Here is a 144,179-nt window from a genome sequence, read left to right on the forward strand (position 1 = left end):
ACCAGCTTGGTTCACTGATATAGCAAACCACAAACACTCAGACACACACTGAAATACACACTGTCTTACTCTGCCTAGAAGAAGTGACACAAAGGTCCTCTGACCAAGTGCCCCTTTCCTGAACAACCAATAACTCCAAACAAATCCAAATCTTCTGAAACCCCAGAGTTACATCCCAGGGTATTAAAACTATTGATGAGCCCCCTGAACAAAGAATTGTAATCTCACTGGATGCTTGTGTTTAAAGGACCTCTCCACATTCTCTCTCTCTTGCCTCCCCTTTGTACCAAGCTAGTTCTCACTCTGCCTTGAGGTCTCAGTTTCCCTGAGACTGGATTAGATGCTCCAATTTTTGCTTCCATAATACCCTCAACACTGCTAGCATCACACTTACTAAACCTTATTGGAAGATTTCAGTGACTTTTGTTTTTTATGATGCCTTCAGCAACAACCCCTGTTCCTTGGGGGATGCTTATTAAAGGAACAATAAGTGAATCAATGAATGATTCTAGAATAGAATGTTCTCTATACTATTTTTTTTGCAAAATTTAGTGTTATTTTTATTTCTCAAAGTTACAAGCCAAAAGAAGACAAAAATTCATATATCACTGTAATAGAGATAATTGTGAAGAAAGATTGAAAGGTAAACATTTCAATCAATGATCATAACCTTGAGTGAGCACCGTTTCATTATCTGATTGAAGAATTTGACACTTGCATACTCCCCTTACCTAAAATTACCCATCACTTAACTATTTATTAAGAAAACAGTATGTTAAGCATGTTAAGTGATATAGAATATAAAAAAGCTAAGGTATATGTTTTGCTTGCTGTGCCCATCCATCTAGTGAGAAAGGTAATGTATGCATTAACAATGCAAAGATAAACAGCAACACAAAGATAGAATTTAAGTACCAGCTGACTGGGATGCCAGAAAAGATGATGGTGATGTTAACTGTCAGGTGGGCTTGTGAGGAAGACCCTTAAAAGTAGGAAAATGTTGAGTAGCCTTGTTAGATTAAAGAACAGAAGGCCAGACGAGTATGGGAGTTGCCAGACTGGCTATCTTTATTGATTTGGGGACTTGTGTAGAAAAGGTAATAAGTCTACATCTCAAATCTACATTTTATATTTACCAATGAATAAATAGAAATTTAATGCTAGAATAAATAATGCCTCAGATATATATCCTATTTCCCATCCTCAGGAATATAAGAATGGGTTTACGCTACTACCTTCTGCTTCTAACAAAAAGTGATTGCAAAGTCTTGAAGAACTTAGAGGACTACTTGCTCCATATAATTATATGAAATGGCTATTTTTTAAAAGAAAACCATATAACTCAAGCAATATTTTTTCTCTACACATATGCACAACATCACTCTTCACTTGTGTAAGCAAATAAATTATAATCTTGACTATAGTATTGTTTTTCAGTAATTTTTTCTGAACATAGGTTTTATTCTATTACAATGCTTGAATGACTCACATGCAGTGTTTCCAATCCACTTTTCCTGGCTTGTGAAACTTTTTAACAAAATGTTAGCATTTGCAAGCACCAGATGTTTTGACATAAGGAGAAGCAATATGTAAATTTTAATCCATGCTAGGAACAATAGCCTGCAGGCACATTTTTCTTGTTACATGAATCATATACTTAACCACAATGTGGTCGAGCCTATCAAAATTATCACTATCTCAAATGTAATATTCTTGTCTTATGGTTGCCAATTAATGAAACTGACACATATTTAACCTGATAGGTATCCATTACTTAACCAATAAGACTTATTGTATTTTACCACTACCCTACCACATAGCAAGAACTCTGCAGGTGACCATAACAACTTTTTAGGGGGTTTTAATCTTCCTTTTGGTGGTCAATAAAATCAATGCTTGTATTAGATCTTAATGTTTTACAGCTGCAAATATTATTTATTTTACCAAAAATATTAAAACCTATTACAACTTTCTTAATCTTTTCTACCTTTAACTCAACTCAGGGTAAGGGGTATGATGTATGGGTTGTGTGTGTGTGTGTGTGTGTGTGTGTGTGTGTGTGTTGTGTGTATTTCTAATAGGAAAGATTTGGAGATATCTTCAATGTTTTCTAGATATATGTTCCAATAAAGAATAACATATTCTCTTTAGCTTGAGGATTTGCTAGGAACAACAACAAAAAAAAGAGTAACAAAGAAGAACATATTCTCATACACAGACTTTTTCTAATATTGAAGAATTATAAAACTTTTAAAATAAGCTCCCACATGGACACACATACATATGTATGCCCAAACACACCACAGATGTACATACACATACAATAAAAAATCAAGTATCAAATCCATTCAGTCATCCATATTTTCAGCCTATATACTGTTTTAAAAAAATTCATTCTGACTTTTTACCTGTATTAGGTTGATTATTCGTTCCATACAAAGATTGATATAATGATCAGTATTTTGGCCATTGATAATACTTTAAGAAAAATATGTATACAATATTACTTTTTTTAAAAGCAAAGAACCTATATTTGAACATAGAACACCACTTTTTATGGTTAACTCTGAGCAGTCCTGTTTTAGCATTTTAAAATGAAGTATGGAGGGAAAAATTCCATAAACATGGTATTAAATACTAGAAAGTCTTAACACAACTGAAATCCTTATTAATTTCATTATCAAAGGATAGGTCTAGTCAATACCAATTAGCAGCTTTAAAATGTTTTACATATTAAAATACAGTATTCTATTTATCCTGGATTGTCTGGGGACCATCTAGTATATTAAAAGGTTTTGCAGAGTTTCTTAGTGATTTCACTGCTACCATTATGCCTGTTAGCAATTTTGCAACATTCTGATAAATATTTTCCATAAATCAAAGCCATAACGGCATGGTGAAGCAGATGGCAGGAGGCCATATTAAAGAATGTAACAATTATTTTCATTAATAGGGAAATATTGAATCATCGTTTTCAGCATGGACCATGTAGTTAACAGTTGTCAGTTGTGATGGCTGGTTTTAAATAACCCTTCAAATGATTAACCCACATTCTCTGTTTTCCAGTGCAGTCTATATACAAAGGCAGAACAAAAACTGTAAAAAACTTTATAATTATAGTCTTTCATTTAATATATGCAAAGAAAATATTGGTACATTTTAAGGTATTTTTACAAGATTCACTTATGTATTAAAGTATACCAAAGTTCTCCATTTTCTTAGAAAATAAGACACATTAGTTATTAAAAATGAAAAATACCAATAATTACAAATTCTACAGTATTGTTATATTAACAATGTTGTCTTGATCTAACCAATGTTAGATTAAAATTATGGGAATGTTACTTCAGCTATTCACATATGTAAAACACTATTAAAGTCAAAGATATTTAACTACATTATAATTATTAAGATTAAATAGCTGAATTAATTTTAGCCTTGTATGCCATAAGCAACGGCTATGCTGTTAGATAAGATTCTTGAATTTAGTTTGCTTTTAAACTTCAGTATCATATTTAAAGAACAATATGTAACTTCCTAATTATATATAATTCAGCAAAATCAGTTCCTTCTTTCTTTTGTATATTTCGTTTGTTACATAAACTACCAGCTTTAACACAAAACCAAATTTATTTCTGTGGAAAAAATAAAATTGAAAATATAGAATCTTTGAAATAAAACAGTAGTGCAGGGATAAAAGAAGTAGTATTACAAACACAAAAGTTTTTACTGTTATTCTTTATGCCTGCTGGATAATGTAAGGAAAATACATTTTACGGAGAATTTCATCTGTAGAAAACACAATAGAAATCATCTGATTATGCAGAAATACACATAAAAATCCCTTTACAAGCAGATAAAAAGTTTCCTTTTATGTATAAAGCAGTAGATAATAGTATTTCATCATTAAGTTGGTTGAATCTTGAGGGATATATTTTTTAATCAAAATAGCTGTTTTCTCATAATCTCCTATACACTCAAATTCTCTATGGACCTCAGAGGGAAAATGTAGCACAGAAATTTTAAGAAAAGCTATGTTTTTCTGATTTTGAATTGTTTCCTTGTTTCCAATTAAAATTCATACAAATAATAACTATAGGAGGGACATATAAAATATAAGATCAGAAACACTTGAAGTGTATTTAGTATTTATTAGGTAAATGTAATGAAATCTCTGTATATACAAATATTAAGTCAAACTGACATACTTATCCACATATGGGGCACTGGAGGCGCAAATGTTGTAATTCCATATAGCACATAGAGACTATGCCATTCTCAATACTGAAACAAAATCCAGTCCTTCAGGTGTTTTTAAGAAACCCAGATGGTTGATCTTGCACTGATAAAACAGTGAAATAATTAATTGATTCCAATTTTCTTCCACATCTTACATATCAGATGGTCAGTAAATACCTAAAATGTTTGTATAGGGTCAAAGACATTGNAAACCATGGAACACTCAGTTATGCCATTTATTTATTTAAATGTTTAAATTCCACAACATCCAAACAGGAAAAAGGTGTTTTCATGATACTTTGAAGTATAAGAAAATTCCTGTATGACTCAGTCTTTCAAAACAAAATAAAAATATATTCTTTTTAAAGTTATGAAATCTAACTTTTCTCTTGACATTATGGTAAATGAGCATACCAAATCAGGACATTCTTTGTATCTATTTTTTTTAAAGTAAGAACTATTAAATATTTGATTTACAGTCATGTAGGTGGGGAAAAATGAGTTGAAAAAGGAAGAGAAAGGCTATTTCTCAATGTCCCCAGCTCATCTGACTATTTATTATTTAGAACTTTTTTTAAACCTATACAAAGAAAGCTATGGTCACTGATATGCCTATAAACTGAGAAAATATTATCTGTACATATAGTCTCCATTTGATATAGGAAAAGTTCAAGAAGAAAAGGCACTAAAAGAAAAAAAGTTGTAAAGAGCTATATCTCCTCACAGGAGGTCATTATTATTTTAAGATAATTGGAAGTTGGAAAAGGCTATTCAATGTGAATCTATGAAAAAGCAGCCAACATTTAATAATACAGAAAATGACTGGATGGGACATTATTTTGAAAAAATAATGAAAAGCAATACTATTATTTTATCTTACTGTAAAGGAAGTTTTTTTTTTATAATTGTAATTATGAATTAATTCTTTAAATGAAAATGGATAATTGTATATTAATTGAATGAACAAATCGATAATTGTGTATTAACAGTGCCATTACAGTTGATGCTTTTTGTGATAGCATTATTTGACAAAAAATTTGCCTCTTTTACTATTACGAAAAACCTCATTTCTGCAAAACATATTCTAGACAGTCATAAATTTTTCTAAGGAGCTATCTTGATTCTTATATACTCAAATAATTTGCTTTTAAATTCACATTATTTTTGTTTTGAAATTTATTTGCATCATTTCAAATGTTATGGTCAGATGTTTATATTATTCAATAATTATAGTGAAACTGACCCATAACTATATAATAAAGATGAGGCATAGTTTGTTGCATGGGCAGGTCATGTTTGAAAAATGACTATATAAATGAACAACTTTTTAGTGAATCATCTAATTTTTGGTACACATTTACTTCCCTATGCAACCTCATCATTATTAGGAATGGGATAACTATATTTAGATAAGTAGGGGACCCCATCATTATACATGACATTAACTGCACACCTAACAGACCTGATTCAGGAATTTTTCACTTGGGATCCAAGAAAACATTCAGGAGATCCCTAAGATCTCTGAATGCATGCAAATTATTGTCCATATAAACAGTTCTATACTTTTCTAGGGAGAGGGTCTATAACTCACTAGATTCTCAAGGGAATCTGCCTTAAAAAGTTAAGAACTATCATCTAATTAATGTTTAATCTATTTCAGTTGACTGGGACATAGCACAACTTTTTACTCTCTTTAAAAATGCATTACCCATTTTACAGTTTTCTGACATCTCATAATCTGAATGTAGCGGCAAATATTAGTTCCCTCTCCAGATCTCTTGTGTTTAGGCTCTATCATCCTGTGCCAAGTCCTTATATCAGCTAAGATTGTGAAGGATAGGTTTCAGGGCCCAGTTGTTGTACTTTAACAGAATGGAAAATGGTGACTGAGTAATGACATCATCAGTGCAAGTCTGTTCAAAATATAAAGAAATGAGAATAATAGATAAAATGAGAACAGAAGCAGTCTCTATCTTATAAACTGACATGTTTTCCATGAATTCCAAATATATTACTTCTCTATAATTTTTAATGTAAATCAAATTATCAACACAGATAATAAAGTGGAATTTTGTTATAAAATTAAAAATATGTAATGCATTCTTGAAAATTATTGAGAATATATATCTAATAGCTGTTTCACATGACATATTTCAGATGAATTTATCTATCAGGCTTTAATGGCTGTACCCAGAAGTTAGTAATTATTTTTCCATGCCAAACAATAAAAATTATTTTAACTTTTCTAAATCTGAGCAAGTAAGCTAAGCCTGAGATAATTATTATGCCATAATAATTTACTATTTCTCTACTTTTATGAGCTTTAGGGTCTCAACTCTTATACTGATATATTTTCCATGTGAGAAATAACTAAAAGATCCTTTCAAAATCTATCCCAAAGCTTTAACTTCATGAAAGATTACATCTCACTCAAGTTACTAATCTATATTTTAATTTTTAGGGTCCTCCCTCCTACTAAAAAAAAAGTGTTTCTATTATATTAATACTATATTATTTCACCCTAATTTTTAAGGGCCTTCACAACCTGTTGTCAATCTTATGTTTCAGAACTCCCCAACGGGCATCTTCTAGGGTATCCAGATATTTCCAGAGAATGTCCCATAAAGACACTCCCCCAGTTATTCTCACTTTCATCATTTGGTTGATATTATTCCTTTATTTGCTCTCACATTCACTCAATTAATGCCTTTAAAGAGAAGTCAAATTCTGCTGTTCCCACAAACTTTGTCATTCATTTTCATTTTCTTTGACCTTCTGTATTTACAACTTATGCTTAGACTTTTTTATTCTATGTCTTCTATCTTTTGTTTTTCATGCATTCTTGTTAGCTACTTTAGGAGTAACACCATATCTTGTTCATCCCTTCTGCATTTTCTCAGGACCCACTGCAGTTCTGAGTATGCTTCCATAAATACTCATCTATCGGATGATCACTCATGGAGGTCCAGCACAGAGCAATGTGCTTGGTAACTTAATTCCCTAACCTAAAACAAGCACAAGAGATAAAAATCTGAGTGAGGCATCACATATATAAATGCTTATAATAAATGCTAACAGTGTAATCAAAGATCATAGGCCTCTCTAAGTACTACTAGAAATAGAAAAAAAAAAAAGAAATAGAACCTTACGCTCCTCTCAGAACTGAAAATAATAAGAAATAGTTTCTGTTTTACTCATTATTTTGTCAATTGGCAATTCAATTTTCAATATTTTATCCATCTGGAACAAAACAGAATCAACAACTAATTGATTTCTATCCAATATTGGACATGATGAAAAGTTTTAAACATCTGAAAACTGTCCTTGTAGGGGACTTTTTATATTTTATTGACTGAAATTGATGATCTGATATATTTTCTTAATGAAGAAAATAAAATTTAGAATGTGATTTTAATGCAGTCGGAAGAATGAAGAAAATAGAAGAACATATACCTGAATTATGTGCATACGTGTGGATGTATGTTTGTGTGAGGGGATACAATTCTGGTCCATACTCCTGAGGAAAATATTCAATGTGTTTCTTTTCCCAACAGAGCCTGGAGACATAAATATGCATAGATGCTTTTAGAATTAGTGTAACTGAACCAACTGAAGAAATTAGGATCTAATTTTAGTAACCAATGTTTTTATAAGTTATCTGTATTTTATTGTGGAAAATTCTCATATTTACTATAGATTTGCTTGTCAACCACAAGTGAAAGATAATCTATTATATAATTATTTCTCCTACAAAGCTTGAACTTTAGACATGTCCACTAGACAATGGAAAGAGGCAATGACCACCTGATATGTTGATCTTGATTCTTGAAGTCTGCTGTAAGAGTTGAAGAGAAGATGGAAGTGAATAACTAAGAGAAGATTTATATATTTCAGTCGTTTTACGCTTTGCAGTCATTAGTTCCAGTAGCACACCACCAAGTTGCTGCTTTTAAAACATCAGTAAAGAGCTGCTTCTTATGCTGTACGTCTTTCCAAGAAAACAGAATTTAAGTGTATTTGGACTCTGTAGTCAAAGAAGAAAACACCTCTTTTTCGCTCTCAATAATTCATTAACACCATGATTTTTCTTCCTGTGAATTCTTCTGTTGCTATCAGTTTTTCATGAACAACACATTCCTTTTGGAAAAAAATACAAACAAACAAGCCAAAGCAACATATGAAACACAGAGCATAATTGCATAGCACCAGAGTAGAATTGCTTTCCAGTTGATAATTGAGTCTGTTTATTTCTTACAATTCATCACCATCATCTGAGCTTAAGCTACTTCTCCTACTGCTCTCTTTGGAAACTGCAGGGGAAGTGGCAGATAGCAGAGGATCTGTTCCAAATGGAGAGATTGTGTCGTCCAATAGCATGCCATCCAATCTTTGTTCCTCTTTCAATGCAGCACTAAATGATAAATCTGTGAAGTATGACAAAGGATCAGAAAAGGCTATAGCTTGATCACAGAGCTCGAGGCTTCGTCCCTGAGATACAGTCAGTTGTTGGCAATAGTCTACTGAATTCTGCTCAGGATGGCTCTGCTGTTTGGTGACATGAGCACCTAAATCAACTGTGCCAAGTGAAGCCAGGGTTGGCAGACCATGAGTACGAGCCTGAATTTCTAGTTCCTGTAATTTCAAATGAGAATCATTAAATAATGTATTTGAAATTGGACTTAATACTAGAGAATAAGCCAGACTAGAATCAAAATATTAACAAGCATTTAAAATGAAGAGTAATACAATACAAATTATGATAATCTTTGCAAAAATGAAATTGATACATGTCTAATGCCTAAAAATAACTCTGAGAAAATTACTCAGATTTAAAAAAAAATTTTAGTCTCATTGTTCTACCAGAGAATTTATGACAGAGGATGATTCCACAGTGGCTCAGACTACAATACAGCCATTTGAAGACAGCAGAAATCATCCATTTATTCTTCCTGATTAATTTCTCACCAAAAATGCAGGACCTTTTCATGGAAACAGAGTAAAAGCTTTACCTGCCTCTAAGCATACTCACATTTTAAAAAACTTGAGAGTAATAAAAGCCCATGTTTTGATATTTCAGATTATATGAACAGATAAGCAGTGACTTAATATAAACTGACACAACATGCCTTGAGGCAATGAAATCCTTAGCAATGTTAGTAAAGAAATGAAAGAGGGAGGGGAGGATTTAATGTTCATTATAATCTAGAGAAACAAATGTTCTACTTAGTATTATTATTTGAATGTGATAATAAGTTGTGCATTTATGAAATGAGTTCTATTTTATGCATTTTGTAATTTGTTGTCATATATATGTTTATATACACACATATACACACATGTGTGTATATATACATATATACACAATACATTTTCAACCATCAGGATCCTGGATTTCTAGTCAAAACCTAATTGAAACAACCCAATTCACGAACTTCTAAAAAGCAGTAAAATTATCCTTCAAAAGGAAAAATAATTGTTAATAAGAGAAAAAATAAATGAGACCAATGAAGAAAACGGATGACAGCTGAGTCATATGTAAGGTATGTGGCTCATGGCAACGCTCTTATAAAAACCTGAATCCGAAGTAGAAGTCGCCTGTTAGCCTGCTCTAATTTCTTCTGTCTGTGTTCTAATTCTCGGGCTCTCTGTTGTTCTTTTTGTAGCCACTTGATGTACTCCACTGATGCTTTTAGAATGGTTCCTTTGTTCCAGCGCATATCACTGTAGAACGGAGAGATAACCTTTTCACAATTGTGCATGTCAGCAGAATTCATAAGAACTTACAAAATCTTTTACATTAATATGAAATAATGATTTACATGACTATTATTCACTCTTAGATATTATTGCTTCTGAATAGAAATTTTAATAGAATAGTTAAGAAGCCCTTATATAGTAAAATTAATCCCTGAATGAAAATAAGTGTCAAAAGAAAGTAATAAAGTGACTTTTTGTGGGAGAGCTAAATGCAATATCATGATTCTACCATTACAGTTTTTATATTTTTAGTGAAAATTGCTTTTATTATTAACTCCGAGATTAAAATCTATGTGCAGTATTTCTGCATTAATGAACTAGGAAATGTACATTGCTGAGGACTTAAGCCTAAATTTTTAAAGATCATTTCAAATGTAGCAATCTTTTAACTTACTTTATAATAAGGTTGCTTTTATGTTTCTAAGAAAAAAAAAATAAAGTCCCTCCTGAATGGTGATCCTCAGCAATTGTGAAACAACTCAGACTCTGGCAACATCACTTTATGTAACACAGCAAACTTTCTAAAACCATTCAGTCAATTTTTATGTACAAACATCATAAAAACTTTTTAAAAGCTTGATATGAATAGCTATTTTTAAATACATTGAAGATAAGTAAATGTAATTAAACATTACTGGATAACTTTTTAGGCTATAGCATAGAAGAAATCATTTTATTAAAACTTACTTTTAAGACAGGAGAAATTAATGATATGAAATTGTGGAAGAGGCTACTAATTTTGACATCTGAAAATATACACTAATGAATGTAATACTGTATGAGAACTGATAATATGTTTGGAGAATGAGACCAAACTAATTGCTAAATGTTAATCAGAGTTGTTGGAAAACCTTGATGCATTTTTAATTTAGAGTCATGAGTTGTTTTTAATATAGCATAAAGTACACAAGTAAGGAAATATGACATTTTTCTACAGTATATTTTTGGTTATGTGACAATGCCATCAGCAGTAAAATACTAAAAGAAGAGACATTTTTCTATCAGCAGGTGAAAATACATGCTGGAACCTGGGTAAGAGCTCTGGTTTGCTGAAATGCACCAAAACATTGTCAATGAACATCACAAGTTTGAAAATGCTTTGTCATTTCTTTAAGGCTATAGTGGCTGTTGGTCTCATTCCATTTACAGGGTGAGGGGAATGGGTGGGTTAGTGGTGGTGGGAAAGGTGGGGAAAGGCAGGCTATCTTTGTTATTAAACCAAGTATCTGTAACTGAAAAGTATAATGGACTCTCAACTAAACTTATAGCAGTAGCAAAAGCCTCATGGACCCCTTTTTTGTGTCATCTTTTCTCATGGGGAGGAAAACTTGAGGACAGGGAAATAGATAAAAAAAAAAAAAAGATAACTCTGGCCAACTCTGAATTTTAAAGTACTATCATCAAAAATAAACCTTCAAAATGGTAGTAGAGAACATAGAACGAACCTCCCTTCAATTTGTACCTGAAGTCACTTACAATACATTTTTAGAAGTCTTTGTCTTTTATTGTTATTTTTGTTTAGGTTTTGCTTTTTTATCAGTGGTCAAGAGATTGTCATTGTCTAGTAGTGTTTTTTTCACATAATTTTCTCAACCTATACTTCCCAATTACAGCTGTTCTCTACATTCTTTTCCTCTAAACTTACCATTTTGACCTGCAAAGAAATAGAAACTTTTGAATGTTTTGATTCATAAAAATGAAAACTTCATAGAATTCAAAGCGTCTTCAGGTATTAGCTTTGATTTCCTAAGCCAACTCCAAAATATATTCCAATCAGGAGCTGGAAAGTTCCTCAAATGTCAACCATGCCACAATTCCTGCTATTTGCCCAGGAGTATATGGTGTTAGGGGATAAGCCCCAGATTTCCTCACTCAGTTCAGTACTCTTCCTGTCAACCTGTGGCTTTCCCACCTTTCGAATGCATCTGTCATAAGAAACATGTTTTATATAGTGGCTTGGCATACTCAGTATACAAAACTGCAATAAAGATTTCACAGGGTTTTCCTATTTTCTTTACATGTAATACTCTCATATTTTCAATACTATTCTTCTTTTTTTGTTCAAAACATTGCATTTGTCTCATTTGAGTGAGTCCATGACCCATTAACAGGTATGGAACATAATTTGAACTATCTCATACTAGATAATTGTATAGTCTCAAGTACTTTTTTAGTTTTTAAAAACTGTCCTTCATCATTTAATGGTTGTAGTCACCTATTGGACAAGTTATTCTAAAATTTGCTAGACTGAAACTAAAATCTTGTATGGTCTCTTCTTTTTTTTTCCAGATCCACTGTTTGTTAATTTCATAATTACCATAACATAATAATGTCCTTTCTTCTTTCATTTTCTCACCTTCAAAGTAAACTTGCCTCATCTATGCTACCCTACCTTTTCCTCAGCATTCTTGTTTTCTGTGACTTTTAGATTATCCATAATAACATCTGAAAATTTGACAAATGGATCCAAAATAATTTTGTCGTGTAGATGGATACCCCTTAGTCCACGGAGTCAGATTGTGGTTCTCAGGTAAAGTCCATTTTAAGAGGACACACTCTGGATTCAACCATGGGACCCTTATTCCTGAACCCTAAAGAGGGACACTGGAGTAACAGATGAGTCCACAGCAAGCCAAAGAATAAAATATATTTAAAGAGAATTAGTACTGAGATTTTTGGAATGTCATATCTTTTAGTGAAGTGTCTTCTCTACCTGTGATATACAGAAAGATCCATGTATAGGCATATTCAACATCTAATTAATGTGTTTTCCATTAGACTCAAAATAAATCTACAAACAACATAATAGAATTGAAACAAATAATAACACCTTTTCTGAGATTCATAAGGAAGAGAAAAACAATGCTTGCAATGCAGTTTTCCCAGTTTTGGTCTCTTTTAGATATGAGTCTGTCATAAATTGAATTTTCATATTCTAGACCAAGGGTAGACAAACTGTAGCCAATAGCTTATTTTTGTCAATCAGTTTCACTGGATGAGGTAAAGCTCATTCATTCACATGTTGTCTGTCTCTGCTCTTGTGCTACAAAGGCAGAGTTAAATAATTGTGACAAAGACTGTATGTATGGCCCGTGAAGCTTGAAATATTTACTATCTGGCCGTATACAAAAAATATTTACCATCCCACGTTCTAGAAAATGAATGAGAACTAGAACAGAGTCTTTAGATCAAGTTTTTATTGAAATGTAGAGTAATAATCTCTCATAAAACTTTATAACTTGGAAACTATTTCCATACAACCTATTTGATTTTATTTTTATAAAAAACACAGGCATATAGGAAGACAAATATTTTCTTTAGCTAACAGAGTCACATGTTTTGAGAGTTTAAAAAATTTGAAGAGTTTGAGGTAGAGTCTTAATTAGGCCCGATCTCCTCAGACCCTACATGCCTTCACAATCTAATATGTACATGAGAACAAATATTATATTCACTTATCTAACAAGTTGTTGAATTGTCCAAGTAAATTAGCAAATTTTGATTTAGAGGAAAAAATACTTTAAAATCTCATAAACATTACTTTTTGTGTGTGTGTGTGGTATAGGGTCTTGCCCTATCACCCAGGCTGGAATGCAGTGGTGCGATCATGGCTCACTTCAGCCTTGAAATCCTGGATTCAAGTGATCCTTGTGTCTCAGCCTCCTGAGTAGCTTGGAGTATAAGTGCATGCTACCACGCCCATCTTCCTTCTCCCTCCCTCCTTCCCTCCTTCCTTCTTTCCTTCCTTCCTTCCTTCTTTCCTTCCTTCCTTCCTTCTCTCTCTCTCTTTCTTTCTTTCCTTCTTTCTTTCTTTTTTTCATAGGATTGCACCCAGGCTGATCTTGAGCTCCTGGCCCCAAACAATCTTCCTGTTTGGTCCTCCTAAAATACTGGGCTTACAGGCAAGAGACAATGCACTTGGGCCACAAGTATCACTTTATCAAACATGACCATTTCTGGATAATGAATAATATCCAGTATTTGAAGAAGAAAATTCTCAATTTTAATGAAATATTTCAAATCATTATTAATGCTACAGAGTCCATGATTTTGCTTTTTTTTTTTTTTTAAAGATGGAGTCTTGCTCTGTTGCCCAAGGCTGATGTGCAGTGGCACAATCTCAGCTCACCACAACCTCTGAGATGGAGTCTTGCTCTGTTGCCCAGGCCAAAGTGCAGTGGCACAATCTTGGCTTACCACAACCTCAAGTGATTGTCCTGTCTCAGCCTCCTGAGTAGCTGGGGTTACAGGCAAGCACTGCCATGTCTGGCTAATTTTTGTATTTTTAGTAGAGATGGTATTTCACCATATAGGCTGGTCTTGTCTTGAACTCCTGACCTCAAGTGATCTGCCTGCCTCAGCCTCCCAAAGTGCTGGAATTATAGGTCTTCACATTTTTAAAGAATCATTCAGCATTTTTAATCAACACTTTATTTCTCAATATTTACAAGAGTAAGCAATTTGTTTCATGGACATTTTTGTGCATACAGCACAAAGCCTGGTCAGCATCGATCATTATGCTTTTACAATTTCATTTGTTACTTGTATGTGTGCAGAATTTGGGGACCTTGAAAAATCTAACAATCCTATTTCCACCTGCATGAAAATTTTAAATTGGAAGAATTATTATACTTATAAAAATTAAATATACCAGTCAGTATCATAAATAACATTTGACATTACCACTAAATTTGACAATATTGTCACCATACAGAAAGATTCACTATGAACTCAGGAGAAACAACTTATTTACTTCCTGTAGTTCAAAAGGACAACTCTTAGTAACAACCCTTACCCTTAATAACAATCAGCCTAGAATAGACATTTCACAATGAGCCCAGCAATTGCCTTATCTTTGCCATAAGCTGCTTAGTTTCCTATCATTGGTTCTCTCCTCCCCTCTCCCCTCCCATTCATTTTTTGGGGTCTTTAAATTATAACATTATTATAGAAATGATTGTTGAACTCACGGATCATTAGACTTTGGAATAAGAGTGCCAAGCTCCTTGATTCGGTAATTAATATTATACCTTCTTCTTCTTTCAACTATTAAAGAAGAAATATTATTGATTATTCTCATTAATGCATGGTTCACTTTTGGTCAGCTGTAAACTTTCTTAATAATCTTTTAAAAACAATGGGCAAAAAAACTTTCCACTTAGACAAAAGATGATACTTCTCAACAATAAAATAAAATTTCAATATATGCTATTCTAAAAGTGAAAATTTCAATATTACAATCATAAATATATGATTTACAGTGTTTTAAAAACATCTTGTCACAAAACAACATTTAAAAAAATTTTTAAATACTATAATACTTATACTGAAATTTATATATATATATATATTCATATGTATATGTTTACTCTGTTTGATTATTTCATACATTGGCAATTTGTCAATCTGTAAGGATTGTAATCTTTTGAGGTCATGCAGCACGATTTATTCTTCTCATATACTGTCCTGAAAGCCTAACAGAATGTTTAGCACACAGTAGATATGTGTATTCAATTAGACTCTATGACCTCCTCGAGGGCAGGGATCTATCTTACTTCTTTTTCTATCACCAGAGGGCTTGACATATAGGAGGTGGTAAATAAATGCATGTGGATTAGACTGTAAATTTATTTTTCTGTTTTTGTTTCCAGTAATATATGAATAAGTGTTTTTCATACTTTGGTACTCTTCAGACACACCTGGAAGGATTGTTAAAATAGATTTGCACCATACACTTAGAAATTCTAATTTTAGTGTGTCCTGGAAGTAGGGGGAAAAGAGTAGGCAAGAATTTGCATTTCTAACAAGTTTCATGGTCATGCTGATGCTGTTTTTGTAGGTCCAAAGCTTTGCGAACTACTGATATAGACTCTTATTCAGAAACTGCTTTCTCTTTTTGTATTTCCACACATTCATTGCTTATGGCAATTTTCTGCACATAGTAAATGTTCAACATATGACATATATCTGTAAAATTTCCGGTATTACTCTTCTATAAGAGCAATATTCTACTCTATATTCCTAATATCAAGAATCATAACATAAATATGGTATCTTTTCCAACAGATATACTTAAAGCTTTAAGGGAAGTAAAGGTAGAAAAGGCTATGAAGAAGAAGGAAAATATAGTTTTTAAATGTTAGAAAATACTTAAACGGTTCAAACTTGATAATTATGAACTGCTATTAGAAAAAAGGAAAGTCACCAAAGATTATCAACTATCTTGATGAACTTACTCTACAAAGCAAATTACATGAATGAATTTGACCTCCAGGAATAATACATTGTGATTCCTTTAATATGAGAATATAATTGATTCTAGTAAGAGTTTATTTTCCCTCTTTACCAATCCTATTTCCCCTGTGAACATGATTCAAAAAATAGCTAAATGACCCCACAAAAAACACTGACTAGAAAATAAAGGTAAAACTGATAGAAACATATATACACAGATATTTTATATATGCATATGCTATATACACATATATGTATAATATATATGTAATACATATGCATATATAAAATAATAAGAATAAGAATCTATTAATAATTTTATGTCCACACACATTAACTCTTACAAACCAGGCTTTTAAAGATGAAGAACAACTATGAAAGAAGTTCACAGTGCTATCTCAAAATAAGGGACTGTTTTTGTCCTATGACGTTTCTTTAAGTTATTTTATTTAAATCTACCTTACGTAGAATGTCAGATCCTTCTTCTCTACTCTTCTTAGATAGTAGTCTATGAATTTTTAAATGGCTAATTATAATGAGAAATCTGGTTCTCCAATGTTGTTCATACCTAGTACTCATTATTTGTAAAGGAGTCAAGTTTTAAGAAATTACTAAACTACTTCATGCCAGGTGTGGTTTCACTCTTCACAAAGTTTTTGACACATTTACTCAATCCTGTCCTTAGATCCAGCAAGAGAGGCTCCTACTCTGATCAATATTTAGAAGAAGCCCTCTTGCCTTCTCTGGCCAGGCCTCCCTCCACTCAGCAAGACAGCCACAGGGCCAAGGGAACCCTTCTAAACTATACTCTGGATTATCTGCATAAACAATTTCCTCCCTAATTCCCTGAGCTCACTTCCAGAGCTTGTACAGGCCACTTCCTTAGGTCCGTCCTCCTAAGGAAAGAACATGACATCAGTGTGCTCACTCGAGGCCTCAGTTCTGACCAAAGGGCAGTTTTTTGCAGGGCTGTGTATGGAGCTTGAATGTACAGAATAGGGTGTTCACAGTCAAGTTTGAGGCCACTCGTCGCACAGAATGTAATGGAGGGTGCAGAAAGAAGAGGGATGGGCTGCAAGCTGAGAGCTGGTGTTGGCCCGCCTTGACATTTTCACACCAAACTCCTATGAGTTGAAAATTCTAAATTTACTCCCAGTCTTTATGAAGAATGGAACATAATTTTATGTAGACATCTGGTAAATGGGACTTCCTTTGTACTTTTGCTCTGATCATCACAAGTTTTAAGCGTTTTTTTCTAGATTCATTCTGTTTAAAACTTACAGTTTTTTTTTAGTGTTTCCTCCAAAAGCAAGATGATATAGCAGGTATATCTAGGTTAAGAAACACTTTGGTAATGGACATACAGGACACCTATGTTACTCCACATTAAATGACTTGTTTAAGCTCCAGACACAGTAGAGAGAAGGTAGGATTAAGGTCAGTAATCGTTAAGAGGTTAATTAGGAGAGAAGTCCATAGTTCCTTAATTTACTAATCCCTTCTATCAACCATTAGCTCTCCCCACTCATAATCTGGACCAAACTTATCTGCTCCAACACTAAGGGCATTGGGAATCAAATCATTTTTCTGAGAACTGTTATGACCACGTGCCAGCTCTTGCCTCACAGTCACATGCTCAGCAAACATCACTGTGACACAGGCAGGTGCTTTATGAACAGATGCAGGTTTCACAGGTAGGTGTAGAATCAATTTCAGCTAGTGACACATAAGGAAATTATTCATTAGTTTTAGGAATTTGCAATTTCTATTTATTTTTGTTTCATTCTACTCTTTTCTCAGTTTTTGATTTCACTTCCAGAAAAAAAAGGGCTTTACAGTCAATTAGTCAAGCTCTCTTGCAACTTAAGTCCTGACCAAACACCCTAAAGCTCAGCCTCCCTGCCAATCTGCTTTTTTTGCCTGATTTCTTCATCTCATATGACCTGTTATCAGAGTCTAATTGACCCTTTGAAAGGCAGGAGAGTCCTGTTTGTTCCAGAGGTGGAATTCCGCACAACATAGCAATGCCTTTCAGATAACATATCATGAAGAAGGGAGGAACAAATTGACACAGAAAAACGAGAACCTGGAGTTATGTTTCCTACTATTTAAATGTTGTACATTTTCAAAAGTCACTTTTATTTATTTAAACCTTTGAGTCAATGAGTCACCACAGAATTGGCGTGGTGAATATAAACACATTGGTGTGGAAAATATAAACAAATGCACTCATCTTAGTCACAGGCAACCTCCTTGGGAGTGAATGATCAAGGAGGGAATTCGAGATGTTTCATTTTGTGAAAATAGACAGCTTTTCTGAGAGTTCACATTGTTAATATTTCCCAAAATAAATTAAGTTGTATGTGCAATTAATTTTGGTCATCTGACATCAAAATACTTATGGAGTGATAATGAAATACCCAACACTTTAACCTCCATGCATTTCCATTTACATTAATTTTATATGGAAAAATATATATATACTCACTGAGGTTGTGGTTGTCCTTTTTTTGTCTCTCTTTTGTTAAAGCTCTAGTGTCAGTTTCTGATCAAAAGAAAAATATGAACAATGCTTACTTCTATCTTAAAACCCCTCAAGGCAACATAATTCAGAACTACTAGGTGAAAATACAATATTACTTGCCCCAAAATGATGCAATAATATTTTTGATGCAGATATTCAGAAATTTGGAACACAGTACTCTTCAGTAAAAGGCAATGGCAAAGCTTTTAGGCTCTGGGATAACAGAAACTAAATTTATATTCTGGCCTTCCATTTAATAGTTGCGATCTATTATCAAACTTCTCTGTGTTTCAGGCTCTTCAACTGTAAAATGACTATAATACAACACCTACCTTATAATGATTGTGATAACCAAAATAAATATACTACACAGAAAATATTATAGTATTCAATTCGTATTTTTAGAATTTTGAGATTCAGAAAGAAATTATTCCAACCTAAATATTTTATTTGTAATTTATTTCTACATCCTGAGAGTTGGAAATCACTATATTTCTCAAATATCCACATGAAACAATTCCACACTCTCTTCCACTAAATGGCACTTTCCTCTATGTATGATGTGGTTGTGTTTATATGACCATCAGCCTCCAGGATGGCCTACAATGATTCTTACTTTGTAGAATTCACGCTTTGTAGTTCCCTCCCACATTAAATAAATAAGGCTGGCCTGTGATGCCACTGGTTTGTTGTGGAAATGACTAGTGTCCAAGGCTAGATAACAGAAGATATTTTTAACTTTCACGTCAGTGTCTCTTTGATCTCTAGTTCTCATGTCATGAGGACACTCAAGCAACCCTATGAAGAAGTCCAAGCAGGCAGGAACAAAGACCACTTTCCAACAGGCAGCACTATCCTACAAGACCTTGAGTGAAACACCTTGGGAGCACATCCTCCAGCCCCCGTCAAGTCTCAGGTGTCTGTACTTCTGGCTGACCTCTTGACAACAGCCTCATAAGAGAGTCCAGTCAGAACGATTTCACTAGGCCGCTCCTGCATTATTGATGCTCAGAGATTGAATGAGATTATAAATGTTTATTACTTTAAGTTGGTCAATTTCAGGGGTAATTTGTTGTTATGCAACAAAAATAATGAATAGAATATTGTTAGAGTCATAGCTTAAAAAGTTAATAAAATAATACATTTTATTTAATGTATTTGTTTAAAACTATATTCATTAATTTTAGCCTGAATAATTTGAATGTATAGATATTTTTGAATTATTGATTATGCTTTAAGAGTGGTCATGTTGTATTTATTTAAAATTTTACCATTAACTAGGTAAAATTACTAAAGATTGGCATTTAAGCTCCAAACCAAAGGTTTATGATAGAACTCTCAAGTGAATTTATTTACATTGTTCTTTTGGAGGGACTAACACTGGACTTGTAAGTCTGGAAATTCTTATGTTAATTCAGTTCTGCTTGTAACCAGCTGTTACACTTTTCGGAAAGTAGCTCCTCTGACCCCAGGTTGATTTCTTTGTCTATATTTTGGAAGAATTTGACTATGCTTCTATAATTTAAATTTTAACAATTTTGAAATAAACTATTGAAAATTGAGGGTTTATTTTCAACTAAAAAAATTAAATGCGAGTCTATCATTAAATCCATAAAACAAGCTAAAAAGGAAAAAATTTTCAATATTTGTTTTTTATCAAATTCTTCATACAGAGTAGACTAATTTCTCCAATTTATTATATCACTTTTTTACCATGTTAATAAATGGCATTTCTTTAATGTAAAAATGAACTATTGTTAAATGAAACTTTTATGTATGTATATCTGTTTGTGTATATACATGTATATATATTTATATAAAACGTATGTGCATATTTGTTCAACTTCTAAAATAATCAATTCAGTCAAACTGTAAGTTATATTAACTTACTTCTTGGCTATCATAAAAAGAAATGATGAATTTAGGTTCTGTCTCCTTTTTTGTAACTGTTTTGATATATTTTTAAAATTCTAGTTAGCGTAATATATGCCACTTATGCCTTATGCCATTAATAAAAATAAAAAGGGTAAAACTAAAAAAGCAACATTACCTGTAATTTCTCTTTTCATTGGTAGACTACTTGGACAGGAAGCACTTGTAAGCCCCATGTTAACTGGTGAAATTCCTTGTTCACCACTATACACATCCAAAATACTTCCAGATAACTTGAGAGGAAAAAGGAAGAAAAGATTAATAAAACCTTTGAGTAAATTGATATATTTAGTTGTATATTTTACATTTTCCACTTTAAATGTGGCATTTTCTTAATAATAATTTGTAATTTAAGGCATTTTACTTTTAAACAAGACATGAGTATGCATTAACTTTTTAAAAATACATTATAAAATGCTTGCAGATAAGGTGTGCTGAAAAAAAGTTATATGTGTTTAAGCAAAAACAGAAATCAGTTCATGTATGGAGGAAAGCTTCCTATTAATATTCACAAAGTTAGGTAAGTTTGATCCAGCACCTGACCTGGTTACAAATAGATACAATTAAAAATATCATTTTGGACAAAAATCAATACACATCTTTGCAAAGCTGGAAAGTTCATCACATCCCACAAATTAGGTATAATGGTTGAATATTTTGGGAGCCTTCTTAATACCATCAGTGCTACCAGCAACTCACAGTCAAGAGGTGTTTTGCACTGTGAATTAAATGAGACTCTCTTTCCTTCCTAGAAGGCATATCTTTTCCCATTGTACACTTAATGTTCTAGATTGTTATAAATATCCCAGCTGGTAACCAAAAGTAGTCTAAACTACTTTTGCCTCTAGTGAATATAGGGTACATCCAATTATAGCAACACTGAAATTCCTGAACTGCTCCTTGGGAACAATTTTTTTAGAAATGCTAAGGTGCTTCATATACAATTCCAAAATTGCACCAATTCATTATTCAAAGTGTGCTTATCGATTTGACTTCCCAAGAAAATTAAATTTAAATAATATTCATATTTCATATTAATACTCATTACTTCAGAAGAAGGTGCATTTACAATGTAGGATTTGAAATTTTAAGCTATTTCCATTGTAAGCATATTTATTCCATTTCTGTGCAATAAACCAAGAGCTGAATAAGAAGCAAGTTTTTTTCTTTCCTCAAGGACTAGAAACAAAACATACAATCAAACAATGCTCTAACAAGTTTTTCATGAAGAATCTAACTTCACAATCCACTTTTTGCAAAATTCCAATTCAATCTGAGAGAATTTATAAAATCAGACTGGAAAAAAATATAAAGAAAGGACATATTATGACTAAAATTAGTTTCTGAGATGATAATCTATTACAGTATATACAATAAATATTGTATATACCTGAGGGAAAAAAATTAAAAAATACATTTGAAATTACATCAGTTTATATGCATATCCATAAGGACATTTTAGACTTGTATCACACTCAGATGTATATTTTCATATTTTTTCATTATTAACTCTATTAGGACCTTCACATTTATTTTATATAAATTCATTTTTAAGAGATTTTTGCCTTATTGTTCTTGGAAAGGAGCTACAGTCAGCTATTGAAGTCAGCTATCCCTCCTCAATTTTCTCTTCTGCAAAATAAGGACAAAGTTGACCAAATTAGGCAGACAATGTGTGTTCGTATCAAATAAATACAATTATTCTTTGGAAGAAATCCAAAAAGCAGATGTTTTTCTAAGGTATGACTCACCTAGTCATACTTTTTAAAGTGTAAATTTTCCAAGGTCATTTTTGAAAGGCCTGATGGTTATGAGCTGAGACATCACCAGCCTGAATTGTACATTTCCACTGTGCCTTTGAGAAGCATAATGGACACATTGAACAAAAAGGGAATGAGGGGGACAGAACTAGGAAAAGGGCACTTTTCCTCTGAGGAGCTTGAATTCAGATAGATTTCAATGTAGAAGTGGCAAGTTGCAGAAATGTTAAGGAAGAAAAGGAGCCACATTATAGATCTACTGCAACAATAAAGTAAGAGTTTCCTAACTATACCATTTGCTTGCCTCCATATTACCTGGTCACACAGCACCCAGTGCATTATTCCTTAGAAATGGGGTTGAAAATCTGATAATGAACCTAATCCTGCTTAACTGTAGCCATATTACATATTCTCCTGATCTTGATTATTGTCTAATTTATGCCCTAAAGCACAATAATTAATATCCTATTTAATTTTATGCTGTAGGTACTGCCCTGTTTCATGTAAATGGCTAATCTCTTTTTGAATGTCATTAAGCAATTGAGTTCAATTTCAAAGTATGTAATACACTTCATGTAACCTAAAGTGCATTTTCCCCATTAAAAGATGTAAGAGTACAATGTTAGTGAAAATGTACAGATTGCATTCACCTCTGAAAAAGCTACCAAAGAAAACTTACATCAACCTTTGCCAACAGTATAGGTTACTTAGCTAATAAGGGCTAAGTTTTAACTGTATGTTGTAGATCAGTAGGGAATGAATACCTATTTTATGAAGAAATATTCATTATGATATTTTTAAAAGGTTGCTTTCTCAGTAAGGCAAAATCTTCAATGTGTTCAAAAGGCAAACATAATATTAACAAAAAATTCACAACCTTAAAAGACATAAAATAAAATCAAATCCAGTCAACAAAGTGAGAGAGACGGCCTGATAGAACACAGCCTACTTCTCTACAAGGCAGTACTTCTGTCTGATAGAAAAAATGGACTCAAAATAACATCAAATGTATTTGTAATAATTTTTAATATAAAATAATAACAAGCAAACATATGACTAAATAGACCAAGGATAAATGAGAGATATGAGAAATAGAATGCTTAGGAAAAAAACTTGTAGAATTGAAAAAACAACATAACGGAAACAATAAAAAAGAAATAAAAGAATTGGTAAAATATAAAACTGAAATTTTGCAGTAATCTCCCAAGAGGATAAGGAAAAGGACCAAGAAATAGAACATCTGAAAGAACACCTGAACAATATAGAGGAAAGAATTATTAGAACTTAATTACAGATAATAGAAGTTTCAAAAAGAGAGAAAAATAAAATTGGAAGAAAGAAAAAAATTTTTTACATAATTGAGACACAGTTTTAAGAATTAATAATAATTAACAGACCACAGTGTTTTATTTTATTTTACCTTATGTTATCATCATTTTCTTTTCATTTAATAATCAAAGTGTTTATAGAATGGCTAACAAGAATGATAGAAAAACCTACATTCAGATATATTATACTAAAATGAAATAGTATACAATAATAAAAAGAAAAAAATCTAAAAGCCTAAAGAAAGATTATGTACAAAGAACAAGATTCCAATTAATATAAAACTTTCCAATAGAAAAAGTGAATGGAAAAATGAAACAAATATGTATTTTAAAACATTGAAAGAAAAATTAAAACAGAGCTTTATATCTAGCTCAAATGTCATTCACACATGAGGCCATGATAAAAAAATATTCTTAGGCATGCAGTGCTTAAGAAAGTTTTTCCCACAAAGACTAACACTGGGTAAAGTGCTTAAATAAGTAGAGATATTTTAGAAATAAACTCAAAAATATAAAATAAAATTGATCAAATATCTTGGTAAAGTGATTCTGGAATAAATAATGGGGGTGGATTCAAGATTGAAGATTAGGTGAAACACATAACTATGTAACTCAATCTAGATAATATCAGCAGAATTGGGTTGATATAGCAGGGAAGCCATAGGATGTGAAAGTGGTAAGAATGTATTAAGGAGAAACACATTAAAAATGAGACACAAAAATGAATTAAGAAGAGCAAGTGAAAATATATCAATAATAATAATTGATTTAAATAGGTCAAACTCCCTAGGTAAAGGCTCGACAGATGAAGTAAGAAAACAGGAACTAGACATAAATATCTTACAAGAGACATATCTACATAGTAAGAGGACACCTAAAGATTAAAAGTTACAGAATGAAAAAAGATACATCCAGCAAATAATATCCACAGGGAAAATGATATAGCTATATTAACATCAGATAAAAGGGCTTTCATGCTTAAAAAATTATTAATGAAAATGAGTCACTATTTCTAAGAGGTATAACAATTACAAGCATGTGTACTCCTCATAAAGTAACCTCCAAACATGTGAAACAAAATATTTAGAACTACAAGGGGAAATGAATAAATACACCATCGCAGTGGAAGACTTTAACACATATCTCCTCATTTTTGAAAAGTCAAGCATACAAAAATAATCAGTAATTCTATGGAAGGTTTGAACAATAAATGTAAAAGCTCAGCCCAATAGACACGCATATAGTTTTACATGAAGAAATACAGTATATATACTTCTCTCAAGTACATTTGGAACATATATAAAAACTGATTAGGTGCTTAGTCAAAAGAAACCCTCAACACATTTCACAGAGTATCTGATTGCCAAAATATTTGGAAATTTTAGAAAATTGTTAAAAACCTCAGAGTTTAAGATGAAATCATACTGGAGTTTTAAAATAAAACAAAGATAAAACACATGTAAAGAAATGTCTGGGATATGACAAAAACAATTCTTTAAAGAAAATTCATAGCCTTAAATGATAAATGACAAATATATTCATTTTTGAAATATATATAAATTAAGCATTATTTTTTATAAAATGGGAAAAATCCAAATAAACAAAAAAACTAGAACAGATAATATAATAAAATAAGACCATAAATCAATATAGAACAAAAAAAATACAATAATAGATTCACAAAGCAAAAGTTGTTTTTGTTTGAAAAAAATTAACAAGATGGACATGCTTCTGGCAAAATTGATTAAGTGAATAACATTTCAAATAAAAGAAGAGAGTAACTACAGTATATGTTAGATTTAAAAGGTAGTTAAGTTTCTCCCATAAGATTAGGAACAAGATGAGGATGCCTATTTTCACTATTTCTATTCAACATAGTATTGTAAGTTTTCTTGAGAATAATTAGGCAAGAAAAAGTAACAAATGTTATCCATATTGGAAAGGAATAAGTGAAATGATCTGTTAACTGTTGACATGATCTCTTTTTTTTTTTTTTTCATTTCTTTCACACATCCTTTTTATTCCTAATATCTTTTTTTTTCCCATTTATTTATTTTATTGCATTTTAGGTTTTGGGGTACATGTGAAGAACATGCAAAATTGTTGCATAGGAACACACGTGGCAGTGTGATTTGCTGCCTTCCTCCCCATCACCTACATCTGGCATTTCTCCCCTTGCTATCTCTCCCCAGCTTCCCATCCCTCACTGTCCCCCCCCATTTCCCCCCAACTGACCCCAGTGTGTAGTGCTCCCCTCCCTGTGTCCATGTGTTCTCATTGTTCAACACCCGCCTATGAGTGAGAACATGCGGTGTTTGATCTTCTGCTCTTCTGTCAGTTTGCTGAGAATGATGGTTTCCAGGTTCATCCACGTCCCTACAAAGGACCCAAACTCATCGTTTTTGATGGCTGCATAATATTCCATGGTGTATATGTGCCACATTTTCCCTATCCAGTCTATCGTCAAATCTTATGTTAAGAAGACCCTCCCTAAGATTCTATACCTATTCATGCACACACACACACACACACACACACACACACACACACACATATGCACGCACACATAATCAAACTGTGCTGATTTTGTGTACTACAGCTTAACTGAATTCAATTATTAGCTCAAAAATCAATTGCATTTCTACACATGAACCATGAACAAACTGAAAAAGAAATTAAGAAAACTATTCCAATTAAATAGCATCAAAAGGAAAGAAATACTTAGGAATAAACCTAACCCAAGAAGCAAAAGACTTATACACTGAAAACTAAAAAATACTGCTGAATGAAATGAAAGAAATCATAAATAAGTGGAAAGGCATTTTGTGTTACTGGACGGAAAGAAATAATATTGTTAACATGACAACATTATCTAAAGCAGTCTATAACTCAATACAATTTTTATCAAATTCCAGCTGCATTTTTTAAAGAAATAGAAAAAATGCATTTTAAATTCCCATGGAATCTCAAGAGACCCTGAATAATCAAAACAATCTTGAAAAAGAAAAAAGTTGGAGGACTCACATTTCTAGATTTCAAAACCTCTTATAAAGCCACAGTAATGTAAATCTATGCCAGTGTGAGTCTGGCAATAAGATATATAGACCTAGGGAGTATAACAGCAAGTCCAGAAATAAACTCTAATTTATGGTCAAATAATTTTTGACAAAGTCACCAAGGCCACTCAGTGAGGAAAGGAATTATTTTCAACAAATGGTGTTGGGAAAACTGGCTATTATCATGCAAAAGAATGAAGTTAGATGTTTACCTAACACCATATACAAAAATTAACTCAAAATGAATCAAAGATATAAACATAAGTAAAAAAACTATAACATTCTTAGAAGAAAGCATAGAATAAAAGCTTCATGACATTGGATTTGGTCATGATTTGAGGAAATGTTAACAAAATCACAGGTAACAAAAGAAAAAATAGATAATTGGACATCATCAAAATTTAAAACCTTTGTACAACAGAGGACACTATGAGGAGTGTGAAAAGACAACCCACGCAATAGTAGAAGCTACAAGCAGATCACATGTCTCTTAAGAAATTAATATCGAGAATATATACATAAAAATAAATCTTTAAGTCAACAACAAAAACGAACAACCCATTTTTTAAAATGAGCAAAACACTTGAATAGACATTTCTCCAATAAATATACATGCAAATGACCAATAAGCACACGAAAAGACGCACAATGCCACTAGTCATTAGAGAAATGCAAATCAATGCTACAGTGTAATACTTCAGGCTCATTAGGATGGCTACTATCTAAAGAATAACTGAGGAGTGCTGGTGGGAATGTGAAATGTGTAGCCATTGTGGAAAGTAGTATGGAGGTTCCTCAAAAGTTAAACATAGAACTAGCATATGATCCAGTAATTTCACTTCTAAGTGTGTATCCCAAGGAATTGAAAGCAGGGACTTAAACAGATCATTGCACAACAGTGTCCATATTAGCATTATTTACAATAGTCAAATGTCCATCAACAGATGAACAGATAAATAAAATGTGGTGTATACATGTAATGGAATATTACTCAAGCTTGAAAAAATTATGCTAAGTGAAATAAGCCAAACACAACAGGATAAATAATGTGCTTTTTACTTATATGAGGTACCTAGAATAGTGAGATTCATACAGACTGTGGACCAAAGGTTACTAGGTGCTGGAGACACAGATAAGGGGAGCTATTGCTTAATGAGTACAGAGTTTTTTCTTGGGATAATGATAAAGTTTAGGAAATAGAGAGGAGTGATAGTTACACATTATGAAGGCACTCAATGCCTTTGAATTGTACACTTAAAATGGTTAAAATGGTAAATTTTATGTTATATATATTTTACTCCAATATAAAAAGATAATAGGATATACTACCAATAGGGAACGAGACATGGATGCCTATCTTCACTACTTCTAATCGACATAGTTTTGTAAATTTTAGCCAGAATAATTTGGCAAGAAAAAGTAACAAAAATTACCCATATTGGGAAGGAATAAATGAAATGATCTATGTTCGCAGTTGACAAAATTTACCAATGATTGTAAATGCTTAGACAAAATGCAAACATTTCAAGAAAAATATTACTTATAAACATATACTTATAATAAATATAATTACTGACTGAAGAAGTAATTAATAGCTGTAATCATATTATGATTACTAAAGATCAAAACAAACTTTAAACATACTTCACAAGAAAATATCTGAACCAGATAGTTTTATGGGGAAAAGTATCATGTTTTCGAGAAATATATCATGTTATTTTGTAAAAATGTTTCCAAACAACTTTAAAGTCAAGTGGGAATATGTCCTAATTCATTGACCCCAAAATTATACAAAGACATTAGAGGAGGGAAAATTGTAGGCTCATTTCACTCATGATTATAAATATTTAGCAAAATTCTGTAAGCACTTTGAATTCAAGAGACTATAAATAATATAATTTGCCACCATCAAGTTTGGTTTCCCATATGTGTATTTTATAATTTAAAAGAGAAAAATAATCTATGACCATCTCAATAAATTCAGAAAAAGCATTTGATAAAAGTTAATCCCATTTATTATAAAACTCAGTTTATTAGGAATAGAATTTTGGTAATTTGACAAGTAATATATCTGAAACTTTAAGGCAAACATCATAATTGATAAAATATTATAATTACTCCTTTCAAAATCATTCCTTTTGACAGTTCAACTTTGTTTTAAAAATTCTAGCCAAAGTAACAAGGTAAGAGAAGAAAAGTGATATTTTTACAGTATCAGTCTATCTCTTCATGTAGAATATAGTATTAAAAGAAAACATGTAAGTTACAAAATGTCACACACAGCTTGATATACTTTATATATACAAAGTTAAAAACAACTAAGATAAAAACAAGTTAATCATGTTTTCTTAGCCCAATGCATGGCAGACCAGCAAAGGAGAAAGAACAGACAAGCTCAGTGCTGTCGAGTGTGGTAACAACTGTAGAAATGACAGTAACAACTTCACAATGCTGCCAGATTTTCTTTTTAAATGCCTAAATTGAGTTTTCTATATAGTTTTAAATTAATTAAGTTTTAATTAATGTTGATATGAAAGTAATTCTACCCATAAGGTATATGTTTCATAAACTTTTTTGGATAGACCAGTAAATAGTTTGATATAATATTTCCTACCTACAAAAACTCTACCACAGTAATAGTGTCCTAAAGAGAAGTTTTCCTACCTCTTCAGGCTTTCATATGCTGACCCTGTTCATCAAATTTGTTACCCTTAATATCCTGATTTGATTACATGTAGAATGATTAGTGTTTACCTATATCTAATTTCAAACAAAATTATGAAATGCTATTTACCATATATCTCCTTATTGTCTAAATGGAATTCTTAAGGATCAAAGCTTCCACTACACATTTGTTTACTGTTAGGGTAAGGAATCATGTACATTTGTCTCATATATTATCAAAATGACAATTTTTTTTAGTTGAAGTTGCTAATGTCTCCAAATTGCAATTTTAAGTCTGAAAGGAAAGACAGTGAAACTTTTATTCAAATTTAGTGCATTGAGAAAATACATATTTTCACAGCCCTAGAAAAATGCAGCCTTGTCTTTGTTTAAAATCAGCACTATCCAATAAGAAAATGAAATCTGGGTCCAAAATTATTGTAGAAACATCTAAATAACCTCTTAAAATGTTTACATATCAATTTATTCTTATTAGGACAAATATAGGACGACATAAATAATCTGACTGAATTCCACATATGCTTTTTCTACTATTTTGGCCTCTTCCCTATCCATATTTTATATCTGATCTATCACTCAGTTATGACTTTTTCCAAAAGCTATTTCTCAGTTTGAATATTCTTCCCTATTCTCATATTTCAAGATCCTCAGAGCTCTAAGCCTAAATTATGTTCCCTGTCACTAGTATTTCTTCATCTCTCTCAATTAACTACCACCCCTCCCAAACTAACTCATAGTTTAAAAATACAACTTCCCCTTCTGCTCTCTCCCAGTCAAAAACTCCGAAATCTAAAATATTTCTGCCTTAACTCATGTATTAAGCCCAAATCTTGTGTGTAGTTTTCAAAATTTCGCTGTATGGTCCCACTTTCTCTAGTTGGCGTTATTTCCCACTATTCTCAAGATGAAATATTTCTTATCCCCACATACACACATACAGTGCCCATGGCTCTCAACAATAGACTTCAAACTCTAGTGGGAGGGAGGGTGTGAGAAGGAAGAATATTACTGCAAGGAAACTGTGAATTTATATATGGGGAATTTTGTTAAAGAAGATAATAAAATACAAGCATGGCCTTAACATATGTACTATGTCATGGACAGTTGAGTATTTATTATGTATTAGGTATTAAACCAAGCAAGTTTCATAATAATAATTTAATCTCAAGTAATCTTTATAACAACTCTAGGAAGTATTATAATTGCCATTTTAAACATAAAATAATTAAAGGTCTAAGAAATGAAATATCTATTTCATGATCATATAACTTTATAAAGAAATAGGGAGCTTGGACTCAAACCCAGGAATCCACTCTATAGGTAGAAGGGCCCTTGCCTTTAAAACTTTTATTCTTTAATGTAACTCAAAGACGTTACAAGGCATTGGATTTAATTTTTCTCAGTTTTATATTTTTCCACTGCTGTTTTCTGCACTATCACTGTCCCCATTCCTTCAGTAAGCATCCAAATCTAAGGCTCAACTTAGAGTAAGCCCTCTCCAGCACTCTTCCTCAGGCCAGCCTAGTTTATTTTTCATCTCACCCAGATAATATGGGGCTAAGCTTGCAATACATTTTCTAATTGAATTTAAATTAATTGTTTTATCATTCTTCATTTTTATTCACTCAGCAAGAGAAAAGGCATTATAATATATATTTACCATGATCCTAAAAATAGATTATTTATGCAAAGCTAAGAACTTTCTGCATAGATGTGTATATACGTATACATATATATAATATCCTAGATAATTTTATTATAAATACGAAAATGTAAAAAGACTTACATGTAGTTACATATTTCCAGATAATTTCTTAGTAGAGATAACAAAAGGAAAAAAAAACCTTACATGTATATGCATGTGCACTAACATATTTAATGTGAGTGTCAAGGGAAACTGAGGGAATTTTTTCAGTTGTTTGGATCCTATATTGTGTTTCTTGTTAAAACATTCATTGTGACCCTAAAATCGTAAAAGAGTAGATAGGATAACTGCAGACAGGAAAGGAAAACAAACTTCAGGTATAAAGAGAATCACTGTAGGGGAGCATAGAGTGCACAATGCATGCAAAAACTTGGCATTTCAAAGATTATTGTCTTTCTCTTTCGGTGTTCATTCATTTAGATGCAGTAAGCAAAGTCTTTATAGTTTCAGGACACACACCATTAATACTTCTCTAGATTTGTTTTCTTTGCTACCAAAGCAGAAGTATACAGTTTAAATGACATACAATGAATAGAGAAATCCCACTGTGTTATTATTGTTGTTATTTTTGCCATATTATGACATGAGTAAATATAATGTGTTGAGCTGGAGTAGGAGATCCCTTGTCCTTGATGACCTGGTTTATACATATAGCGGGAGATTATCTGGAAATATAATATGTGACTATATGCAATAATAGAAAGATAAAATACAAAACAAAGAATGATAATTTATACTTTTGCCCCATACATATACACATATGATCTATTTACTAATAAATAAATAAAAACAATTATTAATGTTAACAATGCAGCAATTAGTGTGAAACTTTCATCTTTTTGATAAAAAAGTAGTAATAAACATTACTTTAGTTTTAATATTTTTTACTAAATATACTATTATAATTTTTTACTATAGTCCAGAGCACTAAAAGCAATCTTGTAAGTAAACATGCTTGTTGATACAGCAGAATATATTTTATGCATTTCAAAGCTCAATTTTTGCATACCTTTTTTTTTATTGACTATAAGTTTATAAAGTTTAAATTCAGTATTTAATGTGCTTTCATCTCCAAACCCTGAAAGAATTCCAAAATACACTTGCTCACCAGTTTTAACTTTGAAGTGTCTATAACCTTCACAATAGCAATGGTCTTCTCTTTCTCCTTCATCATTTTCTTTTCCTTAAACTTGCAAACAATAACCAAGAGAACTGTGCAGAAACTTCTACACTCAAGTGAACTTTGGTTCTTCTTTGGACTTTAAGACTAATCTGGTCTACATTGTGATTGACAAAAGCTTGCTCACGGATGTTATGAAGTCCTTTCAAGTTCCAACCAAGCACAGCGGGTTGTTAATATTTACTCACTCCTCGTCTCTGGAATGATCTTGAACTATAACAGTTTACTGAGATTGCCAAATGCCACCAGCATTTACAGACACTTGATTGAAAAATACTTACATATGTTAAAAGAAATAAGTTACTATGCACAACCACGTCTCTGAAAGAAAGGGGTGAAACTAAGACCAATGGGTGGAAATAATACACACATATAATCTCAGAGGCTAAATAATCATTCAGCTGGGGTGTAGGTGATGATCAGATCTATCTCAGGTCCCTTCAAATCATAGGATTCTATAGTTCTATGAAATGGCTACATTCCTGAAACAGCTGGCACAGCAGAGTGGGTAGGATAGTTACATTGGTTTCATGCAGGGCTGAATTCAAGCCCCTACTTTGGCATTCACTAACTATATGAACTTGGGCAAGCTACTGAACTTCTCTAAGCTTCTTTCCTCATTTATAAAATTTTAATAGGCAATAACACTCTTTATCTCATAGGTTTGTTGTGAAGTTAAATGCAGTTTTCACAAAAAAGTATTTTGCATAATTCTTGTCACCTAGTAAGTAACCCATGCATGGTAGCTATTATTATTGTTGTCTTTGTCCGTTTGCTTCTGCTTTTAGTCAGTTAAAAGTATTCCTGAATACGAATCATAATGAGAACAATTATTTCAATACTATGTGTGAAAGTTAGTCATTTATTTAACATGCATTTGCTGAGCAACTATGATGTGTTGGTCACTATGCCGGGTACTGACAACAACAACAAAACAGGCTACTGTTCTAGGCTCCAGAGACATAGCAGTAAATGAGACAGACAAAATCCCTGTCTTCAAGGAGTTTGCATTCTACAGGTGGAGGCACACATTAAATAGGTAAATGCAATAATAAATAAGATCACTTGTGTTACATTACTCATAAGTCAGAGGGTAAATAAAATAAGACATTGATTTGAGGAGTCATGGAGTAGGGTCTTACAGTTAGCGTGATAGTGGTAGGCCCCTTTGACAAGCTGACATTGACTAACAATCTGAATCATTAAGAGGTAACCATGCAAAGTTTTGAGATGAAAGCATTCCAAACTAAGAAAAGGAAGTGCAATGGTTTTAAGATGATAATATTCCTGTCATGTTTAAGGAGGAGAAAGGGTACCATTGAATCCAGACCCTGAAGTGAAAGGGAAGTGCTGACTACAATAGTGTCTGGATTATATTCTGAGTGTTTCAGAAAGTTAATAAAATGTTAAGCAAGGAGAAACAGGATCCGATTATTGCTTTAGGAAGATTCTTCTGGCTGCTCTGTGAAGAACAGCTGTAAGGGAACAAAAAGTAGCAGGGAAGATAGGTCAGAGCCTGTGGCAGTAGTGAGAGATGACAGAATGTGTTTTACAAAAGGACATGATAGGAAGCTGTGAGATTCTGGAAATTCTGGATTTTCCGGGAGTAAGAGAGAGAGAAAAGCAAAGAATGGCCATTTGTGTTTGCTTGTTTCACATAAACTAAAAGCAGATTTGGGACGGAGGACTTCTTTTCAGCTATGTTAAGTTTAAGATGTCTGTTAGAACCACAAAAGATATCGAGTAAGCAGTAGAATATATGAGTCTGGCATATAGGGGAACAATCTAGGCTAGAGATGTGTTGATGTTACCTATAGGATGTGTACTGATATATGAGAAAAGAGGACTGAAGACTGAGCCTTGGGACACTCTAGAACTTAGGCATCTCTTAAAGGAAAAAGAACCAGTAGAATGAGTGAAAAATCAGAGAATCCACAGAATCCCAGATAGCTCTTCAAGAAGAAGGAAGTGGTCAACCATGTCAAACCCCACTGAGACGCGAAGTCAAGTGAGAATGGAGAATTTGCTATTGGATTTTGCATTGATTGGTTTCCAGAGCCCTGTAGAGGACAAAATCTCTACCGGAGATGAGAGAATGAGAGGGAAGGAAGTGGAGGCAGGGAGAAAATGTGGGCAGTGAGGCTTGTGTGTGTGTGTGAAGGAGTCATGAAATAGCCTGGTAGCCAGAGAGGAAATGTGTTTAAAGGAAGCTGTTTGGTTTGGTTTGCTTTTAGTGCATGTTATTAAAGGCTGATAAATGCTGATATTTATAATCCAGTAGATGAGCATATACTGATGATCTAGGAGGAGGAAAGATTTAGAAAAAAATCAAGTCCTTTGGAAGGAATCCCAGATACAAGTGGTAGGACTGGCTTTAGATGATGAGCTAGGACGATCATTCACATGCGAGCTGATTATTTAAAAGAGCGTGGCAACTTCTCCCCTCTCTCTTGCTCCCTCTCTCACCACGTGATAATCTGGCTCCTCTTCCTTTATACCACAACCGAAGCTTCCTGAGGCCCTTGCCAGAAGCAGATGCTGGGGTAAGGCTTCCTGTATACAGTCTGCAGAGTCATGAGTCACATAATCCCCTTTTCTTTATAAAGCACCCAGCCTCAGGTATTCCTTTATAGAAATGCAAAATGGACTAACACAGGCAACCCTTGTCATATAGTAGGCAAACATAATAATACTTATTGATAAATATTCTCATTTTTGAAGCCTACTGTAATAAACAACTGTTGATTTTGCCTGACTAGAATCCATTCACATTTGCTTGGGTAACAGCTACTGCTTTCTTGGTTCTCACTCTTAGTCTGGACAATGTGTTGTGGAGGGCTGCTCAAGCCACAGTGCTAGCATAGGCCAAGACCCAGAGACATTGGCTTAGAAATAGATATGTGACAGGAGTTGCTGTTTTATCCCAGAGCGTTAACTGGAACTAAGAAGAAAAAGATTTCCTCTTAGGTATTCCATCCTAACTGAATGTTTCCATTAGGATGCATTTGTTTATGAGAACCAGAAACTCCTGGCATAATTAGCTTATAAAATAAAGAAAAATAAAACCCTTACATAATGTAAAATCCATAGGCAAAATAATTCTCCAGGGGCATATAAGCAACATTTCTTTGAGTATCTGTTGATTTTCTCTTTCCCTTTGTTTCTTCTGTTTTTCCTCACTTTATCTACCTTTTAGTTAGAAAGAAAAAAAAAAAGGCTACAGCAGCCCCAGAAATCACATTGTCCTATAACATCATAGAGAGGCAAAAACCCTTCTCTCTTGAAAGTATAGACTGAAGAAAACTTCCAAGCAGTTCTCAGTATCCTGCTCAACTTGCCAAAATTGCAGCACAAGCCCATTCTTAAAACAATCTCTGGCAAGGGAAATGGGGCCACCAGAATTGGTTTAAATTAATCAGAAACTTCCTTTTTCTTGTGAAGGAATGGATGTCTGAAAAAAACTAGGTTAGTAAGAAAAAACTGTATGCATGGCTGGGAATAGGCTATGACAGTGTCTGTTCAATGGCTGAGAATAAAGCCAGCACAGAAGAAAACAGAGACAAATTTACAAAGGGATGCCCACATACAATATTACTTAGGGATTTTTAGATGGCATGAACCAATAAATTCCTTTCATGCTTAAGCCCCTTATGAGTCAGGTTAACCACCTGCAACCAAAAGTTCACTGGCTAATATACTTACTCAAAGCTTTTTTCTGAATCTAACAAGTCTTTGCTTTTATCTACATAAACTATAAAAATCCTTCAGAATTTCCTACCCCTATTCTACCAGCTATTCTTGTACATTCTCTTTTTTCTCACTTCTTGCCTTATGTTGTTCTCTTAACTTGCTACTTTTCTGCCTTCATGTCTATCTCTTAAAATCTTAACTATACAGTACTTCATAACTATATTTCAAACATCACCTCTTTCTAAAGGACTTCCAAAAATTCTCACTTTCGCATGGTTTCTCCTTCATTTGAGCTTCAGAGCAAATCTCTGACTAGCATTTAAAATGCACACATGTAGTCTATATCAATTTTAAAAAGTCTTCAGAGACCAATATTTTTAATTATTCTCATAATACAGAAACAGATGCCAAAGAAAAGGCAGGTTAAGTGATTTGCTTAATTTCTAGATTAGAACCAGGTTTGACACAAGTTCCATATTCTTTCCCTCCCCGACTCTCAGGCGCAACTCACTGTGCTAACCCATTATATTGTCATCTCTTGACATGTGAATTATGCCTCACTCAACTTGTAGTATCATACTGTGTGAATATTATGTTTTACATAGAATAAGTATTCAATAAATATTTGGTTAATTGAACTGCTTGGTTTTATGTGTGGATCTAGAATTATCAATAATCTTTTGTTGGTCAACAGCAGATATTTCTTTATGTGAATACACTTAGGCCAGTAGTATCCATCTATTTAAAAGTACATTCTGTATATCAAAAGCATATTCTCAACAGAATTCATCACCAATTTTTTTACTAAGCCATTCTACACAGATTCTACAAAACAAGTAAATAATTTGACAGAATGTATCAGTGTACAATTTCAATGAAGTAAGTACCATGTGCAAAGAAGAGAAGCTTGCAGGAAATTAATGTCATTTCCTTAAACTCAGAAATTGAATACTAGTTAAGAAAATAGTATCCTCATTCCGTGAAATTAGAAAGGGAGATATTAGCCTTAATATCATATGTATCTAGATAATTAGTTTTTATGTCACTATGCTACTTGAAATCTTAAGAGAAAAAAGGTAGAATCATTACTCTATACTTAAAAAAAAATGAAAACTGAAAAAAAAATCCTACAACAAAAAACAGATTTTGAACCTCATCTGATACTGAGCAGGTAAAGTTAATATTGGTGACTTGACTCACACTCTGTGGAGGTCCTGCATAGTGGAGAAAAGGAGAGACACTTCTCTCATTAGATAGCCTACTCAAGAATTGAAACAGAAAAGAAAAAAGATGCCTCCACTACCAATTTTTCTAGGCCCTAAATTGAAAACATCCATCAAAATGTAGTCTAGCCTATTGACTTATTGATGAATAGTCCACAATACTCAGTACAATCAGAATTCACTTTTTAAAAAATAAATGTTTAAAGTAACAATTCAGTTGCAATCTTTGAGATTCTTTCTTCTTGTGTTCTCTAAAAGATTGTAACCATAAACAAACCAACACTAATCCTTCAAAATGTGTTGAAAGAGCTTATACAGCCTTTACAGATAACATTTTTATGATTCATAAATGAACAATCAGAAGGCACACAGCAAGCAAATAGGAGATAAGACACTATCCCTTCATTGAGTAGTATTCCAGGAATTTGTGCTGATTTCAACACAGAAGTCTTTCTACATGCTTTAAAGGGGGGTGAGGCCTGTTCTTTCTTTTTCAATTTGACTTTAACCTCTGGCTATTGGCTTAGAAGTAAATTTACATTTTTCATCTTTGTAATATTTTCTTTCTTATTCAAAAGTATAGAGCCTCTGAATCTGAAAGCTATATTAGTCATGGGAAAATAGTCAAAATTTAGTCATGACCTTCTAAGGGTGTTTCATTATATGCTGTGCTTAAAATAAAAAATTTAAAGATTAAATTCCAGCAAATTAGATATATAGTTAGATGCATGTATATAGAATTAGATAGATAGACACACACATGCACACACACACACACACACACACACACACACACACACAGAGAAAGAGAGAGAGAGAGAGAAAGAGGGGGAGAAAGATTAGTACAAGCACTGTATTCTTCCTCAACTATTAGGAAACCTTTTTTTCTGCACCAATAAATATTTTCTAGTATTCATGTTTATCTTGTCTGTTTCAAAGTGCAGAAAAAAATACCATTTGCTAATCAAATATATATATATATATATATATGTATATATGTTTTTTAATTATCAGAGTGTATTCATTTCAGTTTCAATGACCTTCTTGGGTCTGAAAGCACTTACTGTTCTTTGCATTAGCAGAGGAGAGTCTGTTTCTTCCTCTTTAAAACTTGATTCCATATCGATTATATCCTCAATAACGTCCTCCATCTAGCAAAATATAATACATTTAGAATATTGCACATAATGATAAAAGTTGTGCTTCAGTCTGAAATCAGAGAGAAAAATTCTAGCAATCTTTAAAAGTTTTTTAGACAATTTAAATTGAGTATATATATATATATATGAAACCTCAATATAATGTATATATATAAACACAGACTACTTTAGAATAGAAAATGCAGGAATCTTGACAACCTTTGGTCTGATGATCTTTGGTTTGTTGCTTTTCCTTGCACTTTTGTCCAAAGGCTGACAGGTGACAACTTGGCAAAGCACCCTGAGCTAGTCTCTTGCAAATCAGTATCTACATAAATAGAGTGGTTATCATAAAATATCTCTAGGCAGACAGAGTCCCTATACTTAATATGTACAGAGAATACCTTCTACAAATTTTATTTTTTTTAATGTTCTGATTGCATGATTGCATATTACATGTGGATCTCTAAATATTCATCATTAAATATTTGTCAGTACATTCCTGTAGATACAGAATACATGGAAACATTTCATTCTACCTTCTCTAAAGACCAATAATAATAGATAACAGCAATAGCAGCAGCAAAAACAACAATAATCATGGACATTTTAAATAGTAACAATAACAATCACTTTTATAGTGCATTAGAAGTACCATGCACTGTTCTAAGTGCTTTGCATACATCATTCATTTAATATTTATAATAATCCTATGAAATGAGTCATTCATTGCATACATCATTCATTTAATATTTATAATAATCCTATGAAACTCTGCTACACAGAAAAGGAAACTGAGAGAAAAAAATTCAATGATTTGTCCCAGATTATACAGTGAGTGAGTGGTGGAAGAAGGACTGACATCCTAGAAATTTGGACCTATAATCCAAACCTCACTGACTTTCTATTTCCTTTCTCAATTATTTTCTAAAATAGAAAGTTTCCTCCCCTTCTGTACTTTAGCCGAGGGAGATTTTAAAAGCTTATGTGTTTAAAAAATGGTTGTTTATCTCTCTCTTTATCTCTCTCTCTGTTCTAGTCCTTGCTCTCTTCTCTTCCATCATATTCCATTTAGTGTATTTTTTAAATGTGATATAAAATCAAATATATTGTGAATGTTTAATTTAGTTAAGTGTAGTACTGTGAATCTCCTATGATATAGGCAGATACAATTGAGAGTATACTCTGATTGATATGGAAAGATATCTTATAGTTCTATTGATATTATCTTCAAAGCAAGATATCTAGGAACTTAAGAGAATTAAGTGTTCAGAGAATTCTACTAAGATGCTTCAAAATATATGGAACACTATTCATATCTTAACAAATATTAACTAAGCAATGTTAATTGTGAGATATTGTGGTTAGAACTGGAGCTACCATAGCCAACAGCATGAAATTCTCACTCTTATGCAGCTCTAATTCTTAAGACCCATAAACAACTTAATAACAAACAGACCCATAAACAGCTTAATAACAAGCAATGGGCTGAAGATATTAAAGCAGGTAGAGGGTAGAGTTTGATGAAATGGTTGTTATTTTAGAAGTACATCAGAGAAAGATTTACTGATGTTTGAACAGAGACAAGAATAACATGGGAAAGGGTGGTCCCTGGGAAGGGAATGAGAAAGACCTAATGTAGGAACAAGTTTAACATGTTTGAGAATCAATGAGCACTAATGGGAATAGAGCAAATTGCACAAGGACAAGAGTGGTTACAGATGAAGTGGAAAAGCATGCAAGAAACTAACATTGTAGAATCCTCAAGGCCTGTGGTATCCAATAGAAATTTCTGCAATGATGGGAATGTCCTATATCTGAAATGACCAATATATTAACAATAATAACTAACTACATATGACTACTAAACACACGAAATGTGGCTAGTGTAACTGAGAAACTGAAATTTTAATTGCATTTAATTTTTTAAAACGTTATTGAATTTGGTCAGGCGCAGTGGCTAACACTTGTAATCCCAGCGCTTTGGGAGGCTGAGGCGTGTGGATCACTTGAGGACAGGAGTTCTAGATTAGCCTAGCCAATATGGTGAAACCTTTTCTCTACCAAAATATACAAAAATTAGCCGGGCAAGATGCTGCACACCTGTAGTCCCAGCTACTTCAAAGGCTGAGGTGGGAGAATCACTTGAACCAGGAAGGCAAAATCTATAGTGAGCAGAGATCATGCCACTGCACTCCAGCCTGGGCAACAGAGTAAGACCCCTTCAAAAAATAGAAATAAAAATAAATAAGTTATTGAATTTGAACTAACTTTAAATTAAAATAGCCACATGTGGTTCATGGGTACTACAGTGAAGTGTGTAGCTCCAGCCATGGCCAGATGTTAAATTCCTGTGCATAGAGAGATTTTTAAGAATCTAGGTTAATACATGTGCATACTTTGTTTCTTTTGGTTAGTCCAGCATCTGAAATTCTTTAAGTGAATCCTTGATTGTTATTAAACTTGAATTTTTATTTTGTGATATTTTACTCATATTCTACCATTAAATGGGCAAAAACCTTGTAATGAAAAGATGTGAAGAAGATCTGAGAAGATTGCTAAACAAAGTGCTTTTCCTTTGGATACTTGCAGTGGATTCAGTAAAAATTACACATAAATCATTCATCTATTTTCTCTCTGGAAGCTTAGGTCATAAATGACGTGGTCTCTTTAATTTTTCACTTTGACAATAAAACATGCTTAGGTTCCCTTATTTTAGAAATAAACTTTTCTTTGTTATATGTGAAAGTTCACCCACCTTTGGAAGCTATGCCTTCGCCTTTAACACCGCTATGCCTCATTTCTATCATCTACCTACATGATTACTTTTTCCCCTAATTTCAGTTTTTCCATTATCTGAATGGATGTTAAAATCTAAAATTCAGCCTAAAACCTTCACGACTTATAAGTATCTTCATAATTAAAAACCTAAGAATCCATTTGTTATTTTAAAAAGACAACAAACACACCATTTTGTATCAGACGAAACAGAATTAACAAATCAGACAAAATAAGAATTACAAACCAGCAAGTAAGCATCCTCAAAATAATAAGATAATAAAATACAAAGAAAGAGCAAATTTCTTGACAAAAATAAAAATGGAGATAATAGGCATAGAAAGTGTAAGATTCAAGGACAAAGGAAAACATACATTTTCAGATATGTGAAAATAAATGTTTACAAAAGAACAAGGATGAAACTTTTAAACAATACTGAGTGCAAGAAGAAAATGGGATAATACCTGAAATATTAGAGGTAAAGAACTTTGAACCTACACATTTATAGCCAACAAAGTATCTTTTACATATTCTTTCCGGATATAAAAACACAGAAACTTTGAGGCAAAAAGACCTTTTAAAAACAGATTAAGGAATACTGCAGTCAGAAGATAAATAAAACCATGAAAGTGATACAAAACAAAAAAATGAGTAAAGAACAGTAAACTTTTTGTGATCTAAGTAACTCTATGATATACATAAAGAAACATACATGCATAATATTTATATATGTATTTCTGTTGATATGTATATACATGAATTTTATACATACATTAATTCTATAAATATCAATACAGAAAGGTACATGACAACAAGGAGATGGGACCATACTAAAGTAGATGTTTACTTAAGAATATGGCATATATAATGTTAAACAAGGATATAGATGTAGAAAAAAACCTAATGATTACTTTGTAAATATTGGGAGAAACAAACAGAAAAAAAGGTAAAAAGCTTCACATATTCAACCGACCAATGGAATATAGAAAAAAGAGGGCAAAGAAACAGAAAGTATAGTAACTCAGAACAAAAAAAAAAACAACTGTTAAATCCTAATATTAAAGTAAATACAGAAATATAAATGAGTTAAGATACTGATTGAGAAACTCAAATTGGATTTTTAAAAGGTTTTGTAATAGAAAAGGCACCAGCTCACAACACAGGAGTCTAAAATGCCATCTTCATTCTAAGAACTGAGTATAGTTAGTCCGTTAATGTGTATACTCTAATTGGAATACAAACATCAAACCAGAACACAAACAAATACATACAACTAATTTCTAAGCAAATATATTAAAAAATAAAATAAAATAACAGAAAAAGCAGAAACAAGGTTAAATAAAGTATCATAAATATAACAAAAAGGAAATCAACAGTAGTGGTATTCATATTAAGCACTATAAATTTCAAGGTTAAAATCTGAAGGAAAAATAATACCAAGTGATCACGAACACATATGCACCTAAAAATATATACAACTGTCAGAATTCTATGGAAAAGTAAATCAATACTTGTAGTTGAATATTTTAACTCTCTCTAAATCTGATAGTTCAGCGCACAAACTTAAATTTAGACTTCTCTTTACCTATATCAAAGCCATGCCTTGGGTCTTGTCATCATCTAAACTGCTTCATTTCTGAAATCTTAAATTCCATGATCTCATTCACCAAATGAAGCCATTGTTTTAGATCCAGACAAAACACTGGCAGGTCACCTGGACAATTTTTATTTTATGAACTTTTAAGCCTTTGTCCTGTTACCTTTCTGTCCAAACATCCCAGGTGGTCTATCTCTGCACCTTCTATTAACTCTGAATTCAAGGTAGAATGGCTTGTGCTCACCTTCCTACTTGACATTCCTTTTGTTGTAATTTTTATTGACTTTGCTAAGTTCAACAGATATTGATCAGTGCTTATTTTACCAGACTCATCTGCTACATTTGGGTGTGGGAATCATTCCTTCCTTCTTTAAACTATTTCTTTATTTGGCATCAATGACATCACACTCTCCCAGTTATCTTTTTAGTTAACTTTTATGGGCCTTCTCTTCTGAGCACCCCTTAAATGTTGGTTATCTTCAAAATAGCATCTTTAGCTATCACTTTCCTCATGGTATTCAGGTTCTCAAAGGGATTTATTTCTCATTCAAGATTTCAAGGACCATCCACATGCTAAAAATCTCAAATGTCTTCCTCCAGTCCAGCAAATTTGGATATCTAGCTGTCACCAACATTTCCATGTGATGATCTCACTGATAGCACAGTTCAACATATTTTAAGGGAGAGCCTCATTTTCTTGCACCGCACAATAGAAATAGACTCCCAGCTGTTCCCTATCCCTGAGTCCAGACTTCTCCCTCTACATAGTTGACAAAGTGATCTAGAGTCAAATCTAATTATGTCACCCTAGCTCCCAAGTTTCAACCCTACAGTGACTTGATACTGTTTAACATGGAGTACTAACCTCTCTGTAATTTACTGCTTACTTACTTCTTTGATGTCATCTTTTACCACCATCTGCCTTCTCTTCTATTCATTTCACACTGTTTCCCATCTCTATTCTGCACTCATGCTATCCCATCTGGCTAAATGCCCTACTAGTCATTTTCCTCTAAGTCTTTCTATATAATATTATAATTATTTGTTAATTTTTTTCTCTTGTCCTCAACCTAAAGCTTCTATATGATATAGATTATACATGATGTGCAGTTTTTTCCGCTGAATATGTGGCAATGACAGCTGCTTGAATGGAAAAAAAAAAAAAAAAATTAAATGTTATTTACTGTTCTAAGCTTTTTTCTGATAAATACATTTTTTTAAAAATTTTCATTTGTCCTTTGAACTTCTCCTAATTGTCTTCTAACTTGGCTCATCATCACTTCCATGCCAAACTCTACACTCCCTCTAACTACCACACTTTTCTTAATAGTTCCTTCATCTATGTTATTCATCCTGTAAAGGCTCAAAAATCTCAAAATTGCGCAAACTCATCTCCACCTTCACTTTACATATACAATATGACACTGAGATGCATTATCCCCTGAGTTCATTTCTTTTATTTTCCCTATCACCAATTGTCCTGATCCAGGCTATAACTAAATTTCACTGTAATATTCTGTCATCTGTTCACCTAGCACAAACCTTAACCTCAAATCTTTCCCTTTCAACCACCATTTAAATGTCTCTGAAGCATTGCTTTGATTAGGATACTTTTGTACTCAAAAACTTGTTTCCATGGCAGATCCACTGAGAGTTGTGTAGTAAACATCAATTTTCTTCTTATTTCTTACTAATGTTTTTGATGAAATAATACGCTCAGAAGAAAAAATGCACTTTTCTCAGCTTCACATCAGCTAAATGTGGCCATGTGACAGAGTTTTGACTAAGTCATTTACATAGGTCTGTTGTAAATTTCCGCAAAAGGTTTTTTTTCCTCACAGAGGCATTCTACTTGCTTCTCTCTCTACTGTCGACTTGGTTTGAGGACCTGAGGGGTGAAGAGGCCCTCTTGTGATCATGTGGAGCTCTTTGAGATAAAAGTCACATAGTAAAGAAGAAAGGTAGAGGAAGAATTGATCTATGTTGACATCACAACAGAGAACTACCAGCCTCTTACTATCTACTCTGGACTACTTTTCACACTAGTTGCCCTATTTTAAAAATGGAGATAATAGAGGCCAGGTGTGGTGGCTTATGCCTGTAATCTTAGCACTTTGGGAGGCCGAGGCAGGTGGATCATGTGAGGTCAGGAGTTTAAGATCACCCTGGCCAACATGGTGAAACTCCAACTTTACTAAAAATACAAATATTAGCTGGGTGTAGTGGCTTGTGCTTGTAGTCCCAGCTACTTAGGAGGCTGAGGCATGACAATCTCTTGATCCCGGGCTGCAGAAGTTACAGTGAGCTGAGATCGTACCACTGCACTCCAGCCTGGGTGACAGAGGAAGACTTGTCATCCTCCATTCAAAAAAAAAAAAAAATGGAGATAATAGTAAATCATAGTGCTTTTTAAAAAATTAAACTAATTAATCCAGATAAAGTATTTAAAATATCACCTGATATAAAATAAGGAATAAATGTATGTTCTCTTAATTTTGTTGTTAATATCACTGTCAATATTCTATGTTGTTAATAATTACGATATAATTGTATAAGACTATGTGAGATAATGCAAGATTATTATGAGAGAAAAATATTATGGGAGAAAAATTTTTACCTCTCATTTGGTTAAATCACTGGAAGTGGGTTTCTTTTTCATGTTCCTAACGCAGATCTAATTGATACAGTCCCCCACTACCCTGGAATCACGTTCTAAATTCCCAAATCTGCATTTAAGCCCTAAAGCCCCACCCTAATCCTCCTTTTTAACCTCAGTCACTTAATCTGTACCAAATTGTATCACTTTCAAAACCCACTTATGCTTGTCCACTCTGCCCCTAGCTTACAGCATTCTCTACTCAAAAAATAATCTTCTGCCATCTTTGCTGTTGATATACACGTCTTTCAAAACCCAACTCAAGTATTACCTCTTCCAGGATTCCCTGAGACCTCACACTGAAAAAATTTATATTCTTTCTGATTTTCTAGAGTGCCTTGATTTCACTTATCTCATGGTTCTTCTAAAATTATACCATATTACTTAAGTATCATTGTACTGATAATAGCAAGTAGAGAAATATTATTGAAACAAGGGTACTCATTATTCATTAACTTATAAACTAGCCAAAAATATGCATTGATTAATAATTGGCAGAAATTTGTCTTAGGAGCTGGAGATTAAAATGTGAATAAGTTATGGTATTTTCATCAAGGAATTAACAGACTAGAAGATAAGAAAAACAACAAAAGGCATAATTAAAATGTAGCATGTGCTGTGAGAATGCCATGAAAAGTGCAGTTGTTATCCATATGATATTAATGTAGCTATGAAAACTCAGTTAAGAGACACTAAGCCCAGACAGAGCATCACCAGGGAAAGCACCTTAGACAAGAAACCTGAAATGAATTTTGAACAGCAAATTGGAATCATCCAGACAAATGGTGGTGATCAAATAAGCAGGAGATAAAGTTGTAAGAAGGAGAAACCGGCCACCATGAGAACCAGTGGTGAACTCAGAGAACTGAAACATGAAGCTCCATGCGGATGTTAAAGGATAAGTCTGAGCCAGGTGCAAAGGTTAAGCGCAGAAGGGTCCCTGTGCTATGGGTACAAATTTGAATTGTATCTTAGCAACACCCATGTTACAAAATGCTTCTTTTGATTTTATATTTCATCTTAGAGATTTTCAGTCTTCAAGATATTCCTATTTCCAATGATCAAATCCTGAATATAAAGCTGTTCTCAGACTTATCCTGTGGTAGCTATGATTTCTGCAGTCTTCTTTGAATTGACGAAACGCTCCCTGTTGTCACAGGTAGAAAAGGCTTGGGAGAAAAAAAAAGATGGCAATACCCACCATCTCCTGAGCTCAAACTCTGCCCTTGTGTTAAAAACTTAAAATGCAAGCATTAAAACAATTCTACAAGGTATACACATATGGGTGAGAGAAATTAAAAACTGAGACCACACATCTATACTATACTGACTCAGTCCAAAGACTATATACTTTCTGCTTTGAGTCATAGACTCCAAGCACCAATAAATGTATTAGAATATTGCAACAGCACAGGATTTATTCTAGCTATCAAAGATAGCAAGTCTGTGAATTATGGCAGTATGTGAAACTGTATAAACATACCAAATTCAAAGAGACCACACACTGATTGAAACTATTACAGACTGAATAAAACTGTGATTAAATGGACATTAATGGTTATAAGATACTGTTGTATACATAATTTAAAACATGATGGTTTAAAAAATAGAAAAAAATTGTCTGTAGCCATTGTTCACATTGCCACAAAGCCAATGTAATTCTTGGGACTTTGCACTCTTCCGAGCCATGAGATTCTTTAATTGAGAGCACCCAAAGACCACTAAAAACGTGTGAGTTTTCTTTATATGTACAAACTTAGTATAAAAGCAAAGGCAAGATGTGTGCTTAAACATTAATGAAAGATAAAAGACAGAAAGCTAAATCTATGTTGCTTATCCATTCTCATTTTTTAGAGTACATATTTTATAATAAAGTAACATATATATATATATATATATATTAATAAATATATAATAAAATCATTTTCTAGGTTTTACCTAGAATTAACTGGCATATGTGTATCTTTCAGGATTTGTTTTTCTCTTTATAAATCAATCTTTCACATAAGAAAATAAACTTTGAAAGAAGTAGTTGTAGAATAAATTGTATTGTCTGTATATCTAATATTTACTGAACAGGTTATTTCATCTTATATATATTTTTACAATCTTCATAAAGTGACTAGAGGACCTTCATTCATTTTGGGGGGAGAAAGTTTTTTATATATCCACTACTGTAAATTTTGAATAAATACACATGTAGATACTTACATTCGGTTTTAGATTTCAAAAGGTTCCATTTTTTGATTGTTTTATATTTTATTAGCCATCTATCAGATCCTTATTTTTTGTCTTTTCCAGGTTAATATAAAATCTGTTAAAAAAATTCTCTATCATTCAGATCTTAAATACCGAGATTCTGGGCATTATCCTTTTGTGCCTGGAGGCTACAGGCTTAATAGATAATAAGTATTGACCTGAAATCAGCAATAATCACCAGGAATGTAGATTAGGAGATTAAACCTGGGAGATCATAGGACCATATCTTTGTCTAACAAATTTAATGGAAAAAAAAAAAGAAATCTCAGTTATTAATGTAGTTTTTTTTAAATAATGAAACATTAAAGGAAGTCTTTTGTCTAGTACCAGTGTTGCCCAGCTCTATTCATACTTCAATATTTTCTGAAGGTTCATTACAAGCAAGTCATAATAAATATAAGCTCCATGAAGCTAAATACTCATTTATTTTTGTATCCTCAGCACCTCTAAATTTGTTATTCAGTAAATAGCAGCCAAGTATTTATTGAAAATAAAATTGAATGTATAAAAAAGCAAAAGTTAAAGGATTCAGATATAATTTTATAAAATATAAATGCAATAAGATTATTAGTCTTATTCTAATACTCATATCTACAGCAAAAATTCACTGCTGCTTAAGCAATTTCTGCCTGTTTTATTTTTACGGATATTTAAGACAATCTAACTACTGATCAATATTTCAACTAAACTTATCAGAAAACACTTAACAATTAGAGCTAAATCTTCTAAACACATACTACTGTTAGTGTCTATCTTAATTCACATTAATACATAATTGAAGGGAGTATTAAAAATGAATTCTTATAATTTATTATGCATAGGAATTTATATGCATAGTTAATAGAGAATAATTAATTAAAATCACATCTTTTATTACACTTGCATTTGGAATGTTTACTGTGATAATGTTGACTTCAATTACTTTAATAAAAGTTTTTTTTCAAAAACTGATAATATATTTTCATAACCAGTCATTAGACATACATGCCATTGTGCATTGTCATCTTCTTTCCCAAGAGTTAGTAACTTGGTGAGCGAGTTTTCTGCAAGGCCAGGGTCACTGTCCAGAGCTGTGTGTGCAGGCTGCACGAGAGGCCCACCGCTTGGCACTGCAGGTTGTGACCGTTTAAGAGTTGGATTGATGAGCTGGTGATCAAGGGTCATGAAAGAATTTACATGCTCTCTCTGGGCTTTCTGCAGCTGAGGTCTTGCAGAACTTTCCACGTATGCTGGAACCTACATAATCAAAATCAAACAATACAATGTGCAGCATCATCTCTTAAATCACAGTCGTCCTTTCCACAATTGCACTAGGATAATAAACACACTATACTATAGCACCTAGTTTCTCTCAAATCTATCATCCCTGCTTCTGTCATAAGTTACATACAATTTTAATGGGTTATGATTATTAAGAAGTGATTTAAACTTTAACAAAATATTTTAAATGCTAATCAGTTTTTTAAAATGAGTAGGTCTAAAAATTTGGAATAAATATACAAGCCATAATACTTTTGGAGGATCTAAAAAATGAGGGCCTAAAATAACACAAGGAAAATACAGATGATTCACTATTATAAGTAATTTGTATATAACATATATTACTTGGATTCCTTTGTATTACACATAAATATTCTATGGAATATGATCAAAACTTTTTTCTTAAGAAAATTAAAATGATAAGAGAGCAGAAACTAGAAATATATGTATAAAATATTAAGTGTGTAACTCTATGTGTGGTGAAAATCTAGGTGTTTTTTTTTCTAGTTTTCTGTATTTTCCTATTTCTATCCTGAGTCTAGTTTTATTTTTTAATCTTATTTTTAAACCCTTTCATATTTTTACCTTATAATAATGATAAAGTGGTAGAGTCATTGTTATGAGTTGACAAAAGCATTCAGAAAAAAATCTAACCCTTGTCATGTGTCCACTAATCAACTGTCCAGTCTGGCAAAATCCCTTTTTAAAAATATACCACGTACATTCAAAATTGCATACCTTCAGTCTAGTTATCATAGTTAATATTGTACTATCATTTGTGTGAGGGACAACTTTAAGCATTTCAAATCTGTCCTTTAAAAGCCTATGAACGTAGTATTGCCTGGCAGTTGTCTTTATATTTACTATGCTATGATAGGGCTACTAATACATTTTCCTCAAGTGGCCTATATATAAACCTATTTAATATTTCCCTCATGTTAAACAATAGTAAAGATTGCTGTACAGTGCTTATTTTTTCTTTTATTTCAGTTACACAAACTGCTCCATAAATCCCTTAACATGCATTAGCCCAGATAAATAGCCTGTACAAAGTATTTTGCATTCAAATTAGCTAGTTTGGGGTACAATATTGCAGTAGTTACTTTAGTTTAATTCTGTTAGGCTGACATTTTTAGCATTATTTTAATTGTACTACCATAAAATAATTTTTCAGTCATATAAAAAAGATTAAGATTGGTAATAAAGATTACACATATTACTAATTATATTGCTATGAGCTTTAAAGTTATAAAATAACATTTCATTAAAATGCCAGTGGTAATTTTTTTAGGGTAGCTATTTAGATTATCCCACTGTTCTAAATTAATCCTTCTTAATCTGTATACATTTATGAAATATACATTATAAAGAACACTTTCAGTTTCACAAATCGGAATGATCATTCACACTATGCAACTGAATGCTAAAGAATATTGTATACCTACAACTGGAAAATATCTCTTGTTCTAAGAAGAATATGTTGAACCAGAATTCACAACTTGCACTAATTCTTTTTTTAGTTTTTATCCCTTCATTCCAAAAGCCTTCACTGAAGCACTTACTCTTGCGTTATATCAAGAATACAAAATAAGTCATAGATGTGATCCCAAGGTTCTAGGAGTTTACAATCTACTGGCCAGTATTAATATCAACTATAGCAACAACAATAATGATAATAATATTAAGCAACAGATACCAGGAACTGTGCCAAATAATTTACATGTATTATTTTATTCCATTCTTGTTATAACCTTAGGAGATAGGTATCATTAGTTAGGATCCTCATTGTGCTATATAGATGAAGCCACTAACATTTAGAGAGTTTTAATGGCATACCTATTATCATTCAGCTAGTGAGAAAAAAAAAGTAGAATACAGAGCCTGTCTTCCTAAGCATTACAATATCAGTTCCTGAGTAAATATTTACAAAATATTGTAAATGAAATGTTTACAATGGAAAGCAAAAGCTCCATAATACATGCAATGAAATTAAAAAGCAATAGTTTTAAAAAACATATTGAAAGAGAAAGTGATTTTAAGTCAGCTGCTGGAAGGAGAGATAGTCCTATACAGCGGGCAAAGGAAAGAAAATCTCAAACATAAAAGATCGAGATGAAACAAGACAAGAAGTTGTGAGACAGTTGCTAAGGTTACCCATGCAAAAGAAGTCACAAATACTTATCTCAAAGCAAGAATACCATCTCCTCTCTAGGCCACTCTATACAGATCCAGAACACAATATAGTATGAGCTAACTCTAATGCTACCTAAATTATTGATTATTTCTAAGGAATTACAAAAGTTTAGCAGGCAAGAGTGAGGACTCTGTTGATGTTACCTGTACAACATCTAAAAACTAAGCAGAAGAGTCAAAAAACTTAGTGTAGCACGGAAAGATTCAATGAAAAGTGATTATGCTGCTCCCTAGAAAAAATCTCTGACTTTACTAACCATGAACTAATATCAGAACAATGGGATCACTCGTTGTAAAACACCAGTTTAATTGTGTACCACTAATTTTAAAATACCTTAAAAATTGCCTAGGTTACAAAGACATAAAATTATCTAGTGAATTTCTTTAACTGAATGTGCCAATATTTTGTGGGATAAAGTAAATGAAATTATAGGTTGCCATTGTTCATTTGTTCACTTATTCAAGAAACAGTTTTTGAATATCAAGCATATGTGGGCACTAAGTGGTACACTGAAGGTGGAAGGCAGATTAACATAGTGTCTGCCATCAAATAGTATACACTATGGTCACGGTCTAGACAGGGTGGTAAAAACTGAATTCTTCATGGGCAAGGACTGTATTTATCTTGTTGGCTGCTCGACTGCCATGCTTCTTGCATGAACCCCAGAGAATGACACACAGCTTATATGTGTTTATATGTGTTCAGTGAATGAATGAAATAATGAGTCATTAGACTATATCTTGGGAATCCACTAGAAGAGCATATAAACCATAATCAGAATATCAAAGTCTTTGCTAGGAGACAAGAGCAGCTGTAGATTGTGATTTGGTTGATTGAATTGTCAGAGATTAAGACCATCAAAATGAAGAGAAATTTTGATTTTTAAAACAATAAGTAAATTATATCTTCAGAACTCAAAATTATATTTTAATAATATTACCCTAACATGCTGCTATTGCAAACTAACCTATATGTAAAATATTTTCCTTTACCTAACACCTTACCACCACATTACTAACAGCTTATTTATAATAGATTATTTTACATCCAGTACATCCTGTCTATCAAAAAAACCCATAAGACATATTAAAAGGCTAAAAAACACAGTTTGAAAAAGCACAACAAGCATTATAACCAGACCCAGGTATAACAGGGAAGTTGAAATTATCAGACCAGGATGAATTTTTTTAAAACTATGATCAATATGCTAAGGGTGCTGATAGATAAAGGAGGCAGCATGCAAGAGTAGATGGGCAATGCAAACAGAGAAAATCCAAGGGAAAAAAAAGGAATAAAAAAAGTCAAAAACACTGTACAGAAATGAAGAAGGCCTTTGATGGGTGTATTAATAGATTGAAGATGATGGAGAAAAAGATCTCTGAGATGCAGGATTTCACAACAGCAACCTACAGAACTAAAAAGCAAAAAGAAAAAGGTAAAATAAATAAATAAATAAAGAATATCAGGGAACTGTGGGACAATGACAAAAAGTGTAACATGTGCACAATGGGAAAACCCAAGGGAGGAGAAAGGGAGAAAGGAACAGAAACAATATTTGAAGCAATAATGACTTAGAATTTCTTCAGTTAATGTAACACATCAAACCAAAGATCGAAGAAGCTCAGATAACACCAAGCAAAATGAATGCCAAATGAAAATAAAACAAAAAAACAAACAATCTATTCCTGGGCATTTTATATTTGAAGTACAGAAAATCAAAGATAAAAAAAACTCTGGAAAAATCTAGACTAAATAAACACCTTACCTGAGAAGAAAAGATAAAAATTATATCTGACTTTTCCTTAGAAACCATGCAAGCAAGAAGAGAGGAATTAAATATTGAGAGAAAAAACCCAAAACAACCCACCAATCTAGAATTCTGTACTTTGTGAAATTTCCCTTAAAAGATAAAGGAGAAATAAGGACTTTCATAGACAAGCAAAAATTGAGGAAAATTGTTTTTTAGTAGCCCTGCCTGGCAAGAAATATTTTTAAAAATTCCTTAGAGAGAAAGAAAGTAATGTAGGTCAAAAATTAAGACCTACATAGGGAGAAAAAGAGCATTAGAAACAGAATAAATGAAAGTTAAAATAAAATTGCTTATTTTCTTAGTCTTCGTTGATCTATATTAATATATTTAAAATAACGCATTTGACTATGTATACTTATATAAATGTTTAGGTATGCTTATGTAATAATTAAAATTAATGACAGCAATTATACAAGTGGCATGAGGGAGAAATTAGGAGTATTATTTGGTCATTACAAGATATTTGCCAGAGGAGATGGAGGAAGATGGCCAAGAAGAAACCTCCAACAATTGTATTCCATGCAGGAACACCAAATTGAACAACAATCCATACAAAAAAAAACCTTCATAATAACCAAAAATTGGGTTAGCAAACACAGTATCTTGTTTATACTTCATATCACTGAGAGAGGCACTGGAGAAGATAGGAAAGAGTCTTGAGTTGCCAACATCTTCCCTCCTCCAACCCTGGCAGGGCTCAGAGAGAGTATCTGTGCTCTTGGGGAGAAAGAGTGCAGTAATTGTAGAACTTTGCATTGGAACTCAGTGCTGCCCTGTCACAGTGGAAAGCAACACAGGGCAGAATACAGCTGGCACCCAGAGAGGGAGCATTTAGACCAGCCCTATCCAGAGGGGAATTGTCCATTCCAGTGGTCAGAAGCTTAGTTATTTGCAGCCTCACCACCATGGGCTAAAGCTCTCTGGGTTTCTGAATAAACTTGAAAGGCAGTTTAGGATACAAGAGCTGCAATTCCCAAGCAAGTCCTGTTGCTATGCTTAGCTTACAACCAGTGGACTTGGGGGACATAAGAACTAGTGAAATGCCTGCTGAGGCCCTCATTCCAGAATCTAGCTCACAGCCATTTCTAGATACATCCTGGGTCAGAAAAGAACCCACTTCCTTGAATGCTAATTAGCCCATGGGCCCTGAATAATCAGCAGTAGTACCCTTGCAGTACTCGTGATGGACCTTGAGTGAGACTCAGAGACATGCTGACTTAGGTGGGTTTGGGGAGAGACTATGGCGGGTTTGGGGAGAGACTCCTGCTTGAGAAAAGGAGAAGGAAGAGTAAAGGAGACTTTGTCTTGCATGTTAAATAACAACTAGCCACACCGGAGTAGAGCAAGTGAGCTGCTAGGGTCCTCAATTCTAGAACTTGGCTATCTGACAGCATTGCTGGGCATTCTCTGGGCCAGAGGGAAGCCCACTGCCCTAAAGAGAGAGACCTGGAGCTGGCAGCATTCACCACAAGTTGACTGAAGAGACCTTGGGTCTTGAGTGAGCTTTGGGAGTAACCAGGTAGCACTCACTGAAGGCCTGAGGCAGTAGTAGCTATAGAGAGACTCCTTAGCATGTGAAAAGGAAAAGGAAGAGTGGGAAGGACTTTGTCTTGTGGATTGGGTGCCAGCTCAGCTGCAGTAGAAAAAAAGAACCAGGTAGATTCCTAAGGTTTTCGACTCCAGGCCCTGGCTCCCAGCTGGCATCTCTAGGCTAGCATGGGGAGTGAGATCTTACCACCCTGAGCATAAGGACACAAGTCTGGCTGACTTTACTACCTGCTGATTGTAGGGCATTCAGGCCTTGAGAGAAACATAAGCACTAGTCTAGCAATGGTTACCATGGGCCTTGGGCAAAACCCAGTGCTGTGCTGGCTTCAGGTCTGACACAGCACAGTCCCATTGGTGGTGGCCAGAGGATTGTTTGTGTCACCCCTTCCCAAGATCCAGATAGCTCAGCACACAGAGAGAGACTCTATTTGATTAAAAGTAGGTAAGGGAAGAGAACAAGAGTCCTTGCCAGGCAATACAGAGAATTCTTCTGGATCCTACTTAAGACCACCAAGGTGGTACCTGTATAAGTCTATAAGAGCCACAGTGTTACCGAGCTTTGGCTGCCTCCTAATGCAGATAATGCTGCAGTGACCAAGAACTTCAATTACAATATCCAAGTCCATTTAAATAACTAGAATGCCTTCCCAAGATAGGCTGGTACAATCCAGCCCAGACTGCAAAGAATAAAACGAAGACCTAACTCTTCAATGCCCAGACACCAATGAACATCCACAAGCATCAAACCTTCGAGGAAAATATCACCTCACCAACTAAACTAAATAAGGCACCAGGAACAAATATTGGGGAAACAGAGATATGTACCCTTTCACATGGGGAATTCAAAACAGATGTTTGAGAAAACTTGATGAAATTCAAGATAAAGCAGAGAAGCAATTCAGAATCCTATCAGGTAAATTTAACAAGAGATTGAAATAATTTAAAAGAATCAAGCAAAAATTCTGGAGGTTAAAAGTGTAACAGGCATACTGAAGAATACATCAGAGTCTCTTAACAGCAGAACTCATAAAACAGAAGAAAGAATTAGTGAGCTTGAAGACAGGATATTTGAAAATACATGGTCAGAGGAGACAAAAGAAAAAATAATAAAAAGAATTAAGAATGTTTACAGGATCCATAAAATAACCTGTAAAGGGAAAATCTAAGAGTTACTGGCCTTAAAAAGGAGGTAGAGGAAGAGGCAGGCATGGAAAGTTGAAATGGATAATAACACAGAACTTCCCAAACCTAGAGAAATATATCAATATTCAAGTAGAAGAAGGTTATAGAACACCTAAAAAATCTAACCCAAAGAAGACAACCTCAAGACATTTAATAATCAAATTACCAGAGGTCAAGAATAAAGAAAGGACCCTAAATGAGGAAGAGAGAGAAAACAAAATTTTAATGCAATCAGTGGTAAGTTGTCATCAGTTTAAAATAATGGGTTATAAGATGATATTTGCAAACCTCATGGTAACCTCAAATCAAAAAAACATCCGACAGATACACACATAAAAAAAAAGAAAGAAACTAAAACTTACCAACAGAGAAAACTACCTTCTCTAAAAAGAAGATGGAAATAAAAGAAAAAAGGAAGACAACATAACAAGGTGAAAAAAAAAATGGCAAAAGTAATTCCTCCTTTATTAATAATATCACCGAATGTAAATGGACCAAACTCAATAAAAAAAAAACAAAACAGAGTGGCTGAATGGGTAAAAAAAAAAAACATGCAACAATCTGTAGTCTACAAGAAATACGTGTTACCTATAAAGATGCACATAGAATGAAAAGAAAGGAATTGAAAAAGATATCCCATACAAATGGAAATAAAAAAATAGCAAGATTCATTATACTAATATCAGACAAAGTAGATTTCAAGGCAAAAGCCGTAAGAAGAGACAAAGAAGGTCATTATATAATGATACTTTATCATGTATATTGTCATCAAGATATAACAATTATAAATATATATGTGCCCCAAACTGGAGCATCCAGATATATAAAACAAATATTATTAAAGCTAAAGAGAGAGAGAGACCCCAGTGCAATAACAGCTAGAGACTGTAATACCCACTTTCAGCATTGAATAGATCATCCACACAGAAAATCAATAAAGAAACATCAGACTTAATCTGAACTAAAAACCAAATGAACCTAACAGATATTTACAGAACATTTTGTTAAATGGCTGCAGTATATACATTCTTCTCTGCACATTGATCATTCTCAAGGATAGACCACACAACATCTTAAAAATTCACATAAGTCTTAAAAAATTTAAAAATATTGATACTATGTCAAGTATTTTCTCTGACCACAATGAAATAAAACTACAAATAGTAACAAAAGGAATCTTGGAAACTATACAAACACATGGAAATTAAAAAATAAACTCCTGAGTGATCAGTGGGTCAGTTAAGAAATTAAAATGGAAATTTAAAAATGTTTTGAAACAAACTATAATGAAACACAAGATACCAAAACTTATGAAATACTGCAAAAGCAGTACTAAGAGGAAAGTTTTGTAGGTATAAGCACCTATATGAGAAAAGTAGAAAAATTTCAAATAAACAATCAATCTAACAATGCATCTTAGAGATAGAAAAGCAAAAGAAAGTAAACCCAAATTAGTACAAAAAAATAATAAAGATCAGAAGAGAAATAAAGTTGAAATGAAAGAAACAATACAAAAGATCAATAAAATGAAAAGTTGTTTTCTTGAAAAGATAAACAATCAACAAACCTTTAGCCAGACTAAGAAAAAAAGAGAGAAGACACAGATAAATAAAATGAGGATGAAAAAGGAGACATTACAACAGATACCACAGATATTCAAATAATTATTAGGGCTACTGTGATATGAGTGACTATATGCCAATAAATTGGAAACATCTGGAAGAAATGGATAAATTCCTAGATATGTACAATGTACTAAGATTGAACCATGAAAAAAAATCCAAAATCTGAGCAAATAACAGGTAACAAGATCAAAGCCATAATAAGTCTCCTAGAAAAAAAAAAAAGCCAATGGCTTCACTGCTTAATTTTACCAAACATTTAAAGAATCAATACCAATACTACTCAAAGTATTCTGAAGAATAAAGGAGGAGGGAAAACTTCCAAACTCATTCTACAAGGTCAGTATTACCCTGATATCAAAGCCAGACAAAGACATATCAAAAAGAGAGCACTGCAGGCCACTATCCCCAATGAACATTGATGCAAAAATCTCAAAAAAACACTAGCAAACTAAATTCGACAACACACTATGTCTGTTTGATTGATATTTTGGTTATCGATCAAACAGACATAATTAATACATATGCTATTTACCACCAACAACAGGATACACATTTTTCTCAAGCTCACATGGAACATGCAACAAGATAGACCACATTCTGAACCATAAAACACACTATACAAATTTAAAAAAAAATACAAATCATACAATATCTATACTCAGATAATTGAGTTAAGCTACAAATCAATAAAATGATAGCTTTAAAAAACTAAAAATACTTGAAGATTAAACCACACACAACTACATTTTACAAATGAAAGAAGACATCTCAAGGAAAGCTTTTAAATACTTTGAATTAATCAAAAATAAAACACAACATTCTAAAATTTGTGTGCTGCAATGAAAGCAGTGCTTAGAGAAACATTTATGACATTTTATGTATATGTTAAAAGAAAAATCTAAAATTTAAAACCTAAGCTTCCAACTAAGGAAACAAGAAAAAGGAGAACAAATCAAATCCAGAGTAAGTAGAAGAAAAGAAACAATAATAATTAAAACCAATAAAGTTGAAAATAGGAAATTAATAGGGAAAGTCAACTAAAGTAAAACTTGATTCTTTGAAAAGACTGATAAAATTAATAAGCCTGTAGCTAACTAAGAAAGTTAATTAAAAATGAAAGAGGACACAAATTATTATCAAAAATAAAAGAATAAATATCTATACAGATTCTATGGACATTAAAAGGGTAAAAAATGAATACTATGAAAAACTCTATGTACACTAAAATGAGGAATACATATCCTTATGCATTTGTCCAAACCCATTTGTCCAAACCCATAGAATGTACAAACCCATAGAATGTACAATGTAATGCAAACTATGATCTTTGGGTGATAGTGAAGTGTCAATGTAGGTTCGTCATTATTAACAAATGAACCACTCTGGTGAGGGTTACTGATGAAGGAGAAGGGTATGCATGCATCAGGCAGAGTATATATGAAAAATCTTGGTACCTTCTGCTTAATTTTGCTATGATTCTAAAACTTCCCTTAAAAATAAAGTCCAGTATTACAAAATAATGCTTAGATTCATTAACCAGAAAATCAGGAGCAGTATGTTTAATGAGTAAACCAAAATTTTAAGAAAAATTAGAATCACACAAATTCCTGCAAGTATAATGAAAACAGTAGTTAGTAAGGAAGAAAAAAAGCCATCTCCTGGTTGAAAACAAACAAAAAAAAACATAATCATTGGGAAATCAATATCACTGATATGACTTGGCTGTGTTCCACCCAAATCTCATCTTGAATTCCCATGTATTGTGGGAGGGACCTGGTGAAAGATAATTGAATCATGGGGGCAGGCCTTTCCCATGCTGTTCTCATGATAGTAAGTCTCATGAGATCTGATGGTTTCATAAGGGGAGCTTGCCTACACAAGTTCTTTTCTCTTTTCTGCTGCCATGTGAGATATGCCTTTCACCTTCTGTCATGATTGTGAGGCCTCCTCAGCCATGTGGAACTATAAGTTGATTAAACCTTTTTCTTTTGTAAATTGCCCAGTCTCAGGTATGTCTTTATCAGCAGCATTAAAATGGACTAATACAGTGAATTGGTACCAGTAGAACAAGGCATTGCTGAAAAGATACCCAAAAACGTGGAAGTGACTTTGGAACAGGGTGACAGGCATAGGTGGAACAGTTTGGAGGGTTCAGAAGAAGATAGGAAAATGTGGGAAAGTTTGGAACCTCCTAGGGACTTGTTGATTGGCTTTAACCAAAAGTCTGATAGTGATACGAATTATAAGGTCCAGGTTGAGGTGGTCTCAGACGGAGATGAGAAACTCTTGGGGAACTGGAGCAAAGGTGACTCTTGTTATGTTTTAGCAAAGAGACTGGTGGCATTTTGCCCCTGCCCTAGAGATTTGTGGAACTTTAAACTTGAGAGAGATGATTTAGGGTATCTGGCAGAAGACATTTGTAAGCAGCAAAGCATTCAAGATGTGACTTGGGTGCTGTTAAAGGCATTTAATTTTATAAGAGAAACAGAGCATAAAAGTTTGGAAAATTTGCAACCTGACAATGCAATAGAAAAATAAATGCCATTTTCTGAGAAGAAATTCAAGTGGGTTACAGAAATTTGCATAAGTAATGAGGAGCTGAAGGTTAAACACCAAGACAAGGGGAAAAAGCTTTCCAGGACATGCTTTTCCAGGAAAAGCTTTTCTGAGACCTTTGTGGCAGCCTTCCAGTTACAAGCCCAGAGGGTCTGGAGTTAAAAATGGTTTTGTGGGCCAGGCCCAGGTTTCCAATGCTGTGTGCAGCTTAGAAACTTGGTGACCTGTGTCCCAGCTGATCCAGCTGCTCCAGCTGTGACTGAAAGGGGCCAAGGTATAGCTAGGGCTGTTGCTTCAAAGGGTGGAAGTCCCAAGCCCTGGAAGTTTCCATGTGGTATTGAGTCTACAGTGCACAGAAGTCAAGAATTGGGGTTTGAAAATGTCTGTCTAGATTTCAGAGGATGTATAGAAATGCCTGGATGCCCAGGAGGAAGTTTGCTGCAGGGGCAGGTCCCTCATAGAGAACCTCTTCTAGGGCAGTTTGGAAGGGAAATGTGAGGTCAGAGCCCCCATATAGAATCCCTATGGGGACACTGTCTAGTGAAGCTGTGAGAAGAGGGCCACCATCCTCCAGACCCAGAATGGTAGATCCACCAACAGCTTGCACCATGCACGTAGAAAAGCCTCAGACACTCAACATCACCTCATGAAAGCAGTGAGGAGGGAGGCTGTATTCTACAAAAGCCACAGGGGCAAAGCTGCCCAATACCATGGGAATCCACCTCTTGCATCAGTTTGACTTGGATATAAGACATGGAGTCAAAGGAGGTCATTTTGGAAATCTAAGATTTGACTGCCCTGCTGGATTTCAGACTTATATGGGGTCTGTAGTCCTCCTTTTTGGGGCCAGTTTCTCCCATTTGGAATGGCTATATTTACCCTATGCCTGTACCCCCATTGTATCTAGGAAGTAACTAACTTGCTTTTGATTTTACAGTTAGAAGGGACTTGGCTTGTTTCAGATGAGACTTTGACTGTGGACTTTCGAGTTAATGCTAAAATGAGTTAAGACTTTGGGCCGGGTGTGGCGGCTCAAGCCTGTAATCCCAGCACTTTGGGAGGCCGAGGCGGGTGGATCACGAGGTCAAGAGAACGAGACCATCCTGGTCAACATGGTGAAACCCCGTCTCTACTAAAACTACAAAACATTAGCTGGGCATGGTGGCGCGTGCCTGTAATCCCAGCTACTCAGGAGGCTGAGCAGGAGAATTGCCTGAACCCGGGAGGCGGAGGTTGTGGTGAGCCGAGATCGCGCCATTGCACTCCAGCCTGGGTAACAAGAGTGAAACTCCGTCTCAAAAAAAAAAAAAAAAAAGACTTTGGGGGACTGTTGGGAGGTCATGACTGGTTTTGAAATATGAAGACTTGAGATTTGGGAGAGATGAGGGAAAGAATGATATGGTTTAGCTCTGTCCTCACCCAAAACTTACGTTGAATTCCTGCGTGTTGTAGGAGGAACCTGGTGGGAGGAAATTGAATCATGGGGGCAAGTCTTTCCCATGCTGTTCTCATTATAGTAAATCTCATGAGATCTGATGGTTTCATAAGGGAAAATTTCCCTGCACAAGCTCTCTTCTTTTGTTTGCCGCCATGTGAGACACACCTTTCACCTTCCACCATGATTGTGAGGTCTCCCCAGCCACGTGGAACTGTAAGTCAATTAAACCTCTTTCTTTTGTAAATTGCCCAGTGTTGGGTATATTATTATCAGCAGCATGAAAACAGACTAACACAATTACATATACAAAATGTATGTATCTATGACTTTACCTTTTTATGTTTCTCTAAATTTTTTTGGACAGGAATTAATGCAGGCGTTCTGACTGCTGAGAGAACTGATAGAGATCCATGGGAAAGCAGCCTAGGCCATAGAAAAAGTAAGATACCACTCTCTGATAATAGCAGGTGAATCAACATAAAGATTATTTTAGGGTATTTGGTATCTGATTTAAAATCCCCAAGTTTGGATCAGTCTCAGGAGGTTTAACTCTACAAATCACCAAAGATTTAGTTAGAAATTAATTAAGGTTAAATAATGTAATTAACTTACCTATTTGCATTTGAATTTTGAAATCTCCTGGTAGGGGGAAGAGTTGTGGAATAATGTGGGCCAACCAAGTAATGCTGGCTAGAAAGGGTCCACATGCCCCCACATGGAGATATGCTTATTTTCATAAAGCGTTTTACAAATTATGCTCCTAGATGCAAGATTTATTCCCCCAATTTACTTTCTGGTGTTCTACACTGTAGTCTTTTGGCCTAGTTCTTGTATGTGTTTCAGATCCTACTAAGTAAATAACAGCAGAGACGACATATTGTATAAGAAATTTAAGAAACAAGTGGGTACTTGTACCAAAAAACTTTGAAGTATGCCATCAACCCCATGATTCTCTATTTTATAAGATTGTCTACTTGCATCACATCTCCTCAAATATTGTGGATATTTGATATCAAGATTTGATACAAAAAATCTTCATGCAAATGTTTTTAAATGTAATTCACATTTTTATGTAGGCTTGTATTAATTTAAGCTTCTTTTAAAATGTTATCTTTCTATACAGAAAGCATACAATAATGGTAAAAACCCTCAGCTAATTCTTTCAACATTCACTCAGCAAACATCTAATGAGAGTTTGTGCTTTGTTAAAGCCAGTCCCAAGGGAAAGTGATTTCTCTCCAGAAAGCAGGGCTGTGACCTGTATGTCACCACCCACCTGGAGACCACTTATCTAAACTGAGGGCAAAGAACCTGGGAGGAGATGGGTACTGGCCTTTTGAAACTCAAAACTAAAAAGCGATGGCAAACATCAGACAAGCAATTATCTCAATAAGAAGATTTTAAAAATCACTATTATTATGACTAGCCAATCAAATTACCAAAGCAGACACGGGCACCTGCCTAATAAGCATGTTTAAACCATCAGCAAGAATACAACCAGAAATATTTACAGCCAGAAAGTGCTTGGTGACAGTAAATAAAAATATATACATCACCAAATACATACTTGCATGCATGCACATAGACACATGCATATATCTAAAAGCTAGACAGATCATTCCATTCACTATAATATGACAGCCCTTATTTAATTTTGTTAATTTTATACTAAGATTGAATTTAATAAATGAACTAAAACTTAAACTTCACAAGTGAATAATAGGTAACTATTAATTATGTTCTTGGTATCAGAGGTATATAAAAGGAAATCTATTTTGGGGGGCTTATGAATCTACTACCTCCTAGGTACCAACTCATAAAAGCCATATGACATTTGTTAATGTTCTGCAGTAAAGATTAATAACTCATTTCTTCAAATCTTACTTTCCTCACAGCAGTCTGTGGATATGATATACCCATAAATCTCATCTTGACTAAAACTAAAATTATACAGTCGAGCTTGTCTGATTGAGATATAACTACTGAACTAAAGTAGAGCCCGGTTCATCAAAAGTTTTACTTAGGTTTCTGAATAACTGTCAGCATATTTCAGCTGAGTATTATATAATCCAAAGCTATTTAATGGATAATAATATAAAATGTGATTGTAACATATTCCTTCAGTCCCAATCATTTGAATTTCGATAATTTCAGTGGTGTGTCTTTGAGAAAAGATCCACACTTAAAAGACTTTAAAAAGACATGAATATTATTAAGCAGAGTTTTTCTAATTCAATAGTATTCTAGCAGTAAAATCCCTACGTTTGATGAACACTTGTATTTGGTCTATAAAGTCTAAGCTTCCCTTACAATTTCATCTACCTCCATTTATACATGGATTGATTTGTTTTGTTTCTAATAGAGCCTCAGTAAAATTAACATGTTATACTTTTAAAAGAAATAAATACTAGCAATAATCATGGTTTACCTAGGCTGATCCATTTTTTAAGAGTATGACTAATTTTTTAAGATACAAACTTGAATTGAGAATCACATCAGAGACTAACAACTTCATTTAGTTCAAAACAATACAACAGCCATACACACACTAATGTCATCATCAATAACCAAAATAAATTAATGTGAAACATTCAGAAAATGTAAGCAATGACACTTAAAATATACTTGACACTGTGTTCACAGTTTAGCATTAATTAATTCTGCAAGTATTTTTGAGTGTCTACTATATATTAAGTTTCATGCTACTGTAATGGACTCCAGGGATATAATGAAACAAAACAGATATAACCCACTCTTCAAAGAATTCACAGTCTATTAGGGGAGATAAATATTTAAACATATAATTATAACACAATGTGACAAACCCTTGAAAGTAAAAAGTGTCATAAAATCAAGCAGAAACTAGATAAAACAGGAACAAGCCATTCAAGTGAAAGTCAATTCTTGCTAATAATTTCACTGATTGATTCATTTAACAAATATATGCATGCCTATATGCAAGAGGCACTTGAGTGGGCAGCAGTGGTAGACACAGTCAAACATGATCTCTCTCTTCATGTAGCTTGTGGACAGGTGGAAGAGACAGATTTTAATGACACAAATGACTATAAATGGTTAAGTGCTGTAAGTGACAGAAAGGAGAAATACACATGATTTTGAGTATATAGGAAAATGACATTACCTACACAGAGGTCACAGAACACTTCCTTGAGGATGGGATGATAGGGCTTGAACAAGTTGGGTGAACAAGAAGTAACTACATCAAGAGAATAGTAAAAAGCATTTCAGAGAGATGGAGCAGTATACGCAAAGATCCTGTGGTGAAAGGAAGCAAGGTGAGAATAACACACTGTAATGAGATAATGGATTTGGAGCAGAAAAATTATGGCATGGTCTGAGGGGGCTGTAGAGGCTAATAGGACCAGCCCATGCAATCCTTTAGGTGGATAAAGATGTCTTATTTTCTTTATCACATGGGAGGGGCAAGTACAAGTTTAGTCAGATAAATTCTGAAGAGTAAATGAGGGAGTCCAAGAAAGAAAAAAGCATTACCTGAATGAGGGTCATGTGATGAGGGTAAAGTTATGATGTGGAGACAAATAGATGGATACAAGAGATGTTTAGAAATAGATTACGGAATGACACCTGAGTTCCTGGCTTAAGTAACTGAATGGATAATGATGTCCTTTACTGAGATGACCGGTGTTTAGGGGAGAGTAGAGAATCATGAATTTGGTTTTAAACATATTGAGCCTTTGAAGCCTTGAAGATGTCCAGGAGATGAAATGAAATAGGTAGCTAGGCATATGTGTCTAGAACTCAGAAGTGATATATGGGCCATTATAATTTACATGATATCCACACTTAAGTGACAGATGAGATGGACATTGAAAGAAGAACCTACTTAGAAGATGAGAAGGCTTAGAACTAAATATGATGGATTCCTAACTTTTAATTACATATAGGAAAATCTATTCTGATATTAAACTTTATTTTCCCCCTTCTCCTATTGGTGTTTGTTTTTTTTTTTGCACATTTTGCAAAATTGTTGTTTGAAGTCTGTGCAGGGTATGCTGTCAGGTAAGTCATCCTTAATCAAATAAGTATTAGTTTGCCCTATTTCCAAAATCATGCATTCAACACTTTGATATAGATAAACATTTATTTTCCTAATCCAACACTATTGTAACTTTCATATTATCAATCCTAAACCTCTTATCTGCAACTCTAAAATCAAAAAGCTCTGAAAACCAGAGGGAGTTTTTAAACTTTGCACAAGCCCATTGGTGACAAAATCATCCAAGAAATAAAGTAAGACTATTTGTAGTCTTTCTTGATTCCAGTTAGAGTAAATATTCATATGCTTTGCTGCAGATATATTAATATGTTAGATTATGGGATGCTACCTTAAGCCCTTCTGGGGGTGTTAAGTAATAAATAATGTTGCGCAATATTAATTTTCTAAATCTAAAGTATTGAGAACTCCAAAATACATTTAACCCTACAATTTTGCATAATACATTGTGCACCTCTTTATTTATTGAATAAATAGCATGCGGAAAAGACTATCCTATAAGCATTGAATATATATTATCTTACTTAATTTCATAACCTCATAAGGTGTCATGATTTCATAAAACTCAAATGGGTGGCCACAATTATTTTTTAAAACTTCCCTGTATGTAAAATTGCTTATTCTTTTTATAAATTATAATATATCAAAAATTAAAATCCAAATTGATTTTATGCTATTAAAGAAATGGTATGAAGAACTATCCTTTCCAATTCAACAAACCAACTGAATGAATGAAACAAATATTCTTTTAATAAGAATTTATTGTCCAGGTATAACAATATTATATGTTTATGTTACTAACCATATTTATGTTTAGAATTTATGGGTTGATATGGTTTTGATATCTGCCCCTCCAAATCTCATGCTGAAACGTGACCTCCAGTGTTGGAGGGAGGCCTAGTGGGAGGTGTTTGGGTCATGGGGGTGGATCCCTCATCAATGGCTTCGTGCCATTCTCACAGTAATGAGTAAGTTCTCACTAGATTACTTTACACCAGAGCTGCTTGTTTAAAAGAGCTTGGGACCTCCTATGCTCACTCTTGTTCCCTCTCTTGCCATGTGACACACCCGCTCCCTCTTCCCCTTTTGCCATGTTTATAAGCTCCCTGTAGCCTCAGTCAAAGCAGGTGCTGGCAGTATACTTCTTGTATGGTCTGCAGAACTATGACCCAATATAAACCTCTTTTCTTTATATATTACCTAGCCTTAGGTATTCCTTTATAGAAATGCAAATTGGACTAACAAAAATTGTATTTAAATAAGTTAATATTACAGTTTCTATGCTTTTTAGAAGCTTAAGGCCCTCTACAATTTAATAGTCTCCTGTAAAGGTGTAAAGGTACAAGTTAATTACTCAACTAGATTCAGTAAAATTTCTTTAAATTTATATTCAAAAAAGTTTATCTGATTATATTAGAGCTTAAACATTAATATTTATTAAGAAGACTTTTATAAAGCAAAAGACATTTTGCTTCAGAAATCAACAATTGTGTTTAGATGATGTTTTACACTTCACAGTTACTTTCAAGTTAAGATAAAGCTCTCATGCCATGCTTAAATGTACCATTTTTCATCCTCAGTATAGTGACCTTTTGATATCATTTTCATTATGAAGTTGTGAATGTTCTTTCAAGGATGCAGAGAATAAAGGAGAAACAAGACTGACTTCTTTAAAAGGTCATATTTCAAATATCTGGAAAGTCATCAATCCACTTTTTAAAAAATCTACATGCTCTAAAATAGATCTAAAGCCCTAAATGGGAACATCTGGGATAAAAACCCAAAACTTCCATAGTGTTTGCTATCTCTCATAAAATTATGTTACAAATATACTATATTTATTATTTTTATTACATTCTAATGCTGGATATGGAATAATATCAATATACTCTCATCCTATTCAGGTCTTAAAAAATTAATTCATAGGCTACAAAATATAGTTGAATTTATAACAAAGAAACTTACATATTTTTATAAGAATAAAAGGATTATAAATGTTTATTTCTGAAAAAAAGAAAAAAAAACAAACAATTCAAATGTTCTTATACTATCTTAGGTTGGAAAACTTTTTACATCCTTATTTTATGGGTTGATATATGATCATCAATTAATGAAGTCATTTTTATCATAATAAAATGTCATGATTAGAACTGCAGTATTCGAGGCTAGCCATTTTCTAAGGAATATGATTGGGGCATTTTAGGTAGTTAAATATTAAAATAATCTAATTGAAAATGAGACTTTTAGATTATTCATTTTGATTGACAAACTGCAGAAAATGGGTTTCTTTCCTAAGTACATTTCTATCACTCAATTTTGGTAGATATTACTAGTATTTCTGAGTAAAGGGTAAAATATACCTTGTCTTTGTTTTACTTAACTAATAAAAGCAAATATTCTTGGATTTTTGTGTTTTAAATGCACCTATCATTATGACATCTACATCAATCAAATTCCCCAAGTACTGTGCTTCTGTGTTGGAAAGGTGTTCAGTTAAATGGATGTCATAGCTGCACTTTTTCCTGATTACTAAACAACAATGTTCTTTAGAATTAAAGAAGCACACTTCTGGTTTAAAGTATTTGTAGTTATAAAAAGTACATTAAAATGAAGCAGTAATTCATTGAGAAGACTGATCACAGGACCTCATGGACTAACTGAAAGCCTCAGAATGCAAAACAATAGCCACAGTCATGAATTGAGCATTCCAATGACTTGACTTTTTCTTCCTTTTCATCTATTAAAAAATACCGAACCTGAGATGAATGATCAGGCTTGTTCATTTCAAACTTCTGTTCTCTAGAACTGTAAGATAATAAATATGTGTTTTTTAACCACTAAGTTTTTGGTAATTTTGTTACAGCAGCAATAGAAAACTAATATATGCTTAGTTTTATTATAATACATAATTTTAAATATATTTATAAAAAAATTATAAATTATTAGAATTATAATATATAATTCTGAGTTTTATTTTCTCATTCTTATAGCACCTGGAATTTTACTCATGGATTCTAACAAATACCTTTGCTGGAAATAGTATTTCCCCATCATAACTGAAGTAACTTGAGGAAAATTCCAACAAAGATCAGTTTCCTAAATCTGTCTTTAATCAATCCCTCAATGTTATTAAGTGCTCTAGTAGTAGAAATTATAAAGGAAAAAAGTTCTCTCTTTTTCTCCTTTTCTTTCTCAGTATGATCTGAAGAAAGTATAGATAAGGATAAATTAAAATAGAAAATAATGCAGAAGCTATTCATAAGGAAGTACAAGTACTATCCTGTTTTGTTCTCAAAGTCCCGATGACACACTTGAGGCATTTAGTAAGATAATAATGTGATCAATTAGCATTTCAGAAATATCCCTCAGGCAATAATATAAAGGGGGAGTTATTGAAAGGCCTTACTGGGCAAAGGATGGAAAAAAAAAAAAACAAGAAGACTCATGAGCCAAATGTTACCCATAGTATGTAGGAATTAAAGGAAAATGTGCATAGCACTTCTGATTGATTTATGCATGTGATGAAGGGAAAGGAAGATTCATATATGATGTGTTCATATGAAATGAGAATTAGTGAAGAAGATGACACCAAAATAAGGAATAAAAGTGAGGGCAAAATGTTGAAGGAAAGGAGAATCAGTATTGGGCTTAATGAAATGAGTCTGTGGAACATGTAAGAGGAAGGTCTAGTGCACAGCTAAGATGTGCAGATTTCGAAACACAAATTTGGTGGCCAGGTTAGAAATCACTACATCAGTGTTTTAGATAAAGTCACTCAGAATGAAGAATTGGAATTAGAAGAGCAGAATTTTAAGTAAAGGACTTGAGGAGCATCAATATCCAAGGGGTAAGAGAGACTAAAAGAATCTCAAAGAAGTATTACACAAGGAAAGTCAAGATAGAACAATATCATAAAGCTAACATAGGATAGAGTTTCAAGAAAAAAGTGGTTAACAAAGTTAAATGCCTCAGGGATGAGGGAAGAGAAGGAGCAGAAGATATCTCAAGCAGACTGGGAAATAACTGGGTCACTGGCAACCCTCAGGAGAATTAGTTCAGGGACTTGGCAAGAACAGAAACCAGCCTGCAGAGATTGGAGGAACTTTGTGAACTGTGAATGAGGACACCTCAGGGCTCAGACTAGGCGCCTTCTCCTCCCTCTATTCACTTTCTAGGTGAATGACACCCCATATCCACACAGAAAAAATACCATATTTACATGCTAATATAATATAAATTCCAAAGTTATGTTTCTGCTCTGGAATTTTCACGTTTTTCTAGGCTATCCAGCTATGTAATATATATAGTATATCATATGTTGGATATATATAATTATAGTATATACATATAGTATATAATATTCTGTATGTACATAGAATATCTTACACATGACACACAGATTTACGTATATGTATTATATGCTACTATGTACTATATCTATCTACCTATCTCTCTATATAATCACAAACATTTCAAAATTTGAAATTTATATGTCCCAAGCACTTATTATTATTTCTCCTAAAACCTGCTATGACCTACTACTACTCAGTCTTGTCCAATTCAAAAACTAAATAGTATTCCTTTATTCCTTCATTTTCCTTATCCCCAACATACAACTCCACCATCTACTCTACACTGCAACTGTGTCTCAAATAGAACCATCATTGCCTCTGCTACCAGAGCTCTAGTCCAAGCCACCGTTACTGCATACTGTGAGTCCTTCATTACTAATCTTATAGTTTCTTCCAGCCCTCTCCAACCATTCTTCATACAGCCTTGAAAATGTACCTTTAAAATCACAAAATGGATTACCTGCTCTCCTGTTGAAAATCTTTCAGTTGCTCTCCATTTTATCTAGAATGAAATCCAGCTTCCTTACCATGACCTCCATGTTGAATAAGTGATCATGCAACTATCCATCCAACTTCTTCCCCTACCACACCCTCTCTCCCATGAGTACCGTGGTCTAGCCATACCGGACTTTTATAGTTACTGGAATAAGACAAACACTATCCCCCTATAGAGCTTCCAACATGCTTTTCCCCACTGCCTGGAATGCTCTTTCCTGGGTTCTACAAAGGCCTGGCTTCTCTTTTCAGGAATAGGTAACAATGTCTTTTAAACACTGTTTAAAAATAGGTCCTCCCTCTCTCTCTCTCCCTATATATATATATATATATATATTATATATTATATATATATATATATATTCAGGGATATATATATATGAATTCTCATAGTAGTGGCATTTTGTAATCAGTTATTCATGTGCTGTTTCTTATTTATTACCTGTCCTACTGACTACATTCTAAGCTGATTTAGGACAAGCAATTTGTCTCTATTCATTACTGGACATCCAGTGCTGTGCACAGTGTTTGGCAAATGTTGGATTCTTAATAAATATTTATTAAATGAACAAATCAGTGAATGAGGAAAAAGCCAATAACAGTAATTACTACCACATATTAGGTGTTTATATATGTCAAGACCTATTGCACACATTTTGCATATATTAAACTTTTAATCTTTCCAAAGCCCTATGAGGCAGGAACTATTCAGTGGTGAGTTAACTAAGATAAAGAGAAGTTAAGTAACATGCCAAAGGAAGCATAGCTAGTAGAGCAAGGATTTGAATCCAGGACGTCTGATTCCAGAGTTCATACTCTCCATCCGCTTTAAAGATTTCAGAATGTCTGATCATAATCAGAAAAGAAATATTGGGGACTTTAGTTATTACAGACAGTCTCCAGGGTTAATGGATGAATGTGAGTGCATGTATGTTTTTAAATGAAGAAACTTGACCAAGTTTATACACACAGCCTAACACGTTACTTGGAGAGAAGTAGGAGATACAAGCAAGAAAGGGTGATTGATTAAGTGACTGAAAAAACACTTATAAGTGAGACCTAACACAAGGAACCTAGCTTTGGTAGGATCATTCATTTTCTGTGAAAGAGGAGGAAAAAAAAGAGTTGAGGCTGATAAAGGTATTTTAGATTCCTGGAGAGGAGGCTGAAGATATTTTTTTATTAGATTTTCTCAGTAAAGTTGCAGGCAAATTCATCTATTGAGTGTATAGGGAGAAATGATGAGGTATGAGATTGAGAGAAGTCAAATGCACTAAATATACCAAATGGAATGGAAGATAATGGGCTAGAACAATGCCAGTCGGGTGGGGTAGAGACCCCAACTGAGATGGAAGACCACCCACCGTTTTGTAAAAGCAATAATCTTCATGTTGTCGTGGGACTATCTTCTACCACAGCAGCCTGGAGGCTGAGCTGATAGGATGCACTGGTCATGGAAAATTAGGTAAAACAGAACAACAGGGCAAGAAGTGACTCTAATTATGAGAACTGATTTAATCATCACAAGAAAGGGTAAAGTCTGGATGTAGAAGGGAGCAATGGCCAGGCCAAAAAGTGAGGGAAAAAAATAGCCAGCGGATTAGAAGACTCCATCAAACCAAAGAGAATGTATAGAGAGTGAGAGAGCAAGAGATCGGGAAGGCTGAGAGCTATGGTCCAGGCAAAAACAGTGGATCACTCTGAAAGCTCCTGAGCCTGGGAAACAAGACATTGCTCAATCTACCCTTGTTAACTTTTGCAACAATTTCATCTTTCCCTTCAATTGCTCACTAACGCTCTAAGGAAACAACTCAATGGTCTCATGAATGTCCATGCTTGTATATTCTACCATAAAAGATTTATTGGTAAACTTGTCTACCAATCATACTTCCTTTTCTCAATGGGAAATTATCCCCAAAAGCTGTGGTGTCCAACATTATTTTAGTCCACTTTCTTAAGGCTTATAGACTAGATCACAACGACAAAATGGTAGCCATCTTCTTAACTTTAAGGGTAATGTTTTCATCATACTAAATTAAAAAATCAGTGATGTATTGCACAGATAATTTGGTTTCTAAATGCTTCCATCATTTTATATCTTTCACCATCAGTGACACAATTTATGTGAGTGTTCTCTATTATTGAAACTGAATATTTTAATACACAGCTACAAAATTATAAAAGAAGCAGGTGACTGGCATAGAATCCAAAGAGAACAGTGAAAAGAACAAATGAGAAGACACCCATACAACATTTTGCTATTTACAGAGCACTTTCTTAACCATTGGCTCATGTAATCCCTTCTATAATCTCTTATTTGATCCTTTTTGATTAGGATTCCTTATTTGATGCATTTCATTGATGAGCTAACTAGGCTCAGAGAGATTAAGCAGCTTGTGTGATACTTCAATAGCTTGCTTAATTTAAAAATCAAACCAAGTCTGCTTACTTGTATTCTGGTGAACTCTTCAATTTTAAAAATTATATTAATAATAATAGCACAAATTGCTAATAAGTACTGAAAGTTTGCTATGCGTCAGGCATGTTATTTAGAGCTCTACCTGCCTTGCTTCATTTAATCCTCACAGCAAGCCAGTGAGGTGAGCCGCCTTATTCTCTACCTACAACATAATGCCTGAGAAAGTGGAGCCAGAGGCTAGGTTAAGGACCTCTGAAGGAAAGCAATATACACACTCACTCCTCACTACTGAGTCTTTGTTCCTAGTCACTTAATAATTATTAAAACAAAGCTTTTGCTTGTCAAATTAACTATTATTATTATTATTATTATTAATTTGAATGAGAATACCTAGTGAAGAGGAGGGAGCAATCCAACAGGCTTGAGTTGCTGCTAGGGAGATACATTTGGACAATACATTTTTAAAACATAAGAAAATAGTTCTGAATGTGTAAAAGATTTGAAGCATCAGGATGACCACTGAAACATTATTAATAATGATTCTATAATGTAAAGAATATATAAAATTTAAATATATACCCCAGTGACCTCGTATAGCATTCTTTAAACTATGGGACTGAATTTAGTTTTCTCTTTTATTCAGGTCAAAGGGATTCATTGCTAAAAAACAATCATAATAGAATTAGAAACCGTAAACCTGCAAAGCAAAGCTAACCTGTCTCCTTTACTTGTCTTAATCACACACAAAAAAACTTTAAATATAATACATAAAATGACTCTAAGAGAAAATATGACTGCTTAGCAATTTTAAGAAAAGTGTCATTACTTTAAAGTGATTACTGACACTCTAGCCCTAAAATCTATCTAATCTTACCATTAGATTTATTGTTTTTAAAGTACAGGAGATAGCATCTAAGTTCTGAACATTTAGAAAACATATTCACAGGAAAAGTTAAAATTTTAGGCAAATTAAGGAGGAGCACACGAATAAGACTTTCAAACAATAACAGGATATTTCAAACTCTCAAGATGAATACATTAGAATATTCAGCCAACATAAAACAGACTTTATAAAAACGTGCTTACAACAGACAATAACCTCATTATGTTCTCCTCATAAAATCCAACAGTACAACGTGAGAATAAATTATTCCTTCCATCCTTATGGTGTTATTTTTGTCTTGCCCAAACCTGGGAGCTTATATGAAAGTAAATTTTCTAAAGGAACATAAGAATTGATACATAAAAGCATTTCCTTTTAAAAAGTCATGCAAATAATAATTCCAACCAAATTCTCCTTCCTCTCATAAACGGTTTTGTTTGGCATTTTGTTTTTCTTTTCTCTCATAGCCTCTTCTTTAAAATAATTACCATTAAAGACAAGGTCAACTCTGCTTACCACAGGTTACAAATGACTGAAATGGTAACCCATATCTGAGAAGTCATTTGATGTTATATATCTATTACCAATGCTTCAGAAGAGTAAGGAAATAATGCCTTATTAGGCAATGCACATTAAGGTAGAGTTTCAAACTTATTGAACTCTGTATGTGCACAGGGGAAAAATGTGATGGTGTTGTAGCCTATAAATATATTGTCAGCTCTAGCAAGCAAAGAGACATCTCACTCCAGAAAGTCAAATGCTGCAATATGTCACTTTCAAACTTTTTTCACTGGTCCCCAAAAAATAGGTATAGATTTCAAATAAAGTTATTTAAAGTAGATTCTGGTATACAGACACCCACGTCCTCCAAAGTTAAATTTTCCAGTTAAACCATCTCCAGTCAATCTGACCACTTCAACCTGACAGGTAAGCCAAGAAATAAGCAGTCAGTGGGCCAAAATCTGTCAAAATGGTTTGCTTAACTGGTGATTACTTTTTGATTGACTTGAGCAGTCAAGTTAATCAGAACAGTCAAACCAGGTTTTCAATATATACAGTTTTAGCTCTTCCTGTTTTAGTAGGTGCGCCCTGTTTATATATTTGAGGAGAGTTTTATTAGGTTATATTGTTTAAGAGAAACAAGTCAAGAAAGTTGTGAGCAACTCGTTTGACAATAAGGGCTCCCCTCAGAGTTGGTCCTCAGTTTCAGCACTGGGGAGAACAGGTTTATTGGCCCTGCCTGAGAGCTATGAAAGGTGCAAGCATAAAGGGTGGCCAGGAGAGAAGCACTAGGGAAGCACCTGCGTGCCCAGCTCTTGACATGTCCCGGTTAGAAGACTGAGACATCTGTCCTCTAACAAAGAGGTGATAAGGGAATGGGCAATCTTTTTATAAATTTGGAGATTTATAAAAAAGACACAAAAGAACCCAGTGGAGGGTTTGATGACATTGATGCCACTGTTGACAGTGGTTTTCCATTCTCAGTGTAAATAGCCATTTTTGTCAGGAGAAACAGAAATCTTAAGAATCCCTTTAATTTAAAAATGAGGATGAAGGCAATTTAATTTCTCAGCTTTCACAAATGACAACCTTGAAATGCAGTCTAATGTGTGTTAAAAAGCATTGTTTGAGCAGCAGTGAAAATTGCAGATTTTGAAATTAGTCCACCTAGTTTCAAACCTGGGCTCCTACTGACAAGCTATATACCTTGGAGCCACATATTTCCTTCCCTGTTTGTTAAGTAGCCTTATCGTTGAAATGAATAAAATTAAACAACTCAATTCCCAGAGTTATTTTGATTACTAAGTGGTGAAATGTCATTAAAATCATTTCAACAAGGTAGGGTAAGGAACACTTGCTATGGAGAGGTATGGTCCAGGTCAAGTTCACCATAACTATGAGAGCATCTTTTTCAAATATAGTATTTTGTAATGTACAGGACTTCTTTTTTACTGGTGTCTTATATTTAAGTTTTGCTTTAATTAACAGTTTTATCTTTAGTATCTTCATAACTTATTTAAAAGCAGCACTAGCTGGGCACAGTGGCTCACGCCTGTAATCCCAGCACTTTGGGAGGCTGAGGTGGGTGGATCACAAGGTCAAGAGTTCGAGACCATTCTGGTTAAGATGGCGAAACCCCATCTCTACAAAAATACAAAAAATTAGCTGGGCGTGGTGACGGGCGCCTGTAATTCCAGCTACTCAGAAGGCTGAAACAAGAGAATCACTTGAACCCAGGAGGCGAAGTTTGCAATGGGCAGAGATTGCACCACTGCACTCCAGCCTGGGCAACAGAGCAAGACTTCCCATCAAAAAAAAAACAAAAACAAAAACAAAAAAAACAGCACTAAAAAGAATACAGGCTAAAGTTGCCAGGTCACTATTCTATATAGGCATTGAACTAGACACTTTACCCTTCCTTTGTTATTTAATAACCATGAAACTCTGTGAGGTAGATCAGTTTTACAAGTGAAGACACTGAGTTTCAATCAAATTATATAACCTGTCTGGGATCAGACACCTGATTAATGGCAGAGCTGATTTAAAATTAAAATTTAACTGGCTTGCTTTAAAATCTACTAAAAGCCCATAATATAACAAATATCTAATTAACAATAACAAATTTTTTGATCTTCCAGCAAAAAAGAGTGGTTTATATTGTAGGTTCATGACTTCCTAAAGAGAGACATTTGTCTATTAGGCCTCTAAAGTTATTATAAGTAAATCACAAGAACTAGAATAATTTAACGCTGATCTAGCACATCCAGAAACCAATCTTATTTCCACTTTCTGCATTGCCACTTTGGATTTCAAAACAATTAAAAAAAATGTGAAAGATAAGACTCACCTATTTTAAAGGACTTAGAGGTATATAAGATTTCAAAGACCAATTAATTCAGCAAATAAAGATAGAATGGTTTGTTATTTGAAAATGGTTCAAGCATCAATTAATATCCTGAAAACTGAGAAATTCTTGTGACATCAAAATAATTTCATACTGTTTTCTTGGGTGATTTTTCAGTCATAGATAGAGATAATACTCTTTTACAGTATTGTGCAAAAAAAGCTAAAGACTCTGAAGGAGCATGAATGAATCGAACCTCTAGAAGGAACCTAGGCTTCCAGCTAAAACTCACCCTCAGAGGGTGTAATCTAACATACAGCACGAACATCTCAAGAGACTTGCCCTAGGTCAGTTCATCTCTCTGTGATGCCATATCCTCTAGATGGAAATAAAAACAGTGAACTCTTTTAAATGTGCCCTATGGTCTGATTAAAGATTGAAAAGGGCTCTAAAAATCCACAGCACTCCCAGGGAAAAATGCTAAATATCATTATCATTATTACACCAAATGCCATAATTTGGTCTCCTCAGATTCCCTTTTTATGTAGATTCCATCACACTCTGACTTTTGACTTTTCGCCTCTTTGACCAAATCTCCAATGACAAAGCAAAGGGAAATGTTGAGGCAATTAGAGGGAAATGGAAGCAATTAATTCCCTTTTTTAGTGGAGACCTGGCCTCTGTGAACCAGTTTAACCAAAAATAATCAATGACCTTTCTCTGACCAAACTGAAGCAAATCTACTTGATATTTGTCACTGGTTATCCATCTTATGCTTCGACATTAATGAGTCTCTTCACTTTGCCCCTTTCTTTTATGAAATAGAGCCATCTTTTCTGGTCCCATATTACCTCTGCAACTGCTATTTTTGCAAATTTAATACAGTCAAAGGCCTCATTATCCATGTGTAAGCCTAGAAACCATTTTTCGCAAAACCATGCTTTCTGATTTTCTCCCACCCTTCTCTCTTGACCTGTTTCCCCTTCTGTTCTATAGAGATGGGATCTTGTTCAAAATCAATCAAAGAGAACAACAAAGATAAAGTTTAAATTTAAAAGGGTCCAAGAAAAGATTGCACAATCCATCTGGGTCTAAACAGCATACAGACCTAGGTCTAAGTCCTTGGCCAATCATTGCTCACTGTTCAGCTTTCACCTTGGGAAAGTTACTTATCCTTCACAAATTTCACTCTTCTCTTCTGAACACTGAAAACAACAGCACTTGCCCCAAGTGTCTCATCAGACTTAAATTACATGATACACGTTAAAGTCTTTAGTATGTGAGGAGAGCCCAATCAATGTTTCCTATTACCACCTGTTTCAAAGAAGAGGAGAATATTTCATAAAATATACTGGTGTTGATACTCAATACAACTCTTCTAAAATGACTTCTACTCAAGCAAGAGTATTCAGCATTCAGGGTCTCCCTTTTATCCCCCTGATAAGTAGAGGACTTGAAATTTTGCCTTACCCATTTATTTTATACATTATTTCCATCTTCTATCATATTCCAGAGTATCTTTGCTTGCTATTTTGTGGTTGTTGTTGCTGCTGTTGTTTGTTTGTTTCATCTTTAGACAAATACCCGTTAAGCAACTGTTCATCAGCTGTCACATATCACACTAAGTGTGGTCCAATAGGCCTGAATCCAAGTGAATTTAGAAACAGCTCAGTAAAACCAGTGTTTCATATAAAAACAAATGGAGATGCAAATGAATTGGCAATACATTTTAAGAAAATATGGAACACTAGAGATGTCCTGTGAAGAAAAGGCAAATTAACAGCTACTTCTCAAGTTATGCAAGGAGTTGCTTTATTCTCTACTTCATTTTTTTCTAAAAAGCTCTGTCCTAAGGCAGACTTCTCTGAGGCTGTTTTAATAGGACAAAATGTTAAGGAAAACAAGGCCAGACATATGAGACATTGGCCTATTGTTATGCTCTGTACTCTGAAAATCTTTTAGAAATGTGGGATCAAGGCCCTCAAAGGAAGGAGGAGAGAGGTCCTTTCTTTGCACTGTGAACTAGATTTCCAATCTTAGAGCTCCTGTATCCAATCCAAGTTTGATTTCTCAAGAGTAAATTCAGAGCTGCTCTTCAGATACAGCAGACCTAGATTTAAGCACCACCAGACACTTCAACTTTCATCCTCAGGCCCAGCCCCAGCCTTTCACTCTCCACACTAGATATTAATTCAACGTGAAATCTTCAGGAAATACACACACCCACACACACACACACACACACACACACACGCACACAGACTTATTCATAGTCACATGTCAAGTTGGTAGCAAGCTAAAAATGCTGAACTTCTGACTTCCCATTTCAGAGTGTATTCTATCAAATGAAGCAACCACAAAGAAATCACTGAATCACTTGTAAATATTTGCTCAGTCCACTGGTTTGCTAATCCATGTTAAGTTCAAGTGATTATTGCTACAGTGAAAAATGTAGTACATCACCTTCAATTTTCTTATGAAGCACATTCTATCATCTTTTCAGCATCTCTGTTCTTGCCAAAGATGCAACTATTTTGCAAGGTATTACCCAGAGTCACCACATACAGTCATTTTTGCTATTTTAAATCAGATACAGGAATACGCTATCAACAAAAATTTAAAACTAGTAACTTCAGTCTTTCACCCTCTAATGTGTCTTCCAACTGATCAGGGCCTTAGAGATCCTGCTAAAACATAATTAAATCAAGCTCCTCCTCTGAGTAAAACCAAACAACTCCTAAAAGTATAGCTGTTCATGGTCTGCCCCCACCTTAACTCTCCAGCCTTATTCACGTTCTTTCACACAATGGTTCCACTTCTAATCAAAGACCCATGAATATGCTGTGCTTTTCACAAGTCTGCACATTCTATAGTCTTTCAATCCACTTGACCTTTTGTCCCAATGTGTTTGCCTGCCTAAAGAATAGCTCATTCATTTTAAAGATATGCTTCAGCCTTCATCTCTTTGAACCCTTTCCAGATTAGCAGATAATTCATATATGCTTTTATTGTAACATTTGTCTCTGTAATTAATTGTTGAAATGCCTGAACTGCTCATTGACAGGTACCATAACTTATGCATCTTAGCATCCTCAGAACCTAGTACCACACCAGGTACACTCCTCCTCTACTTACATACCTCCATCTTAACTAACTTAATAGATATTAACTAAATTACTAAAAAAGGTAAAATCACGTATTGTTTTCCTTCTCCAGAAAATGGTGTTGTCAGTCATGTCACTGGGAAGATTCATCCACTAGCTTATTCCCACTCTAAAAGTGGATATTCACAGAGTTTTCCAAACACTGTTAGAAGGGCTAATAGAGAAAAATGATTGTTTGCAACAAAAGCAATAGATGTTTTAAAATTTGAAAGCAAAGTCAAAGTAAAGAAGGTTGAATACGTCCACGGAAAAATCTTTAACAGTAGGAGCAATTTTGATGAAAAGAGCAGATCATCCATCACATAAAAATTGCCTTGCCCATGTGAAGGACAGTCATAAGCTATAGAAGAGGAAAAGTGATTGGCTAAATGCGGAGAAACACTAGAGAGTATTACTTAAAGACCAGATGCCTCTTAGCCAAATGTTACTAAGAAGAAGCCTAGAATTTTACCAGAATTGAAAGTCTAGTGGTGAAAATACTGCTGACAAAATTTCTTTTGCAGACCTCAGATGGTTCAGTGGCTTCAAATCCATTTGAATCTGTACAGGATCAAAGGGAACAGAGTGTAAACATATTAGCCGCTGAGAAGTTCTCTGCAAACATTGGCAGGGATCAATACCTGTGTATAGAGATATTGTCAATAATACAGCAGGCACTGGCCTAGAGTTTTGGAGAGTGGGGAAAGATGCTGCATAGAATGAGTGCTGCACATGAGAAACGTAATATAGCCAAACATTTGATTGAACAGAAAGTCCAGGCTTAGCCAGGTGCGGTGGCTCATGCCTGTAGCTCTAGCACTGTGAGAGGCTGAGGCAAGCAGATCACTTGAGTCCAGGAGTTGTTTGAGACCAGCCATGGCAAGAACCCCATCTCTACAAAATAATACAAAACAGAAACTTGGCTGGGCATGGTGGTGCACGCCTGCAGTATCAGCTACTAGGGAGCATGGAGGTGGGAGGATCTCTCCAGCCCAGGAGGTCAAGACTGCAGTGAGTCCTGATCAATCCACTGCACTCCAGCCTTGGTGACAGAGTGAGACCCTGTCTCAAAAAACTTTTTTTAAATGTGCAGGCTCACATTCTTATTTGAGTGGAAATACATATAAGGAAGGTGAGCACTGGAAACATGTTTGTGCAAGGAAGAAATAAAGAAGGGAATGAAGCTGGGTATAAAGAAGTCTCTGGCTCAGTGGCAAACAGAGAACGAATGTTTCAAGAAGAGAGACGACTTGAAAATACCCTTCCATGGTAACTCTTAGGAAGGAACGTTAGGAGGCATGAGAAACCTTATTAAAACTCCATCTATATGTCCTAGACTCTCTTCTCAATTACTTTTTTTTAGATCTATTTTCGAATTCTCACCTATTCTTTCAAACCTGAAAATAGAAAAGAGAAACGAAAACCTAACAGGTTTTTAAGATCACTAGGCTCAACTTCCCTCTATTTCCTGAGAGCAATTGAAAAACTGGGAAGAAGAGTTTTCTCTCCTTGACCAATCCAATCTTAAACCTGGTCACTGAGGGTGTTCTACATCCATCTTACTATTTCACTTTTTCAATTATACAGATTCTCCCAATTTTCCTAACATTTAGCATAAATACCTCTAATATTCTTCTATGCTTTTTTGCTTATTGGTGTGTAAAGGCCAAGACTTTTTATGCTCCAATAAATACAATTTAATGGAATCACAAAACCATCTATCATCAGCTAACCTCTCATAGGCAAAGTTTTGTCTGCCAAATTTTTATAAATCTCCAAACAGACAATTCTACAGATTTCTCTAATTAGCTGGCATTCACAATTCTATATAACAAGGAATGCTTTTGAAAATTAGTTTCTTGCTGTTTGTTTTTCTTTTCCTACAAGACAACTGTTAACCCCTCTCTTCATAGGTTATGACTTTGCAGATGATTGTCATTCCTACTGCTCTATGCCTCCCAGACTCTTCTTAAACACCCCAGCAAAGCCTGAGCAGGAACCACGCTTTGCACTATGTATGTGTTTTGTTTTGTTGACAAATAGTTCAAAATTGCAATCTATGTGTAAACACCACCTTTCTGGATCTGCTAGCACTCCATATCATAATCCAGTATTTTTTACTTAAGAGCTTTCATCTCCTTGAAGAGTCTAGAATGTCTAATTGGAAGTCGGATAGCTTTATTGGTACAATAATTTATAAAAGATCAAGTGATTCCTTTTCAACTATTATGGAAAATATTTTATCAATAGCCATAATGACTCCATTTGAGTTATATTTCACTAGTTTATCTAAAACCATTGTGTAAGAATATTTTGTTTCTTTCAGTTTCTTCTTTCCTTATTTCTCCTTTCTGACTATTCAAACAACTGTTTTCAAAACTATTTTACTTCCACTGTATAAGTTAGTACTATTGCTGAAAATTTCACCATGCTAAAAATTTGCATCCTATTTAAATATATTGCAATTATTTTGGTCTATCTAGAACTTAAAACAAATCCTGTGCCACAGTTATTAAAATTAAGCTGACTTTTAAGAAACATTTTTCAGCTTGTTTCATTTTTGACGTGAACTCCAAGTTTCACTTCAACAAAATGTACTACATTGAACCATTCTACTGTTTTGAAATAAAACTGAAAACTTAAAAAAAAGTAGTAATAACCCAAACCAAGGAAATATACATGAAAATTATATGTATTCCATTTGTTTTAGAGCTAAAAAAATTTTTTAATGAAAATTCTTAAAAAGAGATCTTAAAGTTTAGCCTACTTAGGTAGCTTCCATCAAAAATGAAAGCATAAATTTAAAAGACACTTGAACATGTATTGCTACACTCAAATTAAAATAGAAATGAAGCAGAATTGTCTAATCTTGATAATAAACTCCATACTCTGTTTCACTTTGCTTTGCTGACATACTTTTTGAATAGGAAATAATCATGAAGTTTACTTTAAACTCTTAAAGTTCAATGAAGTTTCTCATAAATAATAAACTACACAAAATGAATTTGAAATTACCTCAGGTTTCTCTTTCACTTAAAATTCATATTCCAAATGAAATATTCTGAAACAATATTGAAAGTAGGAGTTATAGTTTATGCAAATAAATATGAAGTTATACATCATTTATATAAGTAAATGTATATATACAGCACATGTATGTATGTACATGTGTGTAAATATCTTCATATATATCTTAATCTTAAAGTTTCTACTACAACTCTTTTAATTATTACAATTGAAAACTATTACCTTAAAAAAGGTTATTGCTGGGAGGTTGTGGCAGGTAGGTCACCTGAGGTCAGGAGTTCAAGACCAGCCTGGCCAACATGGTGAAACCCTGACTCTACTAAAGATACAAAAAAAACAAAACAAAACAAAATAAAACAAAACAAAACAAATTAGCCAAGCGTGGTGGCATGCTCCTGTAATCCAGCTACCTGGGAGGCTGAGGCAGGAGAATTGGTTGAACCCAGGAGGCAGAGGTTGCAGTGAGCCAAGATTTCACCATTGCACTCCAGCCTAGGCAACAGGGTAAGACTTTGTCTCAAAAAAAAAAAAAAAAAAGTTATTGCATTGAGATACTTGACATCTTCTATACAAGCTATTTTGATCCACATCTGCATAAAAAATTAGAACTTTTTTAGTTTAAAAAAACAATATATACTAATATGCCATATGATGCTATTTTGCTAAGAATAGAACTCATATTTTCTTACCTTTAAAAGCCAGTAAAATAGATATTACTCAAATGTAAACAGAAATTAATATTTACTCATAAAGTAACATATGTAAGAGGCAACAAAATGTTGAATCATGTTCCAATTTAGTAAATAGCTGAAAATATTAAACTGAAAGAATAAATCACTTTGGTTATCATGAACTAAAACAGTGATTTCCAGATCTTGATTAAAATAAGACATAGAGTTTCAGACATATTTCCCCTAAATAATAGCAAATCACAGCTTGACTACTCAAATATCCTGATACCTAGTTAACATAAAACATGAAATTATAAGCAAGCCACACATATCAAAATAAAAACAAGTATTGATTAGTTTGTCTTCCTAGTTTGTTTAAAGTACAGAAAATTAACCTGCCAGTTTAGTTACCTACCAGCAATGACTGGACTTTATCAGTGTTATCACCTCTACAAACAGCACCAAATTATCATCTCTCTTCCCATAGCAAGAGCACCATGCCAGAAGAGACAACCAAAGTAAACGATCTAGCTGTGAGTAATGAAAACTTAGGGCTGGTTGGAATCCACTAAGTTGAGGAAAGAGAAAAGAGAAGTGGCTCATTAGGGCATTTCCTGAACCATAGTTGGAATTTCAGTTAAGGAAGAAGAAATGACACAGCAGTTTCAAGTTAAGACGACTTCCTTTCTTTATCTGAAATATGCCACTAATTTGAGAAAGAGCACTCCTACAAACTACTCCACAATACTGTGGCCACAGTAAAAGCTCTTGTTGGTCCCATTGTTGCTCCATAATTAACAGTTCTTCCCAGAATATACACAAGCAGTATATGATTGTTATCAGAATGGACTGAGATTCTACATTTATTGCAACATGCTATGCTTCACAATAAACATTTCTTCAAAAAATTGGCCTGCACCATTTTTTTCAATTTTAATAATTGCACGTTTGTTTAGAGTATTAATAGATTTTGAGTTTTTGTTTAAGGCCATTACATTTCCCATATTTTCTATAATCACATTTTTCTTACATATGATTTTACTCTTAAAGTGATTCCAGGATAATTTTTATCTTGTCCAAGAATAGTTTATCTTCACATATACAGTTCAGCTTAAGCAGTTTCTTTTCATTATTATTATTTATATCCAAATGTAGTTTGTATTTTTAAGTGACATGAATACAGGACACCCAGTGTCTTTAGGAATAAAACTGATAAAGAGGTCTCATTTTGTGTATTAGGCACCACAGGAACTTAAACTGGAAAGATATGACTTTGTTTCCACCCTGTAATTCATGCTGTCGAACTCTGCATTCATTCTTGTAACATTACACAACTTTCTTGTTTTATCCATATTTTAAAAAAATATACAAAGCAAGGCATTATGCAAGCTACTAAAGTTTCATGTGAAGGTTACATTCAGATTTCTCTTGTCTTTGTTTTCTAAATATTGTGTAACTAAATTGACATTTGTGTTTGTAAAGAAGTGGAGGTTATGTGAAAATATTTCAGCAGTATGTCTTCCATAACAACTTCAAAGTTATTAATTTAAAGAATTGTTCTGTCACTATCAATAGTACATTTTTTAGTCACCTTACCTTTTCTGGTTATTTTTTCATATATCTAAATCTCCTAAGGTGATTCGAAATAGTAAATAATAAAGTGCAAATCAATGATTTAGATTAGTATTAGAAATAAACAACATTCATATCAGAAACATTGTAAGAAAAGAAAATATTTGGGATTTTAACTCACTAGAAAATACTTTAGATTGAATTAGAGTTTAATACATTTGTATGATACACTCTGTTTAGCATATTTAATATATTTGTAAAAAATATATTTGTGAGATTCAGAAGGTAAATTTAAATCTGTATTACTATGTGGGCTTCAAAAATTGGAAGCATGCACATGGATGCATATTCACACCTGAAGGAATAAGCATCCATTTGTTAATATTAGTTATTTCTTAATGGTGGTACAATCGGGTAGTTCTAATATGATTTTACATTTGTATCTATTGCTTCTATATTTTATATAAAGTGTGGAAATTTCTCTACCTAAAAACAGAAACACCATCCAACAACAGCAATCTTGTTACTAGGTATATGCCCAAAGGAATATAAATCAATCTATTATAAAGACACATGGACACATATGTTCACTGCAGCACTGTTCACGGAGGAAAGACATGGAATCAACCTAAATGTCCATCAATGGTAGACTGGATAAAGAAAATGTAGTGCATATATACTTTAGAATACTATATAGTCATAAAAAGGAATAAAATCATGTCCTTTGCCGGAACATGGATGGAGCTGGAGGCCATTATCATTAGCAAACTAATGCAGGAACAGAAAACCAAATACTGCATGTTCTCGCTTATAAGCGGAAGCTAGATTATGAAAACATGTGGACACATAGAGGGGAACAACACACACTGGGGTCTATCAGAGGGTGGAAGGTTGGACAAGGGAGAAGATCAGGAAAAATAACTAATGAACACTAGTCTTAATACTTGGGCAACAAAATAATCTATACAACAAACCCTCATGACACAAGTTTACCTATATAACAAACCTGCACACGTACCGCTAAACTTAAGAGTTGATTAAAAAAATATATGCATGTTGTTTCTAATAAAATATAGTTTTCATTTCAAAAATAGTTTATAAATCAAACTTTTAGTATTAGTATACTACTTGCGACAAAATAATTTTACCACAAATTATCTGCTCCCTTATGACAATAATAAGGGAAATCTTATAAATAACTGATAAAATTTAAATCCTATCTTCTGTCTTTACCTGATTGATGTTTATAGACTCCCTGCAAGAAGCATTTCAGTTAATCACGTGACAAAGAAATAGGCAAGACATCTTCTCATGATTCATAAAAACAACAACAACAAAGAAAAAAACGCTTTGTTTCTGAGAGTGTATCCTTACTCCTCACATTTAAATGGGCAAGTGCTGGTCATTCTATGCCTAAAATGCTTCTCACAAAGAAGAAATGTGTCAAAGTGCTTGACTGCAGGAACTTGGTTAAGAGTCAGACTGATTTGGTCTTAAATCCCAGCTCTACCTCTTTCTAGCTATGGCACCTTGGTTAAAATACTTCACATCTCTTTGTCTCAGTTTCCTCAACTGAAAAACAGGGAAAATAATAGTACCTAGAGCAGGGCTAGTATGAGGATTAAATAAATAATAGAAGTAAATTGTTCAAATGATGCCGGATATGTAGTAAATGCTATGTGAGTTTTACCCATTCTTCTTTTTTTTTCAAGTGCCTCTGTCACCTATCCCTGCCATTCTCCATCCTCCACCATGTCTACCCACTCACTGTACCTGTACCAAAATACTCTCATTTATCATAGATGAATTATATGTCATCTTATGCAGAGAATAGCCCTCTACATTTATACCAGATCCCAACTCTCTCACTACCCAAGAACATCACCCAGCAATGCCCTTCTCTCACCTGTAACCTACAAACATTGACTCGACAAGATCATTTCCTTTAAAAATACAAGCAAGTGTTCTTCTTCCCACCTGAAGGAAAACAAATAACATTCTCTGGACCCTATTTCTCCCATCGGATATTACTCCATTCATTTCTTTGGGCCCTTTCTGAAAAACTCAAAAGAGCTATCAATACTCACTGTCTTCAAATCCTCTTTTCCCGTTTTTCTTAAGCCCCTTCCAATCAGGCTTTGCACTCTACCAGAGCACCATAACTGCCCTTGTAAGATTACCAATGATATCTATGTTGCCAATGAAATGGTCGGTTTTCATTCCCAACTTACTTTCCCCATCAGCAGTGTATGCTTGATCATTCTCTTCTCCTTTAATGCCCCTTTTATGAGTTTTCAGGACAGTACAGACTCAATTTTTCTCCTATATCATTATTTCTTCTCAGTCTCCTTTACTGTTTCCTCTTTTCTCTAATTTATTAGCAGTGAAATATCCTAAGTCTCAGCCTTTTCTTTCCCCTGCCCTAGCTATATTCATTACCTTGGCTATGTCATGTACTCTCATGACTTTATATCATCTATATGCTAATGACTCTTATGGTCATATCTCCAGATTTGATATCTCTCTTGAATTCCATACTCATATATCCAATCTACTCTATTTTTGCATTTTCATTTATTGCAGACAACCAAAATCTTCTCTTCCAACCACTCACCACTTGCAGCCTTCCCCAACTACATTAACACCATCTTCATCCCTCCAGCTCACTCCTCTCTTTCTCTATACCCTTCAAGGTAACCATCAGTACCTCCTGTGAGCTTACCTTCAAACCCACCTGGAATTTATCTGCTTCATCCAACTTCCATTGCTATTACCTGAGTCAAAGCTAACCTCATCTCTCACCTGGACTGCTGCAAAGACCTTCTACCTGCTCTCCTTCTTCTATCTTTGTTACATACACACACTCACACACACACACACCGCATGCACAAGCACTGTCCTAGTCCTACACACCTGCTTTAACTCTTTGTGGAATATCAGCTTCCCATTGTTTTCCCTGACCTGTCTAAAATGGCACCATTCTCTTGTTTCCCCCATCTTCCCCCACTGACACCCTTTATTCTCCTCACCCTACTCAGCTTGTTCTTTTTTCCATAGGCCTCATTACCTATCAGGCTTTCTGTTTAATTTCAATCATTGACTGGAAAGAAGGTTCACAAAGACCAGGATCCATATCCGTTTGCTGATGGACTTATCCTAAGCACTAATCACTAAAATGATTAAATGTGCGATTTTTCTAAATTTTATTCCCTTTATTTATAATAATAAAAAATTCCCTACTGCCTACATTTTAACTCCAAAGTTTCTGGGATTACTCATAAATGTCTTCTCAACTAAATCTGAGTCTGAATTTCAAGCTTTACCATAATACATTCTCACTTTCTTCAGCTTAGAATGTCCTCCTTCAGGACTCTCCTTTCTTCAAAGTCTAGATCATACGTGGCCTCCTCTTTATAACTTTCCTTGAAAGATACAGACTTTAGTGCTCTTGTGTGTATGTGTATGAACTGAGGACACTTTACGCATATTTCTTTTACAAGCATTCGTTAATATTTTTAATCTCTCCAAATGTTGCAAATTCAATATAATATCCATCAAAATTCTAGTTTTATTTCATTGGGTACACATGTTAGTATTTACCAAGAAGAATGAATTAAAAAGCATAGCCAAAATACTTTGAAAATTTAAAAAGTGAAGAAGGATTTGAACAATGAAATATCAAACACAGGATAAGACTATACTAACTGAAACAGCTTACTACCAATATATAATAGAAAGTAAAACCCGTCTGAATTTTTAGAAATTGATCACATGTTGAAGGTTGTATTTCAATCAGAATGAAATTAATATATTTTTGGATAAATACTTTTAGGATAAGTATCTAACAATTTGTTTAGAGAGACAGAAAGAGAATGGAAAAGAGAGAAACCCATACCTCTACTTCTGAAGAATTTAATTTCAAATGCCTTAAAGGTTTAAATATAAAAATTTTAAAACACAGCCCAGAAAAATATGTAAGTGGCTATTTTGTAACCGACAAAGTGGAGAAAAAATTACTAAATACAAATTTTGGCCACATACATATTAAATCTCTAAGAAAAGAATTATTTTCAAATTTCACAAAACTAAAACTGGAAAAATATTTACCATATGTTAAAACCATATAACATATAGATAATTGTTATACTGTATTCTAGATTTTTTCCTCATTTGTCTTCTTTCCTAAAAATGTGCTTATTTTGGAATTGGATCATAACATTTTCTTCTTTGTACTGTAGTTCTGTCTTAGTTTTAACACACTGAAAATTGTGTAAAATGCATGCCTCAGATGTTTCTCAGGCAGAGAGGAAAAGAGCTATGGTATTTACACTCTCCAGTACTTGTCAGTCACTGGTTTCATGCTGCCTTCATGAACACATTAATTTCCAGGCACATGTTTCCCAAGTTGCAAATGGGCAAAGTAGTTCATATTATGCAGAAAGCAGCTCTCTGACAAAACTTTGAAGTGCTAACTTTCTGAAACAAGCTGTCATTCACTGAAATGATATAAGACCTATGGCAATATAGGCCAAATACCATCAGCATGTGCAAGTTACCTAGAATTGGTCCTGTCACATAGTAGAGAGTACATAATAAATACTATGCCTTAATGTTCTTTACATTAATGTTCCCATCAAAACTAATGCTATATTTATTTATCCATTGATTAATAAGCTTCTATTAAATACCTGCCATCTGTCAGACATTAAGTATACAAAGATAAACACTCCATGTCTTTACTCTCTAGAAGATCAAAGTCTAATCAATTTTTAAAGATAAACAACCCATGGTTTAAATTAATCCATAACAAAAAGAGTAATTTAACGGGACAGTATATAAAGAAGAAAATGAAAACAGGTATCAGGAATAAAAGGACTGTCTTCCTACAGCTGACTTTTGGCCAGGCACATGATGTTGGAATGAGAAATGCCACAAAAGCAGACATTGTCTTGGTTTCCAAAATCAAATATGTTTTGGCCGCTAAGGCAATTGTTGATAATAGATAATGTTTAAGTGTATAATAGTAACAGACAATGCAGAAAAAAATGCTGTTTGCCAAATGGCAGCTAACGCACTTTTGGAAATGGACTCAGAAAGTAGTTCTGCAAGTAAAGAAATAGTAGAGGAGAAGATCTCATAATAGTTCTTCAAAAAAGAAAGAAAAATAGTTTTCATTGAAGTCTCAAAAATAAAAGGCTATTGGTAAAAATCTTTTTAATGGCAATGGATTTTGTACATGGGATGTTGAGGGTCTTTATGCCTATGACAATGTCTTTTCTGTTTGCAGTAAGTAGGCCAGTTAAAGGCAATCATTAATTAATGAAAAACTTCTAAGCTGTTAAATCTGAAAAAACTTAGCTTTCCTCCTAAAAATCTAAGTCAAAGGAAGAGATCTATCTCTCCTAAGAAGTTTAGGAAAAAAGTCCAAAATTAATATCACTATGGAAAACACTATAGAAAATTAAATCAGATACGGGCACATAGAACTGGAATTTTCGTGTTGCTCATGGATCAGAATTGTACATTGAGAGATGTTAATATTATAATTAAATCTCTTGGCAAATAATTGGCATTAATTATCCAAAAGTCTGATTTTATTATCAGTTTGAGAAATGCAGAAGGAATTAGAAAGTGGAGGTTTCCTACTTTTACGTGGTAATACCAGACTTTGCCTACATAACACTTTAAGACAAACATTAAATGTCAAATTTGACCTTGGCTTCCAATAAAATTTAAGAACTACAACCCACCTAAAAATTAGGAGTTCATCCCTCTAAAACACTAAAATTGAAACTTGCCAAGATTTTTACTACTTCACTGAATACTGGTAAGTATAATATTAGTAAACTTTTGAAATATCTTTAAAACTGCATGAGGTTTTACTCTACCAATGTTATTATGTCCTTAACAAGAAGCATGTCAGGCAAAAGTAGGGAGGAACACATTTAAATATGCATATCACTATGCAGTTGCAAAAGTAGTACTTTTTCACTGCTAGAATGCATTTCATCTACCTCAATGAGCTTCAGAAACCTCAACTCATCAATATCTCACCAATCAGCAGAATTATATGTATTTATCATTGCTCTGTGAGAAATGGGTAAAATCAATCAAAAGAATCAAACGACTTTCCCAAGTTTTCTGTCCCCTGCAAATCAGTTTAGAAGAACAAGGAGTTTCTAGAAACCTTTAAGGCATTAATGTAATTTAATTCTTCTATAATGCCAAGGACTAAAATTTCTCTAGAGCTTATATTTAATCTTGGCGTACACTAGAGTATTAAACAAAGAACCAGTCCATCTAAAATTTTTGAAGTAGGCAAAACTTGTCTTTAACATGCTATCTCTTTGTCCTTTTCCCTTTTGCCAGACAGGTGCCATGATCCCTTATCATTTCCCCATTTTTGCCACTATCTAAAACTATTTTTAGGAAACATTCTAATTCATTACATACCTTACTCACTAAGGTATAAATGACTGATAAGACTTAAAATATTCTCCTTCCCAAAGGCATTTGCATTTGGAAGATAATGTATCCTGAAGGTAAAGAAGGAAAGATATATTTAAAATTGGGAGAGGAAGATTATGTATGAAATTTCAAAAATCAGAAATATTTCATGGAGGTTGTCATCTCATGTGAGCAAGCTATATTCAAACTAGAGAACGTATTACCCATAAAAGGGATAAAAGTAAAGCTCCTTCCTTTGTAATGTTTAAATGTTACAAATGAGATGGCATCTCCCATGTTAAACATTGTAGCTTCCTTGAGATTGGAGAAATGACAAGTCTTCTAGAGCCTGCCAAAATTGTACAGTTCCTCTCTGTCAGACAGGGTAGGATAGGATACGCTGGTGTAACAAACAACTCCATAAAATCACAGAGCATTATAAACAAAATGTTATTTCATCCTCTACATGTCCAAAGTGGATTAGTAAGGAAGTTATTTTCCTTATAGTTACTCAAGGACACAAGATGATGGAGGCTCCATCTCCAAATATGCTTTCAGCACTACTGAGAGACGAAATGAGAGGTAGAAAACCATATACAGGTTTTTAAAGCTCCTACAGGAAGCGACATTCATCATTTCTGCCCATCATTCATTGGCCAAAGCAGTCAACGGTTATGCCTCCTTCAAAGAAAATTAACCTGCAGTACAACAATATGCTAAGGAGAGAACTAGAATATGTTATTAGGACCAATGACTATGACATTCTCCTAATTGTCTTTAACATCAACTTTTTCCAGGAAATCACTCTTAATAAAAGTTAGCTTTTCTATAATATTAAATAAGAAACAAATTCAGTACATCAAACAATAAGCTGTACACTGTATTCTTAACCATTATACTATAAATACAAATAAGAAGAAAGAAGAGGAAAAAATAGAAAAAAATTATAGGAAGAAAGGAGGGAGTAGGTGGATAGATAGCTGAAGATGATAATAACTTTGATAATCATGATTTGGGGATAAAAAAACTAAAACAGAAGAAAATTCTGTGTTTGTATGTGTGTGTATGTATGCGTGTGTGTTCATCAGTACTAGGATTCTTGTTCTCAAGATATATGCCAAAAACACCTTCCAGAATCTATCTACAAGGAGAAAATTGTCATCTTTCAGAGGATCATCAAACTGTGACAGAGACATTTCACAAATTTGCTAAAAGCAAGCAGACAGTTTTCCCCAGGAAATAATAATTATAACAGTACAATTATTATTAAAGAAAGAAAAACTTGGAAAGAGTAATAAAATCATGGAGATAGAAGAAAGGAATAAGTTGAAATATTTTTATGTTTCTTATTTTGAGATTTTTAAATTCCTTTAGAGGTTAAAAAATGCCCTTTAATATAAAACTCCATTTTGAGTTCTTCTATTATTTTAGCAGTATAAAAAAGTCCTTTAATACAAAAGAATCATCAATGCACACTTCTTGTTTGAATTTATAATTTCTGGTTGATAGTTTTAACTGTGATGAAACTATAAAGTTCAACAAAGTAAAATTAGAAAAAGGAGGAGAACTGGGGTAAGTTTCCCTTGTCCCTCAAGTAAAACAGAATGTACTCTACAGTAATCCAAAAAATCTATATGTGACCTGGACAAAGAGAGAGACATAGTATAAAATGTTTTCTTAGGGATAGCTCATACTCTTGGTGACAAGAAATGTTAATGGTGTCCTAAAACTTTTTGGTCAGTGGGTGCTTCATCATGTGGGAATAAAACAAAGGAAAATAAAAGACTCGTAGTACTTCAATAAAAGTTGTCAACAAATCCCAAGAAAATGATTGCATTGGCAGGAATAGTCTTTTTGTTTTAATTGATAGTATTATAGTAAGTAGCTAACATTTGTTCTTATTTTCTATTTTAAAAAGTGAATACATGCAAACACACATAATTAACTAGAGAGTGACATATTAATATTGTCTATTAACAAGATTTTATCTCATAAAAGATATTCTTTGGCTTCTAAAGAAAGAAGACAAATTAAGTATCAATAGGTATTTTAGATATTCCTTCTTTTAAATGCTTATAGCAATACATATAATAGAAATTGCAAATATTTGATATTTTCATATTATTTTCACTTTACAATCGCATTTTAGTGCTTTATTTTTATTTATTATATCTCCCCAGGGTTAATAATCTATCATAATGTCCAAATTACACAGTGTTGTATTGGTCAGCTTTAAGTGCCCGAATCAATGACACTGAACCTGCAAATGCAGTACACACTCACAATGCCTAACCTCTAACATCATGGCTATTGAAACTGTCTCCTCTCCAAAGCATTTTTCCAGCCTCACCTCTGCATTTGGGTCTCATCTGTATAGTTTAACCATGATTTCCTATACTCTATGCATGGCCTCCACATTTGCGTGTATTGTGATTTTTACGTCAAATGGTAAAGAATAACATTAGAGTATTCACTTTTATTTTGACAGATTTCAAATAGCAAAATAAATCAGGTATACTGTCACAGCTTAGGAAATTTAAAATACAATATGTTCTAGTCTGGTGGAGGTTTCTGGGGGAATATTAATACCTAATTTCCCAGAATACTTCATTCATACATCTCAAATATCTATCTCTTGTTATGACACTAAGATGAAAAGAATTGGTTAAGTTTGCTAACTGAACTCTTTTCCACAGTGTAAATAATTGAATGTTAGTATAGAATAGTATGGAAAGATACTAATTACACTGGGTATAAGCTATGTGAGTTGCCTTATCTTTTCATATAAGATTTATATGTATTGCACTTCCCATATTGTTTTCTTTTGTTTTGCTGATAACAACTAATGAGGAAATGAAAGGAAAGCATTAAAAAAAAAAGACTTCCAACAAAACTGCTAGAGAGAGAAAGCCAACTATTATAAAATATAAGCACAAGTCTATTGAGCTATCAGCTCCAGATTCAAGTGATTTGGGGCATGTGTATTATGTGCCAGGAGATTTCATTTACATATGTTATGGAATGCAGTGATCTTTAAAAAAACAAAACAAAAAACAGATAATACACTTCAGAAATTTTAAAGTTGGAAAATTGTAAAAGTTAACCCCTTGAAACTTTCAATTTGAAACAAGAGAAAACAAGAGCTGGTTATTAGCAGTGACCACGATGTTACATGTGAAAATCTATGACAAGTAATGGTGTGCTCAGAAGTAATTCACTTCTCCTGTCTATATATCTTCCTAATCAGATAGGAAACTGTACTTCATTGGCTGATTTCAACTTAAAGCAGGCAGAGCTTTGAAAAACCCAGAGATTTCATAGGTATTACAGTCCTTGTGATGTTCCTCCTATTTCAGACATAGCTCTGAAACAAAGACAGCACATACACACACACACAGACACAAGCACACATGCAAACATTGTGGCTGTTGATGACTCTAACCCCTCCAGGACAGAGCTGCATGATCAGCCAGTTCCAAAAACAAAGGATGAGAGATGCATCTCTCACACAATATGCAAACCTACAATTATTCACCTTCTGCTGACAATCTGATACAAAGCTACAAATCAGGCATTAGAAAAACACAAGTGTGACAGGGAAAAAATAATAGTGGAAGAAGTGCCTAGTAACCTTAATTTTAAAGAAAAACAAAAACAGGTGAATGTAGCCGACACAGTTAGCTTTTAGACATCTATATAATCAATTCACAGAGTATAAGTGGCAAAGTGAAAATGACATTTTAGGACAATGAGATAAATGCAATCTCACAGTTACCACTGAGAGTTGGTAGAATGGCATTCTTTTCTGGAATAGAGCCATGGAAGAACATTCCTGCCTTTAGAATATATATTTAATACAATATACGTGTTAGAAGAATTGCATTGGATATGAAGAGGAAACAACTGAATGGTTTATGTAGATTCAGGAAAACATACAGTGTAGATAATTTTGACCATACACTGACAAAAAGAGAAGTCATATGAGATAGGTAACATCCCATTATCCTGAGTATGTTCAGAGTTGTTGAGCTAATGTTATTTAATTCTGAGTATTAGGGGTTTAACTGAAAATAAAACTTTGCAATTAAAATGGACAAATTTGAATTCATGATTGATTTGTTATAGTTTATCCCTACAGATATATTAAACTTAACCTTGGACATAATTAATAATCCATAATTACTTTTCATTAATCATAATTGTGGCAAAATTATTTGGAAACTTGAACTAAACATTTTTTTTTAATATTTTTAAAAAATATTCCATGTCTAATCCAACAGTATGTGGGACTTTTTCAGGAGTCAGGCAGGGATGATGGGGAAAATGAATCAGAATAAGTCACTATCTAGGTCAATATGATTCTTCTCCCTCTAAATTCTGTTAAGAAATCTCATTAATTCAATGGTGAAATTGCTGAATAAACGTCAAAATTATAAAATTGAATGACATGTTTGGACTTCTGTTAAAGCTAATGACACATATTCTTCAGAAATCTAAAATAAACTTTCCTTACATTGACAGAGATGACAATAATATGTGAGAGAGTTGATTACAAATATATGTACTTTTGTTGCTAAAACTTGAATCTTTGTACTCGTTAATTCAAACTGCCTTGACTTCTCATGTTTATGCAAAACAGATTTTTTGGGAGCAGAGAAGAGAGGTGCTGTAACATCAGAGGAAATCATCAAAGAACTAGTGGCAACATCTTAAGGCTTTTATCAAAGTAGTGAGGGAATGCATTAAAGCAACAATATCTGAGGCGTACATGTGATGGGACTACTAAATTTAATAGTGTATCTTATGAGCATATGTGGATATAATGATTTTCCTGGAAGAATATTCCACTCTTAAGGACTTTTTTTTCAGAGAAAGAGAACATTATTCTCTCAAGACAATTTGAAAAAAAAATTCCCCAATATTTCATTAATAATAGATACCTCATACTCTACAAACAGAGGACCAAAGTTTTTAAAAACCATATGAACTACAAGCAAAGGTCATACAAATGGGAATAAGCTTATGGATGGAAAAAAGTTCTTAAAGACATTAGTCATCAGATTGTTGCTAGAAAATACTGAGCTAAATCATGGGTATAGTAAATAAGCATTTGAGTAAAAATAAGAGGTTCTCATCTTGCAAATCTCAATAAACAAGCTTTGATCAAATTTGAAATATTTTTTACATTTATCAAATGTAAATTATAAGCCATTTCTTACTTTCAAATAAAACATTTAAAAGCAGTATAGCTATACCTACAAATAACAGACAGAAAAAGAAATATTATCAAAATGTAAATAAGCCATTTCTATATGCCATTTCTTACTTTCAAATAAAACATATTAGTTATTTGTAGCTATACCTACAAATAACATGCAGAAAAAGGAATATTATCAAAATGTAAATAAGCCATTAACTATAAGGCATTCCTTACTTTTAAATAAAACATATTAGAGCAGTATAGCTGTACCTGCAAATAACAGGCAGAAAAAGAAAAGAAACATATGAAAATACATCTAAGTATTGAACAGAGTATGACTACCTGACATGTTCCTATTAAGAAATACCATGGAAGGTTACCATGGATTAACATACACTGAGAAGTCCAAGGTCAACTTCTTATGCGTATTCAATCTACTTCAGGTCGTAAAATGATCCAAATGCTATTGAGCTCTTTGATTAGTGAGGTAGACTGTGTCGGTAAGAATAGTAACACTATGAAGGAAGACTCTTCTGGGTGCCATTTGGGGCATTCCTATGAATGTGAACTACAAAGTCTCTAGGATTGAATTTCTGGGGCTCTCAGCTGCCATGTAATTATTATTTTTTAAAAAATAAGAAAATAATCTATAGCCTCTGAAATTATATCATCTACATGTATGGTAGAATTAGAATCTAAGTCTTTAACTGTGAAAGATGTTAAGCTTTACTCAGAGCTGTAAACTTGGGCCTCTGAATATTAAACATATAAGTGACTTGCCCTAAGAAAGGCAGGAGTGGAATTCATTAAACATTTTAAAGTTTTCATATGCATATTCTTCATCATGGCCAGATCAAGTCTTATAGCCACCAGGCAAGCTAATAATGTGTTACCCTTTTTCTAATTGATATTTTAAGGTATTTGTACAAAATGTATTTGATGGGAGTGGGTGTGTGCTCTTACTACTACTAATAAACCTCTTTATATTTAAAATAAAAAATGTGTTACATGTTTTGAACATAAAACCTAAGTTACTTGAAATATTCTTTCTTTTCACAGTGTTCTACACAAGAAAAGCTGTGACTAAGCTTTACTTACTTTATGATGCATACTTCAGAAGTTTATTTTCTTTTGACTACTATATAAGCAAAATGTTCTTCAATTTCTTTAGTTTTTATTTTCAGTTTTTTGACAATTACTTGGGAAGCACATTTAAGGGTTTAATGGTTAGGTAATAAAGTGAATCACCGGTTCCTAATCAACAGCAAGATGCTGGGTATCATTTTTCTTCAACATCTTAACTGCCTACACCTGCTGACTACAGGCATCTGCCAACTGCCTTTCTCAGGCTGGGAGACATAATCTGTAGTCTATTTGTGACCTGCCTCTATAAGATGCAAAATACTCCACTGGGACAGCTAGCATTGTGATGAGAGTTTTTTTCCCCAAATTTATTTCAACTCAGAAGTACTGTCTACTTGAGCAGAAGAGAGACAAAATTAGATTTCGCCAGTTATGTAAGGAATGGTGTGGGGAAACCTGAGGAAAGTGTACCACTCTATTCAATGCATCCCAATGGGTTGTAAAAACTGGCAGCCTATAACCTGGTACCAGTGGAGTGGGATGTTGCTGAAAAGATACCCAAAAATGTAGAAGCAACTTTGGAACTGGGTAATAGGCAGAGGTTGGAACAGTTTGAAGGGCTCAGAAGAAGACAGGACAATGTGGAAAACTTTGGAATTCCCTAAAGACTTGTTGAATGGCATTGACCAAAAGCCTGATAACGATATTGACAATAAGGTCCAGGCTGAAGTGGTCTCAGACGGAGATAAGGAACTTGAGCAAAGGTGACTCTTGCTACATTTTAGCAAAGAGACTGGCTGCCCCTGTCCTAGAGATTTGTGGAGCTTTGATCTTGAGAGAGACGAGTTAGAGTGTCTGGAGGAAGACATTTCTAAGCAACAAAGCTCTCAAAAAGTGACTTGTGTACTGTTAAAAGCATTCAGATTTATACGGGAAACAAAGCATGAAAGTTCAGAAAATTTGCAGCCTACAATGCAGTGGAAAAGAAAAAGCCATTTACTAAGGAGAAAGTCAAGCCAGCTGCAGAACTTTGCATAAGTGGCCAGAAGCCTAATGTTAATCCCCAAGACCATGAGAAAAATGTCTCCAGGCCATGTGAGAGACTTTCACAGCAGTCCCTCTCATTACAGGCCTAGAGACCCAGGAGGAAAAAGTGGTTTTGTAGGCCAGGCCCAGGGTTTCTATGCTATGTGCAGCCTAGAGACTTGGTGCCCTGTGTCCCAGCTGCTCCAACCATAGCTGAAAGGGGCCAATGTACTGTTGAGCCTGTGGGTGCACCGAAGTCAAGAACTGACATTTGGAAACCTCCACTTAGATTTCAGAAGATGTATGGAATCGCCTAGATGCCCAGGCAAAAGTTTGCTGCAGGGGCAGGGCCCTGACAAAGAACTTCTGCTAGGGCAGAGAGGAAGGGAAATGTGGCATTCGAGCCCCCACACAGAGTCCCTACTGGGGCACTGCCTAGTGGAGCTGTGAGAAAAGGGTCATCATCCTCCAGGCTCCAGAATGGTAGATCCACTGGCAGCCTGCACCATGTGCCAGGAAAAGCTGCAGGCACTCAACACCAGCCTGTGAAAGCAGTCAGGAGAGAGGCTGTATTCTGCAAAGCCACAGGGGCAAAGCTGCCCAAGAACATAGGAACCCATCAGCATGACCTGGATGTAAGACCTGGAGTTAAAGGAGATCATTCTGGAGCTTTTTAATTTGACTGCCCCACTGAATTTTGGACTTGCATGGGCCCTGTAACCCCTTTGTTTTGGCCAATTTCTCCCATTTGGAATGGCTGTATTTACCCAATACTTGTACCCCCATTGTATCTAGGAAGAACTAGATTGCTTTTGATTTTACAGGCTCATAGGGGAAGAAATCTGCCTTATCTCTGATGAGACTTTGGACTGTGGGCTTTTGGGTGAATGCTGAAATAAGTTAAGACTGGGGGACTGTTGGAAAGGTATGATTGGCTTTGAAATGTGAGAACATGAGATTTGGAGAGGCCAGTGGTGGAATGATATGGTTTGGCTATGTCCCCACCCAAATCTCAACTTGGATTGTGTCTCTCAGAATTCCCATATGTTGTGGAAGGGACCCAGGAGGAGGTAATTGAATCACAAGTGGTGGTCTTTCCCATGCTATTCTCATTATAGTGAATAAGTCTCATGAGATCTGATGGGTTTTTCAGGGGTTTCTGCTTTTGCTTCTTCATCATTTTTTTCTCTTGCTGCCACCACGTAAGAAGTGCCTTCTGCCTCCCACCATGATTCTGAGGCCTCCCCAGCCATGTGGAACTGTAAGTTCAATTAAACCTCTTTTTCTTCCCAATCTCAGGTATGTCTTTATCAGCAGTGTCAAAATGAACTAATATAATCTAACATGCTACAAAATTGGTCCAAGCCTTAATCCAACATGGATATCATAAAGAAAAGACATAGTTAGGCATACAGTGACTTATGTGATATTTTATACTTGTTTTATACCAGAAGTTCTAGGAAGGCAGGAACTGGGTCAGCTTAATCACTATGGTACTTCACAACAAAACTTACTGTACAACATATAATTAATGTTCACCCTTTTTGTTTCAGAAATATATATATATATATATATATATATATATATATATACAAAAATGGCCAAATCATGCCATGATTTATATTTTTGGTTATGATAAATGATTCCCATACACATTGACCATAGCATCTTTCAGAGAGGTGAGTTATAACACAATCCCTTGAATTTATACCTTAAAACCTTCTCATGAAGAAGACCACTTTATTACAATAAAAACAAAAATGATAATATTTAGAAAGTATTTACTCATGCCAGTGACTGTGGTAAACACACCTCAAATACAAAATAAATGAATAATCTTATGAGGAGGTAATATTACAATCCCCAGATTACAAATGAGATAACTGAAGGGTTAGACTTCAAGTCATCAGTATCATAATGGAGGCAAAATTCAAGCTTAGGAAGCCTGGCTGAAGTTAACTATTAGCACTACTTCTCTCTCACAATGAGATTCTCTAGGTACCTCTCGAACAAACCTCACATGAGCAATTCAACAAGAATTGTCCTTCTACAGAACTGGAACAAATGGTATATCATATTTTGTGTCAATAGATATGTGATGGCATTTAAATATTTTGCAATGTATATTTAGGTACATGTGTGTGTATATGTATCTACACACATATATATGAATCTAGATTAGCATAATCTAGATCCATTTCATGGAGGAGGAGGAAAGAAGAATATCAATAATAGTAAAAATAGCTACAAAGGTTTATTGAATATTTACAGCAGACACTGTGGTCAGTACTTGTCATGCCTTATTGATTTAATTTTCCTCAAGATTTTTGACAGGTATTATTATTTATTATCACCTACTTTTTTCAGATAATAAAACTAAGGATTAGGTAAGTAACTTTTAGTGGGCAGCAGGCTCTCAGGGCCTTATGCAGAAGATACGCGGACTAGAACTGAAGTGCTCTGTTCTGAGAAGTTGTAAGAATGAAGCTGCCCATTTCCTGATATGGGTAATCTGCTAGAGAAATCAGAAGCATGGTTTTTAAATGTTTTCACTTTGAAGTCCCTATTAGATCTCCATCATACAGCGGGGGAGAAGATGCAACAGATAAATGAGGTGATTGGTCAAGGTGGAGACACTGAGAGCTCATTCAGCATAAAGCAAAGGAAGCCTGAGAATATGAGCAGACTCAGATTATAGGAACATAGCTGTGAGTCTGTGGATTTAAGTAAAAATAAGAGGTTCTTATCTTGCAAATCTCAATAAGCAAGCTATGATCAAATTTGAAATATTTATCAAAATGTGTTAAATATAAGCCATTTCTTATTCTCAAAACGCATTAAAAGCAGTGTAGCTTTACCTGCAAATAACAAGCAGAAAATGAAAAGAAACATGAAAATATGTCTAAGGTTTTTCTGGGTTTTTTTTTTTTTTTTTTTTTTTTGAGACAGTGGTTTCACTCTGTTGCCAGGCTGTGGCTCACTGCAACCTCCACCTCCTGGGTTCAAGTGATTCTCCTGCCTCAGCCTTCCAAGTAGCTGGGACTACAGGCACACACCACCATGCCTAGCTAATTTTTGTATTTCTAGTAGAGACATGGTTTCACCGTGTTGGCCAGAATGGTCTTGATCTCTTGATCTCGTGATCCGCCCGCCTCAGTTTCCTAAAGTGCTGGGATTACAGTTAGGAGCCATCACGCCTGGCCACATCTAAATATTTAACAGAGTGTGACTGCCTGACACACTCCTACTAAGAAATGCCCTGGAAGGTAATCATGGGTTATTCTCTTCTGATTGCTTACATTTCCTCAATGAAGAGTATATAAGTATGGAGACACAAGCAAAGTTGTTGAGAAAAGAGAAAACGTGAAGGGGAGATGGAATGAATCTTGGGCATGTAATTGAATTTCTAGGCAGTAGGAAGGGTCAATTTGAGGTTCACAGTTATTAATTAAAAGCAAAACCCGTCTAGTTTTATTTGTGCATACACAGAGTATAGTTGGATTTAAATAGAGTTAGTGGAGCAAGGATTTGAGTGTCTGAACAAAAGCATTTGGACATTTTTTAGGATAATAATGCTACTGCTGATGGACTAATGGGTTATCATGGGAAGGGAACTGATAGCTTTATAAGAACAGAGAGACCTAAGATAGCACATTTGTATGCTCAGCCCCCCTGCATGTGGTATCCTGTGTCATCTCAGAACTCCAGAAAGTTTTCACTAGCAAAAAGGCTCTCACCATTTGAGGCGCCACAACCTTGGACATTTCAGCCACCAGAACTATAAGAAATAAACTATTTTTCTTTATAAATTATTCCATTTGAGATATTGTGTTATAAGCAACAGAAAACAGACTAATACAAATGCATACTGTGTACCAGAAAGGAGCTATTCTAAGTATCTTACATAAATTATTTATTCATCATAATAATCTAATATGGTATATCTAACTATTATTGTTGCTATTTAATAGCAAACTGATACAGAATGATTTGGTAACTTATTGGAGTTTACAGCTAGTAAAAGATGAATGCAAGGAAATGCTCTTAAAAGTCAGGTAGTCTGGCTTTGTATAATAATTTCAGGGAGGACTGTGGTGTCTACTGAGTAAGGAGAGAATTAAGAACACCTAGAATGAAGGTATTGAAATGCTATGAATTGTGGGAAGAATCAATGAATGGTAGAGTAAGATGAACAAATATTGGGGTTGGGCTCTTCAAAGAGGGCCAAGAATGGTGCCATTTCCCACCAGCCATACTGGAAATCACATAATTTATGGCATTGGGTAGGAAGCACAGAAGAATCTTGCCTCAATCATGAGAATTAGCCTTAGATCAAACATGGCTCTGGTCCCATCTAGAATAAACCTTAAACACATGATCCAAAAATATCAAACTCTCTTCAACTAACTAAATTGTATCCCAGAACAAAGTTAAAAATATATACAGAAAATTAGGAAGAGTTGGTTGGAGAGTAAAAGCTTGAAATTGAAGATTATAAAGGAAGTATGAATATTTGGAATAATCAGGTCTAGAATACAATCATGTAGAAGTGTGACTAACATAATAAAGCTCAAGATCTCTGCAGAAAAAGATATCAAAGAAGTGAGAGACCAAAGTATTGGAAATGTTATATAGAGGAATTGAAGTCATCCAGACAGAACTAGTTTTGAGGGGAATTACTTCAATCCAGGGACTAAAATGGTCAACAAATAAAGTGGATTGACACTTAGCTGGTGAATGATGGAAGACGGAGTTGCCAGATTTAGCAAATAAAAATAGAGAATGCCCAGATACATTTGAATTTCAGATTTTTAGATGAATATTTTTAGTATGTCTTAAATATGGCATGGAACATACGTACACCAAAAAATTATTTGTTGTTCATCTGAATGTCAAATGTAGCTGAGCATCTTGTATTTCATCTGGCAACCCTATTACTGGAACCAATATCTCAACTCAAATTCGTCTTACTTTTAGGCTGAATTCCTAAACTGGATAGGATAGATCTTTACCACTAGTATTAATGTAAGCAAACAGAGCAATGAATAAGTTTTACCAAGTCAGAATTTTGTTCCTAGTTGGCTAAATTAGAGTAAGTGTATTCCAGGATCTTATAATAATATATTCACATGAAAATATGAATGCATATGGCATTTTATGAAAGCAAAAGTATTTTAGCAGCATAAGCTGCATTCTAAAATTTTTATCACTAGTTATATGTGTAATAGGATGTCAGTGGGCAAGCTCCCTGATCATCTCTTTGTTGTTAATTCAGTTTAGTGAATAAGTTCAATTATGATGACAGGAAAATAGCCTATGCATTATAACAAATCATCTTTCATCTTTGATATAAATGAAAAGATTACTTTCAATAATTCCATAGTTATATTTAAAGCAAATTTAGCATTGTGTTTGAAGTTATGCTTTTAAAAGCAATAGGTCTCACTATTTGGAATCAATACCATAAAAAGATCTGTTATTTAAATATAGCTTTATTTCTTTCCATAATGTTATTTCATCATTAGTTTAATCTTTATTGAATTATATAGACAAAATCATGAAAGATAGGAATATATGTGCATTAAAGAGAACAGAAATTAAATAATTTCAAATGAATTAAACATACAAATACGTTTGAATATAGTTATATGGTGATTTTATAATCCATTAGGACTGTAAGTGTTTTCATATTACAGACTTTTCCTGTGAAACTTATAAATGATATAGGAAATATATATGGATTATGTATTATAAAAATATTTTGATAAATATTTTGTAGAATTAAACTTCATAACTTTTAAAGATATCTTATATTTTCATAAAATGATTTTTCAAAGTAATTTTATACATATCATCTCAATGATTGCCACAATTCTGTGAAGAAGATAGAATAGGTATAATAATTTTTTTCCATATATAAAAAAATTAAGGAAAAATGGAAAGCTTAAAATATCATGGGCTAATAAATGGGAGACTTGGTTCAAGAACCAGATATTTCTGTTATTGTTTCTGTGTTCTTTTTACTGCAATAGCCTACCTCCTCAGCCACTCCTACTTGTGTATACTGTACCATGCCATTTTTGTTTTTATTAAAATTTTAATTAAAAACTCTTAGAGAGCACTTTACAACTTTGATAACATATTATTGAACTCTCACTGAAATGATTGTTTAAAAATTGTTAAGAATGCAAAAACTGGCTATTACCCTATCCAACCAAGATAGAGTAATGGGGACCAGATTTACCCTCCTAACTGAAACAACCATGAAACAGACAAAATATTTGAAACACTAGCTTTCAAGAGACTAGACATCATCAACAAAAGAGACTATCCCTGAGAGACAGGAAACAATCAAGAAAAAAAGATAAGCTTCAAAACTTTCCTACTATCTTTAGAGACTTTCCAAACTGTGATACAAAGAAAGCAAACCCAGGTACAGGCTGGCAGACTCCCCGAGTTGAGTGAGTTAGTCTGGTAATATTGGGAGACCAGGCAGCTAAAGTTCTCAAGACAGTATACCAGGATGAAAAAGCTACAGGGAAAGAAATCTAATAGGTGTTTTTCTCAGAGTATTACTTAAACTATTATTATATATACATGTGAGGAAAATACTCAAGGACAGAAAAAGAACCACTCAAAATGATTAAGGGTGACAGCGTCCAGTTCTCACGCAGGGCCAAGAATGGTGCCATTTCCCACCAGCCATACTGGAAATCACATAATTCATGGCATTGGGCAGGAAGCACAGAACGACCTTGCCTCAATCATGAGAATTAGCCTTAGACCGAGCATTGCTATGGTCCCCTCTAGAATAAACCTTAAACACATGATCCAAAAATATCAAACTCTCTTCAACTAACTAAATTATGTCCCAGAACAAAGCTAAAAAATATTTACAGGAATACAAAAATATTTAACATCTTATAAGGTAAAATTCATGATGTCTGGCATCCAAGAAAAATGATCAGGCATACAAAGAAACAGGAAAATATAACTCATAATAAAGAGAACTATCAAACAAGTGATCAAAACTGACACAGATATTAGAATCAGAAGAAAAAGGCACTAAAGCAATTATAACAACTGTATTCTGTATGTTTAGAAAATTATGTAAAGACATATAATATATAAACAAGACTCAAATTGAACTTCTAGTTATGAAAGTTGCCATCTGAGATGCAAAATATGCTGGATGGGAATAACAACAGATTAGATACTGCAGAAAAAATTAGAAAACTTGACAAAACAAAAGAAACAATTTAAAATGAAATGAAGAGTAAACAGTAAAAACAAGAACAAAATGACCAAAGGGTCAGTTAGATATGCGCCAAATTCAAGTAATCTAAAATATATGTCATTACAGTTCCTGGAGCCAGCAAAGGGGAACAGAAAAAAAATGAAGAAATAATGGCTCGAAATTTTGCAAATATACTATAAATGCATATATCCAAGAAGCTAAATTAGCTCCAACTCCTAAACATCAATACTGAATTGTTCAAAGTCATATTATGTACAGAAAAAACAAAGACAAAGATGACAGCAGATTTCGATCATTGAAGGTCAACCTAGATTTCTATATTCAACAAAGACATCTTTTAAAGTTGAAAGTGAAACATAAAAAATCTGAAAGAATTCATCACCAGCATACTCATAGTATAAGAAATGTTAAAGAAAGTTTTAGACAGATAGATCTATGAATCTACACAAGGAAATGAAAAGACTGGAAAATGTAATTTTGAGGAAAACATACAATTTTTTTTAAAAAATTTAAATATCTTTAAAAGATAATTGACTATTTTAAAATTTTTTGATAATTGACTAACAAAAACAATAGCAATGCATTGAGGGGTTTATAATAGCTATAAAAGTAAAGTTAATGAAAAAATAGCAGAAACTAGGAGAGGAGAAATCAAAGTACACAATTGTAAGTTCTTATACTATATGTAACGAGGAATAATATAACCTGAAAACTGTGAGAAGTTAAAGAAACCTTAAAGCAACCATTAAGATAGCTAAACAAAGAATGATGGTAAGTAAGCCAACAAGGGAGATAAAATGGAATCATAAACATTTGTTTACTTTGATTAATCCAAAAAGAGGCAGAAAACGAGGAAAGGGAGAGCAAAGAATAGATGAAACAAACAATAAACAAGTATCAAGATGACAGATTTAAACCTACTCAAATGAATAATCACATTAAATGTAATTATCTTATTACCCCAATTAAAAGGCAAAATTGTTCAATTGTATTTTTTTAAATTAAGACCTAACTATATGCTTTCTACAAGAAATTCACGTTAAGCATAAAGTAACAAATAGGTTAAAAGTGAAATGATGCAAAAAGATATACCACATTAACACTGACCAAAAGATAATTGGAATGGCTGTATTCATACCAATTAGATTTCTGAGCAAAGAAAATTAGCATGGATAAAGAGTATTTATAAAAGTGTCAATTTATTTAGAAAGCATGCAATGGGTTATGAACCTAATAACAGAGTTTAAATATAAAAGGCACAAACTAGATAGAATGAAAAGAATGGAAGATTAGAAAATAGAAAATTGCATCATTAAGTCAGATATCTTAATAACTCTCTCAATAATTAATGACAGAATAAGAAGACAGAAAAATTAGTAAGAATATAGAAGACTTGAACATTATCAACAACTTGACCTAATTGCTTTTATAGAACACTTCAACCAACAACAACAAATATACACTGTTTTCATGTGCACATGGGAAATTGACCAAGACAGATCATATTATGAGCAATAAAACAAATATCAATAAATTGAAAGGGAATTATGTCATGCAAAATATGTTCTCTCCATAGCATAATTAAATTTTAAACAAACAAATATTTCTGAGAAATCCCCAAATATTTAAAACAAAATAATATACTTTAAAATATCCCATGGGTAAAAAACATCAAAAGGGAAATGCGAAAGTATTTTTGAACTGAATGAAAACAAGAGTAAAACAGAGTTAAATTTGTGACATGCTGATAAAGCAATGCTGAGGGACAAATTTTTAGCACTAAATGCCTGTATTTAAAAAAAAATAAAGATCACTTGTCAAAGACTTTAGCTTCTACCTTAAGACATTAGAAAAAGGAGGTAGATTCAATCCACACTAAGCAAAAGAAAAAAAAATAAGATCAGAAAGAAAATTAATGAAATAAAAAATGAAATCAACGTAACTGAAAGCTTATTCTTTAAGAAAATCATAAAATTGGCACTCTTATAGCAGGATCATAAAGAGAGAGAAACACAAATCACCAAACAAGGAATAAGAGAGGTGACATCACCAAAGATACCACAGATATTAAAAGGATGATCTGTGTATATCACAACTTCATGCCAAAAGAGTGAAAACTTAAACTTATTTGACAAATTATTTAAAAGGCACAAACAATATTTCAGGAAGAAATAGATAACCTACATAATCTATACCTAGTAAGTAAATAGAATATGAAGTTTAAAAGCTTTCAAAGAAGAAAGCTCTAATCTCCGATGGCTCATTGGTGAATTCTACTAAACTTTTAATGATAAAATACACCAATATTGTATTTCTCCAGAAAATTGAAAAAAAGGATCTTCTTCCCCCATTCACTCTATAAATCCAGTAATACCCTGAACCAAAACCAGATTTTACAAAACAAGAAAACTACAAACCAGTATCCATTGTGAGCATAAATGCAATAATTTAAAGCAAACATCTTGAAAAGCAAATTTAACAATGTATCAAATGAAAAAAATCAGGTTGAGTCCATCCTACAAAGACAGGCCTGGTTTAACCTTTGAATGTCAATCAATGTAATTCACCATATTAACAGGCTTTAAAAAATGATATGATCACCTCGGTAGACATCAAAACATATTTGACAAAATACTACAGCCATTATTGATAAAAAGTCTCAGCAAATTAAGCATAAAGAATAACTTCCTCAACCCAATAAAGAGCATCTATGAAGACATACATAATAGAAAAAGACTAAATGCTTTTCCACTAAAATCAGAAACAAGACAAAGATGTCATCTCTTGCCACTTCTAATGTACTAAAGGTTATGAGTTCGATAAGGCAGAAAAATGACATTAAAGAAAATACATCTAGATTAAATAAAGAAAAAGTAAAACTATCTTTATTCTTAGATCACATGATTGTTTATGTAAAAAAATCCAACTGAATCTACAAAATAACTTCCAGAATGATTAAGCAAATTTAACAAGGTTGCAGGATACAAAATCAATATATAAAAATGAAGACAGTTTCATACATTAGCAATCAGCAATTGTAATTTTAGATTTATAAACGGTGCTAAAGTCAAAAAAATAACAGATGCTGGCAAGGGTGTTAAAAAAAAAGAAAACATTCATACACTGTTGGTGGAAGTGTAAATTAGTTCAACCATTGTGGAAAGCAGTATGACGATTCCTCAAAGGGCTAAAAGAAGAACCACCATTCCATCTAGCAATCCACTACTGGATACATATCCAGATGAATATAAATCATTCTACTGTAAAGACGTATGTATGCAAATGTTTATTGCAGCACTATTCACATAGCAAAACCATGGAATCAAATGTCCATCAATGACAGATGGGATTAAAACATGTGGTACGTATACACCATAGAATACTATGCAGCCCTATAGTAGAACAACATCATGTTTTTTTATGGAAATATGGATGTAGCTAGGAGCTATCATCCTTAGCAAACGAACACAGGAACAGAAAACCAAATATCATTTGTTCTCGCTTGTAAGTGAGAGTTAAATGGTAAGGACTCATAACACAAAGAAGGAAACAACAGATGCTGGGGTCTACATGAGTGGGGAGAGTAGGAGAAAGGAGAAGAGTAGAAAAGATAACTATTGAACACTGGGCTTAATACCTGAGTGATGAAATAATCTGCACAACAAACCCCCAGGACACTTGATAACATATATAACAAACCTTCATATATACTCACAAACCTAAAATAAAAGCCTAAAAATAAATTAAAAAATAACAACTTCATGAATAATTGTGACAAAATATGTGAAAAATATTACAATTAAAACTAAGAACCATTGCTAAAAAATAAAGAAGACCTAAATATTTGAAGAAGTATACTGTGTCCATGGATCAGAAGACTCAAAGATGTCAAAAAAAAATTCAAAACTTGATCTATAAATTGATTGAGCACAATCTCAAGCCAAATCCAAGAAAGATTTTGTGAAATTGATAAGTTAATTCTAAATTTATATGGAAATAGAAGATACATAAATAGCTAAAATAATGGAAAAAGAAGATAAAGATTGGGATATTAGCACTACTTTTTTCAAATTTATAAAGTTTTAGTCATCATAATGATGTGAAATCGGCATAAAAACACAGCATAGATCATGGGAACAGAATAGGGAGTCCAGAAGTAGATGCATACATATATGGACAACTGGTTTTGACCAAGGTGTAAGGGCAGTTTAGCATAAAAGCGTAGCCTTTCAACAAGTTATTTGGAAAAGTTGTATATGCCAAAAAATGAACTTTCAATCCATAATTTGAACTATATTCAGAAATTAACTCAAAATGGATCATAGACTTAAATGTACTGTAAAATAGGAAACTAAAAAATTTCTCAAAGAAAACTTTGGAGAAAATCTTTATGAATTTGGGTAAAGGCAAAGATTTCTTAGATATGACACCAAAAGCATGATCCAGAAAAAATAAAAATAAGGTGAATTTCAACAAATGGTAAACACCTGTTCATCAAAAGACACTGTTAAGAGAATGAAAAGATAAGACTAAGAGACTAAGGCAAAAAAATTGCAAATCATATATTTGATGAGGTTGTATATTCAGAATATATTTTAAAACTACCCAAATTTAATACAAAAAGCCTAATAAGAAAGAGGAAAAACTCTTAGACCCTTCACCATAGAAGATATATGGATAGCAAATAAGGCTCAACATCAATAGCTATTAGGGAAATGCAATTTCAAACTGCTACGAGATACAACTACACACCTAGATATTTATTAGAATGGCTAAAATGTAAAAGATTGATCATTCTGAGTGTTAATAAGGTTATGAAGGAACTTGAACCCTCATACACTGCTGGTAGGATTTTTTCTTAATCCCTCACCTCCCTCCCACCCCTCTCCCTAGTCCCCAAAGTCCCCTGTGTCTTTTTTTTTTTTTTTTTTTTTTTGACAGAGTCTCACTCTGTTGTCCAGGCTGGAGTGCAGTGGTGTGATCTTGGCTCACTGCAACCTCTGACTCCAGGTACAAGCAATTCTCTTGCCTCAGCCTCCCAGATAGCTGCGACGACAGGTGTGTGCCACCATGTTTAGTTAATTTTTTTTGTATTTTTAGTAGACACAGGGTTTCACCATGTTGGCCAGGCTGGTCTCAAACTTCTCACCTCAAGTAATCCACCCCACTTGGCCTCCCAAAGTGCTAGGATTACAGGCATGAGCCACCGTGCCCGGTCCAATTGTATCATTCTTATGTCTTTATGTCCTCATAGCTTAGCTCCTACTTATAAGCAAGAACATATGGTATTTGGTATTCCATTCCAGAGTTACTTCACTAAGAATAGTCTCTAATTCCATCCAAGTTGCTGCAAATGCCATTATTTGATTCATTTTTATAGCTGAGTAGTATTTCATGGTATATATATACATATATATACATATATATGCACCATGTGTGTATATATATATATATATATATATATGCACCATGTATGTGTATGTGTGTATATATATATATACATATATATACATATATATATATATGTATATATATATATACATACCACATTTTCTTTATCTACTTGTTGATTGATGGGCATGTCCTGCTATAAACATGCATGTGCAAATATAATTTTGGTATAATAACTCCCTTTCCTCTGGATAGATAACTAGTAGTGGGATTGCTGGATCAAATGATAAACATACTTTCAGTTCTTTAAGGAATCTTCACACTATTTTACATAGGGGTTGCAATAGGTTACATTACCAGACTGCTGGTAGGAATGTTTAATGGTATAATCACTATGAAACAAGTTTGGCTGACTCATAAAAAGTTAAATATTCATACATCATTTGACCCAGCCATTCCACTCTTAGGTATTTATTTAAGAGAAACAGAAACATATGTCCTTGCAAATATTTAAAAGCAAATATTTAGAAGAGCATTATTGGTAATAGCCAAATGTTAGAAACAATGCAAATGCCAATCAATAGATTTAGCAATACAAAATACTACTACTCAGCAATAAAACAGGAGTGTACTATTGACACATGGTACAACATGGATGGATCTCAAAATAATTATACTGAGTGATAAAAGCCAGACCAGAAAATAATATGTACTGTATATTCTATTTATATAAAATTCTAAAGAATGCAAGCTAACGCATAGTGACAGAAAGAACAGAGATTGACTGGAAAAGGCAGCGAAGGAAGATGCAAAAGTTCAGGAAGAAAGGTTACAAAGGGGCAGGAGAAAAACTCTGGTGTAACCAGGTGCAGTGTCTCACGCCTGTAATCCCAGCACTTTGAGAGGCTGGGGAGGGTGGATAATTTGAGATCAGTAGTTCGAGGCCAACCTGGCCAACATGGTGAAACCTCATCTCTGCTAAAATTACAAAAATTAGTTGGGCTTGGTGGCATGCACCTGTAGTCTCAGCTACTCAGGAGGCTGAGGCAGGAGAATTGCTTCAACCCAGGAGGTGGAGGTTGCAGTGAGCCAAGATTATGCCACTGCACTCCATCCTGAGATACAGAGAGAGAATGTCTCAAAACACAAAAGAAAAAAGAAAACTCTGGGGTTAAGATGAATATATGTATTATCTTGATTGTAGTGATAGTTTCATAGATATATACATACATTACAAAATTATTGAAATATATTCTTTACATAATGTCCTCCAGGTTCATCCATGTTGTTACAATAACAGGATTTCCTTTCTTTTTAAGACCGAACAGCATTCCATTGAGTAAATATACTGCATTTTTTAAGTCTATCCATTTATTGATGGACACTTATGTTGATTTCGTATCTTGGCCATTTTGTCTAATGCTACAATGAACATGGGAGTGCAAATATCTCTTTGACTTATGATTTCATTTCCTTAGGATATGTACCCAAAGCGAAATAAGCCAGGAACAAAAAGACAAATACTGAACGAGCTCACTTACATAGAAGATCTAAAAATAAATGAACTCAGTAGAAGTAGAGAGTAAAACTGGGGCTACCTGGGGGGTGGGGTTTAGAGAGATATTAGTCAAAGGATACAAAATTTCAGTTAGATAGGAAAAATAAAGAGATTTATTGTACAACATGGTGACTATAGTAATCAGAATATATTGTGTTGTTAAAAGTCACTGAGAGTGGATTTTAAGTGTTCTCACCACAAAATAGTATGTGAGGTAATGCATATTTCATTAGCTTAATGGAGCCACTCCGCTATGTATACCTATTTTAAAACACCGTGTTGTACACAATAAATACACAGTATTTTTATCTGTCAATAAAATAACAAATTATTTTTTAAAGTGTATCTTTTAAATATGTGCAGTTTATTCTATTTCAATCGTAACTCAAGAAAGCTGTTTAAAGAAAACAAAACACAAAGAATATGGAAAAAAGGAAAGAGAAACACAATGAAAGTTTTGGAAACTGAAAAGCAACTGAGGGGGGTGGAGGGCAAGGGGAAGGAGAGCATTAGGACAAATACCTAATGCATGTGGGATTTAAAACCTAAATGACAGGTTGATAGGTGCAGCAAACCACCATGGCACTATGGCCTATGTAACAAACCTGCACGTTCTTGACATGTATCCCAGAACTTCAAGTAAAATAAAAAAAAAGAAAAGCAGTGAATTAGTGGCAACTTATGAAAGATCTAAGAAAACTAGATTTTAAGAAGGCACCATGGAAAATCAAGGAGTTCTTGGCCTTAAACTAAAAAGTCTCCAGAACTGTTGGCCATAAGTACTCCTGAAAATAAGATGAGAAAAGAAATGTTTTGTACAGAGAGATTTGTTGTTAGGTTCCAATGTCCTCTGTCTTACCCTAATAAAACTATGGAGATTAATTGTCTAAAGAAAATGAACAAGATATTCTATGAGTTAGACACAAAAGTGGATTGCTCTCCTGAAAACAGGAGGATGAACATATGCCCACCAGTTCTCTTCTATAGAATATCCAGAGCACTCACAGCCAGGCCGCTACTCTCCAAAAAGGAGACTTAGATTATCTTTCCTTGGAAACCAGACAAGCACAAAAGGAAAAATCTGAAGGCAAAGGTATAAAGCAGTGCAATGTGATTGTTCTACAATGCAGCTAACAGTCACCAAACCCCAGCCATGCTACCAAGTTTTCCAATAATCATTTGAGCCTCTGAAATCTTAAATATGAGCAAAAATCCCAAGATTACAAGACACCTAAGAAAAGTTCCTCTGACAACATTGAGCAGTAAAGGAAATTAATCATGGTTTACCTTATCATTCCATTCTGAATGGTGCTTACATGGTATAATAATGTAGACACATAGTATTAATCTAAGTAAAATAACAATTGTATTGAGAAAAGGAAATATAGAAAGGTACTTCATGCATTATAGGAGTGAGTGGAGGAAAGAGGTGATTTCTGATCCTTTGAACTGAGAAGTCAATTGATAATGCTTAAAACTGTCAAGCCAAAAAGTATAGTTCAGTTACATAATCTAGACACTTGACTCATACCAAATCAATCAGCAAAACTTGTGTTTGGAGTTGCTTCTGAGACAGGGAAACTTAAGGGGGGATGAGTAGATTTTCATAAAAGCCTTCTTGAACTATTTGATTATGTATAACTTTGATTAAAATGGGAACCAACAGAAGAATTTACATCAAATAGAGACTTTTAATTACAGCACATTCAAGTGCTAAAGCGTGAATACCTAAGAATAATGATGCCCTGATGTTCCTTAGGAACATCAGATTGCCCTCTGCAGTAGAACTGAAACAGAGTAGATCACACTGGAGTTACACAGTGCCAGCTTAAAGAGAGAAGAGGGATTCCCAGGCAGTTAAAAAATAGAATGCAACCTGATTGAGGTTATTGGATTACCCGCTCCCCACCCCCCCCAAAAAAATACATCAAACAGAAATAGCTATACCAGCACTGGAAACAATTTAAAATAAGAATCACTGGCAAATGCTATCAATGCCCATTGCAAACTTGCCCAAGAAAAATGATTTCCTGCTTACAGTCTAATGGCCCCAGTGGCTCTTCTATTCCTATTGAGAAGAATTCACCCATATGTTATTATTTGCTGCCATTAGACATTTGAGTGACTTAGCCAACTCCCCTTTATTCTGATTCCAGGCCCATGACAAAGCTGATCTACAAAGATCAAGTGTACTCATTGGAGGACACAAATATGCAGTATCTTGGTAGCTGCATTTCTGCTTAGAAATTAATATAACTTACATATTTCTTTTGATACAGGTTAGCATAAGTTCATGTCTAAGAGGTTAATGAACATTTAGTATGCTAGAAAATAAGATATTTTTAGTTTGTAATTATGGGTTAGTGGAGATGAAATAGGGAGTCACAGTTTTAAAACTATCAGGGGTTATATGCATGAGATAAACCTGAAGAGCAAGATATCTTCTAATTTTAAAATGTCAAATTACCTTTGGGAGTAAAAATTTTCTTTCTCTCAGTCGTAATGAGCCTCAGAAAAGTGTAAAATGTTTGAGTGCTTTGAAGTTGACTGGGACATAAACTAGTTCAGATGAAGCAATTTAGCAGCCAAATTGTAATTGTTTTTCATGATATTTAAAATATACAATTGCAATTTTTTTTATCTCTGGACCTGAATATAGAACACAGATTATGTCTACTGGGCAAATGGCCATTGCAGTGAACTGAACGGTGCCTTAGTGGTCTTCAGAAGATAATGCAATTCACAAAAGGCTTAAATTATTCCCTAGACACCATTTACATGGTGCAAATATGTCTCCTATTAAAGTCAAAGTACAGTTTATGTAAAGGCCATAATTTGTCTTGGCCAAGTGGTAATTTCTAATGAAATATTTGGAGTTCAATCATTCTCTCACTTAAAAATATATGTATTTAAGGAAAAAAATAAATATATAATATAAAGTATCAGATCAGTTTTTATAAAATAAAAATATATTTTAATAACTGTTAAATTCTGACTTGTGTACTAGCATTTCTTAGAATATAATTATTGCATGTGGTGTCTCCTAAAATGGAGACATAGAAGGATTCTTGGGATAAACCCTCTACTAGGCCAGAAGTATGAGGACACAGAACATAGAACCATAGAACATAAAAACTCTTTATCTTTCATAGTTTATTTTACTCAGGATTCCCTCATTTTAGATGTTTAGGTAAGACATAATATTCACTGATGTTTCCATGTTTAAGGCCAAAATGAATCAGTGATTTCAAGCACTAATTTGAGAATATCTGCAATCCATCTAATTTCAGTGAAAACATAATGGCACCTCCAGTGAGATGTCAACAATTCTTGTCTCTGTATTATGAAACAGAAGCTGAAACAATAAACGAAAACAAGAGAAATATGAAAAAAAAAAACTGTAGTCAATCAACCAACTATTTTGGATATCCATGACTACAAGAATTTAGCTTGACTGCTTTTCACTCTGTATTACACAAGGCAATTTCCTCTTATACAGACTACTCAGTGGTGCATTTCCCTGTGTCATCTGCTTTGAATATTTGACACTTGTTCCTACCCTTTATGAACATGCATTTACTTGCTAATTTAGCAAATATTTATTAAGATATACTCTGTTCAAATTGTGGGTAGCTATTACTTCCAAACTCACTCTTACTTAATTCATCATTAGTCATAATGAACTGTGCCCTTGACTAAAGTGTTTCTCCCACTTATTCCATATTCCTTTTCAGTCTAATAATGTGTTTGGCCACGAACCTGCAGCATTAGGTGCTTTCAAGTTGCTCTTTGATGAATTAAATTCCTTGGTGGAGGAGGAAAGGAGAAGAGCTCTCCTCTCATTTCTAACCCAAAGTGCTGTATGTCACCTAAGGCTATACCTCCCTGAAAATCTTGACCCAAAATTTTCTCACCATGTTCTCTCAAATTCCTACTCTGTCTCTCTGATATATCTAAGATATTTAAAAAAGAATAAGTCTATAAAAATATCAATCATTTGGGTATTTTTTCTTGCTTGTTTTGGAAAGGAACACTTAGTACATTTCAAATGAAGACTTAATTGGTAGAATTTCAGAGAGTGCTGCAAAATGAGATAAGATTTTCAAGCAAAATTGAAGCAATTTTTAAAAAAAATTTTGGGGGGATTAGGAGACTTGGAAATGTATGACAGGATGGTTGTTTCTTTTTCTTATAAGCCCAGCCCTGATCTCACTGAAACTGGGCAAATAACTACATCAGTGTTACTAAGCCCGAAATTGTTTAAGTATTACATTGAGTGCAATCTAAAAGCAAGCATTCAAAGACTCTGACCCAAAAAAACAGCAAGAGTATGAAAGTAAATTGTAAGTGTATAGTGTGGGTACATAGGTAAATGATAAGGTAAAAACTTGGAAAATATAAAGCTATATCTAAGAAATAATTAAGCTAAGTCTCTGACGCTAAAACATTCTAATATTCCAAACAATATATATAATTCACTATGGTTATAATTTTTTCAATAATTTGACTGGAGATTTTTGGAATAATTAACAAAATAATAGAAAAGCTTACTTATATATATGCATATGATCTATGAAATAAAATATTAGTGCTTTGCCTTCACAAATCTTAATGAGAAATACTAATTCGAAAAATAAAAGACAAGAGGTACATCCTAAGCCAGAAAGTACAGCAGAAAATCTACTAGATACATCTAGATCTTTAATTCATATGCAAGCTGTAACAAAGATCAACTTTCTCTCATTTTCACTGTATCATCTATACGATAGTTTTCAATAACATTTTCAAGAATAAAATATATAGAACTTGAACACATTGAAATAATGGAAATGAATACAAACCCTGAACAAGATGAAATAATAGAAATGACAACTGGAAGAAAATAAAAAACATAGGCAAATGTGATTCTTTAAGATTTGTCAGATTTAGGATTTGTAAACTCTACATATCTTCATACTTTGATTTTCAGCTAACATCTTGAACTATCATGTATAGAAAGAGTGATAATTTTGCAAATTCAATGAAATACAAACCAGAGATTAACAAGGTTAAGCTGATTCTTTGCAGGGGGCAAAAATAAAGTAAAAACTCTTCAGCAAAATTGATTAGAAGAATAGAGAAGACATAAACAATATGATGAATTTTGAGAGAGACAACCATAGCCAGAACCAGAAAAAGAAGAAAATGAAAAGATAATGAGAATGTTATCAATCCCAATTTGAGTATATTTTGAAAATAAAATTTATAAATTTCTAAAAAATGTTTCATCAGAATTGACTCAATATGAAATAAAGAACTTGAGTAATCCTATGCATATATTTGATACATATTCCTTCTTTCTGTTGATGATAAAAATGTTGAAGAGGAAAAGTTCAAAGACTACACCCTCTAAAATCTTCCTAGAACCTTGCCTCCAGGTTGATGAAACACTATTAATCAACAATGTAATCGTGATGTGTCATGCTTTTAGCTATAATTTTAGAATGACATGGTTTGTTCATGTACAGTTTTAGTGAGTACTGCTTTCTTTTCCAAAGAGGTTATAATTAATGGCTAATCCTATCCCAATGATGTGTTAATCAGTAGTTCAGAAATCTTCCAACTTTTCTCCTTCCCACTGCCCCTGCTTTAGTTGATGGGGTTCATGGTTTCTTGTGTGAAAAATTACAAAAGCTTTCTAAATGTCCTTTTGCCAACCACAATTAATCTTTCTACTAATTAATTTTTAAATATTTTTAGAGATTTAGGTAAAATTTCTCATCCAGAGTAATTTTAACCTGTCAAGATATATGACCAGTTTTAGGCTGCAGTAATGGTGTACTCTGATTTTCTCAGAGCCACTTCTTTTAAAACAATATGAACATATAAGTATATAAACATGTAGATGTATAAAACAATGTTAAATCATTTCTAGAATGTAAAAACATTATAAATATACATACATATTTAATACTTACATATAAAAATATATGTACATTATGTTTTTACATAAATATATGCATATACAAAGCAATATAAAAACAGCATAAATATATATGTCTATATATGTATGTGTGTGTATGTGTGTATAGATATATATGCAGATGTTGCTAAATTTCCAAAAAAATCCAACTTTGTTAATTCTTAAACCTATGCAAGTCAATGTTTTCTTGTGTTAAAATATCAAGTATATTCATTTATTACTTCTTTGCCACCAAAGTGAAAATCAGTCGCCAAAGCAAAAAGATGTGTGTTTATACCAAAAATGCCCTAATATGTATTTATATAGAAATTAAATTATTTTGAAATCTAGTATTTGTGTCCAAATACTGAACCAATAAATTACCTCAGTTAACCTAACACAAAATTGTAGTGTTAAATGCCTTAGTATTTTGATGCTAAACAATCTAGTATTAGACTTTCAGAAATGAGTATCATTGGGTCATGAGTTAAACCTGAAGAATATATATAAACACACTGAAAATAAAAAGAAACATAATTCAATACATACGCCATTTTTAGCTGTGGGTCAGAAATGTTCTCTTTTAATATACATCAAAATAAACATTGTCTACTAGACCTTAATTGAAGTTTTAATGAGAAAATTTGGTTGCCAAGTATTAAGATATTTCTATGACCAAATTAAGAACACTCTTAGATATCCTTATTATATAATTTTAATAAAATTAAAGTTAACAATGTTACTATGCATGTTCCTTTTATCAGAGAAGCCTGGAAAAATAATTCACCAAAAGTATATTTGAAGAAATAATTCTATATGAAGAACAAGACAGAAAGAAAAATAAGGACCCAAACCCCAAAGTAACATGTACATAACACACACATACACACTCAATTAATGCACAATGAAATGATGAAATGTTCCACTAAGTTATAATCATCTATGCTGTCTACAGAATGATTAAAGAAAAGAAAGACAAAGATTCAAAAGATAAAATGCATGCAAAAACACATTCTAAGCGATTTTATTTCATCATAATGAGAAAAGATTTTAAAATGAGATATTTTGATGATCAAAAACTCAACATTTCCGCTGTATTTAGATGATGCCAAAATAGACACCTAAATGAAAAGAAAAATACTCCTTATGATAAAGGTTTAAAATATTACTTTTAAAGTTTAGATATTTTCTGATTTTAAGCTTACCCCAACAGCTATGATATAATGATATTCCATGTATCAAATGAAATTAATACAAGATGAGATGACTCTTTCATCACAGCAGGCAGACTAGAGTTAAAGAAAAAAAACCTGAATATGGCTCAAGGTACTAGGTGTTTAAAGGGCAACTCAGGTGGATAGCAATACAGAAATATTTATCTTGACTGAGATTTTAATATAATACATAATCAAAGGTATTTTTAAGGAATGACATGATTTTAAGAAAAGCTATTAAATTCGAAAATTATTCCTACTTTTTCCTAAAAATTGTACTTGATCAGATCTAAAGAGATTTATTTAGTCATTTATAATGATTGCTATATTTATGTAGAAGATACAGTGAAAGAAATCCTGCAGATACCCCATAATGCATAAGTCTTATTGTAAGTTATTCTCTTATGAGTGCTAACTAACAACTTCCTGTTCTGATATAAATACATGCTTTCATTAAAATGCCTCCCCGTCTATGATAATGTGCTTGGATTTTCTCATGTTTAAATACCACATATCAAAGCCGAAACCTATTTTCAGTTATGTTATGTATTACACAGTTTTAAGTAAAATATGTAGTATTACTTAAACTAGAAAATGTGTATTTCTCAGAACAGAAATACATAAAAGAACTTAATTAAAGTACAGTTATTCATGGTTGATTTCTTTCCCAAAGATTAGCCCTATTCTGCTTTCCTTGAAAATATATACCATTACAGCTATAGCTGGATATGTGTGTGTTTATTAAATTAAATATTAATTTTATTTTATGGGCAAATAGAATATATTGAATATTTTACACAAAAAGCTATATTTATATTTTAGTCTCATTTTTATTAGTTATAATAGCTTCCCACAAATTCTTTAGGATTTTCTATGTACAAGATCATGCTATCTACAAATAGAGATAGTTTTGTTTCTTCTTTTCCAATCTGGATGCCTTTTTATTTCTGACTAACAAATAGAATAATAAATACATTCCTTTTGCCCATAAAATAAAAATTAACTTATTAAATAAATAAACACAAATATTCAGCTGTATGTATTGTACGTATTTTAATATTAATTGATCTATGTCTATTATTTCTGGATTTCTATTGTATTCCATTGATCTATGTCTATCCTTGGCCAGTTCCAAACTGTTTTGATTACTGTAGTTTAGTTGGAAATTTTGGAATTGGAAATTATAAGTCTTCCAACTCAGTTCTTTGCTGTGCTTTTCCAAGACTTGTTTGGCTATTCTGTGTCCATTGACTTTCCATATCAATTTTACAATCAGCTTGCCAATTTTTGTAAAAAAACTTTCTGGAATTTTGGTACAGAGTTTACTGAATCTGTAGATCCACTTGGAAAGTGTTGAAATCTCAATAGAGTATACACAAGCCATGGTGATTTGCTGCAACCTGTACATTCTGCCTACGTATCGCAGAACTTAAAGCATAATAAAAATAAATAAATAAAAAGAAAAAAACATACTCAAACTTATCTAATTGTATGTATTTTAATATTAAATGAATTCTTTTCATGCTTTGATATGTGTTACTTAACATGAGAAATGGTATGTATTTTAATATTAAATGAATTGTATGTATTTTAATATTAAATGAATTATTTTCATGCTTTAATATGTGTTACTTAACATGAGAAAATCCAAGAATATTATCACAGACATGGAGGTATTTTAATAAAAGCCAACAGTTATATGAGAACAGGAAGCTGAATCAGTATTCAGCTAAAGTATGGTAAACATAGATCATACTTTTGTAGCTGGAACCATTTTTCTTAAAGATATATATTACTTAAAATTGGATTTAGTAGCCTAATAACATTGTATTGTTGTGTATCCACGGACTGCTAAGTTTAAAATTTTTAAATATCATCTTATAAAACCACATGAACATCTCAATAGATGCAAAGAAAGCATCTGACAAAATCTAGTACACTTTTATGATAAGCATTCAAGAAACTAGGAATTGAAGGTAACTTAATATAGGGTATCTATGAAAAAAACACAGCTAAGATGTTACTTAATAATGAAGAACTAGATGCTTTCTCTCTACTACCAGGAACAATACAAGGATCCCAATTCTTGCCACCTCTATTTAACATCTTACTGGAGACTCTAGCCAGTGCAATTAGACACAAAAAAGGAATAAAAGGTATCCAGGCTGCAAATGAAGAAATATACTATCTCTGTTTATAGATGGCATAATCTGATCTTGTACATAGAAAATCCTAAAGAATTCGCTGGAGAGGTATTAGAACTAATAAATGAGTTTAGCAAGACTGCAGGATATAAGATCAATAAACATAAATAATAAATTTCTATAAGTTAGGAATGGACAATCCAAAAATGAAATTAAGAAAACAATTCCACTTACAATGCATTAGAAAATAAAATACCTAAAAATACATTTAGCAAAACAAATGCAAGCTTATACCATAAAACTCCAAAATATTGTTGAAAGAAATATCTAAATAATTGAAGAGACATCCCTTGGTGATAGATATGGATATGGACATACAACTCTGTTGAAATTTCATTTAAAATTGTTTTAATAAATGATAAGCAAATAGTTCTTAGATAAGTTTGAGTATGTTTTTTTCTTTTTATTTATTTATTTTTATTATACTTTAAGCTCTGGGATACATAGGCAGAATGTACAGGTTGCAGCAAATCACCATGGCTTGTGTATACTCTATTGAGATTTCAACACTTTCCAAGTGGATCTACAGATTCAGTAAACTCTGTACCAAAATTCCAGAAAGTTTTTTTACAAAAATTGGCAAGCTGATCGTAAAATTGATATGGAAAGTCAATGGACACAGAATAGCCAAACAAGTCTTGGAAAAGCACAGCAAAGAACTGAGTTGGAAGACTTATAATTTCCAATTCCAAAATTTCCAACTAAACTACAGTAATCAAAACAGTTTGGAACTGGCCAAGGATAGACATAGATCAATGGAATACAATAGAATTCCAGAAATAATAGACATAGATCAATGGAATAATATTGAGAGTCCAGAAATAATAGACATAGATCAATGGAATAAAATTGAGTCTAGAAATAAACCCTTACATTTATGGTCAATTGCTTTCAACAAGGGTGCTCAGACAATAAAATGGCAAAGAATAATCTCTTCAACAAATGGTAATGGGACTGGATTATTTACATGCAAAAGAAAGAAGTGGACCCCTTCTTCACAACACACACAAAAATTATCTTAAAATGGATCTCAAACCTAAACATAAGATCTAAAACCATAAAATTCTTAGAAGAAAACATATATGCATATATACATATATATTTATGTTTACTAAATATGTATTTACCTAAATATTGTATATCATATATTTTTGTGGTGTATGTGTGTATATATATGTGTGTGTATGCATATGCACACACACACATGCACACATACACACATATATAAATGGACTTCCAAAGTTAAAAATGTTTGTCCTTCAAAGAACACCATCAAGAAAGTAAAAAGACAACTCACATAATAAGAGAAATCATTTGCAAATTATATACATGACAAGTGGTTTTATCCAAAATATATAAGAACTCTTACAAGTTAATAAAAAAGATAAAAGAAAACAATTAAAAATAGGCAAAGGATCTGAATAGGCATTTCTTCAAAGAAGTTATAGAAACAGCCAATGGGCACATGAAAAAATGCTAAATATCATTGATCATTAGAAAAATGTTTCTCAAAACTACAATAAGGTTCTGCTTCATGCACACTAAGATAGCTAAAGCAACAACACCAACAATAATAAGTTTTGGTGAGGATGTGGAGAAACCGGAACATTTATAAATGTCTGGTGAGAATGTAAAATTCTGCAGTCACTTTGGAAAACAATTTAGCATTCCTAAAGTATGAAACATAGGGTTACCATATCATGTGCACCAGCAATCACATACATAGGGTGTATATATATATATATATATATATATATATATATATACACACACACATATATATACATGTCTCAAAATGAAACATGTATATTAATACAAAAATTTCTACACATATATTATAGCAGTGTATTCACAACAGCCAAAAAGCAGAAGCAACTCAAATGTCCATCAATTGATTAATAGATGAATAGAATGCAGTGTGTCCAACAATGAAACATTATTTGCCAGTAAAAACGAATGAAAATGAAGTTCTGATACATGATATCACACGGCTAAATCTTGAAAATATTATGCTTCTTCAAAGACACTACTGACAAAAGAGTTGGGGAAATGGGGGTAATAGAGAGGAACTGCAAATGGGTATAGTGGGATTTTTTGGAGAGAGTATTGAAAATGTTCTGAAGTTAGATTGTGGTAATGTTTGCACAACTCTGTAAACATACTAAAAAAACCATTAAATTGTACACTTTACTTGGATGAACTAAATGGTCTGTGAATTATATTCCAGTGAAGCTATTTTTTAAAATGTCCATCTCAGATATAGGTTTAAGATGGCGGACATGAGGCAGGACTAACTTGCAGCTCCCAATCAGACAGACACAGCAGTGTGTCCAGACTCACATCATGAACTTTTGCTCCAAGAACTACTGGAGGGACATACCAGGAAAGCTAAGAGAATCCACAGACCCTTTGAAGGAACTGAATTGCTGCTGCAGACTCACTGAGACACCAAAAAATGACAGGTGTGCTTGCCTTCTCAACAGGGAGGCTCATGGTCTGGGGCAAGTTCTCAGCCCTCATCACCAGCTGCCTAGAAACAGACTTGGTGCTGTTGCGGGTGGGGCACACTGGGAGTGAGACCAGCCTTTAAGACTGCTGGCTGTGTGACAGCAGGGTGAGACCTGTGGCTGCTGGATTTCCCCCACTTCCCTGGCAACCTGCATGACTCAGCAGAGGTAGCCATAATCCCTGGGAACACAACTCCATTGGTCTGAGAACCACACCCTGATCCCCCACAGCAGCCACAGCAAGCCCCGTCCAAGGAGAGTCTGCACTCAGTCACAGCTATACTCACCCCCTTCTGGTGGTCTTTCTCCACGTACCCTGGTAGCCAAAGACAAAGATCATAATCTCTTGGGAGCTCTATGGCCCTGCCTACCACCTGAAATATCTGGATACTTAACCAGACATCCATAGGGCAAGTTTGCATCCTCCCTATGGTACCCCAGCTAATGTGCTCTTGAAACTGCCACCTCATGGCTGGAGGGCAACCAACACAAAACCAGTGCACTAAACAAAAGCACAACTAAGGACCCTCACAGAGTCCACTTCTGTCCCCTGCTACCTCCACTGGAGCAGGTGCTGGTATCCATGGCTGAAAGATCTCAAGATGGGTCACATCAGAGGACTGTTTACAGACACTCCCCAGTACCAGCCTGGATTCCAGTAGCTCCACTGGGTGGCTAGACCTAGAAAAGCAAAAACAATCACGCAGCTCAGTTCTCAAAAAGCCCCATTCCTAGGAGGAGGGGAAGAATATCAGATCAAGGGATACCCCATGGGATAAAAGAATCTGAGCGGTAGCCCTTGAGTACTAGATCTTCCCTCTGACATAGTCTATCCAAAGAAGAAGCGACCACAGAAACGTTTCAAGTACATAATACGACAAAACAAGGATCTTTAACAATCCCAAAAGATCACACCAGCTCACCAGCAATGGATCTTAACCAAAACAAAAATCTCTGAATTGCCAGAAAAAGAATTCAGAAAGTCGATTATTAGGCTAATCAAGGATGCACCAGAGAACTGAAGTCCAGTACAAAAAAAAAAAATATCAAAAACATGATGCAGGATACGAAGGGAAAATTTGTCAGTGAAATAAATAACATAAATAAAAAGCAATCACAACTTCTGGAAATCACGGACACACTTAGAGAAATGCAAAATGCACTGGAAAGTCTCAGCAATGGAATCAAACAAGCAGAAGAAAGAACTTCAGAGCTCAAAGGCAAGGCTTTTGAATTAACCCAATCCAACAAAGACAAAGAAAAAAGAATTTTAAAAAATGAACAAAGCCTCCAAGAAGTTTGGAATTATGTTAAATATCCAAACCTAAGAATAACTGGTTTTCTTGAGGAAGAAGAGAAATCTAAATGGTTGATAAACATACTTGAGAAAATAATTGAGATAAACTTCCCCAGCCTTCCTAGAGATCTAGATATCCAAATACAAGAAGCTCAAGGAACACCTGGGAAATTTATTGCAAAAAGATCAGCACCTAGGCACATAGTCCATCAGCACATGGAACATTCTCTAAGATAGACCATATGATAGGCCATCACAAAACAAGTATCAGTAAATTTAAGAAAATCAAAATTGTATCAAATACTCTCTCAGGCTGCAGTGGAATGAAATTGGAATCAACTCCAAAAGGAACCCTGAAAACCTTGCAAATACATGAATATTAAATAACCTGCTCCTGAATCATCATTGTGTCAACAATTTAATCAAGATGGAAATTTAAAAAATCTTTGAACTGAATGATAATAGTGACATAACCTATCAAAACCTCTGGGATACAGAAAAAGCAGTGCTAAGAGGAAAGGTCATAGCATTAAATGCATACAACAAAGAGTATGAGAAAGCACAAATAGGCAATCTAAAGTCAGACCTCAGAGAAGTGGAGAAATAAGAACAAACCAAACCCAAACCTAGCAGAAGAAATGAAATAAAATCAGAGCAGACCTAAATAAAATTGAAAAGATAAACAAAATATAAAATATAAATTAAACAAAAAGCCAGTTCTTTGAAAAGATAAATAAAATTGATAGACCATAATCACCGTAAGACCAAAACCAGGGAAGGATATAACAAAAAAATAAAACTACAGACCAATATCCCTGATGAACATAGATGCAAAAATCCGCAACAAAATACTAGTGAACTGAATCCAATGGTATAACAAAAAGATAATCCACCATGTCAAGCAGGTTTCATACCAGGATGCAGGGATAGTTTAACGTACCCAAGTCAATAAATGTGATACATGGCAGAAAGAGAATTAACAACAAAAATCACATGATTGTCTCAATAGATACAGGAAAAACATTTGACAAAATCCAGCATCCTTTATGATTAAAACCCTCAGCAAAATCGGCATAGAAGGAACATACCTTAAGGTAATAAAAGCTATTTACGACAAACCCACAGCCAACATAGTACTGGATGGGGAAAAAACAAAAACATTCCCCCTGAAAACTGGAACAAGACAAGGATACCCACTTTCACCACTTCTATTCAACATAGTACTAGAAGCCCTAGCCAAAGCAATCAGACAAGAAAAACAAATAAAGGGCATCCAAATCAGTAAAGAGGAAGTCAAACTGTCGGTGTTTGTTGATAAGATCATATACCTAGAAAACTCTGAAGATTCATCCGAAAAACTCCTATAACTGATAAATGGATTCAGCCAAGTTTCAGGGTACAAAGTTTATGTACACAAATCAGTAGCTCTCCTATATACCAACAGCAAATAAACTAAGAATCAAATCAATAAGTCAATGACTTTTATAGTGGCTGCAAAGAAAATAAATTACTTAGGAATATAGCTAACCACCAGGTATATTCCTAAGTAAGAAGATGTGAAAGATCTCTACAAGGAAAACTACAAAGCACTGCTGAAAGAAATTATGGATGACACAAACAAATGGAAACACATCCCATACATGTGGATGGGTAGAATCAATATTGTGAAAATGACCATACTGCCAAAAGCAATCTACAAACTCAATGTAATTCTCATCAAAATACCATCAACATTCTTCACAGAACTGGAAAAAAAAATCATAAAATTTATAGGGAAGCTAAAAAGAGTTTGCATAAACAAAGCAAGACTAAGCAAAAAGAACAAATCTGGAAGCATCACCTTACCCAACTTCAAAAGGTACTACAAAATCATACTCACCAAAACAGCATGATGCTGGTTTAAAAATAGGCACATAGACCAATGGAACAGAACAGAGAACTTAGAAATAAAGTAAAATATTTACAACCAACTGATCTTCAACAAAGCAAGCAAAAATATAAAGTGAAAAAATGACATCCTGTTCAACAAATGGTACTGGGATAATTGGCAAACCACATGTAGAAGGATGAAACTGGATCCTTATCTCTCACTTTTAAAAAAATCAACTTAAGATGGATCAAGGACTTAAATCTAAGACCTGAAACCATAAAAATTCTGGAAGATAACATCAGAAAAGCCCTTCTAGACATTGGCTTAGGCAAAGACTTCATGACCAAAAACCCAAAAGCAAATGCAACAAAAGATAAATAGATGGGACTTAATTAAACTAAAGAGCTTCTGCACAACAAAAGAAATAATCAGCATAGTTGAAAGGCAACCCACAGAGTGGGAGAAAATCTTCACACTCTGTATATCAGACAAAGGACTACAGAATCTACAAAGAAATATCCAGAATCTACAAAGAAATCAAACAAATTAATGAGAAAAAAACAAATCCCATCAAAAAGTGGAATAAGGACATGAATAGATAACTCTCAAAACAAGATATACAAATGGCCAACAAGCATATGGAAAATTGCTCAACATCACTAACTATCAGGGAAATGCAAACCAAAACCACAATGCGATGCCACATTACTCCTGCAAGAATGACCGTAATAAAAAAATAATAGATGTTGGCATAGATGTGGTGAAAAGGGAACATTTTTACACTGTAATGGGAATGTAAACTAGCACAACCACTATGAAAAAGTGTGGAGATTCCTTAAAGGACTAAAAGTAGGCGGGGCGTGGTGGCTCACACCTGTAATCCAAGCACTTTGGAGGCCAAGGCGGGTGGATCACCTGAGGTTGGGAGTTCAAGACCAGCCTGACCAACATGGTGAAACCCCGTCTTTACTTTAAAAATTAAAAAAAGAAAAAAGAAGAACTAAAAGTATATCTATCATTTGCCCGAGCAATCCCACTACTAGGTATCTAGCCAGAGGAAAATAAGTCTTTATATGAAAAAGATACCTGTACATGCATGTTTATAGCAGGACAATATGCAATTGTGAAAATGTGGAACCAGCCCAAATTCCCATCGATCAAAGAAAAAAATGTGTTATATATATATACACACACCACAAACCTGGAAGTATTATATATATATATATTTATTTATATATTTATATATATATATATATTTATATATATATATATATTTATACATTTATATATATTTATATATAAAGTGATGGAATACTACTCAGTCATTAAAATGAATTAAATAATGTCATTTAATGCAAACTAGAAGGCATTGGAGATTATTCTAAGTGAATTAGTTCAGGAATAGAATAGCAAACATCATATGTTCTCACTCATAAGCGGGATCTACGTTATGAAGATGCAAAGTCTAAAGAATGATACATTAGACTTTGGGAACTCCGGGGAAAGGGTGAGAAGGGGGTGAGAGATAAGACTACCAGCTGAGGACAGTGTACACTGCTCAGGTGATGGGTGCACCAAAATCTCAGAAATAAAAAATTATTTAAAGTCCATATCATTATCTTCCCACAAAGAAATATTACAATCACAATGTACCAAACACCAAAAATACAAATTGCAGGGATTTTCCTCAACTATATGTATTTCTTCAGCTGTCAGTATCAAGTCCTCTGCAATCTATCTCAGCAATCTCCTTTAAATCAGCCCTACTCTTCTCCATGCCCGCTGCCCCTGCCTCAGTTAAATAGGTCATGGTTTATTGTGTAAAAAGTTACCACAGCTTTCCAGCAAGAACTGCCACCAGTAACTGCCCTCTCCAGATTAGCAACTCACAGACTACAAGTGTTCTTGCTGGAAAGGATGTGCTCTTCCCAAAGCATGTGCTCTTATTCATATTCCCAAATTCCCCCTATGGCTCTCAGAATTGAGCCAAAGATCTTTAGCACAGATACGAGGTTTTTCAACCTGACTCCACACAATGTATTAACCCAATATCCCAGCAACTTTCAAACTAGCACTTCATACTCAAAGTAATCTTTTAAGGAATTTAATTTGCAGCTTTTCAAACACTTATGCTCTTTACACCTTGGTAACTTCAAATGATACATCCCTTCATCTTTCACCTTTCTTGCTTGATTAATGTTTACCTCTCAAGACCCACTTCTAAATGCTACCTCTTCTATGAAATCTTGCTGAAGGTCCGTCATATATATGTATTTAGTGGCTCCTTTCTTCTGCTCAGGAAGAATTTTACTTATATACTTAGTATGGTGTGGAACATTATTGTATTGCTATTCGTTTATACATCTGTCTCCCCAAAGAGGCTGTGTGCTTTGTGACGATGATCTTATTTGTCTTTGAATTTCCAACCCATCTATTACAATGCTTGTTATATTAGGAAATGCTTAGTTGATATTTATAAAATTATGTATTGTATGCAAAAGTAATCATGTGTGTACATACATATCTGCTACAGGGTGAATAAGGAAACATAGCACTGAAAGGCAAATTCTCCCAGTGCCTCACTCCCAAATTCCCTACTTCATCCAAATTTAGCATAACATATCAGAGATAGGAGGAACTTTTGCTAGATTAACTTGATAAACTACACTGAAACAATGGTATCTAAGAGCTCTTAAAATTCCAAATTATGCCTAAATATATTCTAACTCACCAGAAGAACTATTTTGCAGTATTGTGTATTAACAATTCATTTGTTAGCAAAAATGAAAAGGTAATGTTACTCTTAAAAACATGAGTTTCTTCTTCATTTAAAATGTATTGTACCGCTATAATCTAAAGTAAAGAAACTATGCTAAGTTAAACACTGTTCATCGAGAAATGTAAAAGCTAATTTGTAGATTCATTGATTTATTATACAGAATCTACGATTTTTCAACAATATCCTCGCATGAATTTGTGATAATGCCATAAATTTTTCATTGGCAAATATTAAGTGTTTAGCAGATTCATCCTGTGTAATTAGTAGAGATTTCATTATTATGTACATATGTATGTACAGCACCCACAAGAAGATTCCATTTAAATGTTTCTAGACCATCTCATCAATCACACTCTTTATCAATCCTGTTCAATGAACTTTAATAGATGTTTTATTTAATTGGAATCACAAAACTAAATCTCCAGCTCAATCTCCTGCAACACTTTACTGTACTTTGTCTTCAAAGCTCTAGAAAAATTCAATTAAAACATCAACAACAAATATATGTAAACCAAGATATGGTATCCTTTTAATAAAGATGATGAAATAAACAGCTAAAAATATGTTAGACTATAAGTCAAATTCTAGTTTAAAATGATAATATTAAGTACTATAAAATATTTAAATTCTAAATAATAATTATACGGATTAACTAGTATTTGACTATAAGTACACAATGTACCTAATCTCTAAAATTAAAATACATGTAATATGATAATGAAAATTAATAATTATAAGGCTAACTTCTAAAGATTTTGGAGTGACTAGTAAAGAAAAATATTTTTTAAGTATCCAAGTGAAAAAATAAAATTTATCCTTCCTTACCTAAGAACCACACAAAATTAAATAAAATAACAAAGCAAAAATCTAAAAAAATGGTATATTTTGTGCATGACAATACAAATTTGGCTTATTAAATTAGAATAATTCAGAACACTTGTCTTAGAAATATGTTAGGAATTTCCTTTCTCCCCCATTGTGATCACCAAGTAAATAATCAAATAGGATTAAAACTTTTGCAAACCATATAAGTCAAAATTATAAGAAAAACTTCATAGTCACACACTTGGAGTGATAAAACTCTTGATGTATTTACACGTCATAAGTCAATAATTTAACTTCATTTAAAATAATACATCAATATAAACCTTCTCACCATGGTCTTAAATGTCATTCAAATGGAAATATACATACCTGCCCACACCAACCATATTCCAGCATTATTATAGAGTTGGAGAATATAAGGCTTTTTCAAGATTCTAAATATGAGTGTAAAAGCTGTTGATTCATTCAGAAGAAATCTGCTATTCTCCTTCTTCAAAGAGTGGTTACCAACTACAACTTCTTACTTGGCCATCAATCCTGCCACAATCCAAGCTTTGTTGTAATGTTTTGCTCTTACAGCTAAAACCTGTTGATAATGAACCTGAACCCATTATTTTGAGTCAATGAATTGAAAGAAATAGGGCAAAGAATGAAAGCCACAGGGCCAATTATGAGCATTCTTTGATGTATTACTTGCTAGCACCCACCATATCACTTTGTGTCTTTGTCTTGATCCCCTCTGTTACTCATTAATTATTCTGGAAGGGTTAAAGTTCGGAGAGCTAATTGCACAAACCGTCTTTCTTGGTAGGGATTCTCCCTACTCTGACACTTTCCCCAACTGTGCCCAGCCATCTTGTGTTATGCCAATTAACCCAATTCTTGGCATTTTTACTTGGCCTTCCAGCATGTTTTCAAGCTTTGCCTAAAATATTTTCACTCATTTGCCTACAGAATAAACCAAGACTTCAGGATTTTATTAGAACTTATTTCATGATATAATCTTTCCTAAACCCCTAATTGATACAGCTAACTTTATTTCACACTAATTATGTCATATACATGTTTTTATTACAAAAATATTTTAACTAGTCAGTTGCTGGAGAGTTACAATACTAAATTATTCGTTCTACCTTTCTACACTGAGTCCAAGCTCATTCTAATAAAAATAACTTTTTCCACATATGTCAGTCAAGACCTGAACAGAGAAGATTCAACTTTTATATGGCATATTGGTCAGATTTCTATAATATATGAATTAACTCCAATATTATCAGGATATTTAAAGGAATCAACTGGTGAGGCTACATAGTGTCTGGAAAGTTTCTAATACTTGATTATTATTATAATTCTGAAATAAAATTTGAAAAATAAATAATCATACCTTGTAATGCTTCCTGGGATATGTCACATCATCCCTTTTTAAAAATATTTTTCAGAATATTTTAAAAATCCTTAGTTTTTCTATGTATTTCAGTTTCAGTGGTATCTGGTAATTGTTTGAAGGCATCTTGTTTAGAGATAGGCACTAATTAATAACTATGTTTATTTTCAGTTATTGTAGTTAGATTTGCATCAATATTTGAGCAACTACTGAGTATCACACATTTGCTGGCTGCTGTGACTAATGTGTGCATTAATCAACTTCAGGCTAATGGGGATGTCAGAAGACCAAGAAATAAACACTAATGTAAATACTTATGAACAGGGACTAGCTTGAAGAAAAAGAAAACATATAGGAACATCAACTTAAAGAATAAGAAGGAGCCAGTCATGCAAAGAGCAGGGCAGAAGAAACAGCATATGCAAAGTCTTATTAGAAGTAAGCTTGCTGGGCTTTAGGAGCTGAATTAAGGCCAGTTTGCAATCTAGTGAAAGGGAGACAAATGGCTTGGGACTAGATTAGAAAGATAGAGAAACCAGATCATGCAGAATGTTTTAGACTATGAAAAGGAGTTATATTTTATTTAAGGAACAATGCATATGATGTGATTGATTTTTGTACTACTGAGAAGAATGTGTCAAAGAGTTTTTAAACCAAGAGAGAAGTGAAGCGGGGATCAGTTTTTAAATAGAAATCCCATAAATCTTATAATTTTTTTCTATGATAGAGAGAGTTCTTTGCACATATCCATAAAACTTTGCTTAAAAATCTAATTTATAGAACTGGTTTGACCAAATGGATTGTATTTGTTAATTTCCATTAAACAGATAGTAAAATCCCATACTCCACAAAGCAACTGTGTCAAAAGAGCATGCCAATAAATTCATAGCTTGGATGAAAATATGTTTAAAATTCCAAAGTATAAAATTGTTGAATAATATTTTTTTGGGTTTGTTTATAGATTTCATTAAATGTCACAAGAATAAAATGAGTCTGAAATGAAGCTAACATGAAATTATTAGCTCCACTGAGGTCAGAGAAATCAGTCAGTTAAAGTTACATAGATTTCACCTTTAGCTGGAACTGTGTATAAAATGTATTTGGTTAATTCATTCACAGTGTTATCAATGACAGAACTTTTCAGATTGACCTTTTGATAAAGCTAACACAAAGATAACCGACCATGATTCCAAAGTTATTAAATGTATCCTTTTAACCTCTCTTTCATAATATTCTCTAACATTAACATTAGGGTGGCAAAAAATAGTTCCATGAATTAATTGACTCTTACATAACACTGTAAAATATATCTTTCAGAGCCTGGGGCTTGTCTATTCCTCATTTTTAGAATGTCATTTATTCTTTTTTAATTTTAACTTCTTTCACACATGATTTATTGAGATAGTAAGCTACTTTTCCTAATGAAAATTAAAGGTAAATCGTAGTTTTTAAAAAGTATTTTCATTCTAATGACTATCCTCTCTTAAAGTTATACTTAAAGAGGAACAATTTAGATTGATGTTTAGCCTCCCAGAATTCACTCCGATCCCCTTCCTCTTCCCACACTCAGTTTATCAAACTAAATATTCATCCCTTTCTGTTTCTAATTAGTCAATAATGAACACGTCCTTAAAATAATGATGCCATATTTAAGACCAAGGAATGTGAGAAAGGCCAACTACAAATAACCATCCAATTGTTCTTATTATCAATTGTGTGATTGAATTACAATGTAATGTTTGATACATACATGTGGCAGCATAAAGATCAAATCAGGATAGTTAGGTGTGTGGTGTGTGATCATGTGTGATGAAGTGATGGATATGCCAAATGTATTATTTTAGGATATTGAATGCTTTTTTATGAGTACCCTTCCCACTATTTTCCAAGTTGTAATCCCATAAGACACCACATTTCTCCCAATGAATTGCTAGCAAATGCAAAGTGACAATATGAATACTTAAAGTTGGATCTTACCACTAGGGATCAGATTCTAAAAGAATAGTAACTCAGCACTTGACAGGAAAGAGAGAAAGCAGAATATTCCGCCAAGTCATGATTTAAAGCTCCTTTCCACTATTTATTTGTAAACTACTAATGAACAGCTTGTACTGAAATAAAATGGAAATTGTGTAATTATGCAATTTCTACTCCCATATATGTTTTATTCATTTTCAACAAGATTATTCTTTCAACATATTCCCTGCTGGAGCTATGGTTCTGATAGTTCTAAATCCAGCAAATGTTGTAAAATAAGTGAAGTGATATCATTAGCACAGCAGTACAATAATGGAGTTATTTTCCACAGGTAAAATTCATTAACTCTGTGGCTTAATCTGCCACAATTTGAGCCATTACAGGGATTTCATGGCAAAACTGTTTGATGCATGATCTGTAATTGATTAGAGGTCAGGGGAGGGACAATATCTCAGCCAACGCTAAAAGCTTCCAACTAAGCCTAAATGCCACACCCTAGGATGCAGAATTTTACACCAATGAAACTGCGCTTAAAATACATTTATTCAGAATAAACTATATAAAAAATGTTGTTAAATATTTTACTAGAGCATTTCATATATCAAATGAAATGTTTTGTCTTCTAAGGGACTGTTACAGGTGAAAATTAAGAAATAAAAAGTATCACACTTAATAATTAGCCCTCCAAAATATATATTTTATTAAAATGAAATGTCTAGGATAGTGAGAAATATTATCCAGTGTGGGCTGTGTTATGTCTATTCTACTCTCCATATCTAAACAGAAAATGCATATAACAGAAGACCACTATTTTATAATCCTTTCCCACTTCTCCAGAATGCAAAGGTTTTTGCCCATAAGCTGTAAAGATTGCTCACAAACTGAACTTCAAATATTATAAATTCTTTTCTACAAATTCTGTACTCAGCAAATTAAAGTGCTTCATCCCATTGTTTATTTTTTTAACAACAACTTTGCCAACCTAACGGTTTCAGAGATAGGGGAGATGGAAGGTATCTTTGAGAACAATTTAAACTCTTTGCCAATGGGAGAAAAAGAAAAAAAAAAAACCCTACTATTAATGAAAAAGAAAAATTTTTCAGCCCGTAATTAATTACCTCCAGTAAGAGGGATCTCAAACCCATTTTGTCGTTGGATCAATCTAAGAATCAAAAGGCTTACTTTTAATCTAAAATTGCAAACCACCACATTTTAACACCTACATGTTAACTTCTGTTAGTCATTCTTCCTTCTGGAATAATGTGAAATAATTCTTGCCATATAACAATCCTCCAGAAAATACTTGTTATCTTAATTCTTTTTAAGTCCATCTCTGAGATAAATATATAGCATACTCCTTCAACATTCTTCATAGGACTTTGTTGTCATGCTCCTCATGATCGCTCCTGCTACACCTACTGTTTCCTGCGCTTGGAGTACTTTTTCCTCATCTCCTACTACACCAGTCTGTTTCTCATTCATCAGCCTAGGGGATAACTTGCTTTGGGAAGCATTATCTAACCTTCTCAAAGAGTGGATTGGACAACCACCCGTCCTACTCCTCAGTGTTACTATAAAACTCTGTGTGCTGATCCCTATTACAAAACTGTTCATCATTTATTGTAGTTCTCTTTTCACTGTCTTTCTAATTAGACTGCTAACTATGATAACAAGAACTGCCTTAATCATTGATCCATCTCTAAAACTGAGTACATGGTAGTAGTCAGCTAAATATTTGTGGAATAATTGGAAAACAAAAAAATGAGACAGGATGGTGCCCATCTGTGTTCCTCAGTTTCTTTATATATAAACTGGTGATGAGAACAGTATTCATCTCTCAGGGTGGTTGTATTGATCAATTGAGTCAATATATTTAAAAAATCTATTTAAAAAGCATCTAGTAGCTAAGAAGGGTTATTTTGTTTTTTTGGTTTTTTTTAATCTTGGAGTGTAATGTGTCAGATTGTGAAAGATGATTGTAAGAGGCTGAATCCTGAACAGGAGACCATTGAAAAGTTTTTGTATTGGCCGGAACAAGAGGTTGACCAAGAGTGTTTGCCAAATGACTAAGTATAAACTACTGCTATTGGCATAGATGGGAATTCAATGATGAAATATGCACTGGTCTTCCAGGCTGGAAACACATAAGCAAGCGAACTTACACATGTAAGTACGTAAGAAAAACTCTGATATAAGGCAGCTTGTTTTCACCCAAAATAGAAATTCAAGTGATGATTTACAGGATGAGATGTTAATTCCCACTGAGGGTGCAAGAGACAAAGGAAAGTATCTCTGAAGAAGGACTATTGAAACTGGGCCTTGAGGATAGGTAGATGTTAACCACTAGCTATGTGGAAAGGATGCACACAAATAAAAATGTATGAAAATTCTGGGTTTTAAACAAAGAAGTCAAGTTTTTCTCTATGTCCATCTAGCCAGTATCCCTGGAACTTCCTTTCTGTCCAAAGGCCCAGGGTGTCAAGGTTTGGATCACATAAATTCATCTCTCTGGGAAGAGACACCTAACCTCAGAGTGAGGCAGGAGAAAGGGTCTGAAGGTGGGAACCTAAGGCCGTTTCACGCTGACTTACTAGAACTGAATTGAAAGGAAAACCCTAACTTTTCATGCCTAAGTAACAAAGGGACCAGAGACTACCTTTGCAAACCCCCATCTTCTCTGTCCAGCAGAGGGGAAATTGAAAGTACCTCTGATTGGTTTATTTTCACAACCAGTCAGATGTTTGCTCAGGAGCATGAACTTTGTAACTTAACTTCAGCCTCTGGTTGGTTTCTTTCTGCAACCAGTCAGACTGATAGTGGGCCACCACTTCATTTACACGAGGTGAGCACCAAATGGCTAACAGGAAATCTCTAGGAGGAATTTGGACCTGAGAATACTCTGTATCCATGCCTTTGAGCTCCTATGCTCGTCCTGCTTTCACACTGTGGAGCGTACTTTCATTTTCAATAAATCTCTGCCTTTGTTACTTCATTCTTTCCTTGCTTTCTTTGTGCATTTTGTCCAATTCTTCACTCAAGACACCAAGAATGTGGACACCCTCCACCGATAACAAGAGGACCTATAGTATGGCTTCTCCCAGCTGTGTCAAACTATCACACAGACTGGCCACTGGTCTCCAAAATGAGGTCCCATCACTGAGGTGAAAGTAGAAAATACTAGAATGGTTACCACTTATTTTTTTTTCCTAAAATTAAAATATAGACTATATTTTATCTGAGAATATATTAGTTCAAGGTTGGAGTAAAAATTTTACAGTATAATAAGACATAGATAATTTTCATGTGCTCAAAAATGTTTATCAATATAGTGATGGTAAAAAATGAGTTTATGTCATTTGCAGGGACATGGATGAAGCTGCAAACCATCATTCTCAGCAAACTAACAAAGGAACAGAAAACCAAACACTGCATGTTCTCACTCATAAGTGGAAGTTGAACAATGAGAACATATGGGCACTGGGAGGGGAACATCACACACCACACCAGGGTCTGTCAGGGATGGGGGGCTAGGGGAGGTATAGCATTACAAGAAATACCTAATGTAGATGACAGGTTGATAGGTGCAGCAAATCACCATGGCACATGTATACCTATGTAACAAACCTGCACATTCTGCACATGCATCCCAGAATTTAAAGTATAAGAAAAATAAAGGAAAAAAAAATTATGTTAGGGATCTGAACTGTAGACTTAAAAGAGAATACACAAGAAATACTTGTTCCTCTAATTCCTTATGCATAAAAATTCTTCAAGGACATTTATAATATAATTCAGAAATGTATCAAGAACATTGAATAAAAGAGAAAGCATTCACATCGAGTGTTCTTTCTCATTTAGCTTTTTTGAAAAGTCTCATCTAGCTTTCGATTGTTGCAAGTACTGTAAACAATGTAAGAACCTAAATAAAAGAAAATGTGTAAACAGTGAAACAAGTTGTTGATCTTGCCTTTCACATAAAAGTTTAGGATTGTATTTTCCTTCATTGTGCTTTTTCCTCAGCTAGGCCATCAGTAACAAACAAGCAATCTTAATATGGCAATTCACTAAACATCGGCAATGTCCCTGCCATTAGAAAATCAACACTATTTACAAGATGTTTCCATAAGAGAATAAAACTAGAGACTCAAGACCCTGTATGAGCAAAGATATTTGGCTTCCAAATAGATGTCAAAATTGAGTCAATTATAGTCTAAATGGAGAAACATCTCTAATAAAAGTTTATAAATAAAAATAAACAAGAACTCAAATTTCTTAGCCCAATTTATAAAATCACCTCATGTAAAATGCGCATTGTTCCAAATTCCTCTTTTTATAAACATGTGCTTAGTTGTATAGAAAAAAAGAATATCCAGTTGCAAATGCTATGCCAAAAACAATTTGATAACTACACTAAAAAAAAGAGAGAGAGAAAAGAAGTACTAAGATACATATACGATTCATCCCCTTTAACCACTAAACTAAAATAGCCAAATTGAGTCTCTCAAACAAAATAGCTTCTGGGCTAGAATCTTGATGCCAACTTTAGCCCAGAGCAAATTCTTACTATGACGATGTTTGCTCTGCAAAGTGCTGTTTTAATGGAAACACCATCTGACCTTTGTCTCCAGTAGAGCTGCTAGACCTCCTTCTATAAAGACATAATTTAAACTTCCAAACATAGGAAGCTTTTTTTTTTTTACCTATTAATTGTCCTTTCAGAGATCAGATATCATCTCAATGAATCCAGTGAATTCCCCTGTGAGCTCGAAAGCACTTTCACATTGCCCTAAGATTCAAGTTGAAAGAATAAACACAGGAGTTAGATGTTACTGTGTGGTTCTTATGCATCTATTCCTTTAATACTAGTTACAACTTGAACTTCAACTAACTGACAACCTGCAGATTCCATTCAATTTGCTGTAATAGGACTGTAATACTGATTTGGAGCAACAGACTTAAATACACAAAAATCTTGCCAAATACATCTTTCCTGTATTCCATTAATTCTAAAATAAATATGTTACCTGAGGCAAAATAAGTATAATCAGATATTTTAGTATTTTATCTTATATGGAAGAACTTTTTTTCCATTATGGTGACACTTTAACACCCAGTGTTTTAAAAGGAAGTTTAATATGTACGTGGGTACACGAATTAAACTTTTACTCACAATATCCCCTTTTTGGTGGTATTCTAACAGACTTAAAATCAGGCTATGGTTAAAGGAGATGCTCACCACATCAATACATTTAATTAATTTGTTTGACTGGGCATTCTCCACCAACTACACAAAGCATATTTCTGCCATGGTTATTACTGCTCTCTTTATTCATAATTGAGGAAAAAAAAGTAGAAAATGTGGGTCACCTCAATAATCACTGAATAGTTAGCCACTTGCCAGATTAGGTCTCTAATCCTATGTCCACAAAATATACGACAGAAGTGAGTATGTCCATTACTTTAGAACTAGCCACTTCCATAGGCTCTACAACAAAATGAAAGTTAAATTAACAAAAGTCTCCAATCAGTGCCCTTACAACAATTTAAACCAGTTTGAAGGAGGAATAGATTAATCATTCTTAACAAAGGTGAAAGGACTTGCATCTCTTTCACTGTTTCATTTATCCAACCAATTAACATTTACTGAGTGCCTATTGAGTTAATACATTAGCAGACTGAGTACTTTGAAGTTTCAAAGAAAGCAGTAGACTTGGGCCTTGTCCTCAAGGGAAAATTTCTAGTAAGAAGTAAGACGTGACATTCATGAGACCATGTTAAGACACACAAACTCAGCAGTGTGGTCCATAGAATATATATGCTTGAAAAAAATTGAAAGCAAAAGAAAAAATCTACAGGTACAGTTCTTAGAAGAGCCCTTCACTTTTGCTTTTTTAAAAACAAAAGCAAATATTTTAAGGGCACACATATGAGAAAGAAGGATCATAAAGGCACAGGGCAACAAAATGGTCAAGAAAAGCCCTAGAAAGAAAAACTGAAAATGCAGAATTTGAGGCTTTGAATTCTGAATATTAGACTTATATGCTCCACTATTTAATTTATGGCTAACCTGTTAAATGGCTTTAGAGTGGGTCTGCTTTTGTTTTTAATTTTTTTTTTGTTATTTAATTTTATCACTTTTTCACTGTGCTCTTACCAAATGCATATTCTCTGTATCACTTCATATTCCATATTTTTACATCTGCTATGCCAAAAATAATCTCTCACTTTTTTATAGAAAAACCCCTATCTTTTCTGCAAATATTATGACATCATTGATTTCCAAAACTCTGATAGAGAAGGCAAAATCTAAGTGTATGTTAGGAAAATATATTCATAGGTAGATATACCTTTGGGGGAATGCAAGCTCTAAAGGTTTGTATAGACATAACCTGACCAACAAAAAAAAATCAATAACAGAAATGTGGTAATGTTCACCTGTCTTGCTTTCCTGAGATACAAACTTTTTAAAAGTCGTTTGCAAAACTTTTGTGCATAATATTTTGTTGGTTTCTTCTTCATTTTCCACTTGCCCCAGGCTGTACAAATTTGACAGAACTGATAAAAATGAGTTGAATTTACAAAAACAAAAACCCCAAGGAGAAATTGAAAGTAGGCATGACAAGTATAGAAACCACTGAAACAGATTGGACACCAACAAAATAACATATGAGGTAGTTTTAAATACATTAAGGAGGTAGAAAAGGACATAAATAATCTTGATTCCTGAGTGTGAGATCATAAACCCTAAAGAGAATTTGCTTCCAGCATCTGGTAACCTGAACAATGTTATAAAAGTCAGAATTGGTTTGAAGTCAGATGCATAAGACCAACTGCTGCTAATGTGGTTACTTTTTTCTCGTTATGCCGAGGTCTAAACCAGACTTTGGGTTTTAGTTTTTTGTAAGTACTACAATGCAATGACAAATGTATTTAAAATTTTAAAATAAGAGTACATTTTTGGACAGGCGCGGTGGCTCATGCCTGTAATCCCAGCACTTTGGGAGGCCGAGGCAGGTGGATCATAATGTCAGGATATGGAGACCATCCTGGCTAACACAGTGAAATCCCGTCTCTATTAAAAATAAAAAAAAAATGGCCAGGTGTAGTGGCACGTGCCTGTAGTCCCAGCTACTGGAGAGGCTGAGGCAGGAGAACCGCTTGAACCAGGGAGGTAGAGGTGCAGTGAGCCAAGAGCGCGCCACAGGACTCCATCTCAAAAAAAAATAAAAAGAGTATATTTTCATTGGGATATATTAGTCTTATAGATTGCCCAACTTACAGATGGCTTTTCTCTACTCTTATTTTTTATTCAGTAGTCAATTTACTGTTCAATGTTATAATAGCACCAGTATTGTGGAATGAGTTCATCCCACCTAACCTTTATGCCGTAAATTGAAGTTAAATTGCTAACTCCCACTCGATATTAATTAAACTTACAATCACTGATTTTATGTAGCACACTGCACTTTAAATATATATGCCTAGGATATTCAGCAGATGAATTGCTATTTACAGATTCTAATAATGAGGATGTTGGTTGTTTTTTCAACTTTAATTAACAGGTGTAATACCCACTTGCAAAGGCATCATTAAAATGGTATCCAAGATTTACAAAATTTATAAGACAGGGCTGGTTACTTAATATCCCTTTCAGAGTTTGACCTTTTCGGAATGCAGTCTAATATTTGGCCATAAAACCACTGAATTTTCAAAACTTTTTTGCCTTAACTCACCTTAAGACCTATTTTTTGCATAAAGTTTTTATGTTTTATTGAAAACATAAAGCACTTTTAGTAATGCAACTGTACTAACTGCAAAAGCAAAACAAAGGTGTGTGTGTTTAGGGGTACAGGTATACATGAGTGAAAAGGTGATATTAGCAAATGTGCTAGCGTGCCTGTATGCACACATGCACATATACAGTCATACACACACACATATCCAAACCCCAAAGCTTCATATGCAATACCCAGTGCATATGACTAATACAAATTAGATTGTAGATTATGGTCCTACCTTTAAGACTTTACTATCATGTACCCTGAAACTATGGTCAGTTCCCCTTTCCTCCTTTTGCTATAAATGTAGCCTTTTATATTCTAAACTCATCCATTAATATGTTGTAATCTGGCTTCTGTTTCTAAATCTTTTTGAAACTATGACACTCTCAAACTTTTTAAAAGTGAGATATAAACTTTTTAAAAGTGGTTTTAAAAAGTTATGATCACCTCAGTTCAATGACCTTTAGGGATTCTACATTTGCTTTGATTTGTCTCTATTGCATCTGGTGGAGCTCCTGTTTCCTGAATATCTCTTGCTTAACCCACCATCATATTACACTACCTTTTTTTTCTCATCCACTTCTCTCAGCCCGTCCTCTCTTTCCTCCAAATCATGAGTGTATTCCAATATTCTATTCTCTTAGTTATCCTTCTTCACTTATTAACCTTCTTTGTCTTGGCTTTATCTATTGCCTCTACAACTAACTGCCTAGTCTATGCATTACATGTGGTTCTTCTTCTAAAGTCTAATCCAAATCCAGTATTAACTACTTACTTCCATTTTTCCATTATAATCTTGAACTTAACCTGTCTTAAATATAACTTTATATTTCCCTTTATTAACTAAGATATAAACTTTCTTTATATATGCTTTCCCTTTGTTAACTAAATCCTTCTTCTTCAGCAACTCTTAAAGGACTTCTTTCCAGACACTTTGACTAAGATTTCTACTGTCTTATGGGCTCAGCCAACATCAATACTTCCCCCTCCAAACACACACACACACACACACACACACACACACACACACCCCTATAACTATGGGTCTTGCCTTCCTGAGATATAAACTTTTTAAAGGTGATTTCTTTATAAAATCTATGACTCTTGCTTCATTTTTATATTGCTATTACCTTCATACTTGTCAAATAGCCTCATATTTTAAATGAGCATATTCTATTCTTAATGTCTTTTTCATTTGGTGACCAAGTTAAGCAGTATTTCTGTCTCCAAAAATAAAACAAAGAAGGAAAAAAAAAACAGTTTGGAGCAGGGAGATCCTTGCCAATATGTGGTATTTTCATTGTTTTGGATTTTAGTCATTCTAATATGTATATAGTAGAATCTCACTGTCATATTAATTTGCAACTTCTTAATGACATATGATGCTGAGAGTCTTCTTACTATGCTTTTTTGTTCCATTGTATATCTTCTTTTGTAAAGTATCTGTTCCAATATTTTGTCCTTTTTAAACTCGGTTGTTTGTTTTCTTATTGCTGAGTTTTGAGAGTTCTTTCTTCATGAGTTTGTAAAGTTGTTTGACGGTTTAAGCAAACATTATAATGCCTGGTGCTATCTGCTCAAAGTATTTAGACTAATATTATAAATAGAAAGTAGGCATGATAAAATAATCTAAATATAA

The 144,179-nt window shown here is 33.6% G+C and overlaps 1 protein-coding gene across 6 annotated transcripts; it reads right to left on the bottom strand.

Annotated features, from left to right (window-relative positions):
• Nucleotides 1-3,107: 3,107 nt before the first annotated feature.
• Nucleotides 3,108-83,822, bottom strand: TFEC (transcription factor EC). 6 transcript variants are annotated; one of them, XM_037740802.1, is made up of 10 exons: nt 83,642-83,783; nt 82,544-82,589; nt 80,001-80,089; nt 48,727-48,978; nt 38,378-38,464; nt 20,805-20,919; nt 18,719-18,775; nt 14,967-15,042; nt 9,813-9,960; nt 3,108-8,871 (listed from the first exon to the last, which is right to left on the bottom strand). In XM_037740802.1, exons 4-10 carry the CDS (start codon nt 48,904-48,906, stop codon nt 8,491-8,493), a joined length of 1,044 nt encoding a protein of 347 aa, XP_037596730.1. In that variant the 5' UTR covers nt 48,907-48,978; nt 80,001-80,089; nt 82,544-82,589; nt 83,642-83,783; the 3' UTR covers nt 3,108-8,490. The 6 variants fall into 6 exon arrangements, with proteins under 6 accessions (XP_037596730.1, XP_017390537.1, XP_017390535.1 ...); XM_017535048.2 differs by lacking the exon at nt 80,001-80,089; XM_017535046.2 differs by lacking the exons at nt 80,001-80,089; nt 82,544-82,589.
• Nucleotides 83,823-144,179: the final 60,357 nt, after the last annotated feature.

This window comes from Cebus imitator, unplaced genomic scaffold, assembly GCF_001604975.1.
Source record: "Cebus imitator isolate Cc_AM_T3 unplaced genomic scaffold, Cebus_imitator-1.0 Scaffold90, whole genome shotgun sequence".
In the NCBI taxonomy this organism is placed as follows: Eukaryota; Metazoa; Chordata; class Mammalia; order Primates; family Cebidae; genus Cebus; species Cebus imitator.

Excerpts from the sequence above, each read along its gene's own strand:
- TFEC (XM_017535046.2), bottom strand. The coding sequence starts at position 48,906 with ATGACCCTTGATCACCAGCTCATCAATCCAACTCTTAAACGGTCACAA. Across the intron at positions 9,961-14,966 it reads ATTCCAAAGTCTAATGATCC|TGATATGCGCTGGAACAAAG; the intron begins GTGAGTTCAACA and ends TCCGTTCTACAG. Across the intron at positions 8,872-9,812 it reads GACTTCTACTTCGGATTCAG|GAACTAGAAATTCAGGCTCG; the intron begins GTTTTTATAAGA and ends TTGAAATTACAG.